At 40.1% G+C, this 118531-nt stretch overlaps 1 protein-coding gene across 1 annotated transcript; it reads right to left on the minus strand.

Annotated features, from left to right (window-relative positions):
• Nucleotides 1–2876: 2876 nt before the first annotated feature.
• On the minus strand, nt 2877–99611 carry LOC117408575 (disintegrin and metalloproteinase domain-containing protein 33-like). The gene is made up of 23 exons (XM_034013690.3): nt 99427–99611; nt 81470–81549; nt 58394–58470; nt 44444–44522; nt 33325–33401; nt 26493–26688; nt 24793–24858; nt 24125–24196; nt 21818–21984; nt 20666–20750; nt 19844–19986; nt 18263–18440; nt 17225–17314; nt 16419–16614; nt 14842–14950; nt 14513–14717; nt 13982–14059; nt 12125–12233; nt 11301–11445; nt 10759–10858; nt 8532–8807; nt 7698–7873; nt 2877–6873 (listed from the first exon to the last, which is right to left on the minus strand). The coding sequence occupies exons 1-23, from the start codon at nt 99557–99559 to the stop codon at nt 6822–6824; spliced, it is 2889 nt and encodes a 962-aa protein (XP_033869581.2). The 5' UTR covers nt 99560–99611; the 3' UTR covers nt 2877–6821.
• Nucleotides 99612–118531: the final 18920 nt, after the last annotated feature.

Raw genomic sequence — 118531 nt, forward strand, 5'->3', positions numbered from 1 at the left:
AGTTCGCTGATGCGCTATGAGGAGAAAAAGTACCTGTGCCGTATGACTCACACTGCACACCACGTGGCTGTGCTTTTACCAGGTGAGCCACTCGGGGATCACAAATTTACTTTATTAACCATTACAACAAAAATACATAAAAACAAGAACAGGACTAAATGATTACCTACATTTAGTAATCCAAAAGAAAAAAAAAACTCTGCAAATGGACACAAGTTTGTGAAATCCAATTTGATAAGCAATTGAAAAAACTTAAAAAATACAAAAACATTTTAACTTCTAAACTTCTAAACACCCCACTAACAAGTGCAGTATTCTATATACCGAGCTCTGCTTTGGACCTCTTGTATCTCTTCACAGGGCACTGCCTCGTGACAAAGTTACTTTTGTTTCCATAGGCAGTCGACGGACAAGGAGCATCATTATGCACAGGCATCCCACAGAAATTTAGATCTGTACATTTTCCAATTGTATTAACCCTTTAAGGTACAAAGGAGATCTGTGTCCCACAAATAAAAATGATGATAATTTTCTTATTTTTACAATGATGCATGACACAGGTTTAAAACATACTGACAGATTGGATCTGGTCTTCCAAATGGTCAGTTTCCTTATGATACTTCAGTCACTCTCAAATGTATTTTTAAGAAGAAACCATTTGAACTGCTCAATTCCTTGTGTATTTTATAAATCACATCAAAGAGCCATTGATTAACACATTTTAGCACGTGAATAGTCGCACGCATCACAGGCAAAAAAATAAAAATAAAAAATGGAAGACCCCAGGCACTTTCATCCATGCATATGTATATTACAGGACATCCGATTTTAATAACAGTTAACTTGCTTTTCAACATGGAAATATACCAGGGAACGCACCTATTGTGACATCTATATCATCTGAAACAAAAACACAAGGAAATGTGAAAAAACGCCAAGCTACTAAAAGTGCCCAGCCATTTAAAGTGTAGATATCAGAAACAAGCCAAGTTTCAAGAAACCATTGGGGCAACCTTGCCCAGCACAAAGCAAACAGGCACACCTGTAAAAGCGGTGGGGGCCAAGGTTGCCTCAATTGTTTCTACTAACTTGGCTTGTGTTTTTCAGGCAAATAAACGTGGATCAAACACATGAAAAACACAAGCCAAGTTAGTAGAAACAATTGAGGCAACCTTGGCCCCCACCGCTTTTACAGGTGTGCCTGTTTGCTTTGTGCTGGGCAAGGTTGCCCCAATAGTTTCTTGAAACTTTTTTGATATCTCTACTTTAAATGGCTGGGCACTTTTGGTAACTTGGTGTATGTCCAATGTGTTTTTTTTTTTCAGATATACAGTACTGTGCAAAAGTTTTAGGCAGTTGTGAAAAAATGCTGTAAAGTAAGAATGCTTTCAAAAATAGACATGTTAATAGTTTATATTTATCAATTAACAAAATGCAAAGTGAGTGAACAGAAGAAAAATCTACATCAAATCAATATTTGGTGTGACCACCCTTTGCCTTCAAAACAGCATCAATTCTTCTAGGTACACTTGCACACAGTTTTTGAAGGAACTCGGCAGGTAGGTTGGCCCAAACATCTTGGAGAACTAACCACAGTTCTTCTGTGGATTTAGGCAGCCTCAGTTGCTTCTCTCTCTTCATGTAATCCCAGACAGACTCGATGATGTTGAGATCAGGGCTCTGTGGGGGCCATACCTTCACTTCCAGGACTCCTTGTTCTTCTTTACGCTGAAGATAGTTCTTAATGACTTTCGCTGTATGTTTGGGGTCGTTGTCATGCTGCAGAATAAATTTGGGGCCAATCAGCTGCCTCCCTGATGGTATTGCATGATGGATAAGTATCTGCCTGTACTTCTCAGCATTGACGAGACCATTAATTCTGACCAAATCCCCAACTCCATTTGCAGAAATGCAGCCCCAAACTTGCAAGGAACCTCCACCATGCTTCACTGTTGCCTGCAGACACTCATTCGTGTACCGCTCTCCAGCCCTTCGGCGAACAAACTGCCTTCTGCTACAGCCAAATATTTCAAATTTTGACTCATCAGTCCAGAGCACCTGCTGCCATTTTTCTGCACCCCAGTTCCTGTGTTTTCGTGCATAGTTGAGTCGCTTGGCCTTGTTTCCACGTCGGAGGTATGGCTTTTTGGCCGCAAGTCTTCCATGAAGGCCACTTCTGACCAGACTTCTCCGAACAGTAGATGGGTGTACCAGGGTCCCACTGTTTTCTGCCAATTCTGAGCTGATGGCACTGCTGGACATCTTCCGATTGCGAAGGGAAGTAAGTATGATGTGTCTTTCATCTGCTGCAGTAAGTTTCCTTGGCCGACCACTGCGTCTACGGTCCTCAGCATTGCCGTTTCTTTGTGCTTCTTCAAAAGAGCTTGGACAGCACATCTGGAAACCCCTGTCTGCCTTGAAATTTCTGCCTGGGAGAGACCTTGCTGATGCAGTATAACTACCTTGTGTCTTGTTGTTGTGCTCAGTCTTGCCATGGTGTATGACTTTTGACAGTAAACTTCAGCAACCTCACCTTGTTAGCTGAGTTTGGCTGCTCCTCACCCAGTTTTAGTCCTCCTACACAGCTGTTTCTGTTTCAGTTAATGATTGTGTTTCAACCTACATATTGAATTGATGATCATTAGCACCGGTTTGGTATAATTGTTTAATCATACACCTGACTATATGCCTACAAAATCCCTGACTTTGTGCAAGTGTACCTAGAAGAATTGATGCTGTTTTGAAGGCAAAGGGTGGTCACACCAAATATGGATTTGATTTCGATTTTTCTTCTGTTCTCTCACTTTGCATTTAGTTAATTGATAAATATAATCTATTAACATGTCTATTTTTGAAAGCATTCTTACTTTACAGCATTTTTTCACACCTGCCTAAAACTTTTGCACAGTACTGTATATGTACACAATACAGTACTGTAATCTGGTTATACCAGTGTCTTCTGCTAATCTGCTGTGAAAAAGGCATCAAGAAGTAGACTCAATTCTTCAGCCTATGCTTCATTTTATATCATGCTTATATTCATTATAATAATATATACAGCTTCTAGAACAAACAGGAGACGACCCGGTAGTAGTCATCCACATCGGTACAAACAACATTGGAAGACAGGCCAAGATCCCTGCAAAACAAATTCAGAGAGCTAGGAAGGAAATTGAAAGACAAGACCAAAACTGGTATTTTCTGGGATACTGCCGGCACCTTGCAAAGGAGCATACAGACAGCTGGAAATACATAATCAAAATGCATGGCTGAAATCGTGGTGCACACAGGAAGGCTTCACCTTTTTTGAACTTTGGAGCACATTCTACAACAAGGACTATCTACATAGGTGGGACGGACTGCACTTAAACAAAAAGGGAACCAATCTACTCAGAGAAAGGATCCTTGAGGAGGTTCAGAAGCATTTAAACTAGAAAGGAAGGGAGAAAACAAAAAAACAGAAGGGAGACCACATCAAAAAAAAGGGCAACACCTCAGGTAAGACATTCATTAAATGTATTTATCTAAATGCTAGAAGTGTCAAACAATATGTTAGAACTTGAAGCTACTGCACTAACAAGTAACTACGATGTGACAGGTGCTACTGAAACTTGGTTGTCAGAGTGATGGAGACCAATATAATAGTAGTGGGTACACACTGTATAGGAAAGACAGGCAGGACAGAAGAGGCGGAGGGGTAGTGCTATACACAAGAAATAGTCTTGAAGCCCAGGTGTTAAATCTGGACGAAGAAAACAACGCCAAATCAATATGGGTCAAAATAATGGACAAAAATTCAAAGGGCATAATAATAGGAGCATGCTATAGACCGCCAAATTCAGATGCCAAGCAAAATAATCTAATGGGGGATTTCAACTTCCCCCATATAAAATGGGAAAACCAGGTGGGGAGCACGACGGACGAAATTGAAATGGTGGAAATGACAAATGACTGCTTCCTAACGCAGTTTGTCAAGGCACCAACTATAGGAGAGGCCGAATGGCCTCCTCTCATTTGTAAACTTTCTTATGTACTTATGTTATTATATTTTTTAAAGTTAATGCATTTTATTGCTTTTATTATTTCTAAAAATCTGATGTGAAAGATTCAGTGATTTTAGAAGCACAGTCCTATATTTGCAAATGAAAACATGAGAATATAATTATTGAAGCAATTGTGAAGCCTATGAGCCACTGAATATTGCTTTCTATGTAGTTTGCATATATACTGGTCTCGGTCTTGGTCTCAAAATTTTGGTCTTGATTACATCACTGGTAAATATGTCTCAAAAGAGCAGTGTTTGGATTTTCTTTTTAACTATTCGAAGACAACAATAGGATAGCCAAGTTGTGTGCAGCAGAACAGACTTGATGCTACATTAAATTCAACAATGAACTGTGAGTAGAATACTATTCTGATGCTTTTTCAAAAAAGCTCTCTTTGAGTCTTCGCCTGCCCCATGCTGCTCAACACCTCTGCGTCCCAACAGCAAAATAAGACCTCTTAGTTAGCGTAGACTGCCGGGTCATTACATTTATTATTATTATTATTATTATTATTATTATTATTATTATTATTATTACACTATGTACTTCAAAATGGCCTTTTATAATTTTTGTTTATCTTGCTTAATCTGCATTGGTTGTGGGTGTATTTGGCGGCATTTTGAAGCAGAAATTGATTACTGTCCATATTTTTGTTAAGTAACAAATTCAAGTTTGACTGAATTTTGTAAACGGAAATTTTAATATGACTCTCTTTATTCTGATTAAGTGAACAATTTAAGATGTGCTGCATTTTTAACCAGTGTATGCTTAAAATAAAAATGTAACAAACATTGTTGATGATAGTTAATGTATAGTAGTACAAGTTCAGCATGTTATTTTTGTGTGACTGTTGTAAACAAATGTATAAATTGCTGTCAAGCACACAATATAATGCTACATTATTCTTTGTATTCATTTTTGTCAAATACAACATGTAAGCGATATCTGTTAATTTTTTAACATTTATAATTATAAAACCGTTTAAATATAGGCCCTATGTCTTTACAATAGCTTACCTCCATGTGACGGGGTACACCTCGCCCCTGTGTGTATTTTGTATTATTATTTAAAATATGTGCGCGGTGAGCCGAGGACACCCTGGCCGACCTAACCCTCCCTCCCCCCGGGCGACACCGCCCCCTGGGAGCTCCCGTCCACGGTCGGCTGTGGAATAGCCTGGACTCGAACTCGCAACGTCCAGGCTATAAAGCGCATCCTGCAACTCTAGCGAGTGCTTTTACTGGATGCGCCACTTGGGAGCCAGGTATATCATTTTTAAACACAAATGTATATATTTTTATCCACATTAATCAGCTTGGGTACAAGGATCATCACTGTTACACTTTTATTGACAAAGAATTGTGCATCTGTAATGGCACTCATTGGCATTGGGAAACATAACCCCAATATGACTTTGAACTACGTTTATTTTCAATATATAAACAAAAACAGTTCCGATTCCAGCATCACACTCAAGACTGAAATATCACGGCATGAGTCTATGTAAAGTCATTAACAGCCCAATAGAAAGTGCTTTACTGGTATATAGGTAAATAGTGCTGTGCAGAATCTGTGGCTTGTGGGACAGCAAGTAAACAATACCTTTAAATATCTAATCTGCTAGTGCAGTAAAAAGAGGGAATGCCACTGAAAGCCTACTTGTGGAACACATGTAGAGTAATTCACCATGAACGTTCAGCGTACTGTCATTTTTCTTCGAATGAGGATAGCTGAAGACCCTGAAGAGTGCATTGTTTACATCTATCCTCATGACTGAAATAACCACAGCACTCTGAATGTTCACAGTGTGTTATTTTTATATAGCAAGTACAATGCAATGAAAAAGTATGTTTAAAACAACTGAATTTAGCAATGCAGCATAATTTGCGAACAATTAGATTTTTTTTTAATTAATAAAACTAACTAATAGCAAACTGGTATTTCAAGTGCTGGATAAGTCTGACAGTCATTTAGCGAGACGACAGGCTGTTGTCTCATGAGATGTCTTTGCAGAATAAGACATTTTTCTATTCTGCAATATTACACAGTATATTACCTCAAGGTTGCTGCACAAGATAAGATGTGTCTTATCGGGCAAGTCTTACAAAAAAAACTGTACCTTAAGGGTTCCACATTTATTAGAGTAATGGCAATTGTATGCATAATCAGCTTGTATAACTTTTAGGAACTTTTAAAAGTATACAACCCTTGTCTGAACCCAATCGGACAAGGCTGTAACTTCCCTTGTTAATAGTGAGCTGTTAGGTTTATGGGGGGTCAGACTTTTTTTGGTAAAGGTGTTTTTTAATGAAAGAAAAAAAAAACTTTTACAGTCATAATTTAAGCAAAAATAAATGAAAATATTTGGCACATTATGCTTACAAAATACTCTAACAGTAACAATAATAAACAATGCTAATAATGCACAGATATGATGGGCCGATGGATTTGAGAAGGCCTATTTCCCCCCTCATGTTTTCATCTAATCTCAGTTTGCATTTCTTCGTGCACAACCACGTCATCTTGTGTAGGATGGGCAGGAGGGAGGCGGTGACCGCAGTCCCCAGGTTTCTGGAGATCGAGCATGGAGCCTCCAGTGCTGGTCCCGGCATTCACATCATGAGTTAAACATGACGGCTGGACAGCTGGATGAGCTCCTAGCCCTGCCTACATACACGGTACTGTGTAGTGCAAATAGTCTCACTTAAAAAATCAAACAATTAAAAAAAAAAAAAAAAAAAAGACGATTGTAGTCCCATCATTTTTCTCCTCGGGTCATTTGCGAAATGGGAATGAGGCTGTGTTAGGTTTCGCACCTGGTACAGGCCTAGGAGAGAGATGAGATGAATAGCAGAGTGTTTCTTTAAATAGCGACTGCAGCAGGCCATTATGTGGTCCCATACTGCCACATCACAAAATGCTTTTTAATGAGGAGCATTTGTAAAAGGTTCTAGAATAAAATATTGCCTCTGCACTTTTCCATCACCAATTTTTTTTTTATTGAAAAACAATTAAAGCCAATGAAAGGTAGGTGGAAAAATGACTTTCAAAACATTACCAAATGCCACCCTAAGAAGGGGGAAACTGAGGCATTTTCTGAGTGCAAGTGGATTTACTGCAAATGTGTTTTTTTTTTTTTTTTTTAATAGATTCTCTAGACTTTTGCTACAGATGTTTTAGCAAGAAGACTTTTAAAAACACACTTGTACTTTAGAAAAAATATGTAAACAGTAGGGAGTAGCTGAAGATGTGCTCTCCTTGATTTAACATTTTTTGGCATGTGATTTGCAGTGTCACAGGTTTGACATTTGGTAACGTTTGAGGTTATTTTGGTATTTTATAGGCACATCTGCTTTGTAACAGACACTACACACACACACACACACACACACACACACACACCCTACAGGGAAATCAGTCAGAGGATAGCAAAAATGTACATGTGACATACGTACAGTACCTAAGATAGACATGTTCTTATATTCCTTGATTGAGTTTCATAACCAATTTCCTAAGCAATTGTCATCTCTCTATTGGAGAGACGGACCGGAGGACATGACCGCTTAGAAATGTTTTCCTAAGGCTTTATGTTAAGCAGGTACTGTAGACAGTGTGTTACTACTTCTCCTGCAGTGCTCTTTTTGGACTCACTTGAGTGGTTTTGCTGGAGGGATTACAGCAGCTTTCCCGACGGGATTGTTGCTCACCGGCGGCACCATCACCAGCATCTCGTTCCCGCCCCGCCTCGTCGGCCCTGTGGAGGGGTTCAGGGGCAGGGGCCTCTGAGGTGGGGTTGGAGAGCCCCTCGGCTGCCTGCCGCACACCAGCTTCAAAGGAAACGGAGGACAAAACGCCAGAAGCACAAATGAGCACTGGCATTCCCCTATAAAGGTTGACTGAGGTAAAGCACAGTGGCAGCTGGTAAAGTATGGTCAGCCATGTCAAAGTATACAGTATATGTAGGGCCAGGCTTGGGCAAAACACGTTTCAATACAAAATACTAATACTAAATACAAACTACTTTGGAAACTCTGCATTTTCAACACAAAATAATTACAAAATACTTTCAATAAAACAAACCAAGATTTTCATAGGTCATCCACAAAAATCTATAAAGTACTATACTTTATTGTATAGCTGCCATTCACTAATTCACTGACAGATGAAGAAATATTGAGGCACTGAAATATTTTTTATAAGGCAATATAATAAACAGAAGGCTGTGTGGTCCAGTGGTTAAAGAAAAGGGCTTGTAAAAAAGGGCTTCAAATCCCGGCTCACTCACTGACTCACTGTGTGACCTTAAGTAAGTCACTTAACCTTCTTGTGCTCAGTCTTTCGGGTGAGATGTTGTTGTAAGTGACTCTGCAGATGATGCATAGTTCACACACCCTAGTCTCTGTAAGTTGCCTTGGATAAAGGCATCTGCTAAATATAATAAAATAATAATAATAATAATAATAATAATAATAAACAGACTCTTACCAAGGGTGTCCTCGTGGGGTGGACGGGCAGAGGTTTCTTTGGAGGTATCAGTTTCTCAGCCAGGCTGGATGATTTCTGTGCAGGGGCGGGTGGCTTCACGGGCCGGTGCTCTTTGAGGTTCCTCTGGATGTCGGGGGTGGATGTCTGGAGTGGGTGTCCGGAGTGGATGTCCGGGGTGGGCGCAGGACGCAGGGGGCGCACAATGTTTACAGGCTGGGATCTGTTTGGCACCGGCCCCGACCTCAAGGGCAGGACCTCTCGACTCGGGTGGGACGGCTGCAGCACAAGAGTGCATGAAATGATATACACCATCCCGACCTTTCTGACCAATCAGATCACTCCAGTGCAGTAGATTAAGACACAGCATACAACTGCATTTGATTTCAGGAGTATATGAAATGGAACTAGTCTAAGGTGAAAAAATCTAAACATTCCATCAATATGGTAACCACACAGACTACCGCTTAAGAGAGCAAAGCAAAAGGCCCAGATTTAATTGAGTGTCAAAAAAATTAAAAGCAAAGGAACACAATTTTCTTTAAAGTAATGATGTATAAGACAGTAGAGATGATTTGTTCTTAAGTGTAGTTGAGGTAAACATAACAAATTCTAAAATGTCTCTATGTACACTTAACTTAAAAACATATTTATCACTACAGTAAGTGTTATAGATAGTTGTTTGACCATCCAGAACATAAAAAACACAAGAATATACACATGAACGTATACTAAAATAAACCAGTAGCATTCTTTGACAAATGTTTAAACTTTTATTTGCGCTTGCCTATAAAAAAAAAAAAAAAAATGAAATCAGGCTGTACAAATAATTCAGATTTCATGTGTTTACTTTAATTTTAAAATGTCAAATTGATCAGGTATCAAATTACTTTCTCAAAGTCTTTCTAAAACTGAAAATCTTGAAATATTTGTCCAAGACTGGTGGTTGACACACACATATGTAATGACAGTCAAAGACCAGATGTTCAAGTATACTGTACACTTCTATTTCTATTTTCATATAAGAGTATTTCAATTCCAGTGTAAATGAAAAATCTGATATGCCACATTTCTTTTATTTAGTACTGTTTTTATGTTTTTTATGTTCTTTACATTGTGGTGTTTGTAATCAGTGGTTGTGGGTTCTGTGCATCAAATATTGATTGGCATTATCATTTATCTGTAAATCTGCCTTTACGCTTGTCTGGAGAATCCTTAATGTTGAGAGTAAATAAACAGCTTTCCTCATTCCATTCAAATCTGTGACATTGTGCCTCTCTAACTATGCAAGCCCACCTACTCTACACAGAGACTGACAAATTCAAAGACTGTGTGGCAGGGTATGCCCGCCCCTATGCTGCTTATTATTATTATTATTATTATTATTATTATTATTATTATTATTATTTAAATGTATTGTATGAAAAACCCTGTTTTATTATTATTATTGTTGTTTTGTTTGGCAGGGAAAGAGTTAAAAACCTTCCCTGCCAGAAATAATCGTGCGGAATGTGGCTGTCTTCAAATTGGCTAATTGATTGTCATTTTGAGGACAGCCACATCAATATAAACAGCAGCTATGCGCTGAAAAGGGGTGGTTCTTTTCTTTTGTACTGTGAAGTTACACGTCGTGTTGGAAGGAGTTAGAGAGAAGGAGAAGAACTGTCGGGAGTTAAGTGTTTTGTTTGTTTGTCTGTGTACCTGTTGTGTCTATCCAGACCGCTGTTGCCATCCTAGGAACTGACGCTCTTGAGCCAGTATTGCACCTGGAATCACCAGCGCTACAAGCACCTACACGGCAACCCAGCACGTCCCTTCTGCACTCTACCCTGTCTATGCACTACCAATAGCTAGCTGCATCCCGGGAACTGTCCCTATCAAGCCAGTATCCCAAACCCGGGAAGCAGCACTATCAGCTGCACCTGCTCCCGAGCCCTGCACTCCGTTTCACGAGCTACACTTCACCCCTGGACTTCACCAGCCTGTACATTGTGTTTTGTGTTTGTTTATTTTGGCCACCATGACGTTTTGTTTATGTTTGGTTTATTTAATTTATTTGAATAAAGAATCAGTGTATTTGCGTCTCACCCCGCAGTACACATGCCTGTCACAGACTGTAATCAATAAATTATTACCCCACTATTTGTTTGTTCCTAATAGATTTAAAAAAAATAAAACATGTAAAGCGTCCAGGGCTGTATGCTTAAGGAGGAATTCTATAAAAACATACCTTCTTTGCGTTGCTGGGTTTGTTAGACAATCCGATGGTCTTCAGATGAAAAGCAGGGTTCAGGTGACCATTTTTTGGTTTCTGATCATACACCTCATTTCTGTAAATAAATATAAAAAAAGGAAAATATAGAACTGGAGCCTGGTAAGTATTACACTGAGGAACATAGCAGCCCTAAATCCTACAACTTTAATCGCCAGTTATTTTAGAAGCAGTATGTTCGTAAATCTGAAGTGTGACATACTCGTGCCTTCTCTGGATCCCTGTTCCTGGGGATATGCATCTCAAGAAGGAGATAATTTGTTTTGCAAAAGTTAGCCTATGCTGTTATTACTTTGTTGCATAAATTGAAGGGAAACATTCAAGATAGTTTGGCCTTGTAACCTTAACTTGGTACGGGCATTCCTCAGTTCTGCTGAGATATTGAATGTAGTAGATTATTTGTGACCTACTTTTTAAAGGCACCAATACCTGTGCCATATGGTATAAAGGATATATCTGTTACTGACATGTGCACTGTATATTTCTGACTGTGTGAATACCTTGACGTCTGAGTGTTCTGGTTCCTCCGGGCCCGCCACTTATGAAAGGGGGACGTCTTGATTTTCCAGCAGTAGAACATTCCCAGAACTCCAGGCAGGAGCACCAGGAAGGCAAAGAGCAGCCCAGCCACAAGACCCTGCTGACCTGGAGGGACATGATGGGGGGGTTACATTAAACAGGAGATAGTAGGTACAGTACAGGAAAAGTGCACACATCTGAAAAGCTGGCATGTGTGTTAGCAATATAGCTCCTTTTACTGCAACTCCCCACAACATCTCAGGAGAACTGAAGGTCAGTGAGTGTATTTCGATCGCATCGCCAAGGCCAGTAGGGCTGTACGCAGCAAGGTGACTTGGTATGGGCAGTGTCAACCCAGAAAAGTATACAGCAACATAGTGCTGTATTTAACATTAAAATAAAAATATTCTTAAGCAAGTGCAAAGGCGTATTCTCTGAGAGAAACTTGGGTATCTTAACAGTATAAAACAACAGATTAAATTAAGTAGTGTCAAAATGATTTTATTCTTATCATATTCTTATATGTGCTAATGCTTTTGAACTTGTTTAAAAATAGGGCTCAAGTTGCGATACTTGGCCCTTATCACAAAGCTCATGAGGTTTTTTTTTTTGTTTTTATTAAGAAAATATAGTTATATTGTCTTTGACAACATCCCAACTTTATTTTATGCATAAAAACAGAATTTGAAAAACTGTATTTAGGTAAGCTAAAGCTTTGTGAATATAGCCCACTGTTTTGTATGGTTCTTCAGCAACTTCTTTTGATAAAGTGTGAATGCTTTCAAAATTAAAAAAGGGGGCTTACCGTCGTTCTGCACAGGCCCGCTGTCTATGCTCCCCCCGAGGCCAGGCTTATCACAGAATGGAGGGGCCCAGCCTGCATTGCAGTGGCAGTTCTTGTTGCTGTTACAAACCTGGAGCAAAGAGACAGGCAGGGAGTAAAGACCTTGAACTTACCCGAGAGAAGTTAAAAGACTCTCTGTAGCATTCCAGCACAAAATACAGCTGTAGGGATCTGTACTTGCATGTGCAAAGATACATCTTCAGAGGAATAAAACCATCTTGGCAGTATAAAACTAGCAAGAAACTATTTACTTGTAGAAAGAGAAGTTAAATTAGTGTTCTGAGTAGTTTGTTGATAGCTTTGTTTCTGACTGTTTCTCTCCCACCTGGACTGATAACTACCTGCTCTGGAACCACTGCCCATCAACCAATTTATTATCTTTCTCCCTATCTAAATTACTCCCACTTCCCTCACCCCCTGCTTGCAGTATAGACCCTATAGCTAATTCCCAGGCTCAATGTGAGTGAGTCTGTCTTAACCCTTCCCTTACCCCCACTTTGATATTCCCTCCCCACCCCCGTTTCCTGTGTAGGTGAAAGCATACAGGATTTCACCAACTCCTCAGGCTCTGTGAGAGCAAGTCCTTCACTCTAATGTCCTTAACCTACCACCCCTTCCCTTCCTCTCCCTGCATTGTACCCTTTATCATTATATTCCTTGTCCAACTTCTCCTTGCCCCTGGCACCTTGAGCCACTCTGATCACCATTTCTCCCTGGCCCCGACTCTATGTCTCCCAGCACCCCCCTTACATTTCACATCCCCGCCACAAAGTAATCAACCTGCGTCGCTCCACTCCTTCCAACCTGATTTACCTCGCCCTTACAGTAAAACCTCCCTTCCCTCGTCATCACCTGACCTCCCCGATCCCTGAAACTCCCTCACATCACTCCACAATCAAATTAGGCCTGTGGAACGCACGTTCGGTCTGCAACAAGCGCGCAGCCACCTTAGATCCTTTCCTCTCCCTCCACCTTGACGTCCTTGCACTCACCGAAACATGGATCACACCACATAACACAGCCCCCTCCGCTGCCCTCACCTCTTCAGTCACCACTTTCTGCCATACCCCCCGCTGAGTTGGTAAAGGTGGCGGTACTGGCCTACTGATGCCCTCCTCCTGGACCCCTGTCCCTCCTCCCCCAATAACTACTTTCTTCCCCTCTTTTGAGTACCAACTTACTGTACATCCTTTGTCTCCCCTCACTGCATTACCTTGCTTGTCATCTATCATCCCCCCAGCCCCCCTCCTTATTCTTTGACCATCTTGACTGCCTCCTCTCCTCCCTCCTCTCTTCCCCACCCTTTCATTCTCCTAGGCGATTTCAACCTCCACCTACATTGTTCCCCCATTGCTTCAGCCCTTCTGCCTCTTACCAACTCGTTTAACCTGCTTCTCCACTCCCCCCTACTCACACATCTGGCAATACCCTGGACCTTATCTTCCTCTCCGGTTGTAAGGCATCATCATCATCCATCATGACTGCCCCTCGACCTCCCTCTGACCATTTTTTCCTCTCCCCCACCCTTGGTTGCTATCCAATCTTGGATGGCGTGCCGATACCTCCTCATCAACCCATCAAAAACTGAAATCCTCTTCTCCTCCTCTTCTTCTTTACCCCCCACCCTGCCCTACCATCTCATTCCCCCCTTGTCCCTCATTCCATCCCTCTCTGCTCGTAACCTCTTCGACTCCACCCTACAAAGAGCAGATTGGCATTATTACCCCATGGCCGTGGCACATAGCTACACAGAGCAGATTGGCATTATTACCCCATGGCCGTGGCACATAGCTACACAGAGCAGATTGGCATTATTACCCCATGGCCGTGGCACTTAGAGACACAGACATCCAGTTCACTGAAAGACGCATTCTGGCACCTTCGATCTCGGCATACCTGAAATTCAAAGAATTTAAATAGAAACCTCACTCAGGTGCATTTACTGTACTGTACAATAAATAGTTCTCCATCTTGGCAAATAAATTGTATATTCTCCCTGTACTGGTATTTACACTTGTGTTTCAATCAGTTTGAGTGTAGAAATAGTTATTTATCACCTAAATATAATATGTTGCATTACATTTTTGTTAACTGGTACAAATACACTTAGTAAGAAGTCCAGGAGACTTTAATATTGGGTTTGACACTGTAAACTGGGAATAGAGAATACACAGCACAAGCACATATAGCCAACAACATTGTATTTGGATTCTTCATTGAATCTCTATCAATTATTTATTTATTTATTTATTTATTTTATTTTTTTATCGGAATACCATCTTTTATCTTGTGCCTAAAGCTACCAAATGAATTCCGAGACATTCTAGTGCAAGTAATGCTGGTACATGCCTTCCCTTCCCCACACTTGGTCCCGGTCATGACCAGCCCTGGATCAGGCAGATCCCCCTCCCCATCCTGTGTGGCGTACACAAAGGTTCCGCGGCACTTCACCTCCCGCCCGTTGAAGCGGATGGTGGTGTCTATGGAAACGGCATTGGTCCCCTTGGGCTTCTTTGCAGCGCTCTGGCATTGAATCTTACCACATATGGCGTCACTGAACAAGAGCGAGAGAAGAGGACAGGAAACAATTACATAAGTGTAGAACTGGAAGTTTGACATACCTATGCCCCTGTTGTATGTCCTAACCTGAAGGCCCCTGTCCCGTTTCCAGAGCTTACCTCCTGCCACACTTCACGTAATTTCCCAGGCTGTCCTTCCCGCAGTTCCCATAGGCATTCCCTGCAGCGTTCACGTCCTGAAAGCAAGCGGCAGGAGCCGGCCACGCACCTAAACAAGCATCAGTGAGATGTGCTGTTCAACTAATACTGCAGTGCATTTTAAATATAATCTACAGGTTCAGCAAGAGATGCATTTAAAGAGTAAGTAGTTTCAAATTACATTTCAAAGCTTTTTTATGTTTGAAATAATTTTGAGTTGTTCTTACTGCAGTTACTCCTTTTTTTTGCTCCTCTGTTTTAGTTGTCTGCTAAGTACTGGCTGAACAGCTAGTTGTGGCTCTTCTTTAACCTCTTGAAGAGTAAGTGGTGGGGTTCTGAAAAATATAGCATTACACATCCCCACTTGTTGCTACAACTGTTTAAATAGTACCTGTCATTTTTCTTCTTAATGTAACATCCTGACAACATTTTACATATAACTTTAGAGCTTGTTTCAAAGTTCTTTTCAAAATGGCTGGTCTAGTACACTGGGGTTTGAGATCTGTCCTCTAAATCATTAGTTTTCAACCTTTTCATCTCAAGTACCAGTCTCTCCAGCTGGGAGGGGCCATCAGGTGTACCAGTAACTATGAGCAATCTTAAATGGCTACTGACCTACCCCATAAAACCTTTTTTTTTTTTTTTTGTCTCCAAGTATCACTGAAGATGTGACGGTTTCATCTAATTATTTGACAAGAGTTCATCACAAAACACAGAGCGGCTGCTTTGGTTCCCCATCATTCACTTTGAAACAGCTGAACACTGTGATTTCTCAGACTTGCTCTGAGTACTTTTCTTTGTTGGCAGTTCAGTGGTACAACCAGATTGATACTGGAAGCATGTCACGTACCAGTACTGGTACACGTACCACAGGTTGAAAAACACTGCTCTAAATCACTGCAGGAAGAGTGATAAAAACAACAACAACAAAAAAAAAACAAGTGCTCTGGCTTTTCTGTTCAGTATCCATATCATGAATCGTTACTGCTGTATTACCTGTTTGACAATGTGGGCAATAATCCTTACACTATCAGTGCACTAGAGCGGCCATTTTGAAAAGAGCTTTGAAACAGACTTTAAAGTTATAAGTGTAAAATGTTGTCAGGATGTTAACAATGAGAATCAAAATTACAGCTATGTTATTTAAACAGTTGTAGCAACACGTGGGGACGTGTAGCGCTGTATTTTTCGCAACCCTGCTACTTATTCTTTAAGGTACACAAGGAATGGAGCGGTTGTTCAAAAGTTTTCTTCTTAAAATACATTTGAGAGTGACTCAAGTATCATGAGGAAACTGACAATATGGATGATCAGATCCAACCTTTTATTGAAATGACACAATAATGTTTTCTGTTTTTTTAGCTTTGTAGTTTTTTTTAAATACATTTTCAATGATAAAGTGCTTTGATTTGAGTTCAGAAAAGCAGCTGCTGAACTCAGGTCTGTGACCTGCTGTGGTTCTAACGATGAACCTGTTCAGATGGACTCAAGTGAGAGGTGGAGCAGGGGCAGCGGCGAGGGCGTGGTCTGTCTCGTACCATATCCCCAGAGCTGGACGCACTGCTGCTCGTGGGTGAGGCACATGCCGTTGTGGCAGTAGGCACGGCTGTACAGGCAGGAGGTGCCGTCCAGGAGGTAGACGTTGGAGGGGCAGTAGGGGGAGGCGCCAGTGCAGTACTCAGGGAGGTCACATGATCCAGCAGGCTCTCTGCACATCGTACCAGCCTGCTTCAGCTGCAGAGGCAGCAAGAGGCAAAGCCACACATTAGCTACAGAAAGAACCTGATTGCAGTACAGTATGGTAGTCGACATTATTTGTGTCTAAAAACATGGGTCATTAGTGAGAAACACATTTTATCGAACTTTTCTTTTTTGTCCAACTCTGCCCACTTCTGGTGTAACACTCACGTTTAGCAGGATATTAAAACATTTAAAAACTGTTTGCTCAAGCATTGTATTTACGGACTTGTTGAATACAGCCATAACATGCATGAAGGAAATACAGATATTGACTTTTAACTTAGCACAGTTTTTTTTTTAAGGAAGCATGTTTTTTTAACTGAGAGTACAGACATTTTCACAAGGAATAAAACGTTTATGTTATAAGTACATTGGTATCGTATAATATGTTATAACATGTATGAATTAATGAACAATGTTAGTATGTATGTGCAGAATGGATTTACAGCTTATACAGGATTAGTCAGTAAAAATATAATATGTTTCAGTAAAGCTAAAGCAGCCTTTTAGTCTCCTAGACAGATATTTAGAAAAGAGTGAAAGAGATCTGGATTTTGAAGCACACAGTGAATCCAGGGCAAGCTACAGACATGAGCCAGGTTACCTGGCAGCCCTCACAGCAGACCCCGTGGGCGCACTGAGCTTCTGCCTTCAGAGTGCAGTTGTTGGCATTACAGCAGGAGCTGGTGCATTCCTGGAAGACACAAACCAACCACTGAGACAAGAAATACAATCTAGTACACATAGGTCTCATATGTTCGGTTCTGAATTTAAACAACAAATGATTTACAGCAAGACTAGGGGTGGGGACTGTATTGCTCATTGTTCCTCACTTAGACCCCTTACAAAACACCCTTGTATCTCTGAATAGATAATTGTCTCCTCTTTAAAAATATGTCTAATATTTTAATGTGCAAGTAGAATGGTACCCCAAAATGTTCTCCTTTTTCTAGGAAAGCAGTACAACTGGAGGATGATGAGTTTGTTGCTGAATAACTTCTCAGACTACTTTCTTACTAAATACATTGGTATCACTGAATAGTAAACCATCCCCTCTCAAAAAATATGCACGCTTTGTCTCTCCCACAAGTGCTGTGGTACCCTAAATATGATCCACTTACTACCAATGCATAATGACTGGGTATGACTCTTCATTCTGCCCTCAAAAATAGGTTTCTGGCTAAGGACTGCTATAGACAACACTACATTCAATATTGTACCAGTCTTGGTACAACTGGCAGTCAACAGTCTTGGCAGTCAAAATCATTTTTGGGGGTAAAATAGAGAACAAATGCTCCCCATGGTCATTCAGCATTGTTAGTAAATTAATCATATACAGTATATATAATTTGTCTTCAGCAATGTGTTTGGGGCCAAAGCATGTCACTGACTCATCCACAAATCTTTTAAAACTTCACTTGTGAGAGATACTTAGTGAATGGATGTTTATGACAGCCAGTTAGCTGCTCATGTAATTTATTTATGACAAACTTTATATGATACATCATACTGTATGACACCAATAAAGCCATAGCAAATCATCATTTCATATTCGCACTTCAGCTACAGTGCATTGGCTTGTTCAGCTAGAAAGTGCTGGACAGTACAGCAGCATGTCCTCTTGATCCCCCAGCATCCACACCTCGGGCTCTCCGCAGTCACACTCCTCTCCATCCTCTACAAAGCCGTTCCCACAGCGCTTCCCCCCAACCAGGTCCTTCATGTTGGGCATGTTGAAGAGACACATCCCCCCTCCCTTCTGGAAGTAGCTGGCCAGGTCCTTCTTACTGCAGGCACTGAACACACGGGGGAAGGGGTGCCTGACAAACAGCACGACAGTTAGATTCACAAGTAAACAGGACTTTGCTACGGTTGACTGGATCATGTTGAGTGCTGTGTGCTAAGTTTAAAAAGAAGCGGTGTGGAGTAGTGGCTCTGGACTCTTGACCGGAGGGTCGTGGGTTCAATCCCAGGTGGGAGACACTGCTGCTGTACCCTTGAGCAAGGTACTTTACCTAGATTGCTCCAGTAAAAACCCCACTGTATAAATGGGCAATTGTATGTAAAAATAATGTGATATCTTGTAACAATTGTAAGTCGCCCTGGATAAGGGTGTCTGCTAAGAAATAAATAATAATGAAATTAAACAAGCATCTTGATAATTAACTTCTCTGTTAATGTAACGCAAAAAAAGGCCAAACACTTCTGCTTTAACATCAGTTTCTTTCTAGTACTACAAGAATGTATTACAAGCTCTCAACATCTGATAGTGACGTTTGGCCATTGAATTCTATTATACAAGTGTATATAGATACAGTATATACAGGTATGTATATTAAGCAAAGCACTCAGTGAGGGCTGTTACAAAAAATGTATGTTTGTATTGTAGTCACATGATTTAACCATATCAGTTCCTTAGAGTTCCTAAGAAATTGGCCAACACTGGTAATTCTTTGATGCTGTTTTTTTGCATCGATATAAATGACTTGTGTAATGTTCTTAAATACTCCACATTTCATTTGGATGTGGATGATACAGTCCTCTATGTCAGTGGATGCTGTTTGTGTGAAATCCAACATAACCTTCAAAAAGACTATGATGTCTTACAAAAATGAATGAGTAAATAGCAGTTTGGTTTTATATACTACTAAAACTAAGACCATGCTATTTGGATCTGCACCTAAATTGTGCAATGTTAAAAGTAATCTTGCTCTTAAATCAAATGATGGCATTAGTCTTGAAACTTTAACACAATATAAATACCTTGGTTTTTGATTCAATGCTACATTTTGAATGCCATATTGAACATCTGGTACGCAAATGCTGCTAAACTTGTTTTTTTTTATACAGACACTGGCAGTGTTTTTCTCAAGAATGTTTCTTTTGATTTGTAACCCAAATGACATTACCTTCAATAGACTATTCAGTGATCGTATCCCACACAGTTCTGACAAAGTTGGTTCTATAATAGTGTTGCAAGATTTATATTGAATGTAGATTACAACTAGCACCACTGTACTCTCTATGAAAGTTTTGGGTGGCTCAGTCTTGTCTCCTTCTCTTACGAGGACCCCCTTGTAAATGAAATCTATATGTCAAGGGTTATATCCTGGTTAAATAAACACATTTTAATTTGAAATCAATTTTAATTTTAATTCAGTTGACCAATCGGCAGCAGTTTCACTGGGCTTGTTTTAGTTTACACCCGTTGCCATGTGCTCACCCAGTAGCTGCAGCCATAACACAGCCTCCCTGCTCGGGCGAGGCCTCCACACAGCAGCCCTCGTTGTCGTGGCTCATCCCGAAGTTGTGTCCGATCTCATGGGCCATTGTGGCAGCCGCACCAATAGCAGCCTCTGAGTGGTCCTACAATGAATGATAACAAGCAACGCGAATGACACATGGTTGAAAACACTAATTTAACGTAACTGTAATGTGTACATTTAGGCTGGAATCCAAATCAGCAAAATATGTAATTACCTTGAATTATTATGCAGGATAGCCCAAAAGTCAGTTATTACAGGCATAATTAATCTGTTCTCTCTCTCTGTCTTTAAGCAGAGAGGCACGATTTCAGCTCAATTTGTTGTGTGGTGCAGACAGTAAACGGGTTGTGGCCGTCTGGTTAAACAGAGAACATACAATACTAATCGGTATAAAATGTCTATGATACCTGACTTAGGGTACACTCTGTATAATGAAAGTCTTTATATAGAGCACTGTTTTATTTATGTCACAGTAAGTTATCCATCACTTAAACCTGGAACAGTGGGTGATGGATATCTCTATACTGTACTCATGTTCATAAAGAAAATGTCTGAAATGGCATCAAAAACAGATGCTGTTTGTCAAACATTGTTATTTTACTTCTTGCAGTTAGGGTTAGTGCAGCAATAAGGAGGTTACATATGCTGTTATACTGATTACATTTAACTGGAAACAAGCTAGTATTTTTAATCTGGTATTGGCTTCTGCCCTACTGGCACAGAGCACACTAAAGCAATTCATTATCCACTTTAACAAATAGAGCTGCTGATATTTTTACCACATTGATGCCTCCTGAATTCTCGTGGCTACACATCCCTTCCAGGGGAGCCATGCCGATGGTCGTACCTTTGAACACGACACCCCTAGAACAAAACACAGGCAAACCTCAACACACAACACACAGCACTGGCACCTCATCCACTTCACACAACCCCACGCAGTGTGCTGTACAACACAGAACGCATGCCATTGAACCTGGAGGGCTGGAGAGAGGAACAAACTCTGGTAGTTGAGTAATATGAAGATGCATCTGTCTGTCTGACTGTCTGTCTTTCTGTCTGTCTGTCTGTCTGTGTACCAATGTATGGAACTACTGGAAAGGCCCGGTAGCATCCTAAAGATTGTATAGAGGTATCCTCCTTGGGTCTCTAGGTTCAGACACCAACACATTAGGTAGGGTTGGAACAATAATCGATAGAGAAGAATTATTATCAGCATTAATGGTCTTTCTCAGAGTCATGTAAAGCTTAAAATAATCTGTCCATTCAATGAACAAGGCCAACAGCTTAGAAATAATAATAGTTATTAGATTTAGTGTTATACTACAACACTGCAGCCCAGGATCACGCCTTATGGCTAGCAGGAGCCATCCTCTTTTGAGGTGAGCCTCTGACAGAAAGAAAGACACTTTGGAAAAGGTAAGCCCTGAATTTAAAAACTATCCAATGAATTAGATGATCGGGAGGCACTGTAACCTCACCCCTAGAATCATGGCAAGCCTCTCCTAAAGAGATAGTGTGAGGGTGTTAACTGCCACATAATCAAACTGAGCATCAGAAAATTACCTGAATTCCGTCCCCTTTTCTATTGCAGGAGAGAACAGCTATATGGCTTTAATTAAAAAAAAATCAAGAAGTAAAAAGAAGACAGAGAACAAAAGAAAAAGAGAATGTGAGAGAGCAGGAATTACTAACTAGGGAGGAAGTTAAAACACGATGTAAGAATTGTGGATATCGTGATTATTTTCTAGCTGATAATCAATATTTGAAAATTCATCCAACTCTAACATAACACTGGGTGACAAGATTACTCACATTTCTGCATTTCAAAACTACCAGAAAATTCACTGTTTAACTTAAAAACAGTCAATCATAGATAGATAGATAGAGATGGAGACTTGGATAGACCAATGAACATGTGGCTGACTTACGTGAGCAATTGAGCATTGTCATGTCTCTTGCGTGCCTTCAGTTTCTGTCTCCACTGAAGGAAGGACCAGAGGGTGGCGTTGGGCTCGTCGCTCACTTTGCACTGGTCTCCCTTCGTCCAGACCTCCAGCCCGATAAGGGGCACACGGATGTTCAGTGCCCTGTAAAACTGCATCACACAGACAGTGTGTTAAACCCTGAGGTGGATGTTTTAATGATCTTGCCATAAAAAGGTTGATCTAAACTTTTTACATCCTGCTGGTGTTTATTGCTCTGGGTGGATTCATTAACTTCCTTAATAACTGTTCAGTCCTAGTGTAACGGGTATTGCTGTGTGATACACGTTTGCATTCTGTTTAAGACACTTGCTTGCGGAGTGCAAGGTTGCCAGTTTGTACCTAGCCTCCACCCTGCTACACTAGCACTTAGCTTAAAGCAAGTTCAAAACCAGGTAAAGGCAGATTTAGAGAAACATGACAATGACTCAGTATTATTATTATTATTATTATTATTATTATTATTATTATTATTATTATTATTATTACACCGTGTAACAAATTTGTTGTTTTTTTTTGGTTCCTGGGTAGTAAGTGTTATTTCCTAATTGCTTATGCCTCAAAAGTATAGAAAATGGCTATTATTCCCCACAAACTTTGCTTTTGTGACCAGGACAGTGATATTTTGAAATTTACCTATTTTCCAGAACATTCCAGATAGATTCAGTGCTGAGTAAACTTGGAGTAACTTCTAGAACTTTCCAGTAATATAAATAGTAGTATAAATACAGGGGCCTTAAGGCCACCAGTTCAGTTTAGTTCCAGCTGCCTAAGTGGATACATATCTGCATTTTTCTGAGATGGCATCAAGGTCATAGGAGACTTCAAAATGGTGGCATTCCTGATGGGTCTCCAAGGCGGTTTTACCAAGTTTCACTGCTATCTTTGCCTTTGGGACAGCAGGGACACCAAGGCGCAATACCACAGGCGGGACTGGCCACAGCGGACCGAGTTCTCTGTGGGGAGGAACAACGTCAAGTGGGAGCCACTGGTGGACCCCCGGAAGGTGCTGATGCCACCACTGCACATCAAATTGGGCCTTATGAAACAATTTGTCAGAGCTCTAGATAAGGAGTCGGCAGCCTTCAAGTACCTTCAAGACTTCTTCCCTAAGCTGTCTGAGGCAAAGGTCAAAGCCGGTGTCTTCGTCGGACCACAGATAAAGAAGATCCTGGAGTGCAATGAATTCCCCAAGAAGCTCACTAGTAAGGAGAAAGCGGCTTGGAACAGCTTTGTTGCAGTGGTTCGGGGCTTCCTGGGCAATCACAAGGCCGAAAACTATGTGGAGCTGGTTGACACTCTGGTGAAGAACTACGGCACAATGGGCTGTAGGATGTCCCTCAAAGTCCATATCCTTGATGCTCATCTTGATAAATTCAAGGAGAACATGGGAGCGTACTCGGAGGAGCAAGGCGAGCGCTTCCACCAGGATATACTGGACTTTGAACGCCGCTACCAAGGACAGTATAACAAGAACATGATGGGAGACTACATTTGGGGGCTGATTCGTGAAAGTGTTTTACAGTATAATCGTAAATCTCGAAAAACTACTCACTTCTAAATCTTTTGTAGTCATTTTTGTATTACTTTAGTATAAATACATATTAATTTGGATTCATATGTTGTTTTTTTCTGACTTTATGTGAACGAAAAGACACAAATTCGCCCGTTTTCTCATTGGAAATAGTTAAATTTCAAAATATCACTGTCCTGGTCACAAAAGCAAAGTTTGTGAGGAATAATAGCCATTTTCTATACTTTTGAGGCATAAGCAATTAGGAAATAACACTTACTACCCAGCAACAAAAATTGTGTTACATAGTGTTATTATTATTTATTTCTTAGCAGGCACCCTTATCCATGGCGACTTACAATTGTTACAAGATATCACATTATTATAGCAACAGAACTCAGTGACATTCAGAATTATTGAAAACATCATAAAATAGTAAGGGACTGTGAAAAAAGTATTCAAATTACATTTGAAGCTACCACAGTATAAGCATAGCCAAGTATAATAAAACACAGTGATAGCATGATAAAGTGTGGGTAGGCATTGTAAAGCCCAGAGATGTATGGTAAAGCATATTAAAAAAAACAAAAAAAACATGGCAAACCAGGGTAAACTATTGTCAATACATAGTGTAACCATGGAGAAGCATGGGAACACTGCAAACATAAATATTTCTAATGTTACTGAAATGCATTTTCAATATATACATATATCTTCAGAATAAGCCAGTTTATCATTACCTTATCAACGTAGTTAGCAATTTCCATGATTCTTTGCCTCGTTTTGCTGTAGTCTTGATTTTGTTTTTGATACTAAATAAAAATAAGAAACAATTTTATGTTTGGAGTCCATAAATATACTATTACATTGTCTCTTGAAAAATCATTATTTGAAGCCTGATTACAACTAGAGATATGACTAGAATCCTTCTTATTTGATTCTAAAGGCACATTAGTGTTACCAGTATATTTTTCCTAAAGGCAAAGTCAAATCCTAATTCACTGTATGTATGTAAACAGTGCTAAAACAAAGCATTACTCACTAGATAGCATTCAGCTGACAGTAGCCATGATTTTAATTTAAGTGGTATGATATTGAGATTCAGTTAAAAATCTTTATTAAGCATGACAGTGACTCAAGCCCCACCAAGAGTTAACCGTGTCCAAATCTTTGCCCATCCCACGAAGTACCACCAGTCCCATTTCAGTGACCTGTAACTACATCTAGCCCTATAATCCTTTATTTTTTTCACATTTGGACCATCACAAACCATGCAGTTCCAGCTCCGTTACATACACCAGTCACTTACTTGACTTGAAACTGTGGAATCTTGCTATGACTACTTGTAGGCAGACACCTGAACTGCTTCAATATGTATCAATATGTTTCATCCAGGCAATCATCTTACCAAAGTATTGTCAGCAACAATGAAAAGCTCCATGTACTTGGTGGTGCTCCAGGCATTCCTTCGTACCTGCAGGGCAATGTTATTTAATTAAACGTCATTTGAATCCAATCAGGCTACACAGTACTTCCATGTGAACATTATCCTATGGAACACCTGCTGAATAAAGATCATTCCAAAGCATTCTGATTGGCTGCTGACTCCACTGTAGCAGCAGCACTAGGATCACATGGTGTGCGTACCTAAATTCAACGGTACTGTTGAGCGTTGACTCAACAAAAACGTCACTATTGTCACAACACTTCCGGGTATTTAGAAACACTTCATTGCATTCCTAAACTAAACAGTAAAATTTAAAATGAACGTTTCTGCATATCAGCCTGCAGCTTCTAAAAATAATCTTACAAAATTTGGTATTAAATATGCTGCATTACTTCGTGAGATATATATATATATATATATATATATATATATATATATATATATATATATATAGGTTATAGTTACATTGTCATATTTGCTGTGTTTTTTTTGTTATACAATAATACATAAATAAAATAAATAATGATATATATACAGTATGTGTGTGTGTGTATTAACAATTACTGTTTTGACGGCGGATTGCGGTATCAGTATCTACATTTAAATCCCATTCTTAATTTTTGTGGGTGTCGCCATCTTTCTGATGATCAGCTCACCAGCTCTGTGAATTGGTGAGTTCACTGAGTCAGCGTTGAGCCAACGCTGTGCGTCACTAGCTCTCAACGGTGAGTTTAGGAACGATTTTGAGAGTTGTTGCTTCTCAGCGTTGAATTTAGGAACGCAGCCATATTAAACATCAGGGTTTGTCACCATACCACTCGGGGAGCAACTTCATAGAGACATCTAGAGAGTCTTGTAAGCTAGCAAACAAAGTGCACAAACAAGAAACTTAGTAAAAATCCTATTGTAATGTTTTCATTATTTTGTTACCTTTTCCAGATGTTTGCTATCACTCTTGCTGTTTCTTATAGCAATTACTTAAATACTGTGTGTTTTTGAAAAATATTTTAATAAGTGGCTTTTACTGTGAATTCAGGAGTTCCTCTAGCTGCCTACCATAGACATGTAATGTAGGTTACATCTGCAGAAGTGTCTTTATATTAGTCACTGCAGCAACATCTAGTGCACATCAGTAAAACTAAAGGAAACTTGTTTCCATAGTGGCCAGCTGGCTCTTAGTAATATAAACACACTTTGGCTAATCTATCCTATGTTAAAAAATATCTATGGCGGGCAACTAGAACTGAAGCGTAGCCCCTGAACTTTGGTAAAAGCATCTAACACACACTTATAAAATTATTATGTTTTTTTTTTTAATTACAAAAAAATACTAGTTGCAATTACAACCACACAATTATTATTATTATTATTATTAATTTCTTAGCAGACGCCCTTATCCAGGGCAACTTACAATTATTACAAGATATCGCATTATTTTTTCATACAATTACCCATTTATACAGTTGGTTTTTTACTGGAGCAATCTAGGTAAAGTACCTTGCTCAAGGGTACAGCAGCAGTGTCCCCCATCTGGGACTGAACCCATGACCCTCCGGTCAAGAGTCCAGAGCCAGAACCACTACTCCACACTGCTGCCCTTCCACAATGATTGGAAACATCCTGAAAGGTAGTTGGACATTCTGTATATATGAGTGACTTACCCTTTGATGCAAGGGCTTAATAAGATGAGCGATGTCCACCGTGTTGCTCCCTGACTCTGGAGAGCTGTGGTCATGTCCACAGGTCCCTCCCCTCACTGGGAGATGCTCTGTCCGGTAGATCATGTGACCTGCCGTATCCCGCTCTCCCATTGGTTCAAGGTAATAGCTGTTGTTTGCATTTAGAACAATGAGGCCTCTACACCGACACCAAAATAAAAACAAAAAGCGAACTACGATTAAACCGGAAAACCTCATACAGAGTAAAAATAAGGCAAGTTCAGTGTGAGTAATTCCCATTATCTCCTCCATTTTGTATTAGCTGAACATTTAGCAAATTGGGGGACAAGGCACTACTTTTTAATCACGTGCTTTTCAGTTAACAGTGGATAGGAATTAATCTGGGGCAGTCTCAGTAAAGCCATCTCCCTGTCTCGGTGTGTCTTTCTATATGAATACACTAGGAGGCACTGCAGCTGTTCTCTGGCATACTCGGTCAGAATGGGAATGTCTTGCAGATGGTTTTCCAGCTATTGAAAAAAAAATCTGTTTTGAAATACAAGTCCTCTTATTCTGCTGCTATCAGTGTTGGAGCACAACTCCTAAGTTTACAGATGCAATTCATCACATGTTAACTGTATACAAACAGAGCATTTATTATGTTAATTGCATGAGTTTGCAGAAATATTTCTCTCAATGGGCCTATTTTCACTGTACTGCATTAATAATGTATGTTTTATTTCATTTAGTAAGGTCAGAATGTCATTTAGGAGTAATATTTTCATTTTATTCTTAAATAACATTTGCTTTCATATTGCATGTGCCGTAAAATGGGATGTATAATTTAAATGAAGGGGCTCCAATAAAACAAATTGTACATTTTATTAAGAGAGAGAGAAGATCAATGCCAGTGTTCCCTAAAATATTTTGTATTTGTTTCTAAGTTTATATGTATTGTAGCAACAAAAAAGGTATTAGCATTACAGTAAATGCAATAAAATGTATACACAACTGCACATGGTCACTAGGAGCTGCTAGGGAATGAAGTGTGAGCATGATCATAAAGCTTTGTTAGTAAAGCATGTGACATACCGTCTCATCATCAGTTCTATAACAAGCATATTTGTAGCAAGCCACAGCTGTCATTACAACATCAAACCTATCAGTATGCTAAAGAATCCATTGTGTGTGTGGAAACCCTGTGACGATGCGTACAGACAGACAAACAGATAAATCCAGTGTGGCAGGGTTGAGTCCTACCCTGTAAATAAATGTGTTTTGGTAGTGGGTTCAAGAAATGTGGGTTTTTTATATTTATTGCAGTTATAAAAAAAAAAAAAAAAAATAAAAACTTCCTCCACTGGGCCTGATACCAGCCTCACTGTAAACAGAGTAGACTCCACGGATACATTGACTCACTCACCTAGGTGCATCTATACTGTCTGTAGGCTGTGCTCCACACCGCTGCCAGCTATGAGCTGCCCCGGTTGTGTGACCGCACACGGTCCAGACTAGACACCAGGCCCAGTACCCTCGGTGCTTTGCCCTCGGTGCTCGGAGCCCTTGTGCCCTCGGTGCCACGGTGTCTCTGTGCCCTCGGTGCCACGGTGTCTCTGTGCCCTCGGTGTCTCGGTGCTTGGATGCTCCCTGCATCGGTGCCCTCGGTGCACCAGAGCCCCGGCCCCTCAGTGCATTGGTGCTTAGGCACCCTTTGTGCTCAGACACTCCGTGCATCAGTGCTTAGTCCCGGCACGTCAAGATGTCTAAATTCCACCCTTGCACATTCTGTGGAGGGATGCTTCCCCCACAGGACAAACACCTCCTCTGTATTAGGTGCCTGGGTATGCAGGACGCCTCCTCCGCCTTAGGGGACGAGACGTTCTGCTCAATCTGCGCAGCGTCCCAGCCACGGACCCTGCAAAGGAGGCTTGTAGAGTTCACTGGTGCAGCTTTCTCAGCAAGCTCAGCTGAGGACTGCAGCATTGGAAACCCCATCCTCACCCTTCCTACATCTATTTTTGAGCCCTTCGCAGAGCATACCCTGCACACAGGCTCCAGCCCATTGAGCTCGCAGCCGCTCAAAGTCTCATTCAAGGAGCAGTAAACAGGCGAGCCACTCGAAGCAGGCGAAGGACATCTCTGAACTGAAGAGCCAGATGGCTCAGGTTCTGGAGTACCTGGTCAGGCAGCAGTCTCTTCCCCCTGCCCCGACCCCAGTTCTGCCTCCGGCACCTGCCCCGGGATCAACCCTGCCCTCACCGGTGGTCGCCCCGGATGTCTCAGAGCAAGACGTTGTGATGAGCGAGGAGGAACAGGATGCAAATTCAATCGCAGCATTCTGGGATGGTGACTCCTTCCCACAGGGAAGAGGTCCAAGAATTGATCCAGGAGACGGGACCCAGCTCTGAGGTTACTTCAGAGACTGGTACTACCCCTCCCTCAAGCTCAGTTTGGGCGCTTATAGAGCGAGCCTCCAAGTTCCTCCAGGTTCCCTGGAAGGCAGCGCCTGAACAGCGCTGCTCTGTGTTCACAATGGCGCAGGCTTCAACCCTCCAGCCCTTCCAGGTGTTTCCAGATTTTCTGGAGGAGATACAGTCTTCTTGGCACTGACCGGCCTCTGCGCAGAGTGTCTCTAAGAAAGCAGCCTGCTGGCTTCCTTGGAAGGCGCAAGGGCGCTTGGTCTAGCGGAATTCCCACCGGTGGATTCTACCATTGACCCATATCCTCCAGTCTGTCTGGCCGGGTGACTGGTTTACCACTGTGGACTTAAAGGACACATATTATCATGTCCCTATTCGTCCCGCGCACAGGAAATATCTCCGCTCTGCCTTTCTGGGAAGTGTCTTCGACCAAACGCGACAGACATCGTTGGCTGACCATGTCTCGCATATGCTGGGAAGCCCTGCACTGGTGGAGGCAAGCCTCTCACCTGCATGAAGGCGGAAGGATGGGAGTGATCCACAGCCGTCAGGTGGTGACGACAGATGCATCCAACTCGGGTTGGGGTGCGGTCTCGGCAGGCAGAGGAGTCCACGGGTCCTGGTCGGGTCACTGGACGCCCCTGCACATAAATGCGCTGGAGTTGTGAGCGGTCCACCTTGCTATCCAGCATTTCCTTCCAGTGCTCCAGAAGAGACATGTCCTTGTCCGCATGGACAGCATGTCTGTAGTGGTGTATGTCAACCGCCAGGAGGACTTTGGTCCCCAGGGTTGCACCGCATAACCTTTCGGCTGTTGATCTGGGCACAGAAGCATTTATTAACCCTCTAGGTGTTCACCTCTACCGACTCAATGTGGTAGATTCCTCAGTGACTTCATTAGGCACAAGGGTCCTTGAGGTTGCACACTCACACCACAAACATTAGTTTGACAGTTGCGAGACATCCCTCCTGTCCTGTCTCCACGCACACTCCCTTGCGACGGCTTTGATATACTTTCACCAAAGTATTGTTGTTGGTCATCTTCAAATTGAAAGTGAATGTTAGGTTACGGATGTAACCCTGGTTCTCTGAAAGAGAAGATGACCAACAAACATTGCAATGTCGCATCACCCGCATTCATGGGTTCGATGCAAAAGAGAATGTGATCTCTGCGGAGTGACTACTTATACTCTCGGTAGGTGGGACAGAGGGCGTCAGTCCCCAGAGGGGCCTATCAGCAGCTCTGACATAAAAAGCTCAGTAAATTCCTGACCTGTGGCAGGCATATCCCAAAAGCACTGTTGTTAGTCATATTCTCTTTCAGGGAACCTATCGTTCTGTCTCAGTCTGCTCTGGGTGAGTTTGGATTAGCCCTACCTGAGGGTAATAACTGAAGGGTTTCTGTCATGTATCATCTTATCTTCAGTAATGGTGGTTGTCCACTAAAGACAGCATTTAGCTTAGCACCGTAGAGCCTAATCTGCCTGGTCTTCCTTCTAGCTAGAACAGATGCACACAATGCAGACCTGAGGCTCAATATGAACCTCTGCAAACCTCACAGTACTGTACAAGGACCATCCAGGCACATAGGATCGGCAGCATCCTGCACCTGCCCTCAACTACAGCCAATCATATTAGCACACCAGCAGACATGTGTTAAATTAGAAAAAAAAAAGTGTTAAAATAGAAAAAAAAACTCAAATTCCCAGTCTGCTCTTGGACTCCCTTATATCCTGTTTCTTTCTTATAAACCAACTAGTCGCTGCCCCTAATGACTGATATTATTTGAATCCAGTTGTTGGGGCCCTATCCCACTAAACAGGCTACATATTCTGTTTCAAACAGGACCGAATGATGATGCCAGTGACATCAGAAAGAATGAGTCGTTGTTAATGAGTTTAATAAGCCTTTTAAAAGTTTACAACAGTAATTTGCAGTTATTGTGCAGTTTCCCCATGCAATCACCATAGTTTACCATTTATATACTCTATCATACCTCTCTGGGCTATGCTGTCACTATGCTTTATTACACTGTTATGATTTTACCATGGTTAACTTTTAAATCCTATTTTTAACAGAGAAAAATGACATAGCCAAGCTTTTAAAACATGCCCCTTTAAGCACTTTCTCTGCAAAACTCGGTACAACATACACTATTCACATCCTGTCTGTGCCACACATGCACCACTGTACATTCAACAGCCAGATGTGTGCAAGTCTGTTTTTACCAGTGGACCATGTGGGGTGCTTTTCCACGAAGAAATGTCAAACAAGGAGCGCTCAGAGACAGGACAATGAAGAGGCTCTTTAAGTGCAGTCAGCTGAGCTGGTCACAGGGCCTCAGAACGCTCCAGTCTACTTCACATTCTGACTTTAAATTAAGGAAAAAAAACTTAGGAAAGCATGGACTGGCTCACAGACACACTTTTTATTTTTGTCTTGCTGGTGAAACCACAGGGGAGCAAGAGACACCATTCAGCTGCTTGTTTAGTGGAACACATAATATACCAAGTACTCAACGCATTATTTATAGTATTTATTTATATGGCACAGTGGTGTGTTGAGTATGTGGTATGTTGATCAAGGGCATATCTATATATATATATATATATATATATATATATATATATATATATATATATATATATATATATATATAGTTTTATTTGGTTTAGTATATAGTATTTTATAGTATATACAAAAAATAGAAACATTTGTACAGAATTTATGACAGGACGGTTGCTTTTAGTCAGAGACATTCGACACAGCGCTCCTTCATTTCCTATTTGCAGCTGCATCCTGGCATACTGATGCTCCAGCAAGTCTGAGACCCACTGCCCTTTTCAAAATGCCAGAACAATCCTTATTTTAACAGCCCAACAGCTAAGTGCTGTCGGCCTTTCTGACTTAAAGGAATGAGCAATAAAGAAAGGTTCAGGGGACTGAATTGATTTAGTCGAGAACAAAGAAGAAATAGGGGTGACTTGCTTGAAACTTAAAAAGAGCTGATAAAGTTAACTCTTGCCAATACTTTAAGCCAGTGGTCGGCAAGTAATTTAAATAGAGGGCCAATTGATCCATTTGTCTTGTTGTTACCAATGGCGCCCCTTCTACGGTTGGCAGACATAAAGGTTTGATAGCCCGACTTTCTGCAGTAGCTCTGCAGTTAAAAGCTCTGCACTGTCTAATTCACCAAAGTGTGCTGTGTGCGCGGCTAAGTGAACTTAAAGAAGTAATGGAGACAATAATGAAAGTTATTAATTTCATCAGGGCAACATTAAGCTTGCAACACCGCCTCTTCAGAGCGTTGGTTGCAGAATCCTCAGCAAACTATGAGGATCTCCTCCTCCATAACGATGTACGATGCCTGAGCAGGGGCAAATCACTGGAGCAGTTCTGTGGGCTTCAGAATCAAGTGTGTGACTTTCTGCAAAGAAGCTGTCACAAGAAAGTGGCTGAGTATCGTGGACTACTTGAAAACAAAGAGTTCATTGCAAAGGTTGCATTCCTAACAGACATATTTTGCCACTTCAATGCTCTCAATTTACAACTACAAGGACGAAACAAAACCATCATCGACCTGGTGGAAAAACTGGATGCTTTTGGGAAGAAACTGGATATATTTCTGTCAGACTTAACATCACATAGGATGCTGCATTTCAACTGGCTACGCAAGCATCAAGAGGAAGCTGGTACTAACGATGTCGTCACTGACCATATGACAGACCTGATTGTACAGATGAAAGATAACTTCAGTGCTCGCTTTGACAAGTTCAGCATTCCCAGGGATGTAATTGGCTTTGTTCGTGATCTGTTTTCAGTCAAACCCGATGGCGATTTCTCATCCCATGTGAAGCAAGTGCTTCCCGCAATCGACGAAGCAGCTCTGCAATTAGAACTAGTAGATTTCCAGGGATCGTCACTGGTGAAAACTGAATTCACTACAGCAAATCTGGAATCTTTCTGGACCGCCTATATACGTGCAGAGAACTACGCGAACATGAAGAAGCTGGCTCTGTTTGTACTCTGCATGTTTGGCTCCACATACACATGCGAAGCGTCTTTTTCCACAATGAATGAGATCAAAACCGATGCCGCCAGTTGCCGACCATTGCTTTAAGCACATCACTGAAACCAGGACAAGGAGACACCATTGGAGACAGACATACTTAGGAGAGAAGGTATGAGACACTTCTTTACACAGAGAGTGGAGGTATCGAATGGTTTACATAGCCATGTTGTTGATTCTGAATCCTTATTAAATACATTTTCCTATGTTCTTATGTTTTTGCAAACTATACAACTGACCTTCCCCATGCTCAGTTTTACCCATCCCATGCACAGCAAGACACAGCACCTTTATATTCTATTCATCCCAAAAGCTTGTCAAAAGCTCAAACCTCATCACAACCTACCTGACTCCAATGCAGGTACTCAGAGCCACCCACGAGTCGGTGTGTCCTCTCACCTGGCCATGGTAGAAGCAATGGTCCTGCAGGGGAACAATAAAACAGGGAAGGTTTGACGGTGGCAAGGCAGTTTACTTCAGCTACACCATGGAAATGGAACTTGTTTTCGGCAAAGCATTTAACAGTTACTTTGGTGCAGTGACTCAAATTCATAGACCTGATCTCTGAGGTCTCAAAAGAGAGAAGAAGGTTGTAGAAGAACATGTTTCGAGGCTGCCCCTGTTCTAGATGACTCCTGCTGGTGAGTCAAGGCAACAACATACAAGCTCTGTACCTACAAAGTGTCTCTGATCTTTTGTACAGTGGTTGGCCAGGGAAACTCAAGTTACACCAGCTATGTCATGTTTTTTTTTGTGTTTTTTTTCTCATTCAGTACATCCTATAAAGCAGCTTGACCATGTTTGGTTTATAGCTGAAGAACACATAGTTTAAGAGTTACAAGATGTGAGCTTCCAGTAAAACAATGCTTGTTGTTAGAAAAAAAAAAAAAGAATTGAGATGATGTTAATAAATTTCAGTGTTGCATACTGGGCACTGTTAGAGATGGAACATGACATCATTGCATGTGTTTCTTCTCCTGAACAGCAGTATTTAACCATCAAATTTAAAATGTAAGTGTCAGGTTTATGGAAATGTTGGCTTTAGATTTTGGGAAACATTGCGAGGGAAGCTGCTATAATTAGCTAAGGCCACCCTGTAATTTAACAAAACTGTTTGATTTTCTTTTGGTGTAGAGTGCTTTGGCTAGGAAATTAAATTCTGTAGAGACTGTCTGGCTGAAGCGAGCCCCTCACTGGTTTATGTTCCACAGTCAGTACATTCCATAGCCAATAAAGGCAACCAAATGCTGGTTACACTGTCAATTTCACATTCCATGAATTACAATGTATTTACATTACTGAAGTTATTTTAGAACATGATAATAGCATCCGTTTGCTTGTAGCTATTCCTTGATAAATAGTTTGAAAGGAACTTCAAATTAACTGTGGTATTGTATAGTATATACAGGACCAGTCATATCCAGTTTCTTTAAAAAGTGGCTTTGTGTTCCCTCAGCTTTAGAAATACCACATGTGCACTATTTGGTATTTCTTACAGATTATCCACAGCTGCATCGATTAGTGATGTTTCAAGATCAATCTCAAAAGAGATGGCTCAACGATCATTCAGCAGAACAGATTTAGCTGCTGATTTCTACACTCAAATTCTCTGAAGGAATTACAGGAAGTTATTATTGAGAAACAGTCACATATCCCTCCAAAACAAATGTAAACACCTTGCAGAACTGTATAACGCCATTTTTTCTCTCATTTTTCCCCATACTGTGCTAAGCTCATATTAAAAAATGTTAAAAAAATCAAAACAATACAATACAATTAAAAAAACATTACATTAAAACAGTCTAACACAAAATGGAATAAAACATTGTACAATTAGAAAACTTTGATAAAAAGCTAGTTTGAAAAAAAATAGTCTAATTAAAAAAAAAACATGAATACAACTGGAATTAAAAAGGACAAAAAGAAAATGCAGATTTGATTGTAAAATTGGAAAACAAAGATAAAAAGGCTATTCCCTGACAGAATGTGGTCCGCATCCTGTGATCTAAGAGTGCGGTTAGGAGTATACAGGATCAATAATTCCTCTAAGTAACTGGGTGCCAATCCATTAAGGGCCTTATAAGCTAAAAGTAAAATCTTAAAATCAACTCTAAACTGCACAGATATAGCCAGTACAAAGTAGCCAAAACAGGGGTAATATACAGTATTCACTTTTTCTGGTTTTAGTCAGAATTCTGTGTTCTGAAGGACCTGTAGCGAGACACCACATGTTTTGGGATACCAGAGAAAAGTGCATTACAATAATCAATTCCAGATGAAACAAAGGCATACATTAGTCTTTCAGCATCAGGTACATAAGTAATGGATACTTTAATAACTTACCTAATATGTCTTAACTGATAGATCAGGGTCAAAGATGACCCCCATTTTTTTCTAGTTTTAGTTCTGGTGAGAGATACTACAGTCTAACTCAATTAAATCACAATTTTTTAGTTGGTTCTGAGGGCACGCTAGCATAACCTCTGGTTTATCAGAATTCAACATTTAAAAGTTCTGAGACATCCAACACCTGATGTCTGCAAGGGAAGCAGCTAATAACACCCCAGCAGAAGTATTTCCTGGCTTTAAAGACAATTATAGCTGAGTATCATCTGCATAACAATGGAAGTTCACTCCATGTCTGCGGAAAACGTCACCTAAAGGTAACATATATAACAAAAATAACAATAGAGCACAGTGAAACAATGTAGACAACTTCAGACAATGCTGATTTCACCTCCGCAACAGAGACTAACTGAAACCTATAGGAAAGATAAGACCTGAACCAAGGTAGGACACCTCCTGACAATCCCACTGATCTTTAAAGAAGATTCAATAAAATGGAGTGGTCCACAATGTCAAAAGCAGCACTTAGATCTAGGAGAATAAAATTGAGGGAAAGCCTGGGTCAGAGCTTATCAACAGATCATTTACAACTTCCACAAACTGACATTTTTCATATACGTTATTAAGAGCTAGAAATGTGTGTAATTGATTGGCAACAACTCTCTCTAGAACCTTAGATAGAAATGGCAGAATGGAGATTGGCCAATAATTTATGTAGTTCTCTCTCTCATTATCTCGCACTTTGATTGATCACAAATTCAGCTGAAGTAAACAAAATAATGACCTAATAAAATCTTACATAATGTATTACAATGTAGGTCTGACATTTTTCATATTTATACTTTACAACTGCTCTGTAATGTGATATTATGAAATGTGATACTTTAGAATGTGATATTTTGTAATGTGATACTTTGTACTGTGATATTTTGTAACAACAGGATAAGGGTGTCTGCTAAGAAATAATAATAATAATAATAATAATAATAATAATAATAATAATAATAATAATAATAAAAGACATTTGGTAACATATGTTTGATATGTTATTTGTATTTTTTCTAAGCTACTATAATGAACTAAATTTCAATGCTGCATTTCCACTGAATCATTTGTACATTTCAGAAAATGTTGATAATTTTGGACTTTTGGAATATTTCAAGCTATATAAAAATGTCACAATCATTATTTTTTCAATTAAAGAGCATACACTGCCTATTCACATGTGGAAATCTCCACAAGATCATTGCAGGGGCACTGTCACCACAGGGGCCACAGCTTGCATAAAGATCAAACATAGATTTGCACTAATTTGTTGTATCTTTGTTATTTACCAACATAAATATAGCACAGCACAGTTTTAGATTATTCAGAACACTAGACTATGCACAGCTTGTTGCAGAAATAAAATATATATCCCACTCTGCAGTAGCTTTTAACTGTGGTAGCTTTTAACTCTGGCAGTTCAATACAGAACACTCTTGCTAAGCCTGACACTGCTGTAACATTAATACAATAGATTATACTGTACACTGAGTGGCAAAAACAATTAAGTCCATTTAGAAATTTCCATTGTCTGCAATGAATGCAAATGTATGTGGTTGATAACATTATATGTCATGGGATCAACTAGACCTGTATAAGCTGTGTGAGTTGTGTGCAACCATTAAGCTAGCATCAACGAAAAACCTCAGTGATTTCACAAGGGGCTTGATAGGGGGTGTCCTGTGCAACCGGCTCATTGACCAACGTCTCCATCAAGACAGTACCCTGGGTGTTGCTGGAACTGCAATGTTTGCAGAAAACCACCACTGAAAAGGTCACTTCCAGATGTGGTGTATTGTTCAAGCAACAGTCATGCTACAGTGGTCCAAATCACATGACAAGACATACCTGTTCCCACTCGAACAAGGCTTTGGTAGCAGGTTAATCGAGTTTTGGCAATCCGACTTGGCATTTTAAACAGTTATACAATCCAACACGCTCTGCAGAAAGCCTGGGGTAGCAAACACCCCTTCTTGGAGTCTTTGAACATTCTCATAATCCAGGCTGCAGCAAAGTCTTTTCTGAGGAGGCTCCAAATATAGACAGTGGAGACAGACAGGTAAAGCTAAGCCAAGCTGAGAGAGTTGGTGCTGTTAGCTTATAAGTACGGGGAGCAAGGGGGCATGCTGGGGCTGATATGTAATTTAAACAGTCCAACGACCTGAAGCACCATCGACCCACAATGCAGACTAAGGGGAATATGTGTTTTTAAGGGAAACTTACAATTCTTACTTACTCCTTAATAAATAAGAATTCACTTCCTGGTTAAAAGTGTATCTTACAAAATAAGTCCACTTATCTATTTTGCACTTCCATTGGCTACATAGGTCTAAAATGTGCAATATTTTTGTTTTAAAACATGACATTTGATACTACAAATAGTTATCGGTTTCCATGCCTTATTCTCAGGAATAAGGCACATAAAAAACTGCACCTTTGCTAATAACACTCTAAAAACACCTATATTTTCATAACATTTTATTTCTTAATGTTTTAATATCTTATTATGTGTATTTGAAAAATTTCCCCTAGTATGTGCAGCTGTAATTTCAGTTTTATATTTATTCATTTTTAGGTTTTCCTCTTAATGAGCGCCCATTTAACCCCCAGTTCATTTTACACAACAAGCAATTTTACAACCCCACTAGACTTCAAGTCAAAACATTTACTTGCCATTAAGGCCAGATTAGGATTTTTGCCAAACGAACATTGAGTGATTGGATGTGAAGTTACTTCATTGATGATTTTGGACAAGAATATACATAAACAATCACAGTTGTGATTAACAAAGAAAATTGCAACATCTGGTAATTCTGTGTTTATTGCGTATGGTCTATGTTTCCTAAATTTCCAGCATGTGATAATTCACGGATTGCAACAGACTTTTCTTTCTGTGCAGCTGCCGAAAGCCTACATATGAACAAATACTAGAAATCTTTGGTACAGCAAAAATTACTACTGTTCTCCTAATTACATATGTGTTCTTTAAAAGATACAACAGCATACAGCATTGTTTGTTCACACGGCACCCATTACACATTATGAATCAAGTTTACATAAAAAAATAAGTGAATGATAATCAAGGTTTTAAAATCAAATACCTTACTTCTGTCAGGAAAACTCATGCAATAGAAAGAACAATATTTATTAAAGCTTAGACAAGACAATACAATACTATGTGATACATATTTTCATTACATCTTTGGCCTTTGGCCTCGCCCTTCGAGGTACCCCTGCCCATAATTTAGTTTGCTGATAGTGGAAAGGCTGACTGTAGGGAAGCCATGGGCAGGGGGGGAGGACAGAAGTAAGATATAAAGCCCTTTCTAGCTGACTATTGGATGTGTTTGAATGACAAATGAGATACCAGCCGTTGACTGACGAAAGTTCTGGTAATGGGGTTGCCTAATATGCTTGATGTTTATGATTTTAATCTATTTTAACAGTGAGTTTCCTGCCTGAACCACACATTGCTGAATTTCGAACATTTTGGTTCTTTGCTTGTTTTTTTCTTTTTGTCTTTTTTATACTTTAATCTGGATTCTTTATACAACTGCAGGAAATAAAATAAACAAACTGATGCATTCACATACCTATTCACTTGCTGCAGAATGGTCTGATAGAAGCTAGACAATCAGATTAGAATTGACCTAGAGCTGAGGAAGTGCCTAGATGTCAGGAAGCAGAGGGGATTTCAAATATGTAGTGTTACAAAAAGTAAATAACTGATGTTGATGTTGGTGCTGGTGATGATAAGAATGTGACTTTAGAAGCCTTGCTTATTGCTCCTTGAAGAACACGAACTCTGGCTGGAACTTGAGTGTATTTTAAAAGTATTATTCCCACATTTTGATTGGAATGGTGATTAATCATTAATACAAACCAAATCCTTATTTAGTCTGCTACTGCCCTGTTGCCACTGTACTCATCAATGACCTGTTCTCCAAGCATTCCCATTGTGTGTAGTTATAGACAGGCACTTACTGTAGGGTTGCACTGTGGTATCACTGGGATACTTACATCTATCAGCTAGCACTGGATTGTCTTCCCCTGCATATCAATCACTCACTCCCTCTGTGACTGAGCATGCTGCAGGTTCTATCATACCCTTCATGTCCAAACCCCGTTTCAACAACACCTTTTCTCTTCAACAACATGTGGCAATATGACGTTTAGATGGGAGATGAGTAATAAGCTTTATTAATGGCATATGAATAATGTCAAAACCAAACTGTAATCTGCAATAACACATGGCACCTACATCTAGGCAACAATATTTAATGAGAATGTTGTAAGAACCACGTAGTATCCAGGAATACTTTAAGAGGGTGTGCTGTGATATTGTAATGAATTGAGATATCAAACAGGAGACCCTGTACTTGTGAGTGAGTTAATACGGGAGATATGGAAGTTTGTAACACACAGGTGCTACACAAGAAATCAAACTAGCAGCTTGGCCATCAGAGTGCTTATTTAGTTCATTTCTATAGCTTGTCCTGTTGTCTCTATCTATTGCATTTTCGGCACAGAATACCTAATGAACAATCATATTTACAGGCTTTTTGTAGATTTTCTGGCGTTTTAATTTTTTATACCATCTGAAAAGTGAATTGACCTGCTCTTTCTTTTTGGTTGTGTCAAATAAGTATTCCTCTGGGGTTTTGGTGTGTTGAGGCATCCTAAAAATGTATCAGAACAAAGAGCACCACAGATTGGAATCTCAGTGCACACATTACCTCTTTTGCAACAAAGCCCAGTGAACTACTCCATGAACAGGGTTTTGGACTAGACAGCACTACCCCATTATACATATTTTTACACTACATTGTTTGACATGTGGCCTTGTCTTTCAAGGTACCCCTGCCCATAATTTAGCTTGCAGATAAGTGGAGAGGCTGACCATAGGGAAACCATGGGCAGAGGGGCAGGATGGCTGCTCTCCTCCATCAGACAAAGCCAAAAAGCAGATGAAGGCTGTGGAAGACTGTGGCGCTCAGCAGGGACGTAATGGATTGAGGTAAGATATACATCCTTTCCTTGCCCATCATTGGACATATTGTTTATTGCTGGACAAATAAGATACTAGCTATTCGATTGACAGTTTGATCTGGTATAGGAAATGCCTAAAATGTTTGATATTTACATGATTTGATCTCAGGTTAAGGAGAGTTCCCTGCCAGAACCACTGCTTTGCTTAATAAGTAGTATTCTCCAATGGTCTTTTGGTGTTTATATCATAAACACTGTTTATTTTTTTTATCAGTATTTATCAATTAAAACTTTAATCTAAATCTAATACTTATTAAACTGGTGAATAGATGGTTGAGTGCTAGACATAGAGGGGAACATAAGAAGAACATAAGAACATAAGAAAGTTTATAAACGAGAGGAGGCCATTCGGCCCATCTTGCTCGTTCGGTTGCTAGTAGCTTGTTGATCCCAGATTCTCATCAAGTCGCTTCTTGAAGGATCCCAGGGTGTCAGCTTCAACAACATTTTAACATTACTTCCCTTGATTTAAATTCAACACTTCTCACAATATATCCGAGCATCTTGTTGGCCTTTTTTATAGCTTCCCCACATTGTCTAGATGAAGACATTTCTGAGTCAACATAAACTCCTAGGTCTTTTTCATAGTTCCCTTCTTCAATTTCAGTATCTCCCATATGATATTTATAATGCACTTTTTTATTGTCTGCATGCAATACTTTACATTTTTCTCTAATAAATTTCATTTGCCATGTGCCAGTTCTGAATGCTGTCTAGGTCATTTTGAATGACCTTTGCTGTTGCAACAGTGTTTGCCACTCCACCTATTTTTGTGTTGTCTGCAAATTTAACAAGTTTGCTTACTATACCATAATCTAAATCATTAATGTAGATTAGGAATAGCAGAGGACCTAATACTGATCCCTGTGGTACACCATTGGTTACCTCCTCTAATCAGTATTTTCTGTTTTCTACATGTTAACCACTCCCTAATCCATGTGCATGCATTTCCTTGAATCTCTACTGCGTTCAGTTTGGGAATTAATCTTTTATGCGGAACTTTGTAAAAAGCTTTCTGGAAATCTAAATAAACCATGTCATATGCTTTGCAATAATCTATTGTCGATGTTGCATCCTCAAAAAAATCAAACAGGTTAGTTAGACACAATCTCCCTTTCCTAAAACCATGCTGACTGTCTCCCAGGATATTGTTACCATATAGTTAATTTTCCATTTTGAATCTTACTATAGTTTCCATAAGTTTACATATAATAGAAGTCAGGCTTATTGGTCTGTAGTTACCTGGTTCGGTTTTGTCTCCCTTTTCGTGGATTGGTATTTCGTTTGCAATTCTCCAGTCTGTCGGTACAACCCCTATGTCAAGAGACTGCTGCATGATCTTGGTTAGCGGTTTGTAAATAACTTCTTTCATTTCTTTTACAATTGGGAGGATCTCATCTGGCCCAAGAGATTTGTTTATTTTAAGAGCTGCTAGTCCCTTTAACACATCTGCCTCTGTTATGCTAAAGTTATTTAAAACTGGATAGGAACAGGTCGACATGTGGGGCATGTTATCCGTATCCCCCTTTGTAAAAGTATCTCTTAGACATTTAACCTTCTCTTTGAATGTTCTCTTGCTGTTAAATATTGGAAAAATATTTTGGAATTGGTTTTAGCCCCCTTAGCAATGTTCATTTCTATCTCTCTCTTGGCCTTTCTAACTTCCTTTTTGACTTGAATTTGCAGTTCCAAGTACTCTTTCTGTGTACTTTGTTTTTGGTCCCTTTTAAATGCTCTGTAAAGTGCCTTTTTTCACTGAATATTTATTTTAATTGATCTATTAAACCATTTTGGCCATTTTGTTTTAGATTTAGACTTTTAGGATGTAATGTACTACATTTTTTAAAAACCACCATCCTTCTTCTGTGGAAGTTTTCTCTATTTTACTCCCATCTACTTCTGGTAGTCTCTGTTTCATACCTTCACAGTCTGCCTTTCTAAAATTGTAAACCTTAGCTTTAGTCATTACTTTTTGGGTTTTAAAAATCACTTCAAATGAGACCATGTTGTGGTCTGAGTTTGCCAATGGCTCTCTGACCTCTGTTTTAGTTATTCTGTCTTCGTTATTTGAAAAGACTAAATCAAGGCATGCCTCCCCTCTAGTCGGTGCCTTGACAAATTGCATTAGGAATCAGTCATTTGTCATTTCCACCATTTCAATTTCGTCCGTCGTGCTCCCCACCGGGTTTTCCCATTTTATATGGGGGACGTTGAAATCCCCCATTAGTATGGCTTCTCCTTTTCTACACGCATTTCTAATGTCATTGTATAACAGATTATTTTGCTCGGCATCTGAATTTGGCGGTCTATAGCATGCTCCTATTATTATGCCCTTTGAATTTTTGTCCATTATTCTGACCTATATTGAGTCTGCGTTGTTTTCTTCGTCCAGATTTAACACCTGGGCTTCAAGAATATTTCTTGTGTATAGCGCTACCCCTCCGTCTCTTGTGGGTGTGCCAGCTCCTCAAGCTCCTGTTACTGTCTCATTTCCTGCAGCTCCATTTCTAGCATACTTACTAGTTTAAGGAAGTCCTGGATCGTTTGACACTTTACACACACTTGGTTTAGCTCTGCTGGGTTTTCTCAGATTTCCCACATCATGCAGACCATGTTAATTTTTTTTTTTTTTTGGAAGTTTAGTTTAGCTTCTGCAGCCGTCAACCTGCTTCCTTACTGCTTCTAACTGCTCTGTACTTTTCCATGACTGTATTTCTCCCACGCTGTCGCTTCCACACGCTTTCGCTGGGAAGACTGCCTGGCTTTTGTTTGTATCTGTTGTGCTGCTGGCTCTGCCCCTCCCCCGTGTCTCAGAATGATGACGAATTTGAATCAGCTGCTCTGAGCTTCAGCTTGTTATCAGAAAAAGACACACAGCTGTTAGACTTTAAGCTGCAGTGTTTTCTGATTAAAGCAATTAAAGATGTAATTTCTCCTTACCACTTCTAACTGCTCTGTACTTTTCCATGACTGTACTTCTCCCACGCTGTCACTTCCACACGCCAACTCTAATGCCTAGCGTCTACATCCAGACGTTAATGATTACAAGCAACTCTGCTGTGTGTATCTGATTTTTCAGTGAGTATGCTTCACAAAGTCAGTGCGTCCATAGCGGCAAGTGTGTGAAGTGTCATACAGATTGTGAGGGATTGGTTAAGAAAACGAACAAAATGTGACAAGACAACATAAACGAAATGGATGGTAAAACAAATAAATTGTTTGGGATTAAAACTAAAGATGGGTTACTAAATACACTTGTAAATGATAACTATATGTTAACTAAGGGAAAGTAAAAATAAATAAGTTTGGTTTAAAATAAATACTTATTATTCTGCAGAGACAATACATGGGGCATTAGGACCCCGAGGTTGCTGTTGTCAGGGTTGAATCCAGATTGAGTTAATTGTTTGGTAATAGTTCAATAATGTAATTAGTTATGTTAAAAATGTGTGTGTGTGTGTGTGTGTGTGTGACTCAGAGAGGGTGATGGTAGGAGCTTAGTTGGAGAGTGAGTGAGTGAGTGAGTGAGTGAAATCAGTATTATTGTTATTATTGCAAGAACTGGACAACTACCTACTGGAAAAGTTTTGTTTTCTTTATTTTTCTTTTGTCATTGTAAATAATAAACACCCGCTACAGCGTTTTCTCGCATCCTGGTTGTCAAATGTTTGTTTGAAGAAGGAAAACCTGTGACCAGAAGGCAATCCGTCACAAGATACAGATTCAGCCTGATACAGATGATCTCTCCTCTCTTACGTGACAGTGGTAACTCATCAAGCACTGACCCAATGCTCCGCTCAGCTTTTGCTGTGCAAAGATAGAGATCTGTTTTAATTGCTATTCCTCATAGTCCTAGTTCAATGTAGGAACTGCATTTTAGCAATTACTATGAGTGTGTCAAAAAAGTATGTGTGTTTGAGAGTTACTGTGTATTTAAGACGTACAGAAGAGTTCTTTCAGAGGAAGGAAGAATGAGACAGCTTGGCTTGGCTCTGTAATGAATCAATATTAGATACTTTACTTACTGTGCAATTTGGCGAGATTGTCACTTCTACCCCATCCTCAGTATAATGGGTCTCTGTAAAATCTTGGCCCAGCAGCTGACTGCAAAAAACAAAAAAACACAGAAAATAAACAGTGGGATAGGAAACTCTTAAAAGTTTCATTGCATGTATTTTCGATTGAAACAACGGGGAGGGGGTGGGGGGGAGTAATTGGATTATTAACTGCTTTATAATGTTTTAATTCTGGATGTGAAATTGATATGAAATTGGAATAAAGTGTATTCACTGTATTTTTTACCTTTTGTCAACCTGACTTCTGTTTTCCTGTATGGCTCTCTGTTGTTCTTTTAATGAAATCTGATTTGATCTAATGTTAACCCTTTGAATGTATGTACGGTTCAATTCATTTTACTTTTTTGTACCTAATAGAACACAACAGATATCAATAGAGTCCAATATGCTCTACCCATACCCATTACTTATTATACCAATTGAGTAAATTGTTATTTTTATTTTTCATCATGAGGCTATGGGAACAAGGTCCAATCTAATTACTCCACAACAATTCACGATTCTTTTGGCCACCTAAGGTCTCGTTCTCAATATGTTCATGTTTTGTAATATATATATATATATATACACTGTGACAAAGTGGCTGATTGGCAACAGGTGCAGGAGTGATGCAGTGCGTGAAAGAAGCAGACAGAGATAATTGTAATCCAGTTTGGAAATGTTTTTATTGTATTTTTCAGGTCTGGCGACCAAACAATAATTCCCCTGCAATACACACCAATGTGTACAGCACAGGGTAAATAACACGGGAAAGACAGTCCCAAATAATAAACAATATCCGCCCCACAATAATACAAACACGGTCACCAGTCCTGGGTGTGTGCAGTAGTGCTCGTGGTGGGTGATACAAGTTTATATTTGTGACAATGGTTAAGTGCTGTCCGGTTTAGTGCTGGCCCTTGGCGACAGCTCCGGATCTGTGTTAGCCGTCTAGTAATGCACAAGACAAGACAATACAATTACAAGACAAACAAACAAACCACTCACGGTACTTTTACGTGCAACGGGGTCTCACACAGTCCTTCTTAGTTTATTTACACAAACCAAAGCGAAGGAACAGATTGTGATTCTCCGTCCCCTTTTATGCTGTCACACATGACCAGTTGGTAAACGAGTGCAACCGCCTCTCCAATCTGCAGCTGCCACGTCGTTTCCCTCCCGGGTCAATGCGTTATTGCAACAGAGTCTTGCCCACTTCCTAGCTGGCCGACTTCCCTTGAACCCTGGGAAAGAACTGTCAGGCCAGCCCGTCCAGGGAACTCTGTTCTCGCTGCTTTCTGTCACATATACTCACACATTTATCAGAAAACCCCATTGCTTCTATAGTTTAGATTTGTTGTGCATATGAAATCAAACGACTGTGGGAAATTGTCAATGTATACTATACTTGGTGTCTAATTTAATTGATGATTTTAGTTTTTGCTCATATATATATATATATATATATATATATATATATATATATATATATATATATATATATATATATATTCTTTGCAAAAAAAATAATTAATGCATCAGTTAGGGTTGATATTAAAATGACAACAGTAGGGAAATGTGATGTTAGGGTTTTTAATATTCCCTCCCATCCCCTTACAAGCAATGGAAGGGGCAAGGCAACACAAGCAACCACAGACAGCCATCATCAGTTAAGACAAACAACAAACAACTCTGCAGATAACAAATTAAATTTGAAATGTGTCAGGCCCCTAACTGTGAGTGAATTATGTCTAGTGAGAAAAAACCACAGACAGTCAACAATGGGGATATATCAAGAAAGTCAGAGCAGGAACTATACTATTTTTATAAAAGCTAGCTGTAATGTCTGAGTTTATTTTGGGGGGGTGGACCGTGGACCCGTCAGCCCCCCTCTAGCGTCTTCTCATGGGAGGGGGCTTTTAATTCCAGGCAGCAACAGTTAACCAATCACACATAGCTTCCATGTAAGCCAATGCTGGTAGTCCTAAGGGGGGGGGGGGCATGTACACAAAGCCAACAAACGTATAGACTATGGGATTGTTTATAGAGAGCTACCGCTGAACTAATTACTAAACAATGATTCATATTTGTTTTATCTGCATCCATGCCCCAGTGCCTGTGTAGCATATGAACAGAACCAAGCCTCAAGTGTATGGAAAGTGTCTTCAGGGAATGTAATCACTTTAAGATGTTCAAGAGCAGCCATGGGAAAGAGTTGTTGCAAAAGTGTAAACAAAAAGCCTTATTACTGTGTTTTAAACAATCAATATCAATCTGCTTTAATTAAAAAAAGTAAACACTTATAAGTTGAGTGGTTGAATCATCCACTAGGTTATTACAGAGCGCAGAGCAGGGTTGAAGTGGGTTTGATGTCCAGATACCACTGTATTCATAGTTCTGACAGCAACTGCAGGGGAAAATAATTTGCGCAGACAAAAAATGAGAACTATGAAAGAAAGTTCCAGCAAAAGACTTCAGCAAATTCAAAAAGTAAAGGTTACCCTCTATTATGTATTTATTGGGTAGAAGCTCAGTAGATAAGTAGTTTTTGGGGCCCCCACAGTGCTTTATAAAAGGGACCATCCCCTCAATACAGTAGGTGTTTATTGAAAATATGTCTTAGATGGTATGTTGTTCAGTAGACTGCCTGCTATGCTATGATATTGACTGCTGGCTAAGGACTGCTTCTGTTATTTATTTATTTATATTTGGACATTTAGGGGTGGTGTAAGTATAGGCACAGTGCAAATAATTATGGACGCAAAATTCAAATTGCACTGCGCCCTATGTAAGCTTAAGAGCAATGCAAATTACTCAACATGCACAAATAATGATCCACAGTTATGCTAATGAGGGTCTCAATAAGCGTAGTCTATTTAGCGGCCGCACTTGCAGAGTTAGAAGTACAGAGAGCAGTAGTCGCTGTATGACATTTGTGGAGCACGCAAATACGAATAAAAAAAAATGTCAGAGGAAGGGCAGCAAAGTCCTCTCGATGCAAGGAAAAAAAAATTAAAGTTTGAGTTGTTTGAAAAGCCTCAGCCAACATCAGTTATGCTAGTATCCTTAGGAAATGATATGTATTGGCCTGCCCTTTTTAGCTTGACATCCAGAAATTTGCCTAGCACTCTGGAAAAGGTGGATTTGGCTGTCCCTCCAGACATTCCAACTGTGGTCTAAAAGGAACCAGAGGCTAAGTAGTGCAGAGAACGCAGCACTTTCACATGTGCAGGGATAGCAGTCCCTAAATTGATGCTGGGGTCTAGCTCATCCCTCAATTCAGCTATTAGGTCTAGGATGACCTGTGGAGTGAGACACTAACGATTCTCCGGCATCCCAAACAAAGTGACCCTGGGATTGAATATACAAGGTCTTCTTTGTCTTGCCCTTCGCCTCAGAACATGTTCCTGTCTATCCTCAACAAGAGCCAAGTGTCGCCGCATCAGGAAGTGTACCACAGCAGCCATCCTGAAGCCAATGACAGGTCTCTGCAGTTGTGTACATCTCTTAATTACTCACTTCTACAATGGTTTGCACCTTGTAAGAAGAGGTGTAAAGTTTTTGGAGGGTCAGTAATTGCCTAAGTGCAAGGCAAAATCCATACATCACATTATAGTGTTTGCGCCCACTTAGTATCCAGATCCCGCAGAACTGCATGCTCTTTTCTTCATTTGAATGCATTTCAATATAATTTGAATGGATTAATGACAGCAAAGCGCAAATTTGATAGCGGGTGCAGAGCGCCAGGTGAACACCATTCTTTACATATGCTGCGTTTTTAGCAGCCGGTAAAATCAGACTTGGCTGCTAAACACGATTTATGGTAGCATTTGGGTATTTTTTTGCGCACATCCTTACATCACCCCCTTAAAATGATGTTTCTGCACCTGACACCACCAGGGAAAGTTTTTTTTTTCTTTGCACCCTTCTAACAAGCACATGTACATATCAAATAGTACAAACTTCTTGTTATCTTCTTTCAAACTGCTGTGAAACTTTTTTTTTAATCTCTATTGTTAAATGCGTACTTTAAAATGCAGCCCTTGGTTTTAAATTTGACAATTATTGCTAGCAATTACACTGGAAATTTTTGCTAGTAATTACTGCTGGCAATTATTGCTAGTTATTACTGCTAGCAATATTTGTCTAGTGTAGCATAGAAAGCAAGATTGCTTATAATCTTGCAGAGAGAGAGTTGGAGAGGCTCTGACTCTGGAGCAATATTGCCAGAAATGTTTCTACATGTGACATTATTTTACTTGTCATGCCTAAAGAAAAGTGGAGTTTGGAAGAGGAAGCTTTTTAATTGTTTTTTTAAGTAAAGATTGTCATTGGCACTGTGATTATTCTAAAAAAGGCAAGAAAGAAATATCATATGAATTTTGCATCTGAAATGTAGATAGTTACCATCTTTTGATAGTCATTACGATTGCGTACTTGTCTTTATGTCCCCTGCAAAATATTTTTTTGTTCTGTTTTAGTGGTTACCACCAATTAAACTACATCGCCCCCATCTCAGAATCATCACAAGTTATTTGCTGAAATAACACTTCAATCGAGATGTTGTTATCAACAGGAAAACCAAACAGGTGCACAGAAAGTCAGGCAGTACAATCTCATTTAATCTACATTGAAATAAACAACAAAGGCATGTTTTCCAGGAAACAAAAATGTTGACGCCTATTCCTGATGACCTGCTTAGACTCTTGAAACTAAGATTGCTATGGCAATGTGTGTGTTTACAGCGTGTAACATTTTCAGGATTTATTAAGAATATCATAATATTATTTCTACTAAGTTACTTTTTCTTCTACTCCAGAGACTTTTACAGAATAATTGTTGTACTGTAGGTTTGACACTAGCAACACTAGCATAAACAGCAACACATTTAACTGTGAAATCTAATTTAAAAAAACACACTTTACATTTGAGGTAGAGTGTAACATACAATTGTACTCACCTGTATTCATACCACAGTTAAACTATAGTTTGTTAGTATACTAAAATAAAACAGCACATTTAACACCACTGATTTTCTAGATATACAGTACGTTCAGCCTCTTGCATTGCTCAATACACAAAACCCTTGATTAAAGTAACCTTATACAGCTTTCCTTTTCTTTTAAAACATTTTCATTGTATTACATGTAAATACTGTTCAGAAACATCAAGCGTTCACGTCCAGCGATCTTTGAAAAAATGCACCTGTGTCGGCGTGGAATCATCAAGGGTACAGAATTCTATAGGGTGGTACAGACATCTACCATATGTAACACCTGAACTTACTTGTATACGAACACATTGGCGATTTCTCTGCTCTTTAGAAAAGGGCATTTTCTTTAATGAAGCAAGTCAAAACCCACCCAATCAACAAAAAAATAAGGAAACATTATTGAGGATTTTTTGTGCTGTAAACTGTAACGTATTTGACTACAAAACAGTGTACAGGCATGTTTGTTTTTACTATTTATTTTCGTGGACTATTGTGGAAATACCGTTAGTGAAAAAAACTTTAAGCACCCTTCTAAATATTACCTTTTTCAACTTCATGTGGTGTTCCTTGTTTGTTTGAACTGTTGCCTTTTTATTCAGTAAATCAGGAAAAGTAATTGTCGAGCTGTGCTACAGGATTTAACGTAGGAGAGAACGAGATGCTGGCGTCCACCGTACTTGCACGGTGACTCGGACGGTTCCGATCCCCACTGCCCCGCGTGATTACTTGAGGCACCGCCTTCAGGCTTCCACAGAAGCTAACAGCCGGGCCTACCCGCAACGATGGGAGGGAGCCGGACGTGGGATTCCAACACAGCAGCTATCTTGGAGGCAGTCCCAAAGCCGCCCCAGGCAGCCCCCACTCTGGTGCTAGCCACCGTACACAACGGTTATGCACACCGTCACATTCTCCAGTTTGTCCGGCCGTGCGACTGGTTTACAACAGTGGACTGGAAGGACACATATTTCCACGTCCCTCTTCATCCAGCACACAGGAAGTATCTCCGCTTCACCTTTTAGGGGAGCGTCTTCGAGTTTTCCGTGCAGCCATTCGGCCTCTCCTTAGCCCCCCGCACGTTTTCAAAGTGCATGGATGCCATCCTAGCTCCCTTGCGGCTGCAAGGGATCAGGGTGATGAACTACCTGGACAACTGGTTGATCTATTCCCAGTCGCAGGAAGGAGCAGTGGCCCACACAGTGATTGTGACGAGGCATCTGTTGAGGCTGGGTCTCACCCTCAACGATGCCAAGAGTCAATTACTACCGGTGCAAAGTGCGGTCTACTTGGGTCTCCAGCTGGATTCCCTTACGATGCGAGCCTACCTGTCGGACGACAGAGCAGCTGCAATTCGCAACTGTCTGGCCCTGTTTCAACAAGGGTTCACAGTACAATTGGTGTTGTGTCAAAAACTATTGGGTCTGATGGCCACAGCTTCATCAACCATCCAACTTGGGTTACTCCAAATGCACCTGATCCAAGCATGGCTCAGTGCCTTTCGGCTACACCACAAGCACAACAGACATTGTTGGCTGACCGTGTCTCGCCTATGCTGGGAAGCCCTACGCTGTTGGAGGCTAGCCTCTCACCTGAGCAAAGGTGTAAGCATGGAGTGATACACAAACATCAAGTGGTGACAACAGGCGCATCCAACCTGGGTTCGATGCGGTCTGGGCAGGCAGAGGAGTCAGTGGGTCCCGGACAGGCCGCTGGACATCCCTGCACATAAATATGCTGGCGCTCCGAGCAGTGTACTAGCCAACAAATGGCCCAAAGCACTTTTGTACACTTTCCCGCCAGTACTGCTGCTCCCTGCCTTCCTCGAGAAGGTTAGGAGAGAAAAAGCGACAGTTCTCCTGGTGGCCCCCAGATGGCCCAGGAGAATCTGGTTTTCGAACATTTGCCAGCTGCTGCAGGGCCAGACCTGGGAGATCCCGCTGTGCAAGGATCTCCTCAGTCAGGCGCAAAGCACACTCTGGCACCCACAGCTGTGGGTCTGGCCCCTGAACGGGACCGTCTGTCTGCCTTAGGGCTCTCAGATGTGGTCGTTAGTACACTGCACAATGATAAGGCTTCCTCCACAAGACCACCATATGCTTACAAGTGGAGGTATTTTCAAAGTGGTACCTGGCAGCTATATCTGAATGCCACGTCACCATAGACTCAGTATCCCCGGACACCCATATTCTGGGACCCATTTTCTACGGATGCTCGGCAGCTGCGTCCCCCTAGAAAGGACGTCCTCCCCGAGTGTAGTCTGGATGTGGTATTGGAGGCTCTCACTAAGGCCCCATTTGAGCCTATACATTCCATAGAGCTGAAATATCTCTTTATGAAGACATCCTTTTTATTGGCCATCACCTCCGCTAAGCAGGTCAGTGAGCTGCAGGCTCTGTCTGTGCACAGTTCCTGTATGCGTGTCTGGGATAATGGAAACAGGCTATCGTTGCACACGAACCCTGCATTCCTACCTAAGATGATTATGGCTTTCAACCAATCAGTGGAATTAGAGGCCTGATTCGGAGGAGGATAGGAAACTGAATTCCCTCTGCCCAGTGAGGGCACTGAGAGGTTATGTGGATAGGACGAAAGCGCTGCGTCAGTCTGACCAGCTCATTGTTTTGCTATGGTAAAAGGACCCTGCTTCAAGCCCTCTCGAAGCAGCGACTGGCCCACTGGATTGGGGACACAGTATCGACTGCATATAGTAATACCGGCCTACCCCCACCTGGGAGGGTGGCCGGTATTATTATATGTACACTCTACCAGTATTATTATATTACAATCTACCAGAGGTGTGGCTGCGTCATGGGCTCTCTTTCGAGGTGCCTCATTGACTGACATTTGTACTACGGCTAGCTGGCCTACACCGTATACATTCACCAGGTTCTACCAACTAAATGTGGTAGACCCCTCTAAGCCTTCATTACGCACAAGGGTCCTTGAGGTTGTACGCTCACACCACCAACACTAGTTGGTGGTAGCGAGGCGTCCCTCATATGCTATCTGCTCACGCTCCCTTGCGACGGCTCTAGTATACTTTTCCAAAATTGCATCACTTTTAAACAAAATATGTAAGCATTTTTTTTCTATTTCACCTGGGTTCAATACATTTAAAAGATTATTGGACGCTGAAAGTTGTAGATGCAAAATTTGATAACAGCTTTTGTTGTAGGTGACAACACACAACAGGCTGTAAATTCACTCTGTAATATCTAAGCTAAGTGACTTTTATCACCCGAGTCTGTATATTCCGAACGCATAGCCTGGAGTGTGTTACTAGGTTATAACATGTATTTATTCAAGAAACTGAAAGCCATCACACTCAATTCATAATCTCACATTACACTTGACTGCGTGGGGGTTAGAAGACAAAAGAGCACACATGCTGAGTAGTGTAATTGTAATAACTACAGCACAGCTATTGCCACGGAAACTATAAAAAAATGTGTTCTATAACATTTCTTGATTTGAGCTTTTGAGGTCTGTAACTTGCATATGAAACTAGGAGTCTACGATACATGTTTGGAGAAGATACAAATTTAAGCAGTTATCGTGTTCACTATGTGGAGTGTGGCATACAGACAGACAGACAGACAAACGGACACGATCAGTGCATGAAGGTCCACATTTTTAATGAATATGACATTAATGTTTCTATCAGATTGCTAGAATTTTCCAAGTTTTTATTTCATAAAGAGTTAAAACAGCCATGATGGACACTCGTGAGTTTATAATTGCTTTTGCAGGCTGTTGACCACATTTCTCTGCCTCATTTCTGAGTTGGTAGGATCAAAGTGTTTTATGCTAAGTACATGTTTTAAATTTAAATTGTTACAACCATACAATTACAGGGAATACTGAGAGGCATCTCCATTATTTGCTTGTTAAATCTTTCAGTTTGAGGCCTCTTTTACAAGGTGGTCCTGGCTCAGACAGAAACAACCCCCCAAGCTTAACATACTACAACAAACTTTTGCCAAAAAATCCTAAAAAGTCATATTTTAACATCTGTGGAGACTTGTATATACAGTAATGAGAGAGTAAAGTAAAACAGCTCTTATTCCCAAAAGAATAAAGAAACATCACTGTTAAGCAATTCCTGGAAGCCTGACAACTTGCTCAAATTGACCCCAGCAGTAACATGACCCTTATGCTCCAGTGACTCAGTTAAAAAAAACAAAAAATACTGTAAACATAATTTTGTCACCATCTGCCTGCAATCTCCCAACTTCCCCATGTTATTTAACAGCCCATAACAGTCACCTATATCAGAAGTGATTTATCTTTTCATATCCGTCACAGACAGTTAGAGTAGCTGTACTGACTGAAACATATATATATATATATATATATATATATATATATATATATATATATATATATATATACACATACATAAAAAAATCATATTTAGACAAAACACAGGATGCATTTGTTGTGGCAAGCTGCCTAGACTGTTACATCTGTACAGAAACATATTCTATAAATCCAAGCAAGGCTCTATTACAGTAAATATAATCATTCCGGTCATAAAATAAGCCATTTATAAAGTAGTTGGTTGCAACAGGTGTAGGTCCGCAGGCAGGAAGTGCGTTTCCAGTAGTTGATAAGAGCAAATTGCCTATTGTGTTATTAGTGGAGCTGAGCCCGTAATGAGAGACCTGCTGGGATAGCTGCTTCCCATACACACAGTATATTATCACACCCAGGCAACACCCAACAAGTACAGGGACTATTCCAGTTTTTATAAGGTGTTCATTCAAAATTCCTTTGGTCCTGGATATCATGAACAATATTCCACACAGCTTCTAAGTTCATAGCATTGACACAACATTGTCTGATCAAAGTCAGTAAGAACTGTCCATGTATTGTAACAGTGATATGAAAAGACACTGAGCTAGCAAAATAATATATCCAGTATATGTTTAACTGACCACCACTCCGTACAGTAGGTCTCACATGTAGCTATAAGAAAGATGCATGCATTGTGATAAGTGTGCATTTTCTTTAATAGTTTTTTGTTTTGAAGTTAAATAGAGGCCAGAGCGCTTGTAAACTTATTTCAGTCCTGCACTGTTGTCTTTCTACTTCACAAGGTCACACGGAGACTGAGAAGAACTGGATCCTGGGTGTTCGATTCTAGTAGCTTTGTCTCTCCTTGTCAGTACATCCTGTTTGCATGTTTTCAATGCATTCTACATGTGACCTCTTGGAAGTAGGAAGGTTGAGATACGAAATGAACGCAGTAACATGCAGGGCTTGGACAATTTTGTATTCACCAATTTTTTTCTTTAAAATAACAAATAAAAAATCAGACTCAGTACACATTTTCCATAATTTGCTAATCTTTCATACAGGGCAGGGGTTGCCAACCCTGGTCCTGGAAAGCCACAATCATGCAGGTTTTCTGGGTATCATGAATGGCTAAAGACCTGGACAATTTTTTAGTGTTGACCAATTAAAATGTTTGGTTCAATTAAGTAAGTTCGAACAAAAAGCAGAAGACCCTGCGGCTCTCCAGGACCAGGCTTGGCCAGCGCTGATATAAGGAAATGGGTGATGGTAAGAAGTATTAGGTAAGGTTTACTGGAATTGTTTTGTCCTTGATGTGTTCAGGAGCCTGACCATGAATACACTTCCACAAAAAGATGAAGCAATGGGATTTCCTCTGCTCATCGAGTGGCACAAATACAAGTAGTTGTTACTCATTACAAAGGTGCTCCATGCTATACTAACTTAATACATCCCACAAACGTGACTTTCATATTTCACCACTTTATTGAAAAACATCATATTTCAGAGGTCAATCAGAACAAAAAATTACCAAATGTTAATTTGCTATTATAAGTACTTATATATGCCTACAGTAATTCTTCCAAAGTTTATGGTTTGCTCTCCTGCAGCATCCCAATAAGGTAGTCAGTGTGGTCTAATTTGCAAAAGTGTATTTACATTAAATGCTAATGTATTCACTGACATGTATTGAGTATATTTTAAAGCTGAAAAAAAAACCTGTAGCTTCAGAGATTTTAAGTGTCTGTATAATGATTCCAGCAAGGCAAGCTTCATTGAAATGCTGAACAACAGGGAACTTATAATATCAGTACAGACTGGGACTGAGTAAACCGTAAGTCTGTTTTTAATGTATTAGCTACTGTAATTGTATTGCTGGTGGTTCCCTCTCATGTATATAGGAGCCCAGCAACTATGCTGTTGGGTTCAACAGGCAAGCTAGCTTGGGAAATGCATTCAAACCATCAGGCAGGCATACTGATGCAGGAAACAGAAAATAAGCAAACCGAACATGAATCAGAAGAAAGAAACTGAATCATGAAGAAGACCCACCCTAAATTGGAAAACGACGGAGTAATAAAAAATTCTCATTTAAAGCAGGGAAACGTGACACTTCTCCTAATTTCTCTGCAATAACACACTATAATAAAATATATTTATATAGCTACTACACATTTAATAACAACAATAAAAATGGTAGGCAATATATATTTTGTAATTAAACTGCAATATGATTGCCTTGTATCTGTTGTGTATTTACAATGTAATTACTGAAAAGTGTTATGCTCAAATCTCTGATGCTGGCATCTACATGGGGAAGCTATTAAATCACACCCAGTGCTTTAAATGGGCCTAATTTCTTTGGACAGTGGTTGTTTATAGAGGCAATATTGTTGCTCAAAGATGGCTGGTGTGTTAAATCAGAGAAAAACAGATTCCATAATGTCTCAATGCACACTACACCTGACCTCCATTCACATCTTCAAATCTTTTCTGTGGATATGAAAAATAAATGGAATTAAAAAAGAAGACAGAAACAAATGGATGAATAAATAATAACCCTTTGTTTTGAATTATGTATTTCTGTACTGCTTGATTTAAAATTATGCTAGGATAAACCATTAGAGATCTCATTAAGAAGAAGCATTTTAAATAACTGTACTGTATTCTAAATATGAATGATAAAAAGTCTTGTTTTGCTTTGAGAGTTGTACACAGGAAGAGAACACTGAGCTGGCCGATCCAGCTGCTAGCTGCTTCTCCAAACACTATATTTAACAATTCCGCAATACACAGCAACACATGTTTCTTCACCTTGTTCCACCCCGGCCAACTGCTGTCTCAGCAACAAGCGACTCATACTGTTTCAAATCTTCATATACTGTACTACATAATACTTTGCCACCTACGAACTTGAATGTAAGGGTCATTTGCAACATTTGCACTCAGCCTCATGAACTTTCAATGGTGACTATTGTAAAGAGTTGTAGGAATACATCTAATTTGAATACATCTGAATGGGGATGAGCTGCAATCCTGTATGTGCAGTCTGCATGGTTGTCCCCCGAGGTTCACCATGCAGTCCATTCCTAACCTTACACTTCCCACACACCCAAACACGCGCAGACAAGCACGTGCACAATTTAAAGATGCACACGTATATTCGATTTCTACGTCAGGGGTTGACTTGACTGGTTGTTTCCGCTCGTTGGTAAACAGCGAGAGCTGATATCAGCGTTACTCCAGTGGCACTGCACCAAGAACCTCTTTACATCAGCAGGCTTCTTCCTTACTGGATATCCTGCCATGAGCTCATCAGGGAGACCCAGTGGAAATATAAAACCTTATTCACACAGCCCCCTGCGGAGCAGTGAAACAGTACCACATGCCATGAAACGGTTACTGTATAAAAATTACACAGATTGTTATCTGAATCTCAGTATAGGCTAGGGAATAGGGAATAAGAAAACTATGTACTGTATACATTGCAATGTTATGGCAGCAGTGTGGCGTAGTGGTTAGGGCTCTGGACTCTTGACCGGAGGGTCATGGGTTCAATCCCCAGTGGGGGACACTGCTGTTGTACCCTTGAGCAAGGTACTTTACCTAGATTGCTCCAGTAAAAACCCAACTGTATAAATGGGTAACTGTATGTAAAAATAATGTGATATCTGTATAATGTGAAATAATGTATAATGTGATATCTTGTAACAATTGTAAGTCGCCCTGGATAAGGGCGTCTGCTAAGAAATAAATAATAATAATAATAATAATGTCTGTGGCTCCCATTTGGGCACTGTCCGTAAATGTTTTTTTATTATTATTATTATTATTATTATTATTATTATTATTATTCTGTGCTGTATTAAAGAAGAACTATTTTTATTTCTGAAATTTTAAACTATTACGTACTGATATCCTGGTTTATTTTGGTTAACAAAAAAATGGTACCAGTGAGTAATTGTAAAAAGGGAAGTAAATCTTGTCACTTTAGGTTTCATCAGTTTTCTTCCTTGTGGGGGCTTTTTTGACCCAGCAAGTACTATAAACGAGCACGCACACACACACACACACACACACACACACAGAGAGAGAGAGAGAGAGAGAGAGAGAGAGAGAGAGAGAAAGACAAAGACATCCCCAAACAACATTGAAAACCTTTGCTTTTTATCCCATTCACTTATACATAGTCTATTATGATAATAAACAAAATGTTATTTTCTCCTCTCAAGTTCTCCCCCCTCCCGATCAAAACAACTCAACACTGTGGCCATTCATAATCATGTGACCATCGAACTAACAGCCGGAAACTCGATTAGCTCCAGCTTGTTTAAAATATGATCTGTATGGGACAGAATTGGGGGCTGCAGTAATAAAAAACACATTTGCTGCACTGTGAAATGAAACATCGTAAAAGAAGATTTCAGTAATAAGGAAAACTGGGAACTGACTTACAGTATATTGCTCCATTTGTACAGAATGTCACAGAATGCAGTTAAATGTCATAACTAGGCAAGCTATTGAGTATAATAACTTTTTCTTATTCCCTAATGATAGTAGCTTGACAAATTATAACATTTATTTTCTCAAATTTCAGATATATCTACTGCACATTGCTACATATGAATACTCACTAATTGCGTTCAAGCTCGATCACCAGCTCTCGGCCCTCAGCCCACACCGATATCTCTCCCCTGGCTGGGTGCTGCACCTGTGGGAGAAGGTTCCATTACTGTACATCACATTTATCAGATTCTATCATGAAAAGGTACTGTATGGAAATGTGAAAAGAGGTGACTTAAAACACAGGAAACAGAGTACGGGGAATAAGGGGAGTAACTTCTAATTGGTGCACTGATACCCCTTTTCCACTGCCACATCCGTGCTGTAAGAGCCCCAGGCCCTTATGGTAGAGGACAACCAAACTGTGAAACTCTGGCATCACAACACATTGGTTGTACAGTGGAGAAGAGGTATCATTATACTCGATGCTGGGACCCAAATAAAAAGATATGTTTAGAACAAGCCAGCTGCAAAAAAGACCTTGCTGCTGTTGTATACCTGTCTCTGGAAAACAAAAAGCCAGTATAGGGAGGCTTTGATTGTTGTTGTGCTGTAACTATGCTAGAAGAAATGGCCTTTATCAACCACTTCTAAACGCTACATTTCTGAAGTGTGTGATTTGAAAAATGATCTATTGGGTTGTGCAGATTCAATTTCTGTATCATCTGAAAATGCAGTTTTGTATCAAGTTCTTCCATTACAACTCACAGTTGCCACCACTGGAATAGTTACATTTAAGCATGATAATTAATGATCTAAGCAGAAGCAACAATATAAAATCATAGAGCGCACACACACACACACACACACACACACACACACACACACACCTAACAGGATATTAAACAGGTAATTAGATGTTCTGTAAATGTACAGGCTGTGCCTTTCAGATCCCCTCCATTCCGATCTTCAGAAAAGTGAATCAGTTTCCACAGTGAGAACTTTAGGGAAAATATCTGCCCTTTCACCCCTAGGTCTGAGAATCCTGCCTAGCCTGGGGTCAGACTGAAATCAGACTGGGGCCATGAAGGCTGTGTGGTTCAGTGGTTAAAGAAAAGGGCTTGAAATCCCACCTCAGCCACTGACTCATTGTGTGACCCTTAGCAAGTCACTTAACCTCCTTGTGCTCCGTCTTTCGGGTGAGACGTAGTTGTAAGTGACTCTGCAGCTGATGCATAGTTCACACACCCTAGTCTCTGTAAGTCGCCTTGGATAAAGGCGTCTGCTAAATAAACAAATAATAATGAAGCACACTGCTGGCTGAACCAGAGCCCAAGTCATATAATTCAACACCACAAGAGGCCTGGAGCCAAGCGAGAGAAACAGGAATGAAAGTTCAGCCTTGTGGGGAGATTGTCGAGGGTCAGGGCTGAGGTCACTGCAGGGCCGACAGAGACAAAACTCCTACTGCCTGTCCTGGACCATGCCTGTGCAGACTCAAATTTTTAGCACTGCCAGGCCATTATATTCACACAACCCAATGCCCCCACAGTACAGCATTTTACCCAAACTGATATTGGTTTTGAAATGATCATTATGATAGTTTTTGTTTTTTAAACTGCGTCAGATTTGTTTTCGTCCCATCCTTTAATCACTTTCTCTTTGTCGTCATATGCAATGCCACGTAAAGGCTAGAGGAAGAAAGATCATAATTTGAGGTTCTTTTCCATGATTTCCTGAACTCCTTCCCTGCTTAATAACAAAGCCCAATGCAGTGTAGTAATGACCATTCTCATTTTGTCATGACCTGTCCTTTTTACATCCATTCCAGTGCGTATGAAATCTCATTGGGAGAACTTAATGACTTTAAGTGTGTAATTTTCTGCTATCCAAGACTTCTTGAGAAAAAAAACAACAACAAAAAAAAACAGCTACCTAACTTAAAGAGTAAGTAGTAGGGTTCCGATAAATATCGCATTACACGTCCCCACGTGTTGCTACAACTGTTTAAATAATCTACCTGTCATTTTTATTTTCATTGTTAACATCCTGACAACTTTTTACACTTATAACTTTAAAGTCTGTTTCAAAGCTTTTTTTCAAAATGGCCACACTGACAGTGTAAGGATTATTGCCTACATTGTCAAACAGGTAACACAGCAATAGTGATCCATGATGTGGTACGGAACAGAAAAGCCAGAGCACTTGCTGCTATGTTTTTTTTTAAATCTTCGATCAGTCTTCCTGCAGTGATTTAGAGAACAGCTCTTAAACCCCAGTGCACTACAGCAGCCATTAAAAAAAAAAAAAAAGCTTTGAAACAGACTTTAAAGTTATAAGTGTAAAAAGTTGTCACGATGTTAACAATGAAAATAAAAATGACAGGTAGATTATTTAAACAGTTGTAGCAACATGTGGGGACGTATAACACTATCTTTTTCAGAACCCAGCTATTTATTCTTTAAGTTTGGGTGATAAGACGATCTGTTTGCAGGCAGTATAGATGATTTGCTACAGTGTGTAAATGGACTTGCTCCCTTCATGTGTACCTCCTGCTCCCCTAGTCGTTCCCTTGTTTTGTTGCAAGAGCCCAAAGCTAGAATGTGCACATGGTGATAAGGTGTTTGCTGTTTGGGCACCAGAAATGTGCAATGCCAGTAGCCATTACAGATCTTGAGTGTAAAAACTCTTCTGTTCATACTTGCTTTTTCAGGCAACCTTATGCAACTCTAGTTAATGGTGTGTGAATTGGAGCTATGGAAGTCATCACTGCACAGGTCATCTACTGGACACCACACTGTATGAATAATGTGGCAGATAGTGGTACCTCATCTAAATTAATCACATATGTTCTTGAGAATAGATTCCAAGTTAGTCATTTATTCCCCTGATAATTAGGTGTGATAAGATTCAACCTCTTGGGTGTTGGAGAAATGCAGTTTCGGTCCTGGCATTCCACACTATAGAGTCAAATGTTCTTTTATTTTTTTAGTCCGGAAACTTCTGAACTGCTTATGTTGTTGTCGTTACTTCACAGGCAGCTTGGATAGGCACCCTCACATCTTTACTTTTTGATTCAATTTTTTGTTTATGTACTTCCTGACACCACTTTGACAATAAGGAACTGATACAAAGCACTTCCCTTTAAGAGACAGAAAGTGTTTGATTTTCATGAGCGATAGACAACAATAAACATTTGTCTTTTTAATAGCTTTTAATTGTGAAACACCACCCGGTGGTTTTGAGGACAGATGTCACCAGAAGTGTTCAGAGAGCTATGGTGTACTTTTTGAAGATGCACTATGTGAGTGATCAAAGTTCCATTCTCTGTGTCACAGTGATTGCATAGTTTGTGTTTAGAAATAATAAACAAAATTAAATTAAGTCAATGACAAATATTTCGATTTGAAGACATTGAAAAATACATGTTTCTTCTAGAATTTCTAAATTTAGCACCATTGACCCTTATAACATTTTTCCACTGTAAAGTTGAGGCTTAAGTTTTCCCATGGTTATACTATGCATTTACCATAGTTTATCATGGATTGCCATGCTATTTCTAATATAATTTAACATACCTCTCTGGGCTTTACAGTATGTAACTATGCTTTATTCCACTTTGCTATGCTTTCACTATGGTAAACGTTAATAAAGGGAGTGTGTTTTAGTTATGGATGAAATAGTTTGAAATGGAATTCACCTAGATTGGTTAGCGATGAGGTAATAATTGAAAGTGTGTATAAACAGAAGCAGGGTGCATGAAGCAGGCTGCTGTTTATGAATGAGAGGGTGCACAAATGTTCGTTCCAGTCATGACATTACAGGAAGGCAGCACAATAAATAGAATTGCAGCTGTGGTGAAGAAGGCCCCTTGGGGACCAGCCGGAACAACTAAAATTACATTGACAGAAACATGGTGGGGACAGCTCTCTACCATTAAACTTGCTTGGCATTATACTTGAGCAAAAACAAAGCGAAAAAGAAATATTGGAATATTGTACTGTGGTATATCGTGAAACCTAAATTTGTCACTAGGGCCCTTGATTTCAACAGGTTTAGATATTATTTTCTAATGTGTTCTACATACTGTACAATGAAGCATTGATTATAAGCAAATATTCTAGCCGCCTGTTTTTTGTAATATGAATGTAATATGACATTTTTCATACTGAATGATAAGAGATGAATTTGGAGTTTTGCATACCATGTGAAACATTTCTGGGGGCCCTCCTGTTTGTCACCAGTAATTCTTTGGTGGGAGCGACTTAGATTCAGGGTTTTATTTACATTTTCTTGTTTCTTTTATCGATAAAAGTGTTTCTATGATAAGTCTGGAAGTTTGTGTGCAGCCATGTTGAGAAGGTCTTGTGATTTGTGAAGCATGTTGTAAAAGTGTGTTTTTTTTATCATTTGAAGACAACTTTCAGTTTAGAAATTAGGGTGACATGGATTTAAGGGCTTTGAAGTAATCAAGTAATGTTAATTTAATTTGAATCGTTTTCACGATTCACTGAGGTTCATCAAAAGTGATACAAAGGAGTGAATATTGTGGTGAATGCTGGTATGCAATCTCCTGCAGCTGGCCAGTTCAGTGCTGCTCTGCTGCAGAGGGAGACAAGAGCAGACGCCTTTCCAGTACACACTGACCTGAAGATGTCTAACAAAATAAAAAAGCTGCATTTACACTAAAGAGTTATTAGGAGTATTGTTTACAGTACCACTGGTAAAATAGCTTTATAGTTTTGCACTTGGTTATCTTCACCGTACAACATTGCTCTCCACTGTCCAGCAAAAGAGATTGGTGGACGTAAAAGGACACCCAAATCATTCCTCAGGTAGGCATTCCCAATTAGGAAGAAAACAGAAAGATATATTGCATTTAACGAACCCATTCATTGTTGGGGTTACCACTGGTAAAATAAGACACGTCTGTCTGCTGTGCTGATGGGAGTCCGGTTTGAATTTCTCTGAAGCTGGAGGCTGCAAATCAATCACTACTTCCTATAGTTTTAAAGATGCTGACATATCTTCCCAAGTTCCTATTATTGATCTAATCTTTAACCCTTTAAGGATCAAGCATTTTTCAGTGGGATGTTCCCCCAGGACCAGGTTTTTTTTTTATTATTATTATGTATGAGCCAAGGGACCTTACAATACTTCCTGAAAGTTTTGTTGAAAAATATTGATGTTTGGGCAAATAACAAGACATTGTTTCATCTGAGTGATTGCAATGCCGTTATAAATGTTTATTCTCAGGGTCTTTATAAGCAATAATGGACACTACTCAATTATTTTCTCAAAATAAATATTTATAAATAAAATAATAGTTATTCAATCCATTATTATCAGTAATGAGGAGGGAAAAAACGTATCTGATCAATTTATTTCATGAAACATTATCTGCTTATATATTTATAAATGTTGTAAAAACATATATATTAAAACACATGAGACAGAATAAATGCTCTAATATAATTACGTCAAATACATCAGATTTACAGGGTTTTCCCGTTTTTTTTTTAAAATAGTTCCTGTGATGTTTTGTTGCTGTGTGGTGCTGTAAACTGTCTCTGGCCTTTAAAAATAAAATGTCTGTCTCAGTGACGTCACACAGAAAAAACCACAAGTGTGGCTAACAGTTGTCCTATGGACATGGTACATTTGTACAGTTGTTCCCATGCCTTTACTGTAATAGATTTTACCATGCTTCAACCAAGTTTGTGCTTTGCCTTGCTGGTACCTTACTTGCCTAAGCTTTCCCAGGTCTCACTACGCTTTACTACACTTTGCTATACTATCTGCTAGAAATAAATAATAATAATAATAATAATAATAATAATAATAATAATAATAATAATAATATGGGACATCACAGTCAATTTTAATAAGTGGCTGGATGATGGAATTAAGAATCCTACAGACACTGGTTTTTGCAGCCAGAAGTATGTCAGTTACTCCGGGAGGTTTTGTAGTAGACCTCTTGAGTATCTTTTGTTTCTCATTTCTGGCTCGGCCGGCCTCCCCAGTGTGTATATTATACTTTATATAAACACGGCTCTTTTTGAGAAACAGTCAGGAATCAAAGGGAGGGGGAATAGTCCAATGTGGCAACCAATCCAATTAAATTTCAATTTAATTCCAAGTCATCTAATAGAAGATAGACTCAAAGCCAAAAACAATTTCAAAACCAAAACTTAAAAAACCATTCTTATGATCTTTTTATTATTATTATGAGCAAAATCTAAGTAAAAATAATAGAAAAATCTTAAAGATTTTCTAAGCCAAAAACTTCCAAAGTTAAAGGAATGTAACATAGGTTATTTCTCCTTTCTTACAATCATTTTAGATATTGTTTTATATATATATATATATATATATATATATATATATATATATATATATATACATATATATACTTTCTAGAGAACAATACATCTATTGGGCCTGTAGGAACCGGGCAAATTTACATTTGCCCGGTTCCTAGAACAGAACAGATCCCAAAACAAGTCAGGTATTAAAGGATCCCAGTGATTCAGCATCCACAGGTTGGTAATCCCATACATGCACCACTCTCTGTGTAAAAACAGGGTCTCAAGTTTTAAGAGGCGAATTGCTAAAGCTACTGGGATTAAAAACAAATGTAACACTCCTGTCTGATAGAAATGAGTGTAATGGAATAATGTAATAAGGTCCGATGTATGTCAAGTAAACAAATGTTTACTCTTTTACCCTTATTTCTAATTGCATTCCTTTCTTTTTCCAACTTGTTCATACTTAACCCACACCCTTTCCACTGCTCCCCATCTTCCCCACGCCTCTACTCCACTCCTGATTACCCACCAATAACAGAATGATTACGATGATGGGTGCTGTTCACGCGGAGCTCTCACCCCCTCCTAACTGACATAAAAATACCACCACATAGTTACTAATCAGTACACAGAAGAAGGCATTAACTGAGATGTCTACTTGACTTTGTTTCCTATTCATTTAAATTCAGAATTCTGATCGAGTGTTTTGACACCATGGAGAAATAATTTAATAAATAACAGATGGCCAAAATACATATTTTATTATGAAACTGAAATGTCATTGCACCATACTTCAAATTGATCAAGGCATTATTCAAACTCACACTTTACTGAAAGGAGAAGGTGACCTCAACACCTCCACATTCTGATGAAAAAAAAGAAAGGAAAACAAGCTGTACCTTCACATCCTTGTTCTATATTGCATTCATTATTAACATTATATTGCCAGGCGCCAGATCAATACAGAATGAAGAAGCTTCCTTACTATACTATTCAAGGTTAATGCAGTACTTCACAAACCTGTCTGAGGCGCGTAATTTAGGCACATGGTTATAAAAAAAAACTATTGGAATAATTTCCAAACCACTTTGTTCCACTTAAATACAATTGTACCATTTTATCTCAAAAGTTACACTGGAACATTTCTATTTCCATTAAAGTTGTTATTTACTAGTTATGAAACACTTTAATGCCAGAGTGTGGCAAAGTGGTTAGTAGTGTGCCGGTGTAGATGTGATGCAGCGCTCAAACAACGACAATAACACAGTGTTCGCGCTCCAAACAGTTCTTTTAATTGTTATCACGGTTTGGCACCATCAGATAATAATGCTGGCAACTACACAGCAATGTGTAATTGCACAGCTAAACAAAACAGGGTGATGGGTGCTGTTCACACGTAGCTCTCACAGGGAGGGGCTACCGCCCCCTTCCTGGATGGCCGGCTTCCGACTGACCCTGGAATGAACTGCCGAACCATCCAGCACAAGGCACACTGTTCCTGTTATACAGCGCCCTCACAAGTCGGGAGGGAGATTGTTGACTAGGATTCATTTGCTCTCTGTCACACAGAGGTATGTTATAATGTCTAATAAAGTATAAAACTATGCTTCGTGTTAGATATAAGCTTGCTAGCTTTGTTGTTGTTGCTAACTACCGCCTTTTAGCTTCAGGTGACAGGAAAGAATTAAATCAATTTAAAACATTCTAGCACCTCAATAAGCACCTTGGTTACCAGTATTGTTGGTTACCAGCCCACTCATTACGCATTTATGAAGGTAAGAAACCAAATCCTGGAGGAAGGAACCCCGCCCCTACATGTATCATTTATCGCTTCCATTTCACAAGTTTTTCTTGCTTTGCATGTTTTTTGCATCCCACACCCATCTTGTGGCAAACAGCCAAGCAGGTTAAGGTAAAAAAAAAATCTGTATAATAACAAAAACAATCTCAAAAGTTGTGGTGTATTGTCTTGATTGCCTATATCCATATATATATATATATATATATATATATATATATATATATATATATATATATATATATATATATATATATGTACTACATCATCCGTGAGAACACCTGCTACAACTGAAGAAACACACAAGAAAGGTTGGGAATTAGACAGCCAATAAGGAGGGATTTACTGAGGTGCTAGGATTGGCTATGAATTCTTTTCAGCAGGATTGGAATCATTTTCGACAGGTGCCCAATGCATTCCAAGTGGACGACACTAGACTGAAAGTGTTGTTGGCAGTTTCTCGGAGAAGCCCGGATGGTCAGGGGGACTGCACCACTTTCTCATCCCATCAGAGGATAGGCTCTCCACGACAGGGTAGTTGAGTTGCAATGTGTGGGGGGAGCTCACACACAACAGCTAGCTGTGCTGTAAATGCTGTGTTGGAAAAGCACTTAACTTGAGTCTGCAGAGAAATCAATGAGGAAGCTCTATATCCCTCAAATTAAAAAGCAAATTGCAAAGTTGAAAGCATCTAGCTCACACATGTAAGTTGTCACTGATAGATGAATCTGAACTTGCTGTCAGAGTTTTTCACAGGATTTATCTACTTCCAAAGAGACTTTGTAAGTTCTTTTATAGCTCTGCTATAGCTGCCAAGAGCGAATCCTCCCTGATGTTTTTCCACCTGGAAGCCACAATGGTGTATGCTCCTTGACTGCACTGTTGTACTGCAGAGCTGCATTACTTAGGTATTAATTTGTGCACAAATCCATAATTATTAAAAACACTATTACCAATGCTACCTCAATTTTGTTTTCTAACCAATCTGAAATTCCCAGTCTCGTATCCTACAGTAACAGCTGCATAATCCTTCACAAGAACTGCGTCAAGACCCTACATTTACCTTAATGGGACTTTCAAGTTTAAATTGCCGTGCAAGTCATGGAATATTGCAATCACAAAATAGTGATTATAAAGTAAAGTAATGTAGCAATGTACTGTTATTCTGCAATCTAACGACACTCTCTGCATTGTTTAGTCAAAATTGAATGCACTTTAACTGCAACTGAGATTAATATAGGCAGTGAAACATCTGCCTGTTGCCTCTGTACATTAATACTTAAATATGTGCAAAACATCTTGACATGCATCCTATATTATTATAAAAGAAAATTCTGTATACATTTTGACCATGTGGTGCCAAATTCTTTACACTCAAAATAAACCTTTTGAGCGAAGCCAAGCTAAGCCTTACTTGGCACTCCACATTTGGCAGCAGAGAGCAGGCTGGCACCTATCAACTGCCTGACCAGTGTGCTTCAAATGAGTTTAAATAAAATCATAGTAAGAGTCAATGACAAGCTTTCACGTTAATATACTGTATTCAAAATCCCATCTGTATTTACCTGAGTGCTAACAGACATCAATGGCATTGCTTGTTCTTTTGTACAAGTTTATATATGACAGACTAAAGCAGGACCAGCTTAAATAAGATTTTGAACAGGAAAAGTGGGTCCAGAAAGAAATCAAAACTTGTGCTTTTGTTTGTTCCAAATACATTTCTAGAGACAGACATACAGGGTTCTCTGTTTAAACTGCATCATATGTGGCTGAAAGCTGAAGAGTCACACAGTTATGTTCAATTTCACATTCAAAAATAAGTTTTAGTTTCTATTTATTGTAGTTTCTTGAATGCAAGATTATATTCACCAGTGTTTTTTTTGCTTTGTAATACTATTCCCACTAACCACATCAGTATTTAGTACTGTACAAATTCTGTAGTTATTTCACAAATGAGGGTAACCAAATCGCCAAGGAGTCACCAAAGGGATGAAATAACCACAACACTCTTTGAATGTTCAAGAAGTATTCTTTTTATAGAAGTACAATTTATGGAAAAGAAAGCTGAATTCATACAATAACTTTCCTTAGATCACGCTCTGCATACTTCAGAACAACGCAATATGGAATTTAATTATGTCGTTGGATTTGAATGAATGCAAGTTATTTTCCAAAATATAAATGTATAATTTATATATATATAGTGAGCCAGCTCACAGGTCAACCAGCAGGAGGCGCTCGTGGCAGGCTACACAGCAGGGGACAGCTGGAATGATCCGTGGCTGGCTTGGAGTCAGCTTCCCATGAGTTCGAGGAGTTAACTGTGTAATAGGCTACAGGTGCTGCTAGTATAAGGGATAGAGTTGGCTTATTACACTATGTAACACCATTTTTGTTCCTGGGTAGTAAGTGTTATTTCCTAATTGCTTATGCCTCAAAAGTATAGAAAATGGCTATTATTCCCCACAAACTTTGCTTTTGTGGCCAGGACAGTGATATTTTGAAATTTACCTATTTCCAATGAGAAAACGGGCGAATTTGTGTCTTTTCGTTCACATAAAGTCAGAAAAAAACAACATATGAATCCAAATTAATATGTATTTGTACTAAAGTAATACAAAAATGACTACATTTGATTTAGAAGTGAGTAGTTTTTCGAGATTTACGATTATACTGTAAATCACTTTCACGAATCAGCCCCCAAATGTAGTCTCCCATCATGTTCTCGTTATACTGTCCTTGGTAGCGGCGTTCAAAGTCCAGTATATCCTGGTGGAAGCGCTCGCCTTGCTCCTCCGAGTACGCTCCCATGTTCTCCTTGAATTTATCAAGATGAGCATCAAGGATATGGACTTTGAGGGACATCCTACAGCCCATTGTGCCGTAGTTCTTCACCAGAGTCTCAACCAGCTCCACATAGTTTTCGGCCTTGTGATTGCCCAGGAAGCCCCGAACCACTGCGACAAAGCTGTTCCAAGCCGCTTTCTCCTTACTAGTAAGCTTCTTGGGGAATTAATTGCACTCCAGGATCTTCTTTATCTGTGGTCCGACAAAGACACCGGCTTTGACCTTTGCCTCAGACAGCTTAGGGAAGAAGTCTTGAAGGTACTTGAAGGCTGCCGACTCCTTATCTAGAGCTCTGACAAATTGTTTCATAAAGCCCAATTTGATGTGCAGTGGTGGCATCAGCACCTTCCTGGGGTCCACCAGTGGCTCCCACTTGACGTTATTCCTCCCCACAGAGAACTCGGTCCGCTGTGGCCAGTCCCGCCTGTGGTAGTGCGCCTTGGTGTCCCTGCTGTCCCAAAGGCAAAGATAGCAGGGAAACTTGGTAAAACCGCCTATGAGACCCATCAGGAATGCCACCATTTTGAAGTCTCCTATGACCTTGATGCCATCTCAGAAAAATGCAGATATGTATCCACTTAGGCAGCTGGAACTAAACTGAACTGGTGGGCTTAAGGCCCCTGTATTTATACTACTATTTATATTACTGGAAAGTTCTAGAAAGTTCTAGAAGTTACTCCAAGTTTACTCAGCACTGAATCTATCTGGAATGTTCTGGAAAATAGGTACATTTCAAAATATCTGTCCTGGTCACAAAAGCAAAGTTTGTGGGGAATAATAGCTGTTTTCTATACTTTTGAGGCATAAGCAATTAGGAAATAACACTTACTACCCAGGAACCAAAAAATAAATTGTTACACAGTGTTATTTAGTAATTGTCTCGTTTGGCCAGCACCTGTAGCCTATCTGGGCTGCAATTGACTCCTCACAGAAACCCTTTAAAAAAGGTTTACTGTCTGTGTTCGAGAGACCGCTTGGACCGTCTGAACCGAGTGGAGAGACGCAATACAAACCTGAAAGTATGCTGTTGTAACCGCTATTAAAAATACTTTCTTTGGAACTGGAGAGGAGGGCTATAGTAGAAAATGATTGACCTGAGGGAAGACTATTGGCTGAGTCTGCAGTACATATTTCATATATGAGAGAGGGAAGGTTGGATAGTAAATAAGACTTTATATATTTTGTTTAAATATAGCTGATATAGCATACATAAATAAATATTGACTTATATATTTTGTTTAAACATACAGTGTCGTGAAAAAGTATTTGCACCCTGTCTGATTTTCTGCATTTTTGCACATTTTTCACATTGTATTTGGTCAGATTTTTTTGTGGGTTGTAGTAGTATATAGAGGGAGTCTGAGAGAAAAAATGACACCAAAGTTTGGTGCTTCTTTCATTTGTTTGGTGTGCATGGTAATCAAACATGCAATCTTCAGGTGTGAAAAAGTTATTGCCCCCCCCTAGTTAACTCAACCCAATTAAAGGGATAATTAGGGTCAGCTGTTTGAATAGGTTGGTTAACAACCAGGCCTGATTTGTGCCAGCCCTGCCCAATATAAATCTGACTAAATTTGGCCCTTACCATCAGAGTGAAGTTGTCAGCACACAGGTTCTAGAGGCACATCATGCCACGAACAAAAGAAATTCCTGAAGACCTCCGGAAAAAAGTTGTTGATGCCTATCAGTCTGGAAAGGGTTACAAAGCCATTTCTAAGGCTCTGGGGCTCCACCGAACCACAGTCAGAGCTATATTGTCCAAATGGAGAAAGTTTGGGACAGTAGTGAATCTTCCCAGGAGTGGCCGTCCTGCCAAAATCTCTCCAAGAGCAAGGCGTAAAATCATCCAGGAAGTCACAAAGAACCCTAGAACAACATCCAGGGATCTGCAGGCCTCTCTCACCTCAGCTAAGGTCAGTGTTCATGACTCCATCATCAGAAAGACACTGGGCAAAAATGGGATTCATGGCAGAGTAGCAAGGCAGAAACCATTGCTCACTAAGAAGAACATGAATGCTCGTCTCAAGTTTGCCAAAAAGCACCTGGATGATCCTCAAGAGTTCTGGAACAATGTTCTATGGACAGATGAGTCAAAAGTGGAACTTTTTGGCCGACATGGGCCCCGTTATGTCTGGCGAAAACCAAACACTGCATTCCACAGTAAGAACCTCATACCAACGGTCAAGCATGGTGGTGGTAGTGTCATGGTTTGGGGATGCTTTGCTGCATCAGGACCTGGACGCCTTGCCATCATTGAAGGAACCATGAATTCTGCTCTGTATCATGTATGTTTTGTAAGTAATTTTCTGTGTCTGTTTCTGTTGACTTACAGAATCGGTGTTCAGCCATTTTCTCTTGTGAAGAGTGCAGGGGAGAAAAGCGTCCTTTGAAAAGGGATGGGACTGTCAGTTATATGTTCCAATCACATGACAGATGGAGACTATTGACCGGTGGTGTAAGGATGTTAGGGCAATAGTTCAATCTACTTTTGCTCCTATGATGAGGTTTTAACCAATCACAGGCCAGGATTTCCAATCACTGATTAATATATATATATATATATATATATATATATATATATATATATATATATATATATATATATATATATATATATCCCAGCTTTGGTGCTTTAAATCAACTCTCAAGACCCACTTGTTCTTTCTTGCTTTCAGTGCTCTTTAAACCTGATATCTGCTATTAGCTGCTGTATTGTTGCTACTATTAAATTATTATGCTACTATATCATGTATTATTTTTCACTGTATTTATTGTATTATGCATTTTTTCAACGGTATTTCATGTATCATTGATTTTTTTTTTTTACTGTATATCTTGTATTATATCTCTGTATTTAAAGTATTATAGATTTTCTTGTTGTTACTGCATCTTGTAAAGCACTTTGTGATGGTGGTCCACTATGAAAGGCACTATATAAAATAAGGATTGATTGATTGATTGATATGCCTAAAAATTGTATAACTGTCTATATTACATACAGTGTCTATATTACGTAGTTGTTTAAATTATGAAAACAAACACCACTAACAGTGTGTGTGTGAAGTATATGTTAGTCTTTAAACATAAGGTAAATTCCATGTTTGGTCTTATTTTAATATATGGGTTTCATTAGAAAAAATATTGTTTTCCAGCCTGTTGTTTTTCTCCGTTCTGCAGTTACTGTTACCATGTCTGTGTTTCTGTGTGTAAATATCTGTGTTTGTCTTATTTTGTGTATTAGTATTAAACAGGTTTGCATTTCAACCAGCATGGGAAATGAATGGCTTAAAAAGATGACAATCAAAACAAAAGAAAGACATGTTAAGTGAGCTCTTGCTTAGAACCTGATGACTTACATTCGATCTAAAGCACTTAACTTCCAGGTTGACCACTATTTATATTTTACAATTATACTCTTTGTAACAGGACGAGGAGCCCTGTACAGTTATTTGTTTATTTATTTTTAGAACAGGGTCTCCCCCTCCGCCCCTGTGCTATTTTGTATTTGTGTAATTATGATTTATTTATTATTGTAAGTGTAAATATGATGGCGAAAGCAGTGTTATTGTTTATTTGTATTTATTTAAAAATGTATTGACGGCGTAGCCGAATGTTTGTTATTGTTTTGTTTAGTAGCGTGGATGGGAAGCCCCATCCACAGTAAATAAAAACCTTGTGCAAAAGGTGACCATCTCCCGAGTTTAATTAGTTGTGTAATTGTTGCTAATCGGGAGATGGTCACCTGTATAAAAACCTGCAGTGCTCTCAGTTTGCGGTGGGAGTGTACAGAGGAGAGTACGGGAGAGCGAGCAAGAGAAAGAGATTTAAAACAAGAAAATAATCTAGGAACAGTGAAGGCGATTTGTCCAGCCTGACCTGGATCATTTATATACTATTTTGTGTAGTGATTATTTTGTTTAAATCTTTTAATTCGCTCTGTGAGCAAAGAGTTTTTGTTTGAATATTTATTTTATTTTTGTATTTAAATAAACGGCGCACGCCGCGTCTTTTCGCTGCAGTACCTGGTGTCAGTTTTCTGTTCCTACATCTGGCCTGACGTCACCACAACGCCATCCCTGTCACACTCGTTTACATTTTTAGGTAAAATCCTAGTCAAGTCTCTGATTTTAATTTTGTGGATCAATTTTATCCTATTTGCTGAAACATGAAAAAAATTCCCTGCCAGTTATCATTGCTATGTCCAATTCAGCTCTTCTTTTGGGTCCCTGTTAAGATTGGCAACTTGGCATGAACCGGATTCGATCCACGCTTGCATGAACTGGATTCGATCCACGCTTGCATGAACTGGATTCGATCCACGCTTGCATTACTCTCCCTGTACTCCCTGGGACACATCAACTGCCGATTATTGATTGCAGAGCTGCAGTCTGTCTGAAATGTGCTGTTATTTGTGCCCTTACTGCAGTTAACTGTGTTATCCCAAGTTATTTTTCAAATGAGCTAGCTAGAAATAAAGTATTTTTAGTAGAATTAAAAGCCTGCATAAACATTGGGAAAGAAATAGACGGTGCTCTCTCAAGGCCCTTGGCTGCAAAAAACCACATATACCTATAAACATTGTTTTTCCTCCAACATAATGGCTGTCTGCCCTTCAATTAGTATACCAGCTGAGACTGTACAGAAGGACTGGAGCTTTTTGGATTCCCTGTATGTAAAAATACCCTGATTCAGCTTGCCAAATACAAGTCCATGAGTCATTAGCTAATTATAGAACGAGCCTCGCTTGCACACTCCAATTATCTGATACAGGCTTCACACCATAAAAAAAAACTTTCCCCAAGAAGAAATATGGACAGCAGGGGGGGGGGTTACAAAGTTGTGTCAACATTGATCATTCTCTGTCCCAAATAGCATCATGAATGAGAAAAAAGAGGCAGCAATTGGGCCTGTTTACATCGAGATAGAGTGTTGCGCTTTGTCAACATCTTTCTTATTCTTAAAAGAAATTATACAAAATGTGCAATGCCAGTATTTTTAAGGCACGACACTGGTTTATAACAAACTCAAAAATGTCTCTCCACTAAATCGCATGTTATGGTAATAAAGCGTGTAAGGTTAGGGTAGTCGTTTTCACTGAACGTTTGTGTTTTAAAAGTGAGTAGATTCTTTAACGCTAACTGAATTGCTCTGCTGCCAGCTTCCGATATCACAGTTAAGTATAAATGTAAACAAATAGCGGTACAACATCATTTTTAAAAATCGTTTTAGAGTAGCTGCTAGTGACATTAGACTACTTTTATTTCAGATCAATAAAAAAAATAAAAAAAATGTCATGTATTGCATGGGCTACAGAAAGAGCCAGGGGTAAGAATGCAGTCTAAAGCCCTTTTCACACTGGCATAAATCTACCCGGGTCAGAACCTACCCGGGCAGGACCCGGTTTCATGCGGGTCGGGTACGCGATTTCACACTGCTTTTGATAATGCAGGGATGACCTGGGTGACAGACACAAGTACACAATGCGCATATCAATGCCCCGGAAGCAGCTTGTTACAGACACTTCCATCCAAGCTTCTCTGGATTGACCCGTCGACCCAAATGTTGATTAGAGCAAATGTTTCCACATCCCTGCTGTAATCTGGCTCATGCTGTGTGGAGTAGTGGTTAGGGCTCTGGGCTCTTGAACGGAGGGTCGTGGGTTCAATCCCCAGTGGGGGGAAGCTGCTGCTGTACCCTTGAGCAAGGTACTTTACCTAGATTGTTCCAGTGAAAACCCAATTGTATAAATGGGTAATTGTATGTAAAAATAATGTGATATCTTGTAACAATTGTAAGTCGCCCTGGATAAGGGCGTCTGCTAAGAAATAAATAATAATAATAATAATGCTGTGTCTCAAGCAACAAAAATATGGCTAAACAGAATAAAGAGAAACATTCCTTGCGGAAGTGAAACTTTCACACAGGTGTGGCTGTTTGTTATTTTGTCGACTCACTTTATTTTAGAGCGTCCATCTGAATACATCGCACCAGACTTGATACATATTACAATCTCAAGTTAAGTTTATTCCACCTGCTTTCCACAAAGAATGTCACTTTGTATCAAATATAAAATAACGTTTACACAGATAATCACGAATAAACTAAAATAAAGGAGGTAGCATCTCGCTTTTATCTTTACAAATTTGTCAGCAGCAGTCTGTTAATGTATTTATTTTGTTGGGTTGGCTCACAATAGTCAAAAGATCGCTCAACCTCTCATCCCCAGTAGCTGTAAGCAGGTATTTTTTTTACCCTTTTTTTGCCGAACTACAACCAACATTTGTATATGGAGAAAATGAGTTAGAAAAAGAAATCCATGAATGACATTGTTTTTAAAGAAACCCAGAATTTAAAGAAATTACAAGAATCTAAAATCAAAAGTGGGTAAAACTGAAACCCGAAAAAGCACAGCCCCTACACGAGCCTAAATCTCGTTTTCAAATATATGCTACCTTTTCTTTAGAGCATGTATAAATAATTGTCCTTGTTGTCCTCGCTGTGTCTCACTATGATTAATTTGTTCAATTTTTCACCTACTGTGGCAAACATATCCGACATTTCCCTTTGAAGCATATAATATTATATTATTATAGAAATAATAGGATGTAATTCTGTGTTGTCTATATAATCACTGGAGAACAATGAACTATCAATCAAAAATGAATGAATGTTGCCAATGTTTTGAGACTCGAGCAATTACATCACATAGCAACCATCGCCGACTTCATTCCGGCAGGTTAGATTAGAAAAGAACAGAACGGAACGGGGGGATGGACAAATGCCCCCCCAGCCCCATAGCAAATGATGCCCCTGATGGACAGACTGGAAATTGAGACTCATTAATAATATATATGATATCTGTCTATATAGTTAAGAAACTGACAGACCTCACAAGAGGTTTTATAAACACAAATGCTCAGCTTAGTTTTAATTCTAGGAGGTTTAGCCAGAACAGGACTCAATGAGGCACCCACATCCAACTACAGACTCCAAAATGACCACTAGGGGTGTACCAGCTATAATTTCTACCACCTACTGAAACTCTATTTCATAACTGCTTCATTTGCAGAGGGGGCAGAAATTACAATTGCACACCCCAAATGTTGAGTTCGAAAAACAATCTGTGTTTAGGAGTCTTTTCAGAAGCCTCCCAAGTGTTTTAAAGAAATATGTTAGTTAGTAAGCCTGGTAAATAATGATCTAAGGTAAGAAATGTAATATTTTTTGTTTCATTGGTATTTATAAAATGGTCAGTGTATACCTTCTGATTTTGTAAATGTTGTGCATGTCATTTTGAATAATGTAACAGGAATGCTCTGAAATCCCATAAATACAACCTGAAAGCAATTGTCTCTTTACTTAATTAGTACAGTGGTAATGAATGTATAATCTAAACGAGGTTACTTTTTTTTTTTAAATTAGAGCCTAAAACTCTGTAGTTGATTTGTGATTCAAGCACTGTGGTTAAAACAGTTGTTTTAAAGTAACGCTGGGAATACATTAATAGGCATTGGCACAGATAATCAACAAATATTTCAGGGCTTTTCTGTGCTGGAGGGAAAAAAGTTTAAGACGCATAGGCAAATAAAAAAGATACATGTAGAGCAGACTAGTCATTTATTCCCTTTTGTCTTTAAAACTACGTTGAGTCAAATTATATTACTTTAATGAACAAAAAAAATCCCTAAAGTGGCACACAGGATTCCTTCCTGCTGTTTACACATGGAAATGTGCTACCAAACTTGTATTTAGTAGGCATGATGCACGGAAACAGAACTCTGAATTGCTTACTGAATAAGAACCTGCATGTGAAAACACTCTTAGCAAAATAAGAGGGGACAACACTCTGCCCTATTGTATATAAAGTAATTGGCACAAATTTATAGCTTTACTCCTACCAATTACTATTGTACCATACTGTTCAGAACAGAAGACAGTGCACATGTGGCAGCAGCAGACACGCTGGAAGAACTATACATTAGTACAATGCAACCATGGATAGTGAAATGGCAGGGCAACCTGTTTTTTTTCCATCCAATAAACAGGGAGGTCCTTACAGCTAGTTGGTTTTCTGCAGGCAGTCTGTTCCAAGCCACTGTGCCTCACACTGTGCTGCACCACTAGGATGTCCAGTGAGTGGTGCTGAATCTTTTTTTTTTATTCCTGGCAGCACTCTAGGGTGCTGAACCAGACATGTGGCACGCACGGGATCCAGCCTCGATCTCTAGGGATGTGAGCTGACTGGGCGACCTTTTGGAGCTGAGCTTTAAGTATTTTTTAATTTGTAAGACCCATGCTTGGGCAGTTTGTTTTTGATAAATCAATCCTACTTATGCCTGCTTCCTGAATAAACACAGCAGAAAATGCTCAATCTCACCTTTCTTTCTGATGCACACAGGGGTCTATACAAGCTTTGAAAAAGTAAAGAATGGTTTGATCTGCCACATAAAGCTCTGGAGTACAAAGCTACTGTTTTTTTGGGGGGTTTTTATTGGAAAATAAGTACTTTAATACAGGCATGATTTCTCAGACTGCTAGAACATGCCAGATTTCCTCTCCACCGGTACAATGCGTTGCAAAAATACAGGAGAAAACATGTACTTACATGTGCATCTTGTGGCTTATGGTGTGTGTGAATGGATATTTATACAATGAATGGATTATTCTTGGTAATGTCCATCCATAACTTAACTATACAATATAAGTAAGATATGTGGCAATACTAAAAATGTTTCTATGTTTAGAGGAGTTAAGAAATGAAAGGACAGCCCACTGGCTCATACAGCTCATACAGCTCAACTGGAATTGGAATCCACAACCTTCTGGCTCTCAGTCTGCAGCTCAAACCACTGCCTCTGCAGTTTGCTGCCTCATTCACTTTGCCCACAGAACTTCAATCATAATCTTCAATGACCAGTTTAGGAACCAAATGTTCTTCATATTCTGGATGATCTGACACCACAGCAAGTCATATTTGCATAGTTATCATGGCATTAACCCTTTAAAAGGTACATGTAGCTAAAAACTTATGGCTGATGCTTTTAATTTCTATTTCCTTTCCTTGATATTCCGGGTTCTGTTGCTCATATAGCCATTACACTTCTGTATGCTACAGCAATGTCCTGGTGCCACCAGATTAATCGATGGGGCCAACCTTTTCAGAAGTTTGTAATTTCTGTGTCAAGCAGTGCTACCATAGAAACGTAAAAAGAAGGCTACCACAGAAAACAAGTATAGTACATACAAGTACTCTAGTACGCTGTGCTGGCCTTTATTGTATATGCCTATGGTACTACTGCTTAACATATTTTAAAAGCTAATCACATTTGCATTGCATATACAGTACAGTATGTGCCCGAAGAGGTTAATGCTACACAGGATTTTCAATTGATGTTGCTGTGTTTAAAGTTATTCACTTGAGCACCTGAGTTCAAGCCAAATTTAAGGTAGAGATTGCAATCCCAAACTTGCTCCAATTTAACCATTCAAGCACTGGATACACAGCTTCAAATGCTTTTATGTTGGAAATAAGAAAAAGCTCAAACTGAAGATGGCCCGATTTTTGACGGATGGGTGGAAAGCCTCACTTTGGTTCACTGTGTCTCGCTCAGTGTGGCTGTAGATCATAATAACTATTTTTCATCAGAACCTACAGCTATGGCCAAAAGTTTTGCGTCACCTAGATTTTTTGGATTGAGACATCATAATAATTAAAAAAAACTATATGAACATAAATTTAGATATTTTATTTAACATCATGTAATCAAAGAAACTACAAAACTAGGGTATGTTGATGCTCAGGAAATATTGTTATAAGATAAATTGCGAGATTTATCTTATAACAATATACATAAGTGAGGAGGCAAGCAGTGTGGAGTAGTGGTTAGAGCTCTGGACTTTTGACCAGAGGGTTGTGGGTTCAATCCCTGGTGGGGGACACTATGGTTGTACTCTTGAGCAAGATACTTTACCTAGATTGCTCCAGTAAAAAAACCCAACTGTATAAATAGGTAATTGTATGTAAAAATAATGTGATGTCTTCTAACAATTGTAAGTTGCCCTGGATAAGGGTATTGGCTAAGAAATAAATAATAAAAAATTGGGCATTAATTCAACAAAATAATACTTAGGTAGGGTTTAAACTAGCAAACCACACACTTGTCTCTCTTTCAATATTTAATTTTCATTTAGATTTCCTGCTACATGTAAGGCGTTATCAGCTACTCCAAAAATGTCTACATTTGTCCCTCTTCACAAAGCTTTATGGACTCTTTTAAGGATTTTTTTTTTAAGGACGGGAGGTTAAACATTGCTTTGAAAAATTAGAATACCCTATCTAAAACAGAACTATAAAATTGATTTAAATAATAAAAATGGGTTTTATAAAAAAAGTCCTTCATAAAATATTTTCCCTTCATTTTCCATCATTAAACCCACTTCATGCCTTTGCAGTTTACATTTTGAATGTCTTTCCTTTCGCAAACCCAAACATTTATTATATTTTTTATTTTATTAATATCAGCTGCAAGAGTTTTGGGTGCCTTACAGATTGAGGAGCCTAAAATAAACTGCAAGCTAAGACCAAACATTTCTGTTTCTAATGCTGCTGGCATGGAGGCGCTCAGACTGGGCTGTGACACACTGAAGGGATCGCTCTGGGGTTACCAGGCGGCCATGTGTTTCAAATCGTTTCACCTCTTCAAACAGCACCTGTAGAACTCCTCTGTTTGTATCCTGGGACACTATCACCCTTCATGTAAATGTGCTTTATTTTGCTCTTATCTGCCCCCTATTTTTTACTGCATTTAATCCTGTACTTCAGAATACTGTAATCTGCCAAGTGTTTAACCTGTAGTACTTTGTATTTAATCACATCCTGATGTAACTATCACTATTATCTGCTGTATTATTGAATTTTGGTTTGTCACACTTGTACTTTGCTTGAACAAAAGTTATTGTATTTCTTGCTCTTATTGTATTACTTGTATTGTAACACTTGAAATGTATTTGCTTACGATTGTAAGTCGCCCTGGATAAGGGCGTCTGCTAAGAAATAAATAATAATAAAATAATAATAACCTGTGATCCTTCACTTTGTAACGAGAGACAGATGACAGGGGGACTGATTCAGAAGGAAAGGGGGGTATGAAAACACAAGACTGGCAGAGAACTTCCAGGTAGACTTCCCTTCATGGTGTGTATGCACAGTGTACAAAATAAGTCTCATTCTGGGTTGAGAAATGTTTAGTTTGGGTAGTTCCCAAGAAGAATTCTGGCCATCTCCTTAACAATGTCATATGGTAAAGCAGAGATATGTTGTTTTCTTTGGCTTAGGCTTCCATTGGTTTGTCTGGGAAATAAGTCAACTCCAAGTGTCTGTCCAATTTGTCTGACATTTCCATACATTTTCCACTATGTGTGGCACAAAATATGAATATGAATAATATAATATTATTAAAATGGGCTAGGATTATCCTGGATACATCTAATATTGTCACATCGAGTGATTATGGCCACTACGCCTTCAGGTTTTTCACCACCTCTATTTCATAGTGAATAGTTTCCCTCCTTCTTACAGATGATTATGTTGACAAGCAAAAAGGTATGGACCCTAAGTTTCAAAGATTCACTGGGATCCTTCCAAGAGCTTGGATCAATCAGCATAAGACATCGGACAAGCACTGAGGGGCAGAATGGCCTCCTGTTCTTCCAGTATATTAGGATTCTTCTGGTCTAATGTACATGTATTGCTAGGATATAGGTGTCAGTATTACAAAACTGTGACCCACAATAGATATGAAGCTTACAGAAAAGTATTGCAAAAGAAATGCCAAAAGAAATTTGATCAAAACCAGACTAGTGGTTCCCCAGATATAACCTAGCATCTGTTCTTGAGGGTATATGATTCTGATATCCTCAAGAACACGTGCTAATGAAAGCCATCAAGGGTCATCACACTTGGATGAGGGAGAGTTCTTATGCTATAGCTAAAAATATTAGCGTGACACACATGCCATACTTACTGCCATAAGTAAATGATAAGAAAATGTGCACAACCACCAGCTGGATTCAGTTGCCACGTCTTACCAGCTACCAAAACTTATAGCTTGAGCTGTTTAATCGAGCCAACTTACATATACTGTAAGGCTAGGATAATACATTTGAGGTTTGAGCTCCTGATGGGTTTTTTTTGCGCCAGTCTGGCTTATGGTTTACACATTAGAGGTATAGAAATTCAGCAAGTGTCTGACCTGCAATTCTGCACCAATGGCTCGTTTTGCCCGACCTCTGGAGAGCCAGTAAGGAATGACCACTTCTCCTCTGGAATCCCCTGTGGGGAAAGACAGAGAAACAGGATTATTGGACAGGAAGCAGGAGTGCTTACAGTCTGAGGCAGCCCTGGTGCTTTTAAAAAGCACTGCTTCAAACAATTCAGTAATATTAATAGAAAATTCAAAATGAAAGTGCACTGCAACATTAGGTCCATAAGCCAGGTTTTTGTACAGTCGAGGGAGGGCTGAAAGAGAAAGACCAAAATACAGAGGGAAGACTTTTTTTCTCATTTTTTGTGATTTGTATGAAATGAAGGCTCATTCAGATTACATTTCTCTTACCTGAATACTGTTTAATTTATATTAAATGTCAATTTTAAATTTCAGTTGTATTCTATATTATTTTACCTAAATATAGAAGTTAATTAAGCTCCCCTTGTGTACAGTCAAATAGGACTAAATATCTCCACAAACACATTTTTCAGATTCTTCATGCCATAACTCAGTCAATATATATATTGTGCATTCTTCGTTTTTTGTGGAGGGGTACCAACAAATTTGAGCACGTCTGTATATATATATATATTGTGTAATGACCCGGCAGTCTGTGCTAACTAAGAGGACTTGTTTTGCTGTTTGGATGCGGAGAGAGTGTTAAGCAGCATGGGGCAGGCGAACACTCCAGAGCCTTAAAGATTCAAAGAAGAGAGCTCGAGCTGGCGACAGTAAAAACGGCAGAAGGGTTTGGTTCTTGAGAGAGAGAGGAGCCAAAATAGTGTGTTAAATCCAGCAGTACACTTAAAAGATCATCATTAACCAGCAAGGTTTATTGTTTTGGAGGCGTGGGTCAAGGCTGACAGTGGCTAAATAAATACCTGTAAATAATAAACCGTGAATTCGAGAACTGCAGTCCCTGTCTCTTCATTCTCACAAAACATTTCACTGGTGTTCAGAAGTGGGATTATGGAGCACACACCTGTGAGAGTGAAGGCAGATGGGGACATTTCGTCGCCGCTAAGTGTAGACAATCTGCGGCAGAGACTGGAACAACTTGTCACTGAGCTTGAAACGGCACCGATGTGTAAGAGCCGGGGCCCAAGATGGTACAAGGAGGAGGAGAGGCAGTGGTTTGCAAGACCAGATGAGATCAGAGAAGGTGACGTCAACACACAACAGGGCGGGGCGACATGAGGACGTGGAGGAGGGAGCAACCGCGGCTGTGACGTCAGAGCGAGGCGGAGCCCATATCAAAACATCAAAACAACCCGTGAGCACCATTTTCAAGATTTTTATGGGCAGCTTGACTGCAGTGCAGCATCTAAACAGCTAGTTAAGCCCCGAGATTGGCCTAAGGTGGTGAAGAGGTGAAGAGGCTGTGAGGACGACTGGAATGACGACTGGAATAACGATTCTGGGGTTTGATGGGACAGTCAGCTGGGAGGCATTTGCTATGTAGCTTACAATATTGGCACAGCTGCATAGCTGGGCCAACAGTGAGAAGGCCAGCTGGCTGACAGCTGCGCTGAGGGGCTTGTAACCAAGAGGTCCCCGGTTCAAATCCCTGCTCACTCACTGACTCATTGTTTGACCCTGAGCAAGTCACTTAACCTCCTTGTGCTCCGTCTTTCGGGTGAGATGTAATTGTAAGTGACTCTGCAGCTGATGCATAGTTCACACACCCAAGTCTCTGTAAGTCGTCTTGGATAAAGGCGTCTGCTAAATAAACTAATAATAATAACCAGGAGAGTGGGGCTCCACTCCCCCCAGAAGCAGCTGACTGCACCCCACCGAGAGCCGTTGTCATTGTCGGGAGGACCTTGGTGGAGGACTTCTACCACATTCCGGTCTGGACTGAAGGGGTCATGGACAACATTGGTCAACACGGGGTCGACCGTGACACAGGTGTGTCATGAGGTGTTTCCAGAGTGGTTTCGACTGGAGCCCACGTCCATCCAGCTCCGTACGGTTACGGGGGAACTGGTGCCCATGAAGGGGAGGGGGACCATGGAAATTCAGGTGGCAGGCCGGACAGTACACCACACCATCTGGGTAACAGCTGTCCAGGACCCCTGCATTCTTGCCCTCGGACAGCCTCTGGACGTAAGGCTACTATGGGAGCTTTTTCTTTGATTACCTTACAGGAACTGACAGAGCTAGTTTGACATATGAGAGCTACTACATGCTCTCTTGATCCTATTCCTACAAAACTATTCAAATATGTTTTTGGTGTTATTAATACCCACATTAAAAAAATTATAAATGGTTCACTTTCCTCCGGTATAGTTCCCTCAGCACTTAAGGTAGCTGTGGTAAAGCCTATGCTTAAGAAACACAATTTGGACCCTAAAGTCCTCAATAACTATAGGCCACTCTCCAACCTACCATTCTTAGATAAGGTTCTAGAGAGAGTTGTTGTAATTCAATTACAAAAATTTCTAACTTGTAATGGTATATTTGAGAAGTTTCAGTCTGGTTTTAGTGCTGCACATAGCACTGAGACGGCCCTTGTCAGAGTTGTGGACGATCTGCTGATAAACTCTGACTCAGGCTTTCCATCAGTATTAATTCTTCTTGATCTAAGTGCTGCCTTTGATACTGTAGACCATTCCATCCTACTGAACCGTCTTGAAAGAACAGTAGGACTGTCTGGCCTTGTCCTATCCTGGTTTAAATCTTATCTTTCTGATAGGTTTCAGTCTGTCTCTATTGGAAAGGTAAAATCAGCATTATCGGAAGTTGTCTGTGGTGTTCCACAGGGCTCCATTCTAGGTCCCATGCTGTTTTCATTATACATGCTACCGTTAGGTGACATTATCCGCAGACATGGAGTGAACTTCCATTGGTATGCTGATGATATCCAGCTATATTTGTCCCTAAAGCCAGGAATTTATTTTGCCTGGGTGTTATTAGCTACTTGCCTTACAGACATCAAGCATTGGATGTCACAGCATTTTCTAATGTTAAATTCAAATAAAACAGAGGTTATGCTAGTGGACTCACAGAACCAACTAAAAGGAAATGTGGGATTACATGAGCTCAACCTTTGCAGTCTCTCATCAAAACTAGAAATTAAGAGTTTGGGGGTCATCTTTGATCCTGATCTATAATTTGAGACTCATATTAGGGAAGTTACTAAAGTATCTTTTTCCATTTGAGAAATATAGCCAAACTTAGACCAATTATTTCCGTATCTGATACAGAGAGACTAATGTATGCCTTTGTTTCATCAAGAATTGATTACTGTAATGCACTTTTTTTCTGGTGTCCCAAAATGTGTGGTATCCCGCTTGTAGCTTGTTCAGAATACCGCCGCTAGAATTCTGACTAAAACCAGGAAAAGTGAACATATTACCCATGTTTTGGCCTATTTACACTGGCTCCCTGTGCAGTATAGAATTGATTTTAAGACTTACAAGACCCTAAATAGATTAGCACCTAGTTATTTGCAGGAGTTACTGACCATGTATCTTCCAAACCACACTCTGAGATCACAGGATGTGGGGCTGCTGGTTATTCCTAGGGTCAACAAAAGCAACACGGGAGGTAGGGCTTTTTCTTGTAGAGTTCCTAAATTATGGAATGCTCTGCCTTTTTTTCTCAGGGAAGCTGGGACCATTAAAGTTTCCATGTCAAGACTAAAAACGCACTTTTATAAAATGGCTTTCTTATCTTAGTGGGTTTTAATGTAACTTTAAAATTGCTGCTTTTGTATTATTAGGTGTATACTGTTGTTTAAATGGTCTGACTGTGGCAGTTGTATGTGTGACAACATACTATACAAATGTATTGTGGTTTGTTCTTTTTTTCTGCTATGTACTGTACAGTGCTTTGCGGCACTTTTGTATAAAAAGCGCTATATAAATGCAATAAATAAAATAAATAAATACAGCCCCCAGCAGAAGAGGGGCCGCTGTCCCAAACTCGACAGCCACTAGTGTGGGCTATGCCGGGTCCTGGAGAGGATCAGGGAGGTGGTCTACCGGGTTCAACTACCTCCCAGACGACAGGTGGCCCTCCACCGAGACTGACTGGCCCCCTACAGAGGACAGGACCCGGCAGAACCTGACCCAGCAGCTCCTGTCTCCCCCTTGCCTGACAGTCCCCTTTCTCCACTTGCTCCCCCTTTCATCCCTGTTTCTCCTCTACCAGGAGGTTCCAGTTATCCCAGGGCTGACAGTCCACTAGCCACGGCTGCTGGGAACCCAGGGCCACTAGAATTACCAAGGCCTCAACGCCGACGCAGACTCCCAGGTTGTTTTTGGGACTTTGTTGGTTCCCTTGGGATGAGGGATTCAGAGGGGGCAGCTGTGTAATGATCCGGCAGTCTGTGCTAACTAAGAGGACTTGTTTTGCGGTTCGGACGTGGAGAGAGTGTTAAGCCAGAATGGCTGGGAAGCCTATTGTTTCTGTTAGGATTTTTTTTTTCTGCTCTTTCTTCAAATGGCTCTAAAATGGCTCTAAAATCAACACCGTTGCACGGAACTCACGAAACTTGGTAGGGCACCTAAGGGAAGTTGTGTCAGAGTGAAAATGAAGGTCATAGGTCACATGGTGTGCCGGCCATGTTGGATTTGTCAAGAATTTTGGACAATTTTAAAAAATCTTCATCTCCGAACCGGTTACAGCAGAACTCTGAAACTTGGTGCACATACTCCCCTCATGGCCTAGATTTACGGTTGTTCAAGAGAAGTCGATCGGTCACATTGTTTGGCGGCCATTTTGGATTTATCAAAAATATTCAAATGACTTCTTCTCAGAAACGATTATGCTGATTGAATCAAAACTGTGCATACATGGCCTTGGCAAGGTTGTCTATCAAGTTTGTTCAAAGCAAGTCACTACATAAAAAAAAAAACATGGCTGCCAATCAAATTTCAGCTATGGTCAATTTTCACATATTTGCAGTATTCATTTAAGGTACAATGTTGTAGACTCGTGAATCTTCATAGAGTGGTGGTAGAGGCCTTTGGGAAGTTGTGTCAGAGCAAAAACAAAGTCATAGGTCACATGGTTTGGCAGCCATATTGGATTTCTCAGATGTGAAACTTGGGGCACATACTACCCTTATGTCCTATATTTAGATTTGTTCAAAACAAGTCGATTGGTCACATAGTTTGGCAGCCATATTGGATTTGTCAAAAATATTCAAACCTCTTTTTCTCTGAAACCATTATGCCGATTTAAGTGAAACTTTGCATACATAACCTTGGCAAGGTTGTCTATCAAGTTTGTGCGAAGCAACTTGCTACATAAAAAAAACATGGCTGTGACCTCTGACCTCTCCATAAGGTCAAATGCAAAACTAGCTTGTAACTCCTTACATAGTGCAGGTATTGTAATGGTTACTATGGAACACATATAGGAGCCCACATGTGCTCTATTAAAAAAATGCCTTGACCGTGACCTTTGACCTCTCCCTATGGTCAAATGCAAAACTAGCTTATAACTCCTTACAGAGTGCAGATGGGGTCATGGTAACTAGGGAACATATATAGGAACCCATAAATGCTCTAATCAAAAATTGCCTTGACCATGACCTTTGACCTCTCCTTAAGGTCAAAAGCAAAAGTGGCTTATAACTGCTTAGAGAATGCAGGTAGGGTCATGGTTACTAAGGAACACAAATAGGAACAAGAATGCATTGGAAGCTGTCAAATTGCTTGCAACTTCTAGTTCTAAACATAATCTATCTAGCTAATTTTACAAATATTACAGTAATATTGCTTGTTATTCAGTCAACGCCCCTCCCCCACTTTTGCCTTAACGTCAACTCTATGCCCCCTGGGCGTTGACAAGGCAGAAGCGAGTCTAGTTTTGCCCGGGCCAATCTAGTATCGCCAAGGGCTTCTGGGCAAATCCCGAAGTTACAACTTTTTTCGGCACTTGCCCACGTCCAATCGGGCGAATCTAGATTGGCCCAGAACTTGAAAAAGACGACTGGGTGAAACCCGTTTTTTCAACAGTTTTCACTGAATTTCGGGAGCTAGCCCGGGCAAGTCTAGTTTTGTCCAACACTTCAAAATCGATCCTGGGTGAAAAGGAAAACTGCTGTGTACCAAAAGGTAATGTAGGTACACAAAGATGTGAATAATTGATAAACGAATCAATGATATCAGGACCTTTCAGACTACAAGTCCTTCTTCAGCTGGATAGAAAAAGCACTTCTGTCAACAATCTCTTGTTATAAACAAGTTGTCAATATATTGTAGCGATCTCAGTTAACACAGGCTGGTGCATCACACAGGACGAGGCAATCCACACACAGGCGGAGGGCAGGCGCGAAACAAGGGCCTCTCGCACTAAAGCATAGTGCCGATACTGCTGTACAAAGGAGCCGGGTTCGCGCCCGCCCTCTGCCTGTGTCGATTGCCTTGCCCTGTGTGATGCGCCTGTCTGCGTTAACTGAGATCACTACATTGGTGTAAGCAATGGGATGCAGGTACCCCGGCACGCACTTGTCGGACTGTAGCCTGGTGAGCAAGTCCAGGGTGGACTTGAGGCTGGCAGGGGAGAGTGTAGCGTGCACGGGGGAAGGCAGCAGCAGGGCTGGTAGGTGATGTAATCACACAAGAAGACATAAGCCCGATATACGCTCCTGCCCTAAAGTGTCAGTGATATATGTAATCTAAACAAGGCATGCCTCCTATGGTGCTCCTTCAAGCACTTGTTCCATCTGGCACTACTGCACTGGTAGCATTCATTAGAAAATTAGGAGGGGTGTGAGATGCAAGGAGCCCTGGAATGATCCCCTGAGGTGATCTGCACCTGCCAATGTCTACTTCTCAAGTCAGTACTAAAACTGAATCAGTGAGTGGAATGTAGTTCAGTATGATTTACACAGAACTGCTGGGATTTTGAAGTCTCCTTCCTTCTGTACTAAGTCTGTCTCCACTTGATTTCCAAATGTGGCCGCTGGAGCTGGCTTCTGTGCAGAGTTTAAAATATTGGCTTTGGTTAACTCTATCAACTCCTTTTAAGATTTAAAGGCTTCTGTCAAACCGCTCTTGACTTGGTTTACTTTGATAGTGGGCTCAAGGAGCAGTATGGTGTTCTGGCATTTATGGTTGATTTCACTTGAAAAGAAATCTAGTTATGCAATATACTGACATCATACATATTATATTGGGTGTCCCATTAGTAAGGCATCTGTCTAGTTTTTTTCAGGTTTGAAATGTCTGTAAGCAAAGAACAATGAATTCAGATCATGTACTGTGCTGTGGTACAAATAGTCAACTGGGTGTGGCTGTCCAATTTAACATACAACCTCCTAACCAGCCTATTATATATGATACCTTCTATGATGCCTGACTTACAGTATGAGACACCCTGTAGTTCAAGAAGCTTTGCCAATAAGAACTCATCATTGCTACCTCAGAATCACCAGTAGGCTGGATTGGATACGTACAGGACTGCCTGCTATGTCCAGTGGAACTGCCATTAATTCCAATGGAAAAGTCCTGTTAGACGATATCATCAAAAGGTTTTGTTTTTTTTCACCATTCATGTAACAAACTACACATCATCCAGCATATTTTCTGGTTTCATACAGCACACATGTTACGCATGAACCTAAACCTGACAAGACTTGTTAAAGTACATGAATCATCTTACCCTTCATCCACTGTCCTTACCAGGAGCAATTATCATATATGGTTGCCTAAGTTCTTGCTCTGTGCGACTCTCACAAAATGGAGGACAGCACTACCCTAGGCAATTCAGCTAAGTTAAACAATTCTACAGCATATACTGGATTCTGCCGAGTCAACGCCCCTGTTTGAACAATCGCCCACCCCAACTTTTATCTGAAAGTCAAATTTCCACCATTAATTTCCAGTTTTTAATGACAATGCGCAAATACTGCCTCAGGGGAGATATTGCGGCTCACATGAATAGAAAAAAAACTGCCTAGAAGTAGTTGCTCTGTGCATTGAATGATTCAGGGCTAGGGTTAGGGTTATCTTCTGTTCAGATAACGAAGATAACGGCAGTCTGATTGATTACGCTTTCCTGTTGTTACGCAACAATCCGCATTTTTTTTAATTTTTATACACTACAACAGCTTGTAACACAGGCATTTTTTGTATTGAACATTTTAGTGCTATAGTGCTACTTTGAATGCTACGTTCACACTGGACACTCCAATTTCTTACTTACAGAGATTATGTAAAGCCATTTATTTAAGTGGACCATAAATTTCACATGTTTATATATTTTGTAAATGTAATAACCTTTTATTTTAGCGTTTTTCACCCACAAATGTTTTCATGGTGTGCTTTTGCATTGGACACTGCAGCTTTAAAGTTTTATGTTTGTTTTGTGAAAATATTTGAAATGGCAAAACAGTGGACATACAATAGTAACAGACAGCAGGGTGTTCTTCAATGGGCTCTGATAAATGAATAACCTGAGCAGCAGAACTCTCAACTTACATGCATACAAACGAGGGACAACACAAGGTAATAAAGACAAAGGCTTCAAATGCTCTACATACAATGGCTTAAGATGCATGTGAAGATTACATTCTTTTCCAAGCACTTGTAACAGTCTCGAACAGCTTCCAGTTTTATCAGATCCCACATTGTCAAGTGATGTTAAAAGTAGTTGCACTGGCAGTTCATCCAAAAATGTACTGCATGCATAATTCTTTATTTCATTGACCTACGCCAAGTCTAGAGAAAGTTAAAAGGAAACTTTGTATAGGTATGAAACGTCAGAGTTATCTTGAGTGATGTGTTCTTATTGTTTTTTTAGATTCACTTTGTGTCATTTTCTGCTTCAGTCATCACGTTTTGGTGACTTAAAAAAGCTTAAAATCCATGTGGTACCTACATATCTCTCAGAATCATGTCTAACCTCTACGACTAGAGTCTATGGACAGTATATCTAGAACACCAGTGTGTAACCATTAACCTGTCCCCCAGCAACACCTTGCCTCTTGTGGGTGTAATAAAATGAATTTGGAATTAGAGGGGTTAACTTGTTTGAGAACAAGGGCATACATTACAGTAAGTGGAGAATCACAATGGATTTATTTTCAATCAATTAACTGTGGCAGGGGTTTATTATCCTCTCCAACCATGTGTTCTGATTAGTCTCCCTCTTAAAGCTTTCTTGGAAGCTCAAAATAACCCTATTAAAAGCTTCCTCCCATTAAACATCGCTGAAAACATGTATTGCTGCTATCGTCTCATCATGTACTGCAGTGTCTTGCACCTACGTTGCCTGCTCTCCACCAATGCAACAACACAATTATTGCACTGTGAAAAGGGGCAAGCGTGTATTCAAAACCAGTTGGGATTTGGTCAGGCTGGAAATACTGTACATGTACTTACAACACACTTACATTTTATCTAGAGAGCAGCTCATGTCATTTTAAATAGAATGCTGGAATGTCTTTTTCTTAGCAAAAGTTATTTACCGTTTATACAATTTTATGAGAAATGTTTTCGACTAAGGCTTTCTCAGTCTCAGAATAGGTGGGAACCTATTCTGTACTCCACCCTAATTACTAGAAAAAGTACGGGGTACTCTTTTACTCTCTAGGGATCAGACACCATTATCTCAGAATAGGTGCTTGTTTTAACCAATCATACCACGTTTTACTACCTAGCCTAACAAATTACCAGTATATATACTTAAACAATCAGCATTGCATTCTCAAGTAGAACAAAATATAGATTTATATGAATCAATAAATGCTTAACTTGTATTGCTATTGACATGTCTTCTAGTTTTCAAAGGTTGCAAGCAAAAATAAAATACAAAAAAATTAAAAACAAGAGGTGATGGACTGTTTGTCAGTTCACTGCAAACAATAGTGAAACGTACATTTTTATAAGAAAACAGTAGGAGAAAATAAGTAATGTATGAGGGAGTTCATCTTTAAAGCCATCTTCATAAAGACTATATGATGCTCAAATTGTCATACAAGCACAGTTTGCTGTTTATTTATAAATCACTCTCGAGTGCTGCATTCCCTGCATGATAATCATACTGATGACATATCGCAGAGCAAGTTTAGAACACTGCACGATCTATATATTCCAAAAGTGAAAGACGTCTTCTAAAACATATTTATATTGAAACCATCACCATAACGGCCATAAGTATACCCAGCTGGTACATACAAACTCCAGCACAGGTTTACAGTATTCATATAGGAGGCTGTGTGATCCAGTGGTTAAAGAAAAGGGCTTGTAACCAAGAGGTCCTCGGTTCAAATCCCATCTCAGCCACTGACTCATTGTGTGACCCTGAGCAAGTCGCTTAACCTCCTTGTGCTCCGTCTTTCGGGTGAGACGTAGTTGTAAGTGACTCTGCAGCTGATGCATAGTTCACACACCCTAGTCTCTGTAAGTCGCCTTGGATAAAAGCATCTGCTAAATAAACAAATAATAATAACTACAGGAATGTAACCTTACCCAAATCCTGAAATTGAAAACACCATTCAACAATAAAGAAATAAATACTTGGAACTTGCCCCAATGGAAAGTACACAGTAAAATGTACTAGTTAGAATTCCTGACCGCATTTCTATTCTGTTCTATTTCTATTTCTTTGAAATCTCAGTCATTTTGGCAGTGCAATAAATCTCTCACTTGTGTGTGAGTATTATTGGACAATAACCACACACACGTCTAGTGCTTACATATTGTTCCTTACGGAATAAAGGATGCATTTTCATATTGTTTTCACTTCCCTTTGTTATGATATGCACAATTATTCTGAGGGTTCCTTATTGCAAATATATGTAGTATCTCTTCATAAGGAATCACCAGCACAGTCTAGTGCACAGCAGTTTATTGCCAGTAAAACATAAGGAAACTTGATCCAAAGTGGCAGATCGCTAGGCGGTGCTGGCTCTTATTTTTTAAGAGCCAGCGCCATCTAATTCTTTTATGGCAGTCAGCTAGGATGAAAGCTTTGTGACGCAATAATCAGAATTATTGCAAACATCATCACATAGTAGAAGGACACAAAAAAAATAAAGAATTCACAGAGGGTGCAATGCAATGGGTCCAGCATAAAAATAAAAACACAACTTAATACTGCAACCAAAGAGTTCCATAAAATCCCTAATGGAAAACAATATGGTACATATATCATTAACAGTATAGGAACCCACTTGGAGGCTATTGGTTAATCTTTAAAACTGAAGGAGTTTATGATACATTTAGAGTATACAGTCAGCACTTAGATATCCCTTACCCAGATACACGTCAGCCACGTTTTACTGCCCTTGTATTAAGAATAATATCAATTCCCATTATATGTAAATTAATGGACTTACCTGTCACACACAATTTCAGACTCCTCACCAGTTTTCTGATACAAAGCCCATCTCTTCAATGTTATGATTTATTTCAATATCGGTCACAGCCAGCGTTTTTTATTTGTTTTCTCTCGCATAGCAATCACTCTGTTTTTATTGTGCAGTTACACAGCGCTTCCTCCAGTTATACCTGATGAAAATGCAGTCAAAACAAAGCGAACGAGACAAGCTAGGGTAATGTAACAGTTAATCATTAAACAGTTTTTGATACTGTGTTTTGTTTTGATAAGTGATCTTTAGTTTTTGTGCATTTTCATTTGCAAGTGAACAGTGACATTAGGGTCTTATCGAGCACTATATTCTGCAATTTTGAATACTGACTTTGGATACTGTTTTAATTCTAGAAACTGTGTTGCTGTTTTGTTATTTTAAATCTTTTGCTAAATTGCATTGCCTTTTACACTGTATGCATTTCTGTGCATGGGTAACATTTTGATTTCATTTTGCTGTTGATTCGTTAACATGGAATTTTACATACTGCTACCATACGTATCGGTGTAGTGTTATAAAGTGGTACACCGTCACAATGTGGTACGCGTATGTGGCGGAGTGTCCCGCCCCTATTTATATTTATTTGTATTTTTGTTTGCGGCGCGGATAAAAGCGCTGCGTCTTTTATTATATTTAAAAACCCCATGAGGATGCATGGCTGATCAGCTACTGATTATTTAACTAGCTCACAGTCATGCATCCTTACCAAACGCGTGCAGACTCTGGCTGAGGGATAATAAGATAATTAACTACTAGTTAATCCCTCGGCCAGAGTATATAAACCTGCAGCTCTCTGCACTCGTGGTTGAGTGTAGAGGAGAGTACGGGAGAGCGGAGAGAGGAGAGAGAAAGAGCGCGAGGAGAATAAGACGTAATTAACAATTGCTAAAACGTGCTGGATTAGCCAGCACGACACTTACTTGTTTGTTTGTTTATTCGTTTGGCCCTCGCGCCTTTTTGTTTTGTTGTTTGTTTAAATATTTTATTTTTGTTTTGTTTATTAATAAATACGCTGAGTGCAATAGCATTCAGCTTCACTCGCCCATCCACTGTTTTGGTGTCAGTTACTTCCTGGTCCGTGACGTCATCCACCTCACCACTGCGAGCCAGACTGTCACATATGGTGTCAGAAGTGGGATAAACAACGCCTCCAACAGCCAAACCAGGAAAGGACGTTTTTTTTTGTTTTTTTCAAAGTGTTTTTTTGTGTGTTGTGTTTGAAAAAAAAAAGAAAAAAAGAAAAAAAAATGGATAAAGTTGATGCATACATGGAGAGGTGGCATGAGCATCAGAGGGAGTTGAAGGAAGGAGAGGCTACGTGGTGCCTCGCCTGCCTGGAGTATGGGCACCTCCCTGAGGTGTGCCCATATGAAGACCCCCTCTTTGTACAGGCCTTTGATCGAGGTGAGGTGGAGACTGCAGAGGAGTGGATCCACCTGAAGGCCATACCATCGCCGCAGGTGGATCAGGAAACCTGCCTCACCTGCCTCAAAGGGGAGGAGTGGTGCTTTGCCGTCGGCAAGGTCGGGCACAAAGCACCCGACCAACCCCCTCCATGGCAGGAGGTGGAACTGCTGGTCCCGAAGAAGGGAAGGAGGGGCGGTGCCAAGAAGGCAAAGAAGCAGGCTCCAGCGCCTGAGGGGGAGCGCGAGCATCCAGCGCCCAGAAGGGGGGAGCGCGAGCATCCAGCGCCCAGAAGGGGGGAGCCCGTGCACCCAGCGCCCGGAGGGGGGGAGCCCGTGCATCCAGCGCCCGGAGGGGGGGAGCCCGTGCATCCAGCGCCCGGAGGGGGGAAGCATGTGCATCCAGCGCCCGGAGGGGGGAAGCATGTGCATCCAGCTCCCGGAGGGGGGGAGCCCGTGCATCCAGCGCCCGGAGGGGGGGAGCCCGTGCATTCAGCGCCCGGAGGGGGGGAGCCCGTGCATCCAGCGCCCGGAGGGGGGAAGCATGTGCATCCAGCGCCCGGAGGGGGGGGAGCCCGTGCATCCAGCGCCTGGAGGGGGGGAGCCCGTGCATCCAGCTCCCGGAGGGGGGGAGCCCGTGCATCCAGCGCCCGGAGGGGGGGAGCCCGTGCATCCAGCGCCCGGAGGGGGGGAGCCCGTGCATCCAGCGCCCGGAGGGGGGAAGCATGTGCATCCAGCGCCCGGAGGGGGGAAGCATGTGCATCCAGCGCCCGGAGGGGGGGGAGCCCGTGCATCCAGCGCCTGGAGGGGGGGAGCCCGTGCATCCAGCTCCCGGAGGGGGGGAGCCCGTGCATCCAGCGCCCGGAGGGGGGGAGCCCGTGCATCCAGCGCCCAGACCTCCAGCATCAGAGGAAGAATACCTGCTGCCTCTGCCTCCGCCACCAGGAGCAGAGCAGCAAAAGCTGCCTCTGCCTCCGCCATCTCCACTGCTTCCACCACCAGGAGCAGAGCAGCGGGAGCTGCCTCTGCCTCCACCACCGCTAGGGGCGGAGCAGCAGAAGCTGCCTTTGCCTCCGCCACCGCCAGGAGCAGAGCAGCAGGAGCTGCCTCTGCCTCCGCCACCTCCACCAGCAGAGGGTGAATGCCTGCTGGTTATGCCTCAACCGCCGTGGGAGGACTGCCTGCCCCTCCCACCTCCACCAGCAGAGGGTGAATGCCTACTGGTTCCGTCTCAAGCGCCGTGGGAGGACTGCTTGCCGCTCCCAGCTCCACCAGCAGAGGGTGAATGCCTGCTGGTTATGCCTCAACCGCTGTGGGAGGATTGCTTTCCCCTCCCACCTCCACCAGCAGAGGGTGAATACCTGCTGGTTCCGCCTCAACCGCCGTGGGAGGACTGCTTGCCCCTCCCACCTCCACCAGCAGAGGGTGAATACCTGCTGGTTCCATCTCCATCTCCACCAGCAGAGGGTGAATACCTGCTGGTGCCACATCCACCATCATGGGAAGGACTGCTCCTGCCCTGCCTCGCACCGCCCAAGGATGCCTGCCTCGCACCGCCCAAGGATGCCTGCCTCGCACCGCCCAAGGATGCCTGCCTCGCACCGCCCAAGGATGCCTGCCTCGCTTCACCCAAGGATGCCTGTTGCTCTGCATCGCCTGGGGCTGCCTGTTGCTCCGCATCGCCTGGGGCTGCCTGTTGCTCCGCATCGCCTGGGGCTGCCTGTTGCTCCGCATCGCCTGGGGCTGCCTGTTGCTCCACATCGCCTGGGGCTGCCTGTTGCTCCACATCGCCTGGAGAGCCACCAGCTACAGGGAACGAGGGAGAAGTGGAGCTCCCGCTGCCGCCTCCATGGCCAGGGGCTCCCCTCCCGAGTTCACCTCCCGAGGGTCCGCTGCTGCGGCTGCCGTCGCCCCCCGAGGGTCTGCTGCGGCTGCCGTCGCCCCCCGAGGGTCCGCTGCGGCTGCCATCACCCCCAAGGGTACGCTGCGGATGCTGTCGCCCCCCGAGGGTCCGCTGCGGCTGCCATTGCCTGCCGAAGGTCTGCAGCTGCTACCTTCGCCTCCCAAGGGTCCTGTTTTGCCTGGGGTCGCTACCAGTCCTGCCATGCGGCAGGAAATACTGTGGCTGGAGCCCCATGAAGGGGAGCTGCCGGCCACGGAAAAGGGGGGGTAGGTCAGGAGACCAGCCCCCCCAGCCGCACTTTCGCGGCAGGAAATACTATGGCTGGAGCCCCATGAAGGGGAGCTGCTGGCCACGGAAAAGGGGGGGGGAGGTCAGGAGACCAGCTCCCCCAGCCGCACTTTCGCGGCAGGAAATACTATGGCTGGAACCCCATGAAGGGGAGCTGCCGGCCATGGAAAAGGGGGGGGAGGTCAGGAGACCAGCTCCCCCAGCCGCACTTTCGCGGCAGGAAATACTGTGGCTGGAGCCGCGTGAAGGGCAGCTGCCAGCCATGAAGAAGGGGGGGAGGTCAGGAGACCAGCTTCCCCCGCAGCAATTTCGCTGCAGGAGGAAGGGTGGCCGGAGCCCCACGGAGGGGAGCTGCCAGCCATGAAGAAGGGGGGGCAGGTCAGGAGACCAGCTTCCCCCGCAGCAATTTCGCTGCAGGAGAGAGGGTGGCCGGAGCCCCACGGAGGGGAGCTGCCGGCCATGAAGAAGGGGGGGCAGGTCTGGAGACCACCCCCAAAAATTTTTTGGCCAGAGGAGCCGGCCTGTGCATGGGCTACGGCTGTTTGGGTGGGAGGAGGACATCCCACCGTGGCCGCCACCTTTGGCCCGTTGCTGCCCCTGTTCCTGCGCCGGGACTGCTAACCGGGACTTTAGGGAATAAGGGGGGAGGCGGCCGAAAAGGCCATGTGTGCTGCGCACAAGGGGGAGCATATGTGTCGGAGTGTCCCGCCCCTATTTATATTTATTTGTATTTTTGTTTGCGGCGCAGATAAAAGCGCCGTGTCTTTTATTATATTTAAAAACCCCATGAGGATGCATGGCTGATCAGCTACTGATTATTTAACTAGCTGACAGTCATGCATCCTTACCAAAAGCGTGCAGACTCTGGCTGAGGGATAATAAGATAATTAACTACTAGTTAATCCCTCGGCCAGAGTATATAAACCTGCAGCTCTCTGCACTCGTGGTTGAGTGTAGAGGAGAGTACGGGAGAGCGGAGAGAGGAGAGAGAAAGAGCGCGAGGAGAATAAGACGTAATTAACAATTGCTAAAACGTGCTGGATTAGCCAGCACGACACTTACTTGTTTGTTTGTTTATTCGTTTGGCCCTCGCGCCTTTTTGTTTTGTTGTTTGTTTATATATTTTATTTTTGTTTTGTTTATTAATAAATACGCTGAGTGCAATAGCATTCAGCTTCACCCGCCCATCCACTGTTTTAGTGTCAGTTACTTCCTGGTCCGTGACGTCATCCACCTCACCACTGCGAGCCAGACTGTCACAGCGTACCAAAATTTGACCCATGTAATGTTAGAAAGTGGTACGCTGTCACATTGAAAGTGGTACACTGTGAGATTTTGGTACAGATGCAATCAATTTCGATGTGATGTGTGTTCATATTGTCAAACAGAGGTACATTTATCAATATTTTTAATTGGATAAATTCAATTAAAAAAGATGAAAAAGACCGAAAACAGCATAGCGTACCAGATTTAAATGGGAACTTCCATACCTTCTAAGCGGAAGTTGTTTAGAAGTTGTTTAGGCGTGCACAAGCAAGCACAGTGCGCTGGTACCACTTTTTATCCACGTACCTGAAAATAACACTGCACTAGATTTAAAAGTATGTACTGTATAGTCCACGTGTCGTCTCTTTTGGCATGTGATATTTTCAGAATCATATTGTTCTGAATTGAAATACTTCTGTTGAAAATATAGTACTGTACCAACAAAACCAATACATTACATCTAAATGGAAGCCCACTTATTTTAAAACAGTCCTTTCAGCTATGTATTTTTGATATTGTATCTTTTTTGTGTTCCCTGAAAAATGAACAAGGGTTGAAACGGACCAAAATGAAATAATCAGATATGCGTCACACTCGTTTAACCGTCACTGTAGTCAAATTTTTATAGGGTCGGATATGTGAGTGCTGACTGTAGTACATGTTATGCAGAAGAACAATGTTGCGTTTGTACTGTTAGAGTTTTTCATTTATAATTACATTTAAGTCACACAATCATTGTGATATACCAGCAGGAGCTTGCAACATTTACTATCTGTATGTTTAACAGACATACTAACAGACTGGAAATAGACAGTATAGACAGTATTTAATTCAGTCCATATTGACTGGTGTTAAACAAAATATGAGCGCCACTCCTCTTTACACAGAACAGACAGTAGGTCTAAATGTAGGGCAGTTAAGTTTTGTCTTTGACAAGCATATATATATATATATATATATATATATATATATATATATATATATATACACACACACACACACACACACACACATACAGTAATACTCGAATTTAATCAGTGGTGAAAATCAGGCATTGCGTGACAATAGATATACCATTAATGTTCTTTCTAAATCGAATGGATTTTTTTTTTTTTTTTTTTTTTTTTTTTTTATCCATTGTAATGGTGAGAATCGCCGACGCAGTCTTACTTATACAAATACAGTACAGAACATCGTCTTTCGAGTTAGCTCACACAAATGGCATGTGTTATATTTTTGGTTTAGTCTTGACACCCCTGACCACAAGACTCTCAACATCTTTACCTAATATTAAGTTAACAGAGCCCTGTTTTCACTGTTACCCAATATATCTCGATACGGATCTGTGAAGACACGGTTATTATTATTTTAATTTTACTTCAGATATAATATTTATTTGCTGTTAGTGTTATACGGTAAAGCTCGCTTGAAAAGGATCCAAAAACAGCCAATAGTCCTCCTTTTATGGAGATTGCAAGTACACTATGGTAGTGCAGAGTATCAAAAATAGATTCTCAGAACCTTATCAAATTTTAATATATATATATATATATATATATATATATATATATATATATATATATATATATATATATATATATATATATATATATATATAGCCTAGCACCACACATTGTTAAATTATTTTTATTTAAGAAGTGTACATCTAATAGGAACTTAAGGTTGCAACTGTGTAAGTAAGGACTGTAGGACTAAACTTTCTTCAAACTACTTCTAGGCTCGATTTACTTACCTTGATTTATAAGATCCCCTTTCACAGTTTCCAGTAAAATGTTCAGTAGTAGCAGTTGTAGAAATAATCTTAGATAATGCACGCATTGTTTTGGGTTTATCCTGGCGTTTTTCTGTCTGTGTTTGGTGTACATCCCTGTTCCTCTACGTACCGTTATCCCTCTCCTGCTCTCGCTCCCACACCAGTGATTTCTTCAGTCTATTCTAGCTGAAGAATCAGAGAGCCGGTCTGGCAGCCTGAAAAACAAGAACTGGATCGCGCGCCTCGGATTTTCATACATAGTACGGCGCAGCATAATGTATTATTATTATTATTATTTTCTCAGCAGACATAGACTGATGTATTCATTTAGTTTGTTTTGTGTGTGTGTGTGTCTGTACAATATTTAATTTATCAGGAGAAATTGTCCTTATAAAAATCAAAGTTGCATTTTCATGAAACTGTTTTTAAAGAATCCAACGCCAATCTAAAAGACTTCATGAATATCGACTGTACTGATATCAAGGGACGTTTTAAACTGTGTTAATTGGACCGTATGCTTCTTAAATCTGTAGATTATTTGATGTGTCATTTTAAATGTATCTTGTCTTGTAAAAGTATTCTGCAATATACATTGTGAAAATACATGTATAGACATTTTGTATAGACAAAAATACACATTTTGTTACTGCAACTAAAACATTAATTGTTGTATAGGATGTCCCCTTAAATATAATAATAAATAATAATCATCATAATAAAAACACACAGTACCTACAAGGGTATGCAATTAAAATAATGGTGCCAATGAAACCTTAAACCCAACTGATTAGGGTTCAATAAAAAAAACTTTTTTTTTCAGAATATATTTTCTTTTCAAAAGAGAAAAAAAAGATAATTCCCATTACATCATATGTTCAAAAACAGTAATATATGTGATTAAGCCCACAGTAATTTACATTAAAAACCTGCATTCTTGAATAGTAAGAAACTGATAACTCTGCATAATAGAGCCGATATAAAACCATGAAGAAACATTATACTGTATTAAGAACCATTTTAAACTGTGAAACTATTTCTTTCAACAGTGCATACACATATCCAATCACAGGAAGAGTAGAGTAATCTGTAGTAACATTATTAAAAAATAAACAGGTTTACCAAGACATTAGTCATTATAAATGTGCTTGTTTTAAAGGAGTGTCTTTTTACACAATGAGTAAGATTTCATCCTAACTGATTTCCGAATTATAACTACAGTTACGTAAAGTAAAACACATTCAAAGAAAGACTGGTAATCAAACCAGCGTATTTGTTCGCAAAAAAAAAAAAGACTTTCAAAGTTAACACAACTTTTATGAACATGAACCCTTATTGTGATCAAATTGTCCTTGAAGTACACTTTGTGTTAACACACAAGAGACACCCTTAATTATTTTAAATGTGGCCTAGGTAAACAGAACCACAGAATTATACAATAGCCAGGCTGGTCTGTAGGAATGGTTACAGAGGTCTGGGTCAGAATCCGTAACGGCTGATCAGAATGAAGGAGTACAAAAGTGATCAAGATGTTTTCTCTGTTCAATTAATGAAGGGTAGTTACCTTTTGGGAATAGATTTTAAAATAAATGTGTATTTTTTGGGTATTCGTATGTTGGTCCCCTTTTCAATCATGATACCGTTTAGCAAGCCGCTTGATATTTTCCAAAAATATTGAACGCTTGTTGGTTGTGTGTCTACAGAATAAGAAACTACATTTCACAGTGACCTGATAAAAAGATAGATAAAACAAACAAACAAAAAAACTATTTCACAGAGTTTAATGAGGATTGATTGAACCCCAATGCTTTGTTTTACATTTTAAAATGAAATGAATATTGGGGACAAAATAAATCCCCATTATTATAATTCTTGTATTTACTGGACATTTTTGCCAGACAGTTGCAGCTTTTTGTATTCGCGCTGTTATCAACTGGATCAGCATAAAGGAAAACTTGTGAATGGGTGTGGTAAGGATGGCTGATGGGTGACATCAGACCAGGAAATACAGACACAGTACTGTGAGTGCCATGTGCTGGTATGTGGATTTATTGCAGATGAAATGATTTAACACAAAACAAAACACTGAGCCAAACGAAAACGGCACATTGGCCAAAATAAACAGAGAAACAAAACACTAACAACAAACCCCAAAACAAGTATAGTGCTGGTCCTGCTAGCATGAGTAGCAATTGTTTTATATTTTATTTTACCCCTCCTTCTCTCTCCCATGTACCTCCTCGCTGTACCCTAAACCTTGAGTGAGCGGTCCGTGCCTCTTTATACATCTGAAATGCTGACAGCAGGGCGAGTTCCTCCTCCAGTGGTACTGCTGGCAGCAGAAAGGCTGACAGCGGGGTGGCACACTCCAGCAGCAGAAATAGTGCTAATGACAATGCTGGCAGAGGCAATGCTGGCAGTGGCAATGCTGACAGCGCCAAGGTGGACTCCTCCAGCAAAGGCAGTTCTGGACTCCTGAAGTGGTGGTACACTCCGGCAGTGGCAGAGACGCTGGCACCCCATCAGTGACACTCCTGCGGGTGGAGGTGGTCTCCTCACCTCTACCGTCTTCTCTGTAGCCAGCGGCTCCCTTCTCTTGGGCTCCGGCCCCAGAATTTCCGGCAGAGCAACTGCTGCTGTTGGACACAACAAAGCCCCAGGTGATGACAAACCAGCATCCCCGGGCGGTGGCGAACTGGTCTCCTCGGGTGATGTACATACCTCCTCAAGTGAGTGATTCGTGCCTCTTTATATACAGCTGTGCTGGGACTCAATTGCTAATCATTCAATCTGGCTTCGGCCCAGTCTGCAAGTGAACTAATTGTGCATTACCCGTGCCCACATAACCCAAACTATACAAAATAAACCAAATATACCCAGGGGCGGGGGTACCCCGTCACAATGGGTCATCATAATACATAATTAAAACTGAATGAGATGAAATTACCCTCATATATAAACCCCTGTAGGTGTGCCTTCACAAGATAATTTCAGTTCATTTACAAACATTATCATTCCTCTCTTTCTCACTCATACAAAATTGTTATAATGTCCTATTATAATAATAACAATGAACACAATAGTGTAATCTGACTTCTCTTGCCAGTAGCCCTGTGTTAAGTTTACACCAGTTCATGTTACAATTTTTTTTCATAAATAACTTAGAGGTTAACAATTTCTACATGAGCCTTAATTCCATACCACACACACATACACACAATTAAAAAAATGCTAGTGCTGGGGAAAATGTTTTGCTTTAATCTTTAAAGTTTCTTCTGCTACAATACAAAAAAAAAAAACATTAGCAAACCAATGTGTTGAAATGTTATGCTTTACTTGAACTTTGGTATGAATTTACCCAGCTTTAAAATGAGACCATTCCACCACCTAGTGGCAATTTTAAGGTACAAAAAAGTATACATTTCTTTTCTTTTTGAAACTCCAATTAAATTCAAAGAAAGGTAAAAAAAAAAAAAAAAAACATTGAGCAAAACATTTATTCTTTACAGCGATGTAACACAGCAACCAAAAGTCAATAAAAAAAACACTTAAAGTATTTCAATAATAATTATCCTTTAAAAAAAATATATATATAAATATATATAGGGAATTCTATTAACAAAGGAAAACATTTATTACTTTTAACCTTGTTAGCAGCAGTTTCTTAGGTAGAATGCATCCAAGTATATTATAAATCATAATATCCTAATGCATAGTCTCCAAAAAGTACAGTTTGTCCTGCTGTTTTATCAAGAGTACAAAATGCAATTTAAAAGGTCTATAAGAACATCTTGTTTGAACTCAACAGATCCTTGCGCATGAGAAGTTTATAGCGTTATACCATCAGAGGCAGCATGGACTGTACATACATATACTTATTATTATTATTATTTATTTCTTAGCAGATGCCCTTATCCAGGGCGACTTACAATTGTTACAAGATACACATTATTTTTTGACATACAATTACCCATTTATACAGTTGGGTTTTTACTGGAGCAATTTTAGGTAAAGTACCTTGCTCAAGGGTACAACAGCAGAGTCTCCCACTGGGGATTGAACCCATGACCCTCCGGGCTGGAGTCCAGAGCCCAGAGCCCTAACCACTACTCCACACTGCTGCCCTACTTATATTACAGCATCAATCCGTATGCTGGGAAAAATACATTTGTCAGGGAAATGATGTTACAAGGCTGGTTGGCATCTTCTACAGCCAAGTAAACTGTAACTGTACATAAAATACAAACCCCACCTTCATCAATCTGCCTGTCAGGATTAGTGACCCTCCGGCATCTCTTTGTGGTGGGATCGTTGAAGAGGTTTTCTCGTTCGCTGTTAAACACAGAATGCATCCTCCTCTCCTCCGCATGCAGCTCTAACCACTTCATTCGCTTGCGGGAACGAGAGACAAAGTCTGGCCTGCGCATTTCCAGGGCTTCCTAAGAGCACTGTGCTTGGAAGTGTAGTTGCTAATGGATTTTATAGTTTTGACCTCCAAACAAAGATATTCATGTTTTATAACTAAAAGACACATGAAACTTTGACTAAACAGAAAATAAATTGAGCGTTCTTCTTCATTTTCCTTTATATCACAATATTATTGGTTTAAAATCAGGTTCCTAAATTTGTTACACTGTCCCCTTGAGGCTCAGATTGGTGAATGATGACAATGCAATTAAAACAGTAATAAAAACAGTAATAAAAATGCACACCCTCACCTGCAGAATTATCCTCATAAGTGAATGAGGGCCTTCGTTACTGCTGTCTTGGTTTGTCTTGCTGACAGCTGTTCCTGTCTGTGATTTTCTCTGAGTGGCTCCCTCCAGGGCTTGGTGTAGCCGAGGGGTGCAAACCAGGTGGGACCCGGACCGAGCTCAGAGCTGGGCTGGTTCTCTTTCTTCAACTCGGACTTCAGGTCAGGAACAAACCAACACACACCTACAGAGGAACAAGATACTGGGCAGTCATTCCAGGACTTAGCTGCGCTGGATGCCAATTGGGAAAATTCAGTTGTGGAGGTGGCATACTTTATAGTTTTACAGAAATACAGAGAAATGCATGCCCAATTGTAATGAAACTTGCAATGAACATTCTTTAACTTTTTACAGTATTACAGTCTGGGGGTATACAGACTCATCACAATTATATGTCACAATTACATTTTTACATAGATCTAGAGATGCACTTATTGAGTTCTGATAAAACTTGGTTCAACATTCTATAGCACAAGTTTTTAAGTTTCAGTCATCTTTTCCATTACTGAGTTATGCAAGAATGACTGGCTTTCTTAGAAAACATTGGGAGAGCAGTGTCCAGTTTTTGTATAGTATACTATGAAGCATTAGATGTTTATCCTCCCACATCATGTGTGTATTTCGCTTTTCAAAATGACAGAAGTCCTGCTGTTAGCGGTGAATAGTTTTAGTACATTCATTCCTAAACTTGTGTATCCAATTCAGTTCTTAATGTATAGATCATTTGTAAGAAAGGACAATGAAACCTATTGTTCTTGGAAGACATTAAAAGGCCATGCAAACTGACCTTGAGGATGCCGTTGCCTGTTGCTTTTCTTTGTCGTCTTCTCATAAAGGAAGTCCTGTGTTTTCTTATCCATCTCCTTGGGATGTAGGCCAGGGTTTAGGGAATCCTGCGTCTGCACAGCCCTGGCAAGGTTTGCGGAGGGGCAGGTCATCCCCACATCTCTGGTGTTCTTCTTGGTGGCACTGTTCATTATCTCTAAATCACCTGCCGAGCACATCAGGAGAACTGACAGTATTACTGACGAGCTTAAGACAGACAAAAACTATTACCAGGAATTCTGATCTCTATTTGATATGCAAATGACATACCCTACATTTCTGTAGCACAATAAAAACAAACCCATCTGCATTTTGCATTTTCACATTTTAATTTTTCTCACAACTGAATTATCTGCAGCATGTTTTTTTTTTTTTTACTTGAAAATAAAAATCAGAGTAAGGGGACTGATTTAATTTGTGCAGCTTTTCTATAATTGTACGAACCTGCCAGTTTTCTTATTGATGAGGGCACTTGAAGGTTCACAGGGTGCCAGGAGAGAGTAGGTATTTGCAGATGATATAGAATCACAGGTCATCTAAAAGACAAAATAATACAATGACTGACAAGGTAAGGAGTTCCCTGTCCACTGTTTAGGAAAAAAGCTGTTTTATTTCTATTTGTGGTTGTAAAACCCACAATGGCCACTACTGGCCAGTAGTTTTGTAAAATGTGTATGTTTATGGAGTAGGTACCAAGGTGATCAGCCACAGCTGGGAGTGCAGTAGTCTCTGAGTATAGGAACATCACCTAAGGTAAAACCTTTGTGGTGAAATGGAATTTTCCTATTGTAAACACTCCGGCTAAAGGAACAGTAATTTAGCTTAAAAGAACACCTTTTTTGCACCGATAGCGATTCATTCATAATGGAAAAAGTACTTTTTTGTAACCTGATAACTCATAATCATCAAACTTAAATTAAAATGGTTTATTCAGCCTTTTCAAAATCGACTTGTCATCGCGAGAGTGTCTTGAGGCACACTGATTGGTTTATTAATTCTTTCCAGAACCGCCGTCATATCATTGACTGGTTTTGTATTTTGATTTCCAGAGTTCACCTCATCGCTACAAAATGGCATGTATACAAAACGGCAAAATGAACCGCTGTTTCTCTTGCTACAAAAAGTTGGAAATTGTTTGAGCTCTTGAAAAAAACCTGAATCAGACACGTAGCCGAGCAATTTGGTGTTTCCTGTTCTGGTGAGTTGCTTCACCATTCTGTTAAATAATGTGCATGTCTTATATATTGCTGCTGCATTTTTTCACGTGTGTAGGGGTGCTGTGTTAATTTAGTTTGACAGTTAGTTTACTAACGTTAGTTTGTCACTGGCACATTCTTCTGGGGTTTTTGTGTATAGGCATTTTTTTCTACATTTCGCCACAATTCTGTTTTAAATCCTCTGTATCTTAACTGTAATACAGCTTTAAAGCCTCCATTCTGATTGTAATCTCGTTTTAAATCTTGCAAATGGAGTCTCCAATAGAAATGTAGGAATGTGCTGTCACTCAGTAGTTGGGGCGGGTTTAAAGTATTCAGAACGAATCAATGACAGATACAAGTCAGGAAGGCGGGACATTGCCCAACAGCACTGGGAAATGTATTTATCATTATTTTTGTTGTAGGTTTTATTTTTTAATGAGAAAAGGGTAAAGTCAATGTGAATTTATTAACCATTTCCACAGTTTTTCCTGTGTTTTCCGGTGTTCATTGGCTATCCACCGATTTCATTTTTTTTGTATCGGGGGTTGTGACAAGATGACGTCGTGGTGACGTCAGGCCAGATGCAGGAACAGAAACAAAGACAGGCAGTACTGCAGGGCAAAAAGACACTGCGGCGCCGTTTATTTTTAACACAAAAACTAAATAAAATATTTAAACAAAAAAACAGTGCTCACACAGCAAAATAAATAATTAAACAAAATAAATCACGAACACTACAACCGGTCAGGCTAGGCAATCGCCTTCACTGACCCTATCCTTTGTTTAGTTTAGTTTTTTCTCGCTCTCTCCTCTGTAGACCCACACCCCAAGTGCAGAGAGCTGCAGGTTTATATACAGATGACCATCTCCCGATTAGTAACAAATTAATCACCTAATTAATTTGGGAGATGGCCACCTTTTTTAATAGTGGATGGAGCTTCCCATCCACACTACCAAACAGTACAAAACATTCGGCTACGTCGTAAAAACAATAACAAAACAGCACAGCTCTCGCCGTCATACTTACACATAAAAATAAAATAAATCATAATACACAAATACAAAACAATAAATTGCACAGGGGCGGAGGGGGAGACCCTGTTCTAAAAATAAATAAACAAAATAAATGTACAGGGCTCCTCACCCCGTTACAGGGATGTTTTATTGGATTTTATTGGTTGAAGCCGGAAATCAGAAGCCCTGTTTATAATACAGTACCGTGGCTTGGCGTTATTGTGTAGTATTTAAATGACCCTTCATTTAGGTTCAATAATCCAGGTTAAAGGACATTCAATATGGAAAGTAATTTAAGAGTAAAAGAAAAATATGAAACAGATGTAATTATCGAGTGAGATTATTGGATCATGATTGACTTATGTAATTAAAGTCATGCTGAAATGTATTTCTGCATTAAAATCCCAGCTATAATCCCAGCTATATTAATTATAAAATAATTAATATAATTATAACTACCCTAACATGTTCTAATTTTACCAGCACATCATAAACATTTTTAAGAATAGACAGTGAAGAAAGCAAATGTTTGTAAGTCTGGGTTTCATGCACAGGGTTAATAGGCTGTCTTTGAAGACTTGTGTGTAAAATGTATGTTTACCAACGCAGAACAGAAAAATACATTACTAAAATGAACTATGTTCTGTAAAATATGGTATTTTATAATAATATAAATGATGTTCTTGTACATACCGTTGACTCGTCTGTGCTGTACTGAGCTGGAGGGGCGGCAGTTTTTCCATGGATCCTGTTTGCTCTTCTTCTTTGTCCCTTCTGCTCTAAACTCTCCCCAAAAGTGTTGTATAGTCTGGACAGGCTGGGATTAAGGGTCACTCTCTCAGGTCCAAAGTCTCCAATTAACCGGACAGTGTTGATGGTGGATATTGTGCTGCCTGTGTCAGTCTGGTATGTGCTTCCTGACTGCGTTTGGACAGCTGTGTCAATTTCAGAGACCGTCGCACTAAAACTGGAATCACGCTCTTCCTTTAAAGGGTATTTGTGGCAGCTCAAGATTCTTTGAATACGTTCTGTGGAAATCTCCCTGATGGGCTCAAGAGTCAAAGATGCGTGGAAAGAGATGCTGTCTTTGGTCTGGAGGAACGTCAGTGTCTCTTCTGATTTTAGCACCCACGCCTGACTAATGCCGTGGCCCCTTTTATCTCTTCGTCCCCTTTTCCTGCTTTTGTTCCGCTCCTCCTCGCTTCTGTTCCTGATCTGCTCATTCTCCCCCAGAGACAGGATGGAGTGCTGCACTGGGTTGTTGAGGAGCCTTGAATGCCGATCAAGGCGCTCCAAAAGGTAATACCCCAAGGAATCTGCAGGCTCTTGTCTGCTCTGTCTTTTCTTGAACTTCTCCCATAGCTTGTGCAAACTCCCACAGTCGTTCTGTGGCTTGCTGTGGACATCCTGCTACTGGAGGGGGGACCTCTGTCCTTTGAGGTCCAATTACTTCCAGTCCTGGTTGATGTCAGGTCCTCCCTCCCCGAGCTCAGATGGTGGTGTATGTCGTCCATTCTGTAGTCGGGTTCCTTTCTCAGAGCAGCAAATTCACCATCTTCCAGGTTTCCAGGTAGCTGTTCTACGCTGAATTCTCGCACTTCTCTCCTCAGATCTTCATTGGACTGGTGTGTGCCTTTGGGAGAAGAACCACTGTGCTGTGCTGTGGAGCCCCTGCTCATATCATGAGGACTCTGCATGTGCTCTGGGTTTTCAATGTACTGGTGATGTGGTCTGGGATGTATCTGTCCTTGGGTCTCCTCACTGATTTGGTTTCTCCATGCTCCCTGGAACTTTTGTGGATCAATTAAAGATTATATATCACATATGAGAAATCACCAAATCACCATTAAGGATTGGTCATAAGCATTTAGTGAATAATAGTACTTCATAGTAAATATAGGCTATATTACTATTTTCTGTCCTCACCATTGATATTTAGTATACATAAATATCTAAATCAATTCCTACCTGGATGTGAACTTTCTATGGTGTCTGATCTTAATGGTGATACTCTAGTCCCAGGGTGTGGGATGTAGAACATCTCAGGGATTTCTTGGGGTCTGTATGGCAGCAGCACAGGCTGGTCTGCAGAATGAAAATAAACTTCAGCATTAAGAGAAAGCAAGGACTAACTCAGAGGAGCTTTAACAACATAAACACACTATGGTAGTTAAATGGCAATGATCTTACACAAATGATTGAATCCATCAGTGCATCTATTTGAGTTAACAGTTTTCCAATTCTGGAATACTGTTTTTTGGTGTTCTGGAATTGTGATGTCTAGTACTGTGTCCTGCATACATTGTAGTTTCTGATGTAAACAAAGACTTGTCAGGCACATGTATGGTCATCTGGGTCACGGCATCAGCAGAAGGGTCCTCACAGTCTGTTTGGGGATGCTGGTCTTTTCACGTTCCTGCTTTGTGGAATTATTTTGAAGATCACATGGACTTTGTTGTCCAGAAATTGGAACACTTCGGTTGCTATTTATTGATGTCCTTAGTTCACGAGCTACACCCACTCCTTCTGAATAACCACCATAACCTATTGTAGACACGGTCATTGTTGGGCACAGGGGTCCTTGCACTGCAACTGGCATCTGCAAACTAACATTTGAAGAGATTTCAGGAGCAGCTATTCTTGAAGAAGAGTTAGGAAACACGCTTTGGGTTTCTGGATAACTGTTGGCACCATTGTTCTGAAGTCTATGATGGGAATTCTCAAACCTAAACTGATTTTTTGCAGAAGAGGATTCCCATTCGCAGGTTTGGGTGAGAGTGTTACATGGACATATGACAGTAACTTCTTGGTAGGAGACACAATACAGAAAGTACCATAAGCAAAAGATGAAATGTGTAATGATGCTGCTCTGGACTCTATATTTTTAGGCTCCACAGTGTTTTCTTTCAGGGACAAGATTGGGGCTGTTCTGGAAATTTGTTCTGTAGCACTTTTCTCAAGAACATGGCTCATGGGGCTTCTGACCAGCCTATGTTCTGGAGCAGGAGTAAAGTCATCCTTCTCCCGATCTACTTGTCTATTCCAGGTTGATTCCTTACTAAGTCTAAACTTCAACTCCTTTTGTGAAGCAGGATCTTGATGATGATATTGATAGAAACCATACCCTGAATAAGGTTTCTGTACGAATTTACCAATTCTTGATCTACTTTTAGCATTTTGTACTGCATCTAGTTCATCTTGGTGAGACAAGTTTGAGCGTTCATATAGATCAGATCTTAGATGAAATTCTGGAACTTGACCAGCCAAAGGCCAAGGGACTCTATCCTGCATTAGGGAGACTGCATGACTACTAGCAGCAGACTGCTCATTTGTAGGGGCCCTTGGACTATAAGAATGTCCTTGGGAATTAGACAGTGTTCCTGGCATGGCATGGAGGCTTCTTGCTTGTCTTCTCTCCAGCTCTGTGTCCCTTCCATTCACAGCCTGATCAGATCCACATTCAGAAAACAGTCTGAGATCAAGGACCTCTGGAGTAGGACTTTCATAGGGGAAGGAGGAAACAGAAGGAGAGGGGGACCATTCACGGGAGGAAAATGTGATGGAAGCAATAGGTTTGTTAGATTCGATAGACATCCGGCTAGCAGCATCTTCACCCGTAACCCCTTCACTTTGAGCTGTCTCTAGGAGCAGAGTGTCTATGTCTCTGCGTAGGAGGCACTCCAGGGTGAACATCAGCACTGGAATCCGAATCTGTAGTCCACTGAGCCTTTTGTGTATGAAAACAAATGATAAATTGATTATTTTAATGAATGACTTAAGAAAAGCCTGAATACTTTTAAGCTCCTTCTTCCAGCAAATGTTTTTGGCACTTAAGGCAATGCAAAAAAATCTGTTCTTATAATTGACATCCTTAGTAATAAGAAATAATGGTTCCTTCATGTTGAGTAGCAGTTAATCCCTGAAAGGGAAGCCGTCTCCAGTTCCTGTATAAACCAATAATAAAAAATAAGCATCAAATGCAAAGGTCTAAAGAAAAATGGACAGTCAGACAGTCAAACAGCGATAATAGTGGAGAAGATTTTTTTTTTAAGAAATAAATAAAATCACTTAGCCAAATACAACTGCAATCCGAGGCCTTTTCCTATAGCTGACATCACTTGATTCCTATAGCTCTATAGCTGACATCACTCGATTTTCAAGGTGTGGTATCCGAAGCATGATTATCAAGTACAGAGAAACAAGGATAAGCAATACTTGAAGATAATATTCTTAAGGGACAGAAAGATGACAAGAATTGACAACAGAGCTGGCAGAAGGCACAGGTGTCATTGTCCATCAAATCAACAGTACGAAGGTCACTCTTGAAATCAGGACTTAAAGGATGTGTTGCAGTAAGAATACCTCCGTTAAGAAAGGGGTACAAGACTAAAAGGCTAAAATATGCGCAAGAACACAGAAATTGGACTATTGAACAGTGGTCAAAGATGCTTTGGACTGTTGATGGATGGACAACGACATCAACTGATCATCTTCTGCCACTTTGCTCATCCTTGTTAGACAGCTTTTTGGGTCTTCAAGTCTTGGGTTTCTCAATTACAGATGATATTTCTCTGTACTTGTTGATTATGCTTCAGATACCACACCTTGAAAATTGAGTGATGCCAGCTATTTTTTTCCTTCTTTATGCAAGTCAAGGTTCTTATAATTGTAGAAAACACTAGTGGAGGCTTTGAGTAAATTGCTGATGCTCATAATGCATCAGAGTAGAAAAATGCAACATGTCTAAGACTTTTGCACAGCTGTGTGTGTGTGTGTGTGTGTGTGTGTGTGTGTGTGTGTGTGTGTGTATGTGTGTGTGTGTGTATATATATATATATATATATATATATATATGCTGACATTTAACCTCCTCCTCATATCACAGTGTTCAGTTTAACCACTACAGCTTTGAATAAAAAAAGTTTGTTTGAAAAACTGTCACGGCTGACCCCGAACCAGTTATTATGTGTTGTAAGAAATTGGATTCCTTTGCATGGAGAATTTCAGTGGCTAGAGTTCACGGCTCCTCGATTGATTCAGATTCAGTTGTATTAAGTCTGCCCATTAATAATGTAGAGCAAAATAGGTATTGTGGTGTTTGCAGAGCCGACCCAAGCTGAACCCAAGACAGAAGTGGAGTCCTGCTGGGAACGAGCTGAAACATTGGACATGGACTGGATGATTTAAAAATGAAATGTATTAATGAGATGATATGTGCTGTAACCATTTGTAATGGTTGAATAATCTTTAGTCTGTAACAAATACTGTAAAGTGCTCTCTCTGTAAGATCGTATAACAGAATCTGGTACAACTTGATACACTGGCCAGCCTTGAGCAGTCTCTTATCAAGATAGGCACAGCTCCAGAATTGAGGGCTGGAATTTCTGCTAATACTTTTTCAGCTTAAATACAGAATAATGCTATACTAATAAATACATGTTAAAATGTTTGCTTTAAATAGTATAGATTGTTGTGGTAACATATAATCACAGGTAGTGATAATTATTGTTAGTATAAAATACTATGAACAATTTTTATGTATAAGATCATATGATTCACTTTGCTTAATATGATAGCATACCTGAAGCTGTTTTCTATCAAGATGAGCATAGTTAAAAACTGAGTCCTAATTCAATGAAAAGAATTACTGTGTGCTTACATTCAAGAATTATAACTTCTGAATATAAAGGGAAAAGAAGTTAGGAGTATTCTTAAGGGAAAGAGAAAAACAGAAAAGGATTAAAAGACCTCGCTTTGAGTAGGTTTCTGCTTGTAATTCAGTTTTAAAATAAGTAGGTGAGTAAGAACAACCTAGAGTAAAAAGCAGACTCTAACTTAAGAAAAATAAGCATTGTCAGAAGATACACCACAAATAGAGAGCAGAAAAATTGAATAAAATCCTATTGTAATATTGCTGATATGCTGCTGCTAGCAGAAAGTAATAAGGTTAGCAGCCATACGCTATTATTATTATTATTATTATTATTATTTATTTATTAGCAGACGCCCTTATCCAGGGCGACTTACAAGAAGTAATATATAAGAAGTAAGGTACTAGTTTGACTCTGAAGTTAAAAGACGCAGCATAAAAAAAGTTGTGGTAAACATACAAAATAAAAGGATTGAATAAATAATGAAGAATAAAAGCAGGAGATGTGACCTGTCTTCTTGAACTCTCTATCAGCCTGCCCTTGGAGAAGATTTGTATTAGCCGATGGAAGGCCTCTTTGGTGGGAAGAAGCCGGAATTTTCTTATCAGAAGGCTTATAGTATCAGGGGCCGGACTGCAAAAATAGGGAGTTAGAACGGATGGTCTTAGCACCTAAAATAGCTAGTCGAAGGGCAGGGGAGGCACGCAAGACATAGGTGTAAGGAGATTTATAGAAACATCCATCACTACCAAACTTGGCAAGGGAAGAGGTGTCTCCAACAAACTGGATTTAGCCAGTATGAGTATAGCTGAAACATACAGGGTCATCTGGATGTCAATTGAGTTCAGGCAATTGGGGCCCATAGGAGAAAAGATATTACAACTTTACAGCTCAGTAAAATAGTTAGGTTCTCCATAAGAAGAAAACTCTACAGTAAAAAGATATAGAGTGAAAGTTCCCTATAATACCGGCTAGACATACACCTGTAAGGAAAGAAGGAAACTAATTTGAGTGAGATGACATGAGGGAATATATTTTTGAAAGCCAAGTTCATGTAATCAATTATAACCATGATAACTATAACTACTATATTATGATATAACTGTTGGTGTTGCATGTATTCAAACACCACTCTTTTTATAATACACACAATTATTGGTGATGCATATATTTAAAACACCACTTCTTTTTATAATGCACACATATTAAGTAGTGGATCAAAATAGCAAGGATTTTGTGAACTCTGCTTTACCTAACTTTTCAGATGAAGGAGGGGGGCCAAGAATGAGTGGATGAGAACATGGGCTAGTGTTGATTTGTTGGCATATGACTCCAATTGAGTCTGAAGAGTTGGTTGAATTCTTTAGAGATTACTGTTTGCCAAGAGATAAGGACTGTCCATATAAATTGATGACTGGATCTAATTGGGGCTTCCCATTGCTTTCAATGGGACGAAAATTGTATAAAAACCCTGGGCCGATCACACTGAGACCACCACAATCAAGCTTGGCAGAGCTACGTGGTCCATCCTTTGCAGATCTCCACAAGACAGTCCTTCTCTTTTGTTCACGCTACTCCACCTTATAATAGGAGGTAAGCATATTAATGGTAATATTGTATCTTGCATGTATTGGTTATATTGCTATGAGGTTTTGATACTATGTTTTAGTATTGAGAGTGTTATATTGAATGTGCTAAAATATAGCAGTGGGTGCTTGTAGGCTTTGTGCTTAGCTGGCCCGAGGGCTGCACTAAATACATATAATTGTATTATGTTATTGAAGTATTAATGCTGAGCTTGTAATAAACTTAGGATTGCTAATTATTATTACATGTTTCTGGGTTTTGGTGGTATGCGCAAACTACTAATCCAATATTAAAGGCATTTTAATAAAACGAAGGAGCGCTGATGTTGCTCTGATTCGTAAAACTTCAAATAAATGAGTCTGAGTGATTTTCTTGGTTAAATAAAGGTTTCATGGACACACTGCTCGTCCAGTGCTCGAACATAAACCACTAGGAGTTTTAAACATCTCTGTCCTCCTCAACGTCTCCCCTGAGTTAAGAGTGTGTGCAGAGCGAATAATACAATGAAAAGAGAACGTGAAAAGTGAAAACGTGACAAAACTGTGCATACATTATTTGTAATTCAACAAAATGTGACATTATTGGTAGGGAGTGAATACTTCCGCAAACCACAAAAAAGTCCAAAATATCAAAGTGAAAAATAAAATCTACAAATTGTTCTAAATTAATTACAAATATAAAACAGAAAATAATTGATTGCATAAGTATTCACCCCCTTTGCTATGACACACCTAAATAAGCTCTGGTGCAACCAATTGTCTTTAGAAGTCACATAATTAGTTGAATGGAGTCCACCTGTGTGCAATTAAGGTGTTTCACATGATTTCAGGTTAAATACACCTGTCTCTGGGAGGTCTCACAGTTGGTTAGTACATTTCCTAACAAAAACTATATCATGAAGACGAAGGAACATTTAAAGCAAATCCGGGATAAGGTTCTTCAAAAGCACCAATCAGGGGTAGGATATAAGAACATTTCCAAGGCATTGAATATCCCCTGGAGCACAGTAAAGTCCATTATTAAGAAATGGAGAGAATATGGCAGAACTGTGAATCTGTCTAGAACAGGCCGTCCTCAAAAACTGAGTATCCAGGCGAGAAGGGCATTAGTCAGGGAGGCCATCAAGAGGCCTATGGCCACTCTAAAGGAGTTACAGTCTTCAACGGCTGAGCTGGGAGACACTATGCATACGGCAACAATAGCCCGGGTGCTTCACAAAACTGGCCTTTATGGGAGAGTGGCAAAAAGAAAGCCATTGTTGAAATAAACTCACATCAAATCTTGGCTAAAGTTTGCCAGAAGGCATGTGGGAGACTCTGAGACCAAGTGGAAGAAGATTCTATGGTCTGATGAGACCAAAATAGAGCTTTTTGGCCTCAAAGCTGAGCACTATGTTTGGCGCAAGCCTAACACTGCACATCAAGAGACCTGGGACTTGGGAGAAGATTCATCTTCCAGCAGGACAATGACCCCAAACATACAGCCAAAGCCACACTGGAGTGGCTTAAAAACAAAAAGGTCAATATCCTGGAGTGGTCCAGTAAAAGCCCGGACCTCAATCTAATGGAGAATATGTGGAAAGAGTTGAAAATTGCTGTTCACCAAAGGTCCCCATCCAAGTTGATGGAGCTTGAGCAATTTTGCGAAGAAGAATGGGCAAAAATTGCAGTGTCCAGATGTGCAAAGCTGGTAGAGACTTATCCAAATAGACTCATGGCTGTAATTGCTGCCAAAGGTGCCTCTACGAAATATTGACTCAAGGGGGTGAATACTTATGCAATCAATTATTTTCTGTTTCGTATTTGTAATTAATTTAGAACAATTTGTAGATTTTATTTTTCACTTTGACATTATGGACTTTTTTTTGTGTTGATCAGTGGCAAAAACTCCTAATTAAATCCATTTTGATTCCATGTTGTAACACAATAAAATGTGGAAAAGTCCAAGGGGGGTGAATACTTTTGAGAGCCACTGTATATAAATGAAGTAAATCATAGTTCATGTGCAGAGAATAAAGCATACTAGTGGGGGTGAAACCTTAATTAGTTGTGTATCAGAGATATCAGAACTAGACACTTGCATAATGTGTATACCTTTTTATCTATTATTTAATGGGGGACCAAATTCCCCAGCACAAAAGTTGTAATATTTTACACACCTTTAATTTTCTTTTTTGCTGAAAAGTTCTAAAAACTTCATAATTTATTATTTGACGTGGCTGAAGTTAGCTTCAGCCGTCGCCTTATCCAAGGTTACTCACAAGTGTAAAGGGTAATACGAGCTTGTATGCAATAAGTAATATATACAAAAAGTAAGTTATAAACACATACATGAAGAAGTGTAAAGATAGGTACTGCTTCTACCAACATGTTTCATTAATGTAAGCCGAGGTAGATTTATAAGTACATAACCCTTATTAAAATGTTAAATCCTCAATGAAGACACTAAGAGAAAGAAATAAATAAATGAGGATTGAAGTTGTGCACCACAGGTCATTGTTGAACACAAATATAGCCATTTCAGATATTCTATAAACACCAAATGAAACAATGTAACTTATTAAAGGAAAAAACTTTATTACATACATTAACACAAAGAAATAAGTGACTGGAAAAATACAACAGTTGTAAAAAATGTTAACAGAGGAAAACCAAAACAAACAAGAAATATAACAGGTCAGTAATTAAGATTTAATTAGGGGGGCCAAGCAACAACAAAAAAAATGTTTTGATTTGTTTTCAATTTTTTTTATTGGATTTTAACATGGGCAACATCCAGTCAACAATCACACCGAACAAATAGTCACGCATCATTCACCCACCCATCCATCCATAGAATGCTATTAAATCAGAAAAAAAATACATAAATAAAAGATATTACAAAAATGCTAAGGCTGAGGTTGCAATTGCATATTATCGAAGTAGGAAAGAAAAGGGTCCCAGGCCGCATGAAATTAAAAAAAAACATTCTTCTTTGAAAACGGGCGATGTGAACCTTGGGGCACAGACTACCCTTATGGCTTATAACTAGGGGTCTACTTAAATCGCGGTAAATTTACGTATTTTTCACGGGTATGTTGCGGAATAAAATTAAGATTTCGCGGACATGTTTAAACATTAAATAAACCTAAGTAGACAGTATTTCAGAACACCGTAAAGCCTAAAAATAGTGGTACTTGCTTTCTAACTAAAACAGTGCTGGCATTTGTTAAAGGCGAGTATGCAGCATCCCCCTAGTTGACTTGCCCGTACATTGAGACTGCGCGTTCTGCATCCGCTGGATTGGTTGGAAGTTAAGGCAAAGCTTTGCCAAGTTATACAGATGTGGAAATCGATTAGAAACATTCCAAAAACTCAGTTACACAATGGCATCTTGCATACTTTAATAAAGTCAATGTATGCAGCACGTTTGTTGTCATGTTATTTGTTCCATCCAATAATTTATTTTATTAGTACCGAGTCAAAACAAAGAAGACATGGCTATTCGGGTCTAAAATTCCAACTGTAAGCAGCAGGTTGAAGCGAGGTGGCTGTGATGGATCGTTTTAGTACTGATTTAACTTGCAGACAGGAATACTTCTTGTCTGGGCTGAGTTTCCAGTTTGGTTTCTGAAAGCTTTTTATTTTACGTTCTGTTCAGCAGCCTCTGAAGTAGCCTTTTGTTTAATGTGTGATTCTGAAGCTAAATAGCGATCGATCGTATTTTCTCCAAATACACATTACGATATGTAAAACAATTACCTCAGTCTGCATGTCGTTTCTTTGGGAAATATCTTAAAACGATCATCAGCCGAAATTTACTTTGCTTTCTTTGTCGTCGTTTTTTGTTTGTTTGTTTTTTGCTTAAGTGCAATGCACACGGGACAGCAAAGGAATAAAAAAGGGCTATCTACAGAAGGAAGATACGTAGTTTGCGTCACTTGCGTTGTGCAGTAGTTCATTTAAACACGTTTTCTTTTTTTTTTTTTTCCCTCTCCGTACTTGTTTGTATGCATTGGCCCCAAAGAGGTGAATTTCGCGGTGACCCCTCAATTTCACGATTTCCGCGAAATCGCGAT

This window comes from Acipenser ruthenus, chromosome 2 (genome assembly GCF_902713425.1).
Source record: "Acipenser ruthenus chromosome 2, fAciRut3.2 maternal haplotype, whole genome shotgun sequence".
NCBI lineage: Eukaryota > Metazoa > Chordata > Actinopteri > Acipenseriformes > Acipenseridae > Acipenser > Acipenser ruthenus.

Bases quoted from the DNA above. Each gene is read 5' to 3' on its own strand.
- LOC117408575 (XM_034013690.3), bottom strand. From the start codon at position 99,559: ATGTACACCAAACACAGACAGAAAAACGCCAGGATAAACCCAAAACAA. The intron at 12,234-13,981 runs GTAATAATGCCA...TCTTTGCTCCAG, and splicing joins CTAAGTGCCACGGCCATGGG to GTTTGTAACAGCAACAAGAA. The intron at 7,874-8,531 runs GTAAGAGTCTGT...TTTCCTTTGAAG, and splicing joins ACCCCACGAGGACACCCTTG to CTGGTGTGCGGCAGGCAGCC.